Genomic DNA, 143772 nt, shown 5'->3' with positions numbered 1-143772 from the left:
CATTTGGGGATTTGGGGATTTTTGGAGAATTTTTTGGGATTTTTTTGAATTTTTTTTGGATTTTTTTTGGATTATTTAAAGAATTTTTTTTTCTTTTTTTCGGGGATTTCAGAGGGGTTGGGACACTCCAGGTGTCCCCGTTTTCACCCTCCAGTCCCTGCTCCAGGTGACATTTGGGGACAATTCGGGGCAATTTGGGACATTTGGGATTTGAGGATTTTTGAGAAATTTTTTGGGATTTTTTGGAAATTTTTAAAATTTTTTTCCGATTTTTTAGAGATTTTTTTGTTTGTTTTTTGGGGATTTCAGGGGGGTTGGGAGTCTCAAGGTGTCCCCGTTCTGCACCCTCCAATCCCTACTCCAGGTGACATTTGGGGACAATTTGGGGGAATTCGGGACATTTGGGGGTTTAGGGATTTTGGGAATTTTTTGGGATTTTTTAGAATTTTTTTGTATTTTTTTTCTGATTTTTTTAGAGATTTTTTTTTTGTTTTCTCGGGGATTTCCAGGGGGGTTGGGACGCTCCAGGTGTCCCCGTTCTGCACCCTCCAGTCCCTACTCCAGGTGATTTGGGGACAATTTGGAGGATTTGGGAAATTTGGGATTTTGGGGGATTTTTAGGGAATTTTTTGGGGATATTTTGGAATTTTTTTGGATTTTTTTTCCTTTTTTTTTGTTTTTTAGGCGTCCTTAGGGGGAATTTAGGGGGGATTGGGACCCCCTGACACCTTCCAGTCCCTGCTCAGGGTGGCGATTTTGGGGCAAATTTGGGAAAATTTGGGAAATTTGGGGGTTTGGAGACTTTTTGGGATTTTTTTGGATTTTTAGGAATTTTTAATTTTTTTTTTTCAGGTTTTTAAAGGGATTTTTAGGAATTTTTAGGAGTTTTAGGGCGGTTTTAGGGATTTGGGACCCTCCTGCACCTTCCAGTCCCTGTAGGAGGAGGGAATTTGGGGCAAATTTGGGGGATTTTGGGAAATTTCGGGGTTTGGGAATTTGGGTTTTTTTGGGGAGGTGGTTTTAGTATTTTACCGGATTTTAATGGATTTAATGGGATTTTTATGGGGATTTTTATGGAAATATTATGGGATTTTATGCGATTTTAATGGGATTTTAATGGGATATTTTTTGGATTTTTATGGGATTTTAATGGATTTTGATGGGGTTTTTATGGGATTTTTATGGGGATTTAACGGGATTTTTATGGGATTTTATTGGAGTTTTTATAGTATTTTACTGGGATTTTAATGGGATTTTAATGGGATTTAAATCAGATTTTTTATAGAGTATTTATGGATTTTATGACATTTTTAGGTAACTTTCATGGGGTTTTTAATGGGATTTTAACGGGATTGTTGTGAGATTTTAATGGGGTTTTATGGGATTTTCATGGGATTTTAATGAGATTTTAGGGGGATTTTTAATGGGGTTTTAATGGGATTTTAACGGGATTTTTAATGGGATTTTTCAGGGATTTTATGGGATTTTATCGGATTTTAATGAGACTTAAACGAGATTTTAACGGGATTTTAATGGGATTTAAAAAAATTAATTAGATTTTTCAGGGACTTTTATGTAATTTAAATTGGATTTTTAATAGCATTTTTAATGAAATTTTAATCGGATTTTTAATGGGGTATTTAAGGCATATTAATGGGATTTTTCTGGATTTTTAACGGGTTTTTTAATGGGATTTTAATTGGATTTTTATGAGATATTTTTGGAAATTAAATGTGATTTTTATGGAACTTTTAAGAGATTTTAATGGGATTTTAATGGGATTGTTAGGAGATTTTAACGGGGTTTTAATGGGCTTTTAACGGGATTTAAACTGGATTTTTAATGGATTGTAATGGGATTTATAGAATTTAAATTGGATTTTTAATGGTATTTTCTATGGGATTTTGATTGGATTTTTGTGAGATATTAATGATATTTTAATGGGATTTTAATGGGATTTTTAATGGACTTTTTAATGGGATTTTTATAGGATTTAAATTGCATTTTAATGGGATTTTAATCGGAATTTTAATGGGATATTTATTGGATTTTAATGGGATTTTAATGGAACTTTTATGGGATTTTCATGGGATTTCCATGGGATTTTATTGGATTTTTATGGGATTTTAATGGGATTTTAATGGGATTTTAATGGGATTTTTCTGAATTTTCCCATATTTCCATGGGATATTTTTTTTTTTGTTTTTCACAGGATTTTCATTAATTTTATTTCTATATTTTTGTATTTTTGATTTCCCAGCTTAGTGATCACTATGGGTCGGTGTTCATGGTATGGCTGGGCTGGGTTTGGGTGAATTTTGCTGGATTTCCATGGGATTTTTGTTGGTTTTAATGGCATTTTAATGAGATTTTAATGGGGTTTTTTATGGGATTTTAATGGGATTTTATTGAGGATTTTTATGGGATTTTTATGGGTTTTTTATGGGATTTTTATGGGATTTTTATGGGATTTTAGTGAGATTTTTAAGGGGATTTTTATTGGATTTTAATGGGATTTTTTAATGGGATTCTTAATGGGATTTTCACAGGATTTTCATGGGATTTTTAATGGGATTTTTAATCGGATTTTTGTGGGATTTTAATGGGATTTTTTAATGGGATTTAAATGGGATTTTTATGGGATTTTAATGTGATGTTCACAGGATTTTTTGGATTTTCACCGGATTTTTTTTTTAATTTTCACCGGATTTCTGTTAATTTTAATTTTTTATTTCTATATTTTGATTTCCAGCTCAGCGACCACTACAGACCAGTGCTTACGGTGTGACTGGGTTGGGATTGGGTGAATTTTGCCATAATTTTGCGGAATTTTTTCAGATTTTCATGGGATTTTTTTTTATTTTCATTAACTGTATTTTACTATTTCTGTATTTTTATATTTCCCCAGCTGTCGGACCGCTACGGGCCGGTGTTCACGGTGTGGCTGGGCTGGGATTGGGTGATTTTGCTGTAATTTCACGGGATTTTTTCAGATTTTCATGGGATTTTTTCAGATTTTCACGGGATTTTTTCAGATTTTCACGGGATTTTTTTTGATTTTCATGGGATTTTTTTTTATTTTCATTAATTATATTTCTATATTTTTGTATTTTTTATTTCCCCAGCTGTCGGATCACTACGGGCCGGTGTTCACGGTGTGGTTGGGCTGGGATTGGGTGATTTTGCTGTAATTTCACGGGATTTTTTTTTATTTTCACGGGATTTTTTCAGATTTTCATTAACTGTATTTTACTATTTCTGTATTTTTATATTTCCCAGCTGTCAGATCGCTACGGGCCGGTGTTCACGGTGTGGCTGGGCTGGGTTTGGGTGAATTTTTGTGTATTTTTATGGATTTTGCTGTAATTTCACGGGATTTTTTTTTATTTTCATGGGATTTTTTTTAATTTTCATTAATTATATTTCTATATTTTATTTCCCCAGCTCAGTGATCGCTATGGGCCGGTGTTCACGGTGTGGCTGGGCCCCCGGCCCGTGCTGGTTCTGCGCGGTCCCAGCGCCGTGCGCGAGGCGCTCGTGGGGAACCCCGAGGCGTTCGCGGGCGCGGCCGGATGCCACCCTGGAGAGCACCTTCAGGGGATATGGTGAGATCAAAATCACCCCAAAATTATCCCAAATCACCTGGGACAGAGCCAAAATCACCCCAAAAAAATGGCCCAAAATCACCTGGGAGAGAGCCAAAATCACCCCAAAAATGGCCAAAAATGCACCTGAGACAGAACCAAATTATCCCAAAAAAGCCCCTGGGACAGTCCCAAATTGTCCCAAAAATTCTCCTGGGAGAGAGCAAAATTGGCCCAAAAATGCACCTGGGACAGCCCAAATTATCCCAAAAATGCACCTGGGATAGACCCAAATTATCCCAAAAATGCACCTGAGACAGAGCCAAACCATCCCAAAAATGCACCTGGGACAGCCCCAAAATACCCCAAAAAATTTCCCCATTTCCCATGGATTTAACCCAAATTTTTCCCATTTCCCATGTATTTAACCCAAATTTTCCCCATTTCCCATGGATTTCACCTCGAATTTCTGCCCCTTCCCAATGGATTTTTTTCTCCATTTTCCCCCGATTTCCCATGGATTTAACCCCAATATTCCCATTTTAATTGAATTTCCCCAATTCCCATGGATTTTTCCCCATTTTTATCCAATTTCCCGTGGATTTTGCCCCAGTGTTTTCCCATTTCCCATGGATTTCACCCCAGTTTCTGCCCCTTCCCAAGGATTTCCCCCATTTTCCCCCATTTCCTGTGGATTTTCCTCATTCCTAGTGGATTTTCCCATTTTCCCAATGGATTTTTCCCATTTCCCAAATGATTTTCCCACACTTTTTCCCGTTTTGTGGATTTTCCCCCAGTTTCTGTCTCTTCCAAATATTTCCCCCCATTTCCCAACAGATTTCCCCCATTTCCCACTGATTTTCCCCATTTCCCTTCAATTTTCCCCATTTCCCAGGAATTTGTCCCCAATTTCTCAGTTTGTTTTCCCATTCCCCGTGGATTTAACCCAAATTTCTGCCCCTTCCAAATGTTTTTTTTTCCCAATTTCCCATGAATTGTCCCCATTTCCCATGGATTTAACCCCAATGTTCCCATTTAAATTGAATTTCCCCATTTCCCATGGAATTTTTGCCCATTTTTCCCCATTTCTCGTGGATTTTTCCCCATTTTTTTCCCATTTCCCGTGGATTGTCCTCATTTCCCAATGGATTTCTCCCCAAATTTTTTCAATTTCCCATCAATTTAACCCAAATTCTTCCCATTCCAAATGGATTTTGCTCCATTTCCCAGGTGATTTTCCCCATTTCCAATGCATTTTTCCCACGGAATTTTCCCATTTCCAACGAATTTTTTCCTATTTCCCATTTTTCCATTTCCCATGGATTTCACCCCAATTTCCACCTCTTCCAAATTTTTTTTTTTTCCCCAATTTCCAATGGATTTTTTCCCAGATATTTCCCAATTCCCATTAATTATCCCATTTCCCCTGAATTTTTCCCATTTGCCCTGGATTTCACCTTGATTTCCGTAGACTTTTTCCTATTTACTGTGGATTTCCCACCAATTTCCCCTGGATTTAACCCAAATTTCCATGGATTTTTTCCCATTTCTCATGGATTTTTCCCCCAATTCCCCATTTCCTGTGGATTTCACTGGACTTCCCATTTCCCAGTGGATTTTTCTGCAGTTTTTTCCCATTTCCCCTGGATTTTCCCCCCAAATTTCCCATTTCCCCTGGATTTCACCCCAAATTTCCCATTTCCCGTGGATTTCACCCCAATTTCCTGTGGATTTCACCCCAATTTCCTGTGGATTTTTCCCATTTCCCGTGGATTTCACCCCAATTTCCTGTGGTTTTTTTTTTCCATTTCCCGTGGATTTCACCCCAATTTCCTGTGGATTTTTCCCCATTTCCCATGGATTTCACCCCAATTTCCCATGGGATTTTTCCATTTTCCTGGATTTCACCCCAAATTGCCCATTTCCAATGGATTTTTCTGCAGTTTTTTCCCATTTCCCCTGGATTTCACCCCAAATTTCCATTTCCCGTGGATTTAACCCATTTCCCATGGATTTCAACCCAATTTCCTGTGGAATTTTTCCTCATTTGCCCTGGATTTCACCCCAAATTTTCCATTTCCCCTGGATTTCACCCCGAATTTTGGTTGTTCCAGGTGTGGTATTTTCGGACGGTGAGCGCTGGCGCCAGCTGCGCCGTTTCTCGCTGATGGATTTTCCCATTTCCCGTGGATTTCACCCCAATTTCCTGTGGATTTTTTTTCCCATTCCCATAGATTTTTTTCCCAATTTCCTATGGATTTCACCCCAATTTCCCCATTTCCCAATGGATTTTTCTGCAGTTTTTCCCCATTTCCCGTGGATTTCCACCCAATTTTCTCCTGGATTTCACCCCAATTTCCTGTGGATTTTTTCCCATTTCCCATGAATTTCACCCCAATTTCCCATGAATTTCACCCCAATTTTCCCATTTCCCCTGGATTTCACCCCAATTTTCCATTTCCAGGTGTGGTTTTCTCTGACGGCGAGAGCTGGCGCCAGCTGCGTCGCTTCTCCCTGATGGATTTTCCCATTTCCCCTGTATTTCACCCCAATTTTCCACGGATTTCACCCCAATTTTCCCATTTCCCTGGATTTCATCCCAATTTTCCCATTTCCAGGGGCACCGTTTCTCCCTGACGGATTTTCCCATTTCCTGTGGATTTAACCCCAAATTCCCCATTTCCCAATGGATTTTTTCCCATTTCCCATTGTTTTCACCCCAATTTCCCCATTTCCTATTAATTTCACCCCAATTTCCCATGGATTTCACCCCAATTTCCTGTGGAATTTTTCCTCATTTGCCCTGGATTTCACCCTCATTTCCCATGGATTTCACCCCAATTTCCTATGGCTTTTTCTCCATTTCCTGTGGATTTCACCCCAATTTCCCATGGATTTCACCCATAATTCCCCATTTCCCGTGGATTTAACCCAATTTCCTGTGGATTTCACCCCAATTTCCCCATTTCCCAATGGATTTTTCTGCAGTTTTTTCCCATTTCCCATGGATTTCACCCCAATTTTCCCATTTCCCGTGGGGTTTTATTCCCATTTCCTGTGGATTTCACCCCAAATTTCCCATTTCCCTGGATTTCACCCCGAATTTTGGTTGTTCCAGGTGTGGTGTTCTCCGACGGCGAGCGCTGGCGCCAGCTGCGCCGTTTCTCGCTGACGGTGCTCCGGGATTTCGGGATGGGGCGCCGCAGCATCGAGAGCCGGATCCAGGAGGAGGCGCAGGAGCTTGTCCGCGAGGTCCAGAAAACCCAGGGTACCCAAATTTCCCCTTTTTGGGAAAAAATCGTGGAAATCATCCCCAAAATATCAGCAGGAAAAAAAACCAAAATGGTCCAAAATTATCCCCAAAAAATGCACCAAAATCAGGCCCAAACTGCCCCAAATATCCAAAAGCAGGGCAGGAATTCCCCCAAATTATCCCAAAATTATCCTAAAAACACCTGGAAAAGAGCCAAAAATGATCCCAAAAAACATTCTAAAAAAGCCAAATAATCCCAAATTACCCCAAAATTATCCCAATTAATTCCCAAATTATTCCTAAATTATCCCCAAATACAACACAACGATGCCAAAATTCATCCCAAAAACCCACACTGGATGACCCCAAAAATGCCCCCAAAATTTTCCCAAAAAAGTCCCAAATGATCCCAAAAAATATTCCAAATCCATCCCAGAATGAGCCCAAAATCATCCCAAAAATCCACATTGAACCCAGCCCAAAATCCCCCCAAATTATCCCAAAATTATCTCCAGAATTATCCCAAAACCACCCGTAAAAGAGCTAAAAATTGTCCCAAAAATCATCCTAAAAAAGCCAAAATCAGCCCAAATTATCCCAAAATTATCCCAAATTTAATCCTAAAATTTTCGCCAAATCATTCCAAATTAATCCAAAATTATCCCCAAAATGATCCCAAAATTCCTCCAAGAAACAGCTCGAAGTCACCCCAAAATGTATCCACCAAAATGATCCCAAAAAATCATCCCAAAACCACCAAATCCACCCCAAAACGCTCTCAAATGATCCCAAAAAATCGATTTGTTGAAAAAATCCCAAAAAAATCCCTAAAAAATCCCAGAAAAATCCCCCAAAATCTTGGAAAAGTCTTGGAAAAATCCCCAAAACTCCTGGAAAAATCTTGGAATAATCCCAGAGAAATCCCAGAAAAATTCTGGAACACTCCTGGAAAAAAATCGAGAAAAATCCTGGAAAAATCCCAAAAAATCCTGAATAATCCCAGAAAATCCTGGAAAAATCCCAGAAAAATCCCAGAGAAATCCCAGAAACACTCCAGAAAAATCACAGAAATTTCATGAAAAAATCCAGGAAAAATTAAAAAAAAATCCTAGAAACATCCCAGAAACAGCCCAGAAAAATCCTGGAAAAATCCTGGAAAAATCCTGGAAAAATCCCAGAAATATCCCAGAGAAATCCCAGAAAAATTCCTGGAAAAATCCCAGAAAAATCCAAGAAAAATCCCGGAAAAGTCCAGAAACATCCCAGAAAGATCCTGAAAAAATCCTGGAAACATCCTAGAACAATTTCAGAAAAATCCAGGAAAAACCCTGGAAAAATCCCAGAAAAATCCCACAAAAATCTGGAAAAATCCAAAAAAAATCCCCCAAAAATCTAATCCCCCAAAAATTCCTTGAAAAATCTAAGAAAAACCCTAGAAAAATCCCAGAAAAATCTAAGAAAAATCCAGGAAAAATCCTAGAAAAATCCCAGAAAAATCCCAGAATAATCCCAGAAAAATCCCCAAAAAAATCTCCAAAAAATCCTGGAAAAATCCCAGAAAAATCCTTAAAAACTCCCAAAAATACTAAAAAATGCCAGAAAAATTCCAGAAAAATCCCAGAAAAGTCCTGAAAACTGTTTTTTTAAAATTTTTAATCAAGAAAAATCCTGGAAAGATACCAATATAATCCCAGGAAAATCCCAGAAAAATCCAGAAAAATCCCAGAAAAATCCTAAAAACTCCCCAAAATTTCTGGAAAAATCCCAGAAACATCCCAGAAAAATCTCAAAAATATCGTGGAAAAATCCAGGAAAAATCTTGAAAAAATCCCAGGAGCATCCCAGAAACGTCTCAGAAACATCCCTAAATATTCCAGAAAAATCCAGAGAAATCTCAGAAAATCCCAAAAACTTCTGGAAAAATCCTGGAAAAAAAATCCGGGAAAAATCCAGGAAAAATCCAGAAAAATCCAGGAAAATCCTGGAAAAATCCAGGAAAAATCCCCGAAAAAATCCCACAACAATTCTGGAAAACTGTTTTTTTTAAAATCAAGAAAAATCCTGGAAAAATCCCAGAAAAATCCTTTAAAAAATCCTAAAAAATCCCAAAAAATCCCCAAAAATCCCAGAAAGATCCCAGAAAAAATCCCCAAACCCCCCAAATCCACTCCCCAATTCCCCCCAAAATTCAGTTTATTTTCTCTCCAGGGAAGCCGTTCGACCCCACGTTCCTGCTGAGCTGCGCCGTGTCCAACATCATCTGTTCCATCGTGTTCGGGGATCGATTCCACTACGAGGATCCCGAATTCCTGGAGCTGCTGCGGCTCATGAACGACAGCTTCAGGGAGATGAGCACGGCCTGGGCACAGGTGGGAAACTGGGGAAAAATTGGGAAATTTTAGAGAATTTTGGGATTTCTTTTCTAATTTTTTTAGATTTTTTTGGCATTTTTTGGAATTTTTTTGGTGATTTTTTTCGGATTTTTTTGGGATTTTTTTTTTATTTCTTACAAATTTCTGAGAATTTTGGTGGATTTTTTGGGGAATTTTTTGAAATTTTTAAGGGAATTTTGGGGAAATTTTTTTGAATTTTTTTTTTACTTTTTCTAAATTTTGTAAGATTTTGGGGGGATTTTTTGGGGGATTTTTTGTGATTTTTAATGTTTTTTCTGCAAATTATCTGGGAATTTTGGGAATTTTTAAAGGAATTTTGGGAAAATTTTTGTGATTTTGGGGGGGAATTTTTAGAATTTTTTCTAATTTTTTGGGACTTTTGGGATTTTTTACAAATTTTCTGGGAATTTTTGGGGAATTTTGGGAATTTTGGGAATTATTAAACGGAATTTTGGGAAAATTTTGGGATTTTTTGTGTTTGTTTTCTAATTTTTAAAAGATTTTTTGGAATTTTTTTGGGTTTTTTTAGGCTTTTTTTGCAAATTTTCTGGGAATTTTGGGGGATTTTTGAGAATTTTTGGGGAAATTTTGGGAAAATTGTTGGGATTTTTTTGGGAAAATTTTTGGGATTTTTCTAATTTTTTGGGGATATTTTGAATTTTTTTGAATTTATTGGTGATTATTTCTAGATTTTGTTGCAAATTATCTGGGAATTTTGGGGAATTTTTGGGAAATTTTATAAAGCAATTTTGGGAAAATTTTGGATATTTTTTGGAATTATTTTTGTAATTTTTAAAATATTTTTTGGATTTTTTTATTTTTGGGGATCTTTTTAGGAGTTTTTTTGCAAATTATCAGGGAATTTTGGGAGAATTTTTTGGAATTTTTTTTGAAATTTTGGGGAAATTTTGGGGATTTTTTGGGGAATTTTTTGGGATCTTTTCTAATTTTGGGGAATTTTTAAGAATTATTTGGTGATTTTTTTTAGGTATTTTGCAAATTTTCTGGGAATTTTGGGGAAATTTTTGGGAATTTTGGGAAATTTTGGGGAAATTTTTGGGATTTTTTCTCATTTTTGGGGATTTTTAGGGAAATTTTTGGTGATTTTTTTTTACATATTTTCTGGGAATTTTTGGGTAATTTTTGGAATTTTTGAGACTTTTGGGGGGAATTTTGGGAAAATCTTGGGGAAATTTTTGGGATTTTTTTTCTCATTTTTGGGATTTTTAGGGAAATTTTTGGTGATTTTTTTTACATATTTTCTGGGAATTTTTGGGTAATTTTTGGAATTTTTGAGACTTTTTGGGGAATTTTTGGGAAAATTTTGTGGATTTTTTCCGAATTTTTTTGCAATTTTTTGGGGGGGAGGTTATTTTTTATAAATTTTCTGGGATTTTTTTGGAATTTTGTGAAATTTTGGGGAATTTTTAAAGGGATTTTCTGGAAAATTTGGGGGATTTTTTTTCCAATTTTTTTTTTGTGATCTTTTCCAGTTTTTTGCAAATTTTCTGGAATTTTGGGGGATTTTGGGCGGAATTTTTTAATTTTTTAGGGAATTTTGGGAGAATTTGGGGATTTTTTGGGTGGGTTTTTTAACATATATTTTTCTAATTGGGGGACTTTTGGGATGATTTTGGTTGGTTTTGGTTCTGGTTTTGGGCTGGTCTCAGAGGAATTTTCTGGATTTTTGGGGCAGTTTTGGGGTGAATTTTCTGGATTTTTGGGGCAGTTTTGGGGTGAATTTTCTGGATTTTCAGTGTGGGTTTAGGGTAAATTTCTGCATTTTGGGCTGATTTTACGGTGAATTTTCTGGATTTTTGGTCAGTTTTGCGGTGAATTTTCAGGATTTTTGGGATGATTTGGGGTGGTTTTGGTTCTGGTTTTAGGCTGGTCTGAGAGGAATTTTCAGCATTTTGGGGTGTGTTTGTTCTGTTTCTGGAGAGTTTTTGGGCCAGTTCCTGTGATTTTGAAATTAATTTTTTGGGCCGTTTCGGCGCTAATTTCGTGATGATTCTCACGTCAATTTCTGGGCGATTTCTCCCCAATTTTTGGCCATTTTTGGGTAATTTTCTGCTGTTTTTTGTATCCCCAGCTCTATGACACGGCCAAGCCACTGCTGCAGGGGCTGCCGGGCTGGGCACGAGGGGAGAGGGAGGCTGGAGGGATTTTGGGCATTTTTGGGGAATTTTGGGGAATTTTTTTGGACATTTTTGGGGTGGTTCTGAGAGAATTTTCTGCATTTTTTGGCTGATTTTAGGGTGAATTTTCTGGATTTCTAATAATTATTTCGGGGTGTTTTGGGGATAATTTTGGGGTGGTTTTGGTGCCATTTTTGGGGTGTTTTGAGAATAATTTTCTGGATTTTTGGATTAATTTTCTGGATTTTAGGAGTGGGTTTGGGATGAATTTTCTGGATTTTGGGGCAGTTTTGGGGCAGATTTTCTGGATTTTGGAGCAGTTTTGGGTGAATTTCTAGATTTTGGTGTGGCTTTGGGGTGAATTTTTCTGGATTTCTGGGCAGTTTGGAGGTGAATTTTCTGGAATTTTGGGATAATTTTGGGGTGATGTTTCTGGATTTTTGGGGCAGTTATGGGTGAATTTTCTGGATTTTTTTGAGGTGACTTTGGGGTGTTTTCAGTGACTTCTTGGAGTGGTTTGAGAGGAACGTTCTGGATTTTTGGGTTGTGTCTGGGCTGTTTCTGGAGGGGTGAAATTTTGGGATTTTTGGGCTGATTTGGGTGGTTTGGTTCTGGTTTTAGGCTGGTCTGAGAGGAATTTTCTGGATTTTTGGGTTAGTTTTGTGGCAAATTTTCTGGATTTTTGGGGCAGTTTTGGCGTAAATTTTCTGGATTTTTGGGGCAGTTTCGGGGTGAATTTTCTGGATTTTTGGGGTGAATTTTCTGCATTTTGGGGCTGATTTTAGGGTGAATTTTCTGGATTTTTGAGGCAGTTTTGGGGTGAATTTTCTGCATTTTTGGTGTGCCTTTGTTCTGTTTCTGCAGCATTTTTGAAGCAATTACTGAATTTAAAATTCAATTTCAGGTCGTTTTGGCGCTACTTTCGCGATGATTCTCGCGCCAATTTCTGGGCGATTTCTCCCCAATTTTTGGCCATTTTTGGGTAATTCTGTGCTGTTTTTTGTGTCCCCAGCTGTACGACATGGCCGAGCCGCTGCTGCAGTGGCTGCCGGGCCCGCACCGGCGCATCCCGCGCCTCCTGGGCCTCATGCGGGATTCATCGCGCGCCGCCGCGTGCGCGACAACGCGCGGAGCCTCGACCCGCGCAGCCCCCGCGACTTCATCGACGCCTTCCTCATCCAGATGGACAAGGTGGGGCTGGGGGGGATTCCGGGGGGATTTTGGGGTTCTGGAGGGGATTTGGGGGGTCCTGAGGGGTTCTGGGTTTTGGGATGGGAGCCTCCAATTTCTGGATTTGGGGTTTGGATTCGTCAGGTCCCATTTTTGGGTTTGTATCCCCAATTCCCATTTTGGTTCTGGATCCTCCAATTCCCGTTTTTGGGATTGGATTCCCCAATTCCCATTTTTTGAATCCCCCAATTCCCATTTTGGTTTGGATCCCACAATTCTGGATTTTGGGTTGGATCCCCAATTCCCGTTTTTGTTTTTGGATTCCCAATTTCCATTTTTGGGATTGGACCCCCCAGTCCCCGTTTTTGGATTCCCCAATTCCCTTTTTTGGGATTGGATCCCCCAGTTCCCGTTTTTGGATTTGGATCCCCAATTTCCATTTGGGATGGGATCCCCCAATTCTTGTTTTTTGGATCCCCAATTCCCATTTTTGTTTTCGGATCCCAAATTCTGGATTTTGGGTTTGGATCCCCATTCCCATTTTTGGGATTGGATTCCCCAATTCCCATTTTTGGATCCCCCAATTCCCATTTTTGGGTTGGATCCCCAGTTCTGGATTTTGGGTTTGGATCCCCCAATTCTCAGAGTTTGGGGTTTGAACCCCCCCCCCAGTTCCCATTTTTGGGGTTTGGACCCTCCCAGTTCCCATTTGGGGTGGGATCCCCAGTTCCCATTTTTGGGTTTGGATTCCCCCAATTCCCATTTTTGGGATTGGAACCTCCAATTCCCATTGCTGGTTTTGGATCCCCAATTCCCATTTTTGGGGTTGGATCCCCACCAGTTGACAGATTTTGGGTTTGAATCCCCCCAATTCCCATTTTGGATTTGGATCCCCACCAGGATTTTAGTTTGGATCTTCAATTCCCATTTTTGATTTTGGATCCCCACCAATTCCCATTTTGGGATTGGATCCCCAGTCCCCATTTTTGTTTTTGGATCCCCAATTCCCAGATTTTGGGGTTTGGATCCCCCAATCCCCACTTTTGGGGTGGGATCCCCAATCCCCATTTTTGGGGTTTGGATCCCCCCAATTCCCAGATTTTGGGGTTTGGACCCCTCCAGTTCCCATTATTTGGCTCAGCCCCCAATCCCCATTTTGGGCTCAGTCCCCAATTCCCAGATTTTGGGATTTTGACCCCTCGCAACTCCCAGATTTTGGGGTTTTTTTGATCCCCCAATTCCCAGATTTTGGGGTTTGAACCCCCCAATCCCCATTTTGGGATTTGGATCCCCCAATCCCGTTTTTGGGGTTTGGACCCCCTGAATTCCCAGATTTTGGAGGTTTTTTTGGATCCAAAATTCCCAGATTTTAGGGGTTTTTTTGGATCCCAAATTCCCAGATTTGGGGTTTTTTTGGATCCCAAATTCCCAGATTTTGGGTTTTTTTTGGACCCCCCAATTCCCAGATTTTGGGGTTTGGATCCCCCAATTCCCATTTTTGGATTGGATCCCCCATTTCCAGATTGTGGGGTTTTTTTTGGATCCCCAATTCCCAGATTCTGGGTTTTTTTGGATCCCCAATTACCAGATTTTGGGGTTTTTTGGATCCCCAATTTCTGTTTTTGGGGTTTGAACCCCCCCCAATTCCCAGATTTTGGGGTTTTTTGGATCCCCCAATTACCAGATTTTGGGGTTTGGATCCCCCCAATTCCCAGATTTTGGGGGTTTTTTGGATCCCCAATTCCCAGATTTTGGGGTTTTTTTTGGATCCCCAATTCCCAGATTTTGGGGGTTTTTTGGATCCCCCAATTCCCAGATTTTGGGGTTTTTTTTGGATCCCAAATTCCCAGATTTTGGGTTTTTTTGGATCCCCCCAATTCCCAGAGTTTGGGTTTTTTGGACCCCCAATTCCCAGATTGTGGGTTTTTTTGGATCCCAATTCCCAGATTTTGGGTTTTTTTTGGATCCCTAATTTCTGTTTTTGGGTTTGAACCCCCCCCAATTCCCAGATTTTGGGGTTTTTGATCCCCAATTCCCAGATTTTGGGGTTTTTTTGGATCCCCAATTCCCAGATTTTGGGGTTTTTTGGATCCCCAATTCCCAGATTTTGGGGTTTTTTTGGATCCCCAATTTCTCTTTTTGGGGTTTGAACCCCCCCAATTCCCAGATTTGGTGGTTTTTTTGGATCCCCAATTCCCAGATTTTGGTTTTTTTTCGGACCCCCCATCCCGCTCTGGCAGGAGAAGGACGATCCCCACACCGAGTTCACCATGGAGAACCTGGAGCTCACCACCCTGAACCTTTTCTTCGCCGGCACCGAGACCGTGAGCTCCACGCTGCGCTTCGGCCTCCTCTACCTCATGAAGCACCCGCACGTGGAAGGTGGGCAGTGCCACCCAAAAACCAAAAACCCAAAACCCAAATCCCCAAACCCCAAAAACCCCAACCCCAAAAACCCCAAACCCCAAAACCCCCAAACCCCAAAAAACCCCAAACCCCAAAAACCCCAAATCCCAAACTCCAAATCCCCAAATTCCCAACACCCCAAATTCCCAAATCTCCAAATTCCCCAAGTGCCCAAATCCCAAATTCCCCCAATTCCCAAATCCCCAATCTCCAAATCCCAAATTCCCCCAAACACCAAGTACCCCAAATTCCCAAACCACCAAATCCCAAATCCCCAAATTCCCAAACCCCTCAAATATCCAAATTCCCCAAATTTCCAAAAACCCCAAATCCCCAATCCCCAAATTCCCAAACCCCAAACCCAAACCCAAATCCCAAACCCCAAATCCCAAACCCAATCCCAATTCCCGTTCCAGAGAAGGTTTTTGAGGAGATTTCCCGGGTTATCGGCCCCGATCGCGCTCCGGCCCTCGCTGACCGCTCCCAAACCCCAAACCCCAAACCCAAATCCCAAACCCAATCCCAAATCCCAAATCCCAAACCCAATCCCAAACCCCAAATCCCGTTTCCAGAGAAGGTTTTTGAGGAGATTTCCCGCGTTATCGGCCCTGATCGCGCTCCGGCCCTCGCTGACCGCTCCCAAACCCCAAACTCCAAACCCAAACCCAAACCCCAAATCCCAAACCCCAAATCCCAAACCCCAAACCCCAAATCCCATTTCCAGAGAAGGTTTTTGAGGAGATTTCCCGGGTTATCGGCCCCGACCGCGCTCCGGCCCTCGCTGACCGCTCCCAAACCCCAAACCCAAACCCAAACCCCAAATCCCAAATCCAACCCAAACCCAAACCCCAATCCCAAACCCCAAATCCCAAACCCAAACCCCAAATCCCGTTTCCAGAGAAGGTTTTTGAGGAGATTTCCCGGGTTATTGGGTCCGACCACGCTCTGGCCCTCGTTGACTCCCACACCCCAAACCCCAAACCCAAACCCAAACCCCAAACCCAAACCCCAAACCCCAAATCCCAAACCCCAAATCCCGTTTCCAGAGAAGGTTTTTGAGGAGATTTCCCGGGTTATCGGCCCCGACCGCGCTCCGGCCCTCGCTGACCGCTCCCAAACCCCAAACCCAAACCCCAAACCCAAACCCAACCCCAAACCCCAAACCCAAACCCAAACCCCAAATCCCAATTCCCAATTCCAGAGAAGGTTTTTGAGGAGATTTCCCGGGTTATCGGCCCCGACCGTGCTCCGGCCCTCGCTGACCGCGCGCTGATGCCGTTCACGGACGCCACGATCCACGAGATCCAGCGCTGCAGCGACCTCATCCCCATGAACGTCCCGCACCGCGTCACCCGGGACACGGAATTCCGGGGGTACACCATCCCCAAGGTGAGAGGGACCCCAAAAACCCCAAAAAATCCAAAATCCCCCATGAAATATCCCAAAAACCCCGAAATCCCCCAAAATCCATCCTGAAATATCCCAAAAACTCCAAAATCCCCCCAAATCCCCCTTGAAATATCCCAAAAATCTCCAAAATCCCCCAAAATCCACCCTAAAATATCCCAAAACCCTCCTGAAATATCCCCAAAAATCCCAAAAATCTAAAAATTCCCCCAACCCCATCCCATGAATGTCCCACACAGCGTGACCTGGGACACCGAGTTCCGGGGGTACCGCATCCCCAAGGTGAGAGGGACCCCAAAAACCCCAAAATAAAAAAAACCCCTGAAATATCCCAAAAATCCATCCTGAAATATCCCAAAAATCAAAAAAATCCCAAAAACCCATCCCATTAATATCCCACACCGCATCACCCGGGACACGGAATTCGGGGCTGCCGCATCCCCAAGTGAGGGGAACCCCAAAAAACCCCAAATCCAAAAAAAAACCCCTGAAATATCCCAAAAAAAACCCTGAAATATCTCAAAATCCCCACAAATCCCCCTTGAGTGACCCCAAATGACCCCAAGTGACCCCAAATGCCACACCTGACCCCACAAATCCCCCGACCCCAAATGAGCCCAACACCCTTCCCAAGACCCCAATGAGCACCAGGACCCCAAATCCCCCCTGACCCCACACGTGATCCCACAGACCCCCCTGACCCCACAAACCCCTGACCCCACAAGTGACCCCAAAAATGACCCCACAAGTGACCCCACAAACCCCTGACCCCATTAAGTGACCCCGTAAATGACCCAATAACTGACCCCACAACAGAACCCAAATCCCCCCAACCCCATAACTGACCCCAAAAATTACCCCAAAAACGACCCCATAACTGACCCCATAAGTGACTCCACAAACCCCTGACCCCATAACTGACCCTATAACCACACCCAGGGCACGGACATTTACCCCCTGACCCCATAACTGACCCATAATGGACCCCACAAACCCCTGATCCCATAACTGACCCCAGGGCACAGACATTTACCCCCTGACCCCATAACTGACCCCACAAATCCCTGACCCCATAACTGACCCCAAATCCAGGGCACGGACGTTACCCCTGACCCCATAACTGGCCTTATAACTGACCCCATATCTGACCCCATAACTGACCCCACAAACCCCCTGACCCCATAAGTGACCCATAACTGACCCCAAACCCAGGGCACAGACGTTTACCCCCTGACCCCACAAACCCCTGACCCATAACTGACCCCATAACCGACCCCATAACTGACCCCATAACTGACCCCATAACTGACCCCATAACCGACCCCATAACTGACCCCATAACTGACCCCAAACCCGCCTGACCCTACAAGTGACCCCATAACTGACCCCATAACTGACCCCAAACCCGCCTGACCCTACAAGTGACCCCATAACTGACCCCATAAGTGACTCCAAACCCCCTGACCCCATAAGTGACCCCACAACTGACCCCATAAGTGACCCCAAACCCCCTGACCCCATAACTGACCCCATAAATGACCCCATAACTGACCCCATAACTGACCCCATAACTGACCCCAAATCCAGGCACGGACGTTAACCCCCTGACCCCACAAACCCCTGACCCCATACCTGACCCCATAACTGACCCTATAACCGCCCCCAGGGCACGGACGTTTACCCCCTGACCCCATAACTGACCCAATAACTGACCCCATAACTGACCCCACAAACCCCTGACCCCATAACTGATCCTATAACCACACCCAGGGCACGGACATTTACCCCCTGACCCCAAACTGACCCAATAACTGACCCCATAACTGACCCCACAAACCCCTGACCCCAATAACTGACCCCATAACTGACCCCAAACCCAGGGCACGGACGTTTATCCCCTGACCCCATAAGTGACCCCATAACTGACCCTATAACCGCCCCCAGGGCACGGACGTTTACCCCCTGACCCCATAACTGACCCCAAACCCCTGACCCTATAACCGCCCCCAGGGCACGGACGTTTACCCCTGCTGAGCTCGGTGCTGCACGACCCCGGATCCTTCAAGAACCCCCAAAAGTTCGACCCCGGAAACTTCCTGGACGAGCAGGGGCGGTTCCAGCGCAACGAGGCCTTTGTGCCCTTCTCGGCAGGTGGGACCCCAAAAAAATCCTATAAAAATCCTATAAACACTAAACCCCACAACGAGGCCTTCGTGCCCTTCTCCGCAGGTGGGATCCTAAAAAAATCCTATAAAAACCCTAAAAACCCCACAACGAGGCCTTCGTGCCCTTCTCGGCAGGTGGGATCCTAAAAAAAATCCTATAAAAACCCTAAAAACCCCAAAACCCAAAACCCCAATGCAACGAGGCCTTCGTGCCCTTCTCGGCAGGTGGGATCCTAAAAAATCCTATAAAAATCCTAAAAAACCCCTAAAACCCCAAACCCCAGCGCAGCGAGGCCTTCGTGCCCTTCTCGGCAGGTGGGATCCCAAAAAAATCCTATAAAAACCCTAAAAACCCCAAAAACCCAAAACCCAATGCAACGAGGCCTTCGTGCCCTTTCTCCGCAGGTGGGATCCTAAAAAATCCTATAAAAATCCTATAAACACTAAACCCCACAACGAGGCCTTCATGCCCTTCTCAGCAGGTGGGGACCCAAAAAAAATCCTATAAAAACCCTAAAAAACCCAAAACCCCAGAGCAACGAGGCCTTCGTGCCCTTCTCTGCAGGTCGGGATCCTAAAAATCCTATAAAAATCCCAAAAATCCCAAAAACCCCACAGCGAGGTCTTCGTGCCCTTCTCTGCAGGTGGGGATCCTAAAAAAATCCTATACAAATCCTATAAACACTAAACCCCAGCGCAACGAGGCCTTCGTGCCCTTCTGTGCAGGTGGGGATCCTAAAAAATCCTATAAAAACCCCAAAAACCCCAAACCCCAAAAGCCCAGAGCAACGAGGCCTTCGTGCCCTTCTCTGCAGGTGGGATCCTAAAAAAATCCTATAAACACCCCAAAAACCTTAAAAACCCCAAATTCCAGCACAGCGAGGCCTTCCTGCCCTTCTAGGCAGGTGGGATCCCAAAAATCCTATAAAAACCCTAAAACCCCAAAACCCCCAACCCCAAAACCCCAAAAATCCCCCAAAATATCCCAAAAAGGCCCCAAAACCCCCAAAAACCCCAAATCCCAAAAACCCCAAACCCCACAAATCCCCTTTTTGGGGTCCCCAAAATCCCAAAAATCTCCTAAATCCCATAAACTCTTTGGGGTGGAGACCCCAGACCCATTTGAGACCAGACCCCAAAAACCCCCAGTCCCTTTTGGGATCCCATGGCTCTCAAGGCCCCAGACCCATTTGGGACCCCAAAACTCCCAGACCCTTTAGTGACCAGACCTCAAAACCCCCAGACCCTTTTAGGATCCACGGGTCCCAAAGCCCCCAGACCCATTTGGGACCCCAAAGCCCCCAGACCCATTTGGGACCCCAAAGCCCCCAGACCCATTTGGGACCCCAGACCCTTTAGAGACCCAGACCCTTTTTGAACCTTCCCAGCTCCAAAGCCCCCAGACCCTTTTGGGGTCTCCCAGAGACTTTTGGGGCCCCAAAAATCCCATAAATCCTTTGGGGTGAGGACCCCAGACCCATTTGGGACCCAAAACCCCCAGACCCTTTAGAGACCCCAGACCCATTTGGGATCCCAAAACGCCCAGACCCTTTTGGGGACCCCAGACCCATTTGGGATCCTCCAACCCCTTTTGGGACCCCCCCCAGACCCCAAAAACCCCCAGTCCCATTTGGGACCCCCAAAGCCCCCAGACCCTTTAGAGACCCCAGCCCCATTTGGAACCCAAAAGCCCCAGACCCTTTAGAGAGAGACCCCAGACCCTTTAGAGACCCCAGACCCATTACAGACCCCAGACCCATTTCGTTCCAGGGAAGCGGCTGTGTCTGGTGAATCCCTGGCTCGCTCCGGAGCTGTTCCTGTCCTGATCCCAAACCCCCAGCCCCATTTACAGGACCCCAGCCCCATTTACAGACCCCAGCCCCATTTACAGACCCCAGACCCATTAGAGACCCCAGACCCATTTACAGACCCCAGACCCATTACAGACCCCAGACCCATTTAAGGACCCCAGACCCATTTACAGACCCCAGACCCCATTTAAGGACCCCAGACCCATTACAGACCCCAGGACCCAGTTTCGTTCCAGGGAAGCGGCTGTGTCTGGGTGAATCCCTGGCCCGCTCAGAGCTGTTCCTGTTCCTCATCCCAACCCCCAGACCCCAAACCCCCAAACCCATTAGAGACCCCAGACCCATTTAAGGACCCCCAGACCCATTTACGGACCCCCAGACCCATTTACGGACCCCAGACCCATTTCCCTTTCCCTTCCGGGAAGCGGCTGTGCCTGGGTGAATCCCTGGCCCGCTCGGAGCTGTTCCTGTTCCTCACCTCGCTCCTGCAGCGGCCCTCCGGCCGCAGCCGCTGGGGCCGCCCCCGCGCCGTGAGCACGGCCCCGCTGGAGAGCGGCTTCGGCAACATCGCCCCGCGGTACGAGCTGCGCATGGTGCCGCGATAGAGACCCCAGACCCAATTCACAGAGACCCCCCAGACCCAAATTAACCATCCCAACATCGCCCCGCGGTACGAGCTGCGCATGGTGCCGAGATAGAGACCCCAGACCCAATTCAGAGAGACCCCAGACCCAATTGACACAGACCCCAGACCCAAATTAACCATCCCAACATCGCCCCCGCGGTACGAGCTGCGCATGGTGCCGCGATAGAGAGACCCACCAGACCCAAATAAACACGGACCCCAGACCCAATTCACACACCCCAACATCGCCCCGCGGTACGAGCTGCGCATGGTGCCGCGATAGAGACCACCAGACCCAATTCTGAGAGACCCCAGACCCAATTCACCCAGCCCAACATCGCCCCGCGGTACGAGCTGAGCATGGTGCCGCGATAGAGACCCCAGACCCAATTCACAGAGACCCCAGACCCAAATTAACCACCCCAACATCGCCCCGCGGTACGAGCTGCGCATGGTGCCGCGATAGAGAGACCCCAGACCCAAATTAACCTGAGACCCCTCCTCAAATTAACACACCCCAACATCGCCCCGAGATGCAAGCTCAGGATGGTGCCCAGATGAGACCCCAGACCCAATTCAGAGAGACCCCAGAACCAAATTAACACATCCCAACATCGCCCCCAGATACCAGCTCTGCATGGTGCCGAGATGAGACCCCAGAACCCAATTCACACAGACCCCAGACCCAATTCACAGAGACCCCAGACCCAAATTAACCATCCCAACATCGCCCCGAGATACGAGCTGTGCATGGTGGCGAGATAGAGACCCCAGACCCAATTCAGAGAGACCCCAGACCCAATTCACACATCCCAACATCGCCCCGCGGTACGAGCTGCGCATGGTGCCGCGATAGAGACCCCAGACCCAATTCAGAGAGACCCCAGACCCAATTCAACACATCCCAACATCGCCCCGCGGTACGAGCTGCGCATGGTTGCCGAGATAGAGAGACCCCAGACCCAATTCACACAGACCCCAGACCCAATTCACACATCCCAACATCGCCCCGAGATACCAACTCAGGATGGTGCCCAGATGAGACCCCAGACCCAAATTACCCCAAGACCCCCGCCCCAAATTGGGGAATCCCCCCGAGACCCCTCCCCAAATTCCGCCCCCGAGACCCCTCCCCATGGCTGGAAAATCCCCCAAAATCCCCCCAAAATCCTCCCCAAATTCGGGACCCCCTCCCCGAGACCCCTCCCCAAATTCGGGACCCCTCCCCACCCACGGGGATTCCCCCAAACTCTTCCAAAATTCCAAATGCCCCCCCAAAAAATCCCCAAATTTCCCCCCCAAACCCCCAAATTTTTGCCCCAAACCCCAAATTTTTCACCAAATTCCCGAATTCTCCCCCAAAAAATCTCAAAATTCTCCCCCCAAATCCCAAATTACCACCCCAAAAAAACCCAAATTTCACCCAAGAAATCCCCAAAATCCCAAAATTCTCCCCAAAAACCCAAATTTTCCCCAAATTCCAACCCCAAACAACCCAAATTCCACCCAAAATCCGCAATTTTCCCCCCAAACTCTCAAATTTCCCCCAAAAACCCAAAATTCTCCCCAAAAAACCAAATTCTCCCCCAATTTCAACCCCAAAAAAAACCCAAATTCCACCCAAAAAATCCCAAAATCCCCCCAAAAACCAAAATTTCAACTCTAAAAAACCCCAAATTCCACCTAAAAATCCCAAATTTCCCCAAAAATCCCAAATTCCACCCCAAAATCCATTCAATAAACTCCAATTTTTCCCCCAAAAATCCCCCCAAAAAGCTGAAAACGTAAATTTTTTTATTTCACATTTTTCACATTTCTCACACCTCGAGCAGGGGGGAAACCCCAAAATTTGGGGGGTGGGGGAGGGGCCCCCAAATTTTCCACCCTCAGGCGACCCCTCCCCAAAATTCCCCCCCCTCCCCAAATTAAGTGCAAATAAATAAAAATGAGAAAAAAGCAAAAAAATGGGAAAAATGGAAAAAAAAATGGGAAAAAAATGGGGAAAAAAACCAAAAAAAAAAATGGGAAAAAGACAAAAAAAAGGGGGGAAAAATGGGGGGAAAAGGGAAAAAAAAAGAGAAAAAAATGGGAAAAAAAAAGAGAAAAAAAGGGGAAAAAGGGGGGAAAAAAAGGAAATAAAAGGGGGGAAAATGGAAAAAAAAGGGGAAAATAAAAAGGGGGGAAAAAAAAGGAAAAATGGGAAAAAAAGGAAAAAAGGGGGGGAAAAAAGAGAAAAAAAAAAGAGAAATAATGGGAAAAAAATGAAAAAAAGGGAAAAAAAAGGGAAAAAAGGGGAAAAAAAAAAGGAAAAAAAAAATGGGGGAAAAATGAAAAAAAAAAAGGAAATAAAAGGGAAAAAAGACCCCCCCCCAATTTGGGGGGAGGGGGACGGAGGAAAAAAATTGGGGGGACCCCCCCAAAAAAAAAAATCCGATTTTGAAAAGTGCCAAAACCACCAAAAAATGGCCCAAAAATGCAAAAAAAAGGTAAAAAAAACCCAAATTTTGGGGGGATCCCCCCCCAAAAACCGAAAAAAAAAAAAAGGGGGGACCCCCCAAATAAAAATATTTTTTTTTTTTTGCCCAAAAGCAGCGGATTTGGACCCAAAATTTGGGGTTTTTGGGGGGATTTTGGGGATCCCCCCCCCCCCAAATTCCCAGGGGGGTCCCCGAGGTCCAGCAGAGGGCTCCAGGTCCTGGAAGGGAAAAGAGAAAATAAAAATTATTGGGGGTTTGGGGGGATTTTTAGGAATTTTGGGGGATTTTGGGGAAATTTTAGGGAATTTTGGGGGGATTTGGGGGAAAATTTGGGGATTTTGGGGGGAATTTTGGGGAATTTTGCGATTTTTTGGGGGGATTTTTGGGGAATTTTGGGAATTTTTAGGGAATTTTTGGAAATTTTAGGGAATTTTGGGGGATTTTGGGTTTTTTTGAGAATTTTTAGGGAAATTTGAGGGGATTTGAAGGAATTGTGGAAAATTTTAGGGAATTTTTGGGAATTTTTGTAGGATTTTGGGGAAATTTTAGGGAAATTTGGGGGGATTTGAGGGAATTCTGGACAATTTTTAAGGAATTTTTAGGGAATTTTTGTAGGATTTTTGGGAAATTTTAGGGAAATATGGGGGAATTTTGGGGGGATTTTAGGGAATTTTGGGAATTTTAAGGTGAATTTAAGGAATTTTTGGGGAATTTTTGGGAATTTGGAGAAATTTTAGGGGATTTGGGTGGATTTTGGAGAAAATTTGGGGAAATTTGGGGGATTTTTGGAGATTTTGGGGATTTTTGGAAGATTTATAACAAAATTTTAGGGGAATTTTGGGAAATTTGGGGGGATTTTAGGGGAATTTTAAGGTGAATTTAAGGAATTTTTGGGGAATTTTTAGGGAATTTTTGGGGATTTTTGGGGGGTTTAAATTTTGGGAGCTCTCAATTTTTGGGGCAGTTTCACATTTTTTAGGTTTTCCATTTTTGGGAATTCTCATTTTTGGGATTTCCATTTATTGGGATTTCCATTTTTTAGGATTTCCATTTTTTTTAATTCTCATTTTTTGGGATTTCCATTTTTAGGATTTCCATTTTTTTGGGATTTCCATTTTTGGGATTTCTCATTTTTTGGATTTCCATTTTTTGGGAATTCTCATTTTTTAGGGATTTCCATTTTTTGGGGTCCCCTTTTTTTAGGATTCTCATTTTTTGGTGTCTCTTTTTGGGAAGTTTCCCATTTTTTTGGGATTTCCATTTTTAGGGGTTCCCATTTTTTTAGGATCCCCCTTTTTGGGATTTTTGGGTCTCTCACCTGGATTTTTTTTTATTTTTTGGGGTGTCTCACCTGGATTTTTTGGATATTTTTGGGGTCTCTCAACCAGATTTTTTGGGGTGTTTTGGGATTACTTACCTGGATTTTTTGGGGATATTTTGGTGTTTCCCATCTGGATTTTTTGAATTTTTTTTTGGTTTCTCACCTGGAATTTGGGGGTCTCTCACAGGGATTTTTTTTTGGGGGGGGGTCTCCCACCTGGATTTTTTTTTTTTTTTTTTTTTTTGGGACTGTCACCTGGATTTTTTTAGGACATTTTTGGGGTCTCTCACCTGGATTTTTTTTTTTATTTTGAGTGGGTTCTCACCTGGATTTTTTGGGATCGCTCACCTGGATTTTGGGGATTTTTTTGAGTTTCTCATCTTGTATTTTTTTGGATATTTATGGGGTCTCTCACCTGGATTTTGAGGATGTTTTTGGGGGTCTCCCACCTGGATTTTTTAGGATTTTTTAGGGGTTTTCACCTGGAATTTTTGGGGACTGTTTTGAGTCTCTCACCTTATATTTTTGGATATTTTTGGGTCTCTCATCTGGATTTTTTGGGGTCTCCCACCTGGAATTTTTTGAATCTTTTTGGGTTTCTCACCTGGATTTCTGGGGTCTCTCACCTGGATTTTTTTATTTTTTGGGGTTCCATCCTGGATTTTTTGGGGTCTCTCACCTGCATTTTTGTCAGATATTTTGGGGTCTCTCACCTGGAATTTTTGGGATTTTTTTGAGTCTCTCATATTTTTTTGGATATTTTGGGGGTTCTCACCTGGATTTATTTGGGGTCTCTCACCTGATTTGGTATTTTTTGGAGTCTCTCACCAAATTTTGGGGATATTTTTGGGTTTCACACCTGGTTTTTATGGGATATTTTGGGGAGTCTCTCCCCTGGACTTTTTGAAATATTTTAGGGGTTCTCACCTGGATTTTTGGAGTCTCTCAACCAGATTTTTTGGATGTTTTTGGTGTCTCTCACCTGGATTTTTTGGGGTATTTTTGGAGTTGTCACCTGGATTTTGGGGATTTTTTGGGATTGCTCACTCAGATTTTTTGGGGTCTCCCACCTGGATTTTGGGGATGTTTTTTCGGGGTCTTTCACCTGCATTTTTTTGGGATATTTTTGGAGGTTCTCTTCCTCAGAAATTTTTGAGATTTTTTGGGGTCTCTTCACCTGGATTTTGTGTGTTTTTTGGGGGTCTCTCACCTGGATTTTTGGGATATTTTGGGGTCACTCACCTGGATTTTGGGGATGTTTTTTTGGGAGTTTCTCACTCAGATTTTTTTGGGATATTTTGGCATCTCTCACCTGGATTTTTGGGGTCTCTCACCTGGATTTTGGGATTTTTTGGGGTCTCTCCTGTGGATTTTTTTTTAAATTTTTTGAAGTTCCCACCTGGATTTTTTGGGGTCTCTCACCTGGATTTTTCTGATATTTTAGGGGCTCTCACCTGGACTTTTTGGGGTCTCTCACCTGTGTTTTTTGGGATATTTCGGGGATCTCTCATTGGATGTTTTTGGGATATTTTGGGGTCTCTCACCTGGATTTTGGATATTTTAGGGTCTCTCACTTGGATTTTTTAGGATTTTTTGGGTTTCTCACCTGGATTTTGGGGATTTTTTTGGATATTTTAGGGGTTCTCATCTGGATTTTTGGGGTTTCTCAGCTGTGTTTTGGGTAATTTTGGGGTCTCTCACCTGGATATTTTGAGGGATTTTTAGGGTCTCTCACCTGGATTTTTTCAGATTTTTTGGGGGGGTCTCTCACCTGGATTTTTGGGATATTTTGGGGTCTCTCACCTGGATTTTGGGGATTTTTTGGGAGTTTCTCACTCAGATTTTTTTGGGATATTTTGGCATCTCTCACCTGGATTTTTTGGGGTCTCTCACCTGTATTTTTGGGGATTTTTTGGGTCTCAGCAGCCGCAGCTCTGCCGCGTCGGGGCCGGAGCCCCCCGGGGCTGCCGGAGCTGCCGCAGCGACGCGTCCCCGTACTGGATCCCCGAGCCATCCGCTCGGGATCCAGCTCCCCTGGGGATGGAAATGGGAATTTGGGATCCCAAAATCCCCTCAAACCCATCACTGATCCCTGCACTGGATCCCCGAGCCCATCCGCTCGGGATCCAGCTCCCCTGGGGGGAAAAACGGGAATTTGGGATCCCAAAAATCCCCTCAAAATCACCCCAAACCCATCCCAGAGTCACTTCAAAAAAACTGGGATTTTTTTGACCCCCAAAATCCTCCTCAGATCCCCCAAGATCTCCCCCAGATCCCTGCACTGGATCCCAGATTCCCTGGGGAAAAAAAGGACTTTGGGATCCCAAAAGCCCCTCAAACACCCCCAAACCCATCCCAGATCCCTTGCAAAAAAGTTTAGGATTTTTGGATCCCAAAATCCCTGGAAAAAAAGGGAATTTTGGTGCCAGATCCCATCACTGGATCCCAGATCCCATCTGCTCGGGATCCAGCTCCCCTGGGGGGAAAATGGGAATTTGGGATCCCAAAATCCCCTCAAATCACCCCAAACCCATCCCAGAGTCCCTGGAAAAATTGGGAATTTTTATATCCCAAAATTCTGCAAAATCTCCCTCAGATCCCTGCACTGGATCCCAGATTCCCTGGTAAAAAATGGGAATTTTGGGATCCCTAAATCCCCTCAAATCCCCCCAAACCCATCCCAGATCCCTTGTAAAAAAAGTTTAGAATTTTTGGATCCCAAAATCCCTGGAAAAATGGGAATTTTGGGGTGCCAGATCCCCGCAGAGGATCCCAAATCCCATCCGTTCGGGATCCAGCTCCTCTGGGGGAAAAACAGGAATTTGGGATCCCAAAATCCCCTCAAACCATCCCAGAGTCCCTGAATAATTTGGGAATTTTTATATCCCAAAAACCCCCAAAATCTCCCTCAGATCCCTGCACTGGATCCCAGATTCCCTGGAAAAAAACAGACATTTTGGGATCCCAAAATTCTCTCAAACCAATCCCAGATCCAGAAAAAAATTGGGAAATTTTGGATCCTGAAACCCCTGAAAAATTGGGATTTTTGGGGTGCCAGATCCCTGTAGTGGATCCCCAATCCCATCTGCTCGGGATCCAGCTCCCCTGAGGGGAAAAACGGGAATTTGGGATCCCAAATCCCCTCAAACACACCCAAACCTATTCCAGAGTCCCAGGAAAAAATTGGGAATTTTTGATCCCCAAATCCTCCTCAGATCCCCAAGATCTCCCCCAGATCCCTGCACTGGATCCCAGATTCCCTGGGGGAAAAAATGGGAATTTGGGATCCCCAAATCCCCTCAAACACCCCCAAACCCATCCCAGAGTCCCTTGGAAAACAGTTTTAGAATTTTTGGACCCCAAAATCCCTGGAAAAAAAGGGAATTTTGGGGTGCCAGATCCCCATAGTGGATCCCAGATCCCATCTGCTCGGGATCCAGCTCCTCTGGGGGAAATGGGAATTTGGGATCCCAAAATCCCCTCAAACCCATTCCAGAGTCCTTGGAAAAATTGGGAATTTTTATATCCCAAAATTCTGCAAAATCTCCCTCAGATCCCTGCACTGGATCCCAGATTCCCTGGTAAAAAATGGGAATTTTGGGATCCCTAAATCCCCTCAAATCCCCCCAAACCCATCCCAGAGTCCCTGGGGAAAATTGGGAATTTTGGGATCCCAAAATCCCTGAAAAATTGGGATTTTCAGGGTGCCAGATCCCCACACTGGATCCCAGATCCCATCCGCTCGGGATCCAGCTCCCCTGGGGGCAAAAAAACGGGAATTTGGGATCCCAAAATCTCCTCAAACCCCACCTGGGTCTCCCAAAATCTCAAAAAAATTGGAAATTTTTGGATCCGCAAATCCTCCTCAGATCCCCCAAAATCTCCCCCAGATCCCAGCACAGGATCCCAGATTCCCTAGGAAAAAATGGGAATTTTGGGATCCCAAAATCCCCTCAAACACCCCCAAACCCACCCCAGCTCCCTTGCAAAAAAGTTTAGAATTTTGGATCCCAAAATCCCTGGAAAAATTGGGATTTTTGGGGTGCCAGATCCCTGCACTGGATCCCAGACCCCATCCGCTCAGGATCCAGCTCCCCTGGGGGGGAAAAAATGGGAATTTGGGATCCCAAAATCCCCTCAAACCCATTCCAGAGTCCCTGGAAAAAAAACTGGGATTTTTTTGATCCCAAAATCCCCCTCAGATCCCCCAAGATCTCCCCCAGATCCCTGCACTGGATCCCAGATTCCCTGGGGGAAAAAAATGGGAATTTGGGATCCCCAAATCCCCTCAACACCCCCAAACCCATCCCAGATCCCTTGGAAAACAGTTTAGAATTTTTGGACCCCAAAATCCATGGAAAAAATGGGAATTTTGGGGGTGGCAGAGCCCTGTAGTGGATCCCAGATCCCATCTGCTCGGGATCCAGCTCCCCTGGGGGGGGAAATGGGAATTTGGGATCCCAAAATCCCCTCAAACCCATTCCAGAGTCCCTGGATAATTTGGGAATTTTTATATCCCAAAACCCCCCCAAATCTCCCTCAGATCCCTGCACTGGATCCCAGATTCCCTGGAAAAAACCAGACATTTTGGGATCCCAAAATTCTCTCAAACCAATCCCAGATCTCCTAGAAAAAAATTGGGAAATTTTGGATCCTAAAACCCCTGAAAAATTGGGATTTTTGGGGTGCCAGATCCCTGTAGTGGATCCCCAATCCCATCTGCTCGGGATCCAGCTCCCCTGGGGCAAAAATCTCAGAATTCTGAGATCCCAAAATCCCCTCAAACAACCCCAAATCCATCCCAGAGTCATTGCAAAAAATTGGGAATTTTTTGATCCCAAAATCCCCCAAAATCTCCCTCAGATCCCTGCACTGGATCTCAGATTCCCTGGTAAAAAATGGGAATTTTGGGATCCCTAAATCCCCTCAAATCCCCCCAAACTCATCCCAGACTCCCTGAAAAATATTGGTAATTTTGGATTCTAAAAATCCCCCTAAAAATGGGATTTTCAGAGTGCCAGATCCCTGCACTGGATCCCAGATCCTATCTGCTTGGGATCCAGCTCCCCCTGGGGGCAAAAATGGGAATCTGAGATCCTAAAATCTCCTCAAACCCCCCCTGGGTCTCCCAAAGTCTAAAAAAAATTGGGAATTTTTGGATCCCCAAATTCTCCTCAGATCCCCCAAGATCTCCCCCAGATCCCAGCACAGGATCCCAGATTCCCTGGGAAAAAATATGAATTTGGGATCCCAAAATCCCCTCAAACACCCCCAAACCCATCCCAGAGTCCCTTGGAAAAAAAGTTTAGAATTTTTGGATCCCAAAATCCCTGGAAAAAATGGGAATTTTGGGGTGCCAGATCCCCCCAGTGGATCCCAAATCCCATCCGTTCGGGATCCAGCTCCTCTGGGGGAAAAACAAGAATTTGGGATCCCAAAATCCCCTCAAACCCATTCCAGAGTCCCTGGAAAAATTGGGAATTTTTATATCCCAAAATTCTGCAAAATCTCCCTCAGATCCCTGCACTGGATCCCAGATTCCCTGGTAAAAAATGGGAATTTTGGGATCCCTAAATCCCCTCAAATCCCCCCAAACTCATCCCAGACTCCCTGGAAAATATTGGGAATTTTGGATTTTAAAATCCCCCTAAAAATGGGATTTTCAGAGTGCCAGATCCCCGCACTGGATCCCAGATCCCATCTGCTCTGGATCCAGCTCCGCTGGGGGCAAAAAAAACAGGAATTTGGGATCCTAAAATCTCCTCAAACCCCCAATGGGTCTCCCAAAATCTCAAAAAAATTGGGAATTTTGGGATCCCCAAATCCTCCTCAGATCCCCCAAGATCTCCCCCAGATCCCTGCACTGGATCCCAGATTCCCTGGGGGAAAAAATGGGAATTTGGGATCCCCAAATCCCCTCAAACACCCCCAAACCCATCCCAGATCCCTTGGAAAAAAGTTTAGAATTTTTGGATCCCAAAATCCCTGGAAAAAATGGGAATTTTGGGGTGCCAGATCCCCATAGTGGATCCCAGATCCCATCTGCTTGGGATCCAGCTCCCCTGGGGGGGGAAATGGGAATTTGGGATCCCAAAATCCCCTCAAACCCATTCCAGAGTCCCTGGATAATTTGGGAATTTTTATATCCCAAAACCCCCCCCCAAATCTCCCTCAGATCCCTGCACTGGATCCCAGATTCCCTGGAAAAAACCAGACATTTTGGGATCCCAAAATTCTCTCAAACCAATCCCAGATCTAGAAAAAAATTGGGAAATTTTGGATCCTAAAACCCCTGAAAAATTGGGATTTTTGGGGTGCCAGATCCCTGTAGTGGATCCCCGATCCCATCTGCTCAGGATCCAGCTCCCCTGGGGGGGAAAAATGGAAATTTGGGATCCCAAAATCCCCTCAAATCACCCAAACCCATCCCAGAGTCCCTGGAAAAATCTGGGATTTTTTTTTTATCCCAAAATCCTCCTCAGATCCCCCAAAATCTCCCCCAGATCCCAGCACAGGATCCCAGATTCCCTAGGAAAAAACGGGAATTCTGGGATCCCCAAATCTCCTCATACACCCCCAAACCCATCCCAGATCCCCTGGAAAAAATTGGGAATTTTTTGATCCCAAAATCTCCCCCAGATCCCTGCACTGGATCCCAAAACCCACTGAGGACAGTGCAGGAGTACTTCAGGAAGGCCAAAATTCCCCCAAATTCCCCCAAATTCCCCCAAATTCCCAGTTCTCCCAAGCCCTCCCTCCTTGGATCCCAATTCCTGATCCTGATCTGAGTTCCCAATTCTTGATCCCAATCTCAATTCCTGATTCTGATCCCAATCCCCAATCCTGATCCCAATTCTGAATTCCTAATCCCAATTCCCAATCCTGATCCCGATCCCAATCCCAAATCCCAATTCTCAATTCCTGATCCCAATCCAAATTCCCAATCCTGATCCCAATTCCTGACCTTGATCCCAATCCCTGATCCCAATTCCTAATTCAATTCCCAATCCCAATCCCCAATCCCAATCCCAATCCCCAATCCCAATCCCAATCCCAATCCCAATACCAATTCCTGATCCCAATTCCTAATTCAATCCCCAATCCCAATCCCAAATTCCCAATCCCCAATCCCAATTCCCAATCCCAGTACCGGACTCGATCCCATGGAGGACGTTGGGGGTGCACTTCAAGAACGCCACAATTCCCAAATTCCCCAAAATCCCTGATTCCCAGGGATCCAACCCCTCCCTCCCTGGATCCCAGTTCCAGTTCCCAGTTCCTAATTCCAGTTCCCAAACCCAGTTCCCAGTTCCCAGTTCCCAGTCCCAGTTCCCAATCCCAGATCCCAATTCCCAGTTCCCGTTCCGTCGGTACCGGACTCGATCTTGTTGAGGATGGTGCGGGCGCACTTCAGGAACGCCTCCTCCACGTTCTCGCCCGTCAGCGCGCTCGTCTCCAGGAACATCAGCTCTGCTTCCCGGGAATTCCTTCATTCCCATCGGGAATCCACCCCTGGATCCCCCAGTTCCCACTGGAATTCCCTTCATTCCAATCAAGAATCCACCCCTGGATCCCCAATTCCCACTGGAATTCCCTTCATTCCGACCAGGAATTCACCCCTGGATCTCCAATTCCCACTGGAATTCCCTTCATTCCCATCAGGAATCCACCCCTGGATCCCCCAGTTCCCACTGGAATTCCCTTCATTCCCACCAGGAATTCCACCCTGGATCCCCCAATTCCCACTGGAATTCCCTTCATTCCCATCGGGAATCCATCCCTGGATCCCCCATTCCTCAGGAATTCCCCCCTGGATCCCCCATTCCCATCGGGAATTCACCCCTGGATCCCAAATTCCCATGGGGAATCCACCCCTGGATCCCATTATTCCCTCCAGGACTTCAGACAGGATCCCATTATTCCCACTGGGAATTCCCACAAGATCCTCTTAATTCCACACCAGAATTTTCCCAGGAATTCCCACAGGATCCCATTATTCCCTCCAGGAATTCTCCCAGAATCCCATTATACCCTCCAGGATTTTCCCCCAGGATCCCTTTAATCTATCCCAGAATCTCTCCAGGAATTTTCCCCCAGGATCCCATTATTCCCTCCAGGATTCCCTCCTGGAATCTTGCCCCAGAATCCTGTTCATTCCCACTGGGATTTCCCACAGGATCCCATTATTCCCTTCGGGATTTCCCCCAGGATCCCATTTTTCCCAATGGGAATTCCCCCAGGATCTCATCATTCCCTTTGGGAATTCCCACAGGATCCCATTTCTCCATCCCATTTTTCCCTGGTTTTGCCCATTTTTCTCCCATTTTCCCCCATTTTCTCCCCATTTTTCTCCCATTTTCCCCCATTTTTCTCCCATTTTCCCCCATTTTTCCCATTTTCTCCCCATTTTTTCTCCATTTCCCCCATGTTTTTCCCTTTTTTCCCTTTTGTTCCTCAATTTTCCCCAATTTTCTCCCATTTTCCCATTTTTCCCCCATTTCCCCATTTTTTCCCCAATGTTTTCCTTTTGTTCCCCATTTTCCCCCCATTTCCCCAATTTTTCCCATTTTCCCCTTTTTCTCACTGTTTTCCTGTGTGAATCTCATCACCTCCAGGAACGTCACCTCCCACTCCCCCTCCCCATGATCCCAAACCCCAAATTTGCCTTTTTATTCCCCATTTTTCTGCCCTGGTTTTTCCCACTTTCTCCCATTTTCTCTCATTTTCTCTCTTTTTTCCCCCTGTTGTTCCCCATTTTTTCCCATTTCTCCTGTTTTTCCCCCCCGTTTTTCTCCCATTTTTTCCCTTTTGTTCCCCATTTTTTCCATTTTTCCCCATTTTCTCCCATTTCCCCCCATTTTTTCCCTGTTCTTCCCCATTTTTCCCCCATTTTCCCCCATGTTTTTCCCTTTTTCTCCCATTTTTTCCCTTTTGTTCCCCATTTTCTCCCATTTTCCCCCATTTTTTCCCCATTTCCAGACAGTTTTCCCCTTGTTTTTCTGGACCATTTTCCCCACTTTTCTCACATATTTCCCCCGTTTTTCCCCATTTTTCCCCATTTTCTCCCATTTTTTTCCCTGTTGTCTCCCATTTTTTTCCCATTTTTCCCTCATTTACTCCTGTTTTTCCCATTTCCCCCCATTTTCCCCCATTTCCAGACAGTTTTTCCTCTGCTTTCTGGACCATTTTTCCCCATTTTTTCCCCATTTTTCTCCAATTTTTCCCCGTTATTCCTCATTTTTCCCAATTTTCTCCCCATTTCCCCCTGTTTTCCCCCATTTTCCCATTTTCCCCCCATTTCCCCAATTTTTCCCATTTTCCTTTTTTCCCCCCCGTTTTCCTGTGCAAATCTCGCCACCTCCAGGAACGTCACCTCCCACTCCCCCTTCCCCATGATCCCAAACCCCAAATTTGCGTTTTTATTCCCCATTTTTCTGCCCTGATTCCCCTCATTTTCTCCCCATTTTCCCCGTTTTTTCCCATTTTCCCCATTTTTCTCCCATTTTTTCCCTGTTGTTCCCCCTTTTTCCCATTTTCCCCCATTTTTTTCCTTTCCTTCCACATTTTTTCCTATTTTTTCCCATTTCCTCCTGTTTTTTTCCCATTTTTCTCCATTTTTCCCATTTTTCTCCATTTTTTTTCCCATTTTCTCCCATTTTTTCCATTTTTCTCCCATTTTTTCCATGTTGTTCCCCCATTTTTTCTCCCTTTTTTTTGCCCACTTTCTCCCATTTTTTCCAATTTTTCTTCCATTTTTCCCATTTTTCTCCCATTTTTCCCTTTTGTTCCCCATTTTTTCCCATTTTCCTCCCATTTTCTTCCATTTTTCCCCTTTTTTCCCCATTTTTTACACTTCCTGAACCATTTTTACCTGTTTTTTCCCATTTCCCCCCATTTTTTCCCCATTTCCAGACAGTTTTTCCTCTGTTTTCTTGACCATTTTCCCCATTTTTTTTCTCATTTTTCTCCCACATTTCCCCCATTTTTCCCAATTTTCCCTCATTTTTCCCATTTTCCCCCGTTTTTTCCCTGTTGTTTCCATTTTCTCCCATTTTTCTCCCATTTTCCCCCATTTTTCCCATTTTTTGCCCATTTTTCCCATTTTTATCCCTTTTTTCCCCATTTTTCCCATTTTTCTTTGATTTTTCCACATTCCCCCCATTTTTTCCCATTTTCTCCTACTTTTCCCCATTTTCTCCCATTTTTCCCATTTTCTCCAATTTTCTCCCTTTTGTTCCCCATTTTCCCCCATTTTTTCCTATTTTCTCCCATTTTCCCTCATTTTTTTCCTTTTGTTCCCCCCATTTCCCCCCATTTTTTCTTTTTGTTCCCCATTTTTTCCAAATTTTCCCAATTTTCCTCCCATTTTTTCGCTGTTGTTCCCCATTTTTTCCCATTTTCACCATTTTTCCCATTTTCTCTCATTTTTTCTCCCTTTTGTTCCCCATTTTTCCCGTTTTCCCCCATTTTTCTCCCATTTTCCCCCCATTTCCCCAATTTTTCCCATTTCCCCATTTTCCCCCTGTTTTCCTGTGCAAACCTGGCCACCTCCAGGAACGTCACCTCCCACTGCCCCTCCCCATGATCCCAAACCCCAAATTTGCCTTTTTATTCCCCATTTTTCTGCCCTGGTTTTTCCCATTTTCTCCCATTTTCTCTCATTTTCTCTCTTTTTTCCCCTGTTGTTCCCCATTTTTCCCATTTCTCCTGTTTTTTCCCCGCCGTTTTTCTCCCATTTTTTCCCTTTTGTTCCCCATTTTCCCCCATTTTTTGCTCATTTTCTCCCCTTTTTTTCCCATTTTCTGCCCATTTTTTTCCATCTTCTCCCATTTCTCCCCATTTTCTCCCATTTTTTCCCTGTTGTTCCCCATTTTCCTCTCATTTTTCCCCAATTTTTCCCCGCATTTTCCCCCACTTTTTCTTTTTGTTCCCCATTTTTCTTTTTGTTCCCCATTTTTTCCCATTTTTTCCATTTTTCTCCCATTTTTTCACTGTTGTTCCCCATTTTTCCCATTTTTCCTCCCTTTTGTTCCCCATTTTCTCCTATTTTTTCCCTGTTTTCCCTCATTTTCTCCCATTTTTCCCATTTTTCTCCCATTTTTTCCCCAGTTTTTCCCGTTTTTTCCCGTTTTCCCCGTTTCCTCACCGTTTTCCTGTGCGAACCTGGACGCCTCCAGGAACGTCACCTCCCGCTCCCCCTCCAGGTCCTTCTTGTTCCCGCACAGGATGATGACGATGTTGGGGCTGGCCAGGGTGCGCGCGTCCGTCAGCCACTGCGCCAGCGCGTTGTACGTCTCACGGCTGGGATCCCAAATTCCCAAAATTCCAGAGGTTGGGATCCATGGAAAACACAAAATGGAGAAAAAACGGGGAAAAAAATGAGAAAAAAAAGCAAAAATCCCACCCAAAAATGTCATAAATTGACATGATGATGTCATCAATGAACATGGTGATGCCATAGTTGCACGTCTCACGGCTGCCATTCCCAAAATTCCCAAAATTCCCAAAATTCCAGGGGTTGGGGATCCATGGAAAATCCAAAATGGAGAAAAAAACGGGGAAAAAATGAGAAAAAAAACAGCCTAAAATGTAAAAAAATTGTCACAATGATGTCATCAACGCTCATGGTGACGTCACACTTGGCCCTTGGAGGTGTCATGGCTGGGATTCCCAAAATTCCCAAAATTCCAGGAGGTGGGAAACATAAAATGGAGAAAAAAATGGGAGAAGAATGAGAAAAAATGAGAAAAAACCAGCCCAGAATGTCAAAAAATGCATAAATCGACACGATGACGTCATCAATGTGCGCGTCCGTCAGCCGCTGCGCCAGCGCGTTGTACGTCTCACGGCTGGGATCCCAAATTCCCAAAATTCCCAAAATTCCAGAGGTTGGGAAACATAAAATGAAGAAAAAACAGGGAAAAAATGAGAAAAAACCAGCCCAGAATGTCAAAAAATGCGTAAATCAACACGATGACATCATCAACGAACACGGTGATGTCACACTCAGCCCCTGGAGGTCTCGAGGCTGCCATTCCCAGAATTCCCAAAATTCCTAAAATTCCAGGAGGTGGGAAAGACAAAACAGAGAAAAAATGGGGGAAAAATGAGAAAAAATGAGAAAAAAATCAGCCCAAAAAGCTAAAAAAATGCCGTAAATCGACACAATGACGTCATCAATGCTCATGGTGACGTCACACTCCACCCATGGAGGTGTCATGGCTGGGATTCCCAAAATTCTCGAAATTCCAGGAGGTGGGAAACACAAAATGGAGAAAAAAATGGGGGAAGAATGAGAAAAAATGAGAAAAAACCAGCCCAGAATGTCAAAAAATGCATAAATCGACACGATGACGTCATCAACGCACACGGTGATGTCACACTCAGCCCCTGGAGGTCTCGAGGCTGCCATTCCCAGAATTCCCAAAATTTCTAAAATTCCTGAGGTTGAGGATCCATGGGAAACAAAAAATGAAGGAAAAAACAGGGAAAAAATGAGAAAAAATGAGAAAAAAACGGCCCAAAAATGCATAAATCTACATGGATGACGTCATCAACACACAATGTGATGTCACATTTGGCCCCCGTTGGACTGACAGCTGGGATTCCCAAAATTCCCAAAATTCCAGGGGTTGGGGATCCATGGGAAACACAAAATTGAGAAAAAACAGAGAAAAAATGAGAAAAAACCAGCCCAAAATGTCAAAAAATGCGTAAATTGACAAGATGACGTCATCAATGCTCATGGTGATGTCACACTCAGCCCTTGGAGGTGTCATGGCTGAGATTCCCAAAATTCCCAAAATTCCAGGGGTTGGGGATCCATGGGAAACCCAAAATGGAGAAAAAACTGAGGAAAAATGAGAAAAAATGAGAAAAAACCAGCCCAGAATATCAAAAAATTCATAAATCGACACGATGACGTCATCAACGCACGCGGTGATGTCACACTCAGCCCCTGGAGGTCTCGAGGCTGCCATTCCCAAAATTCCCAAAATTCCCAAAATTCCCAAAATTCCAGGAGGTGGGAAAGACAAAACGGAGAAAAAAATGAGAAAAAATGAGAAAAAAATCAGCCCAAAAAGCCAAAAAAAGCATAAATCAACACAATGACGTCATCAATGCTCATGGTGACGTCACACTCGACCCATGGAGGTGTCATGGCTGGGATTCCCAAAATTCTCGAAATTCCAGGGGTTGGGGGAACACAAAATGGAGAAAAAACGGGGGAAAAAATGAGGAAAATGAGAAAAAAACCGGCCCAAAATGCCGTAAATCGACACGATGACGTCATCAATGCTCATGGTGATGTCACACTCAGCCCTTGGAGGTGTCATGGTTGGGATTCCCAAAATTCCCCAAATTCCTGAAATTCCAGGGGGTGGGGAACACAACATGGAGAAAAAACAGGGAAAAAATGGGAAAAAAATGAGAAAAAAACAGCCCAAAATGTCATAAAATCAACACGATGACATCATCAATGCCCACGGTGACGTCACACTCGGCCCCTGGAATTCCAGGATGGAGAATTTGGGATTGGGATCCCTGGAAATCCCAGAAATGCGGAAAAAAAATTGGGAAAAGTTGGGGGAAAATGAGAAAAGATGGGAAAAAATGGCACAAAATGTCATCAATGCACACGGTGACGTCATCGATTCACACGGTGACGTCATCAATCCCCATGGTGACGTCATCGATTCACACAGTGACATCATCGATTCACACGGTGACGTCACACTCACCCAGGGGAATTCTGGGAATTCGGGATTGGGATCCCTGGAAATCTCCAAAATGCCCCAAAGGAAGAAAAAACTGACATGGTGATGTCATAAAGAGACATGATGACGTCACAAACCCGGCCAGTGATGTCACACGCCCGGTCAACGATGTCATCGACCCACTGATGATGTCATAGATCAACCTGGTGACGTCACTCCCACTCTGATGACATCACAGACCAACCTGGCAACATCACAGTCACTCCTGGTGACGTCACACACCCTTTGATGATGTCATTCACTCACTCGATGACATCACACCCAGTGACATCAGACACCTGATGGTGACGTCACAGACACACCCAGTGACATCACAGACACACACGGATGACGTCACATAACCATTGATGACATCACACGTCCACGGATGACGTCATACTCCAATGGATGCTGCCATACTCCCACGGATGACATCACACACCCACTGATGATGTCATACTCCCATGGATGATGTCACACAGTCAGCGATGACGTAACACAACACCAATGGCATCACACAACCACTGGTGATGTCACACACCCATTTATGACGTCACACACCCATTTATGATGTCACACACCCGTGGATGACGTCACACACCCGCGGATTATGCCACAGGCCTGTTCATGACATCATATTGCCGTAGATGACACCACAGGGATTATGTCAAACACCTGCTGATGACGTCACACACCCGTTGGTGACGTCATACAGCCAAGGACTGAGGTCACACGCCCGCGGGAGATGTCACACGCCCGTTCATGAGGTCACATGTGTGGACAATGTCACACGCCCAGGGACGACGTCACGCACCCACAGATGACATCACACTCCAAATGATGACATCACACATCCATGGATGACATCACACACCCATGGGCAATGTCACACCTCAAAGGATGATGTCACATGCCCGTAGATGATGTCACACGCCCATGGATGATGTCACACCCCCATGATTGATGTCACATGCCCACGGACGACGTCACACGTCCATGGATGACGTCACACACCCATTTATGACGTCAAATGCCCCGGGATGACATCACACAGCCACGGATGATGTCATACACCCACAGATGACGTAACATGCCCGCAGATGAAGCCACACCCCAAATGATGACGTCACATGCCCGTAGATGACATCACGCCCCCGTGCATGACATCACAAACCCATGGATGATGTCACACGCTCACTGATGACGTCACATGCCCATGGACAACGTCACACCCAAAAGGATGACGTCACGCACCCATTTATTACATCGAACGCCCCAGGATGACGTCAAACGCCCCAGGATGACGTCACACCCCCACAGATGACATCACACACCCATGGATGACATCACACACTCATTTATGACATCACACACCCATGGATGACGTCACAGGCCAGAGGATAACGTCACACACCCATGGGTGACGTCACGCAGTAATGGATGACGTCACACCCCCCACAGATGGTGTCACACAGCAATGGATGACATCACACCCCCACAGATGACATCACACGCCCGTAGATGATGTCACACCCCAAACGATGACATCACACACCCATTTATGACATCACCCCCCACAATGATGTCACACACCCATGGGTGACGTCACAGCCCCATTGATGATGTCACACACCCACTGATGATGTCACACCCAAAGGATGACGTCACACCTCCATTTATGACATCACACCCCGACAGATGATGTCACACACTCATTTATGATGTCACACCACCACAGATGACGTCACAGGCTCACCTGGTGATGTCATAGACGAGCAGCGCCCCCGCGGCCCCTCGGTAATAACTGCGGGTCACCGACCTGGGAAACGGGGGAGAAAATCGGGAAAAAATCAGAATGAATTGGGGAAAATTGGGGAGAAAAGGAGGAAAAATTGGGGAGAAGAGTGGGAAAAATCAGGGAAAAAACCTGGGGGAAATGGGGAAAAATGGGGAAAAAATGGGGAAAATGAGGAAAAAATAAAGAAAAGATGAGGGGAAAACAAAGAAAAAATGGGGACAAAATCAGGAAAAAAAATGAGAAAGATCAGGAAAAAATCAGTTTAAAAAAATGAAAAAAAACAGGAAAAAACAATGAAAAAATCATGGAAAAAGAGGAAAAGAATGATGAAAAAATTGAGAAAAATGTGGGGAAAAAAACGAGCAAAAAATGTGGAAAAAATGAGGAAGAAAAAAGGAAAAAGAGGAAAAAAACCAGGGGAAAAAATGAGGGAGAAAAATGAGGGGGAAAAGGAGAAAAATTGAAAAAAAAATAGTGGAAAAAATCAGGAAAAATTAGGAAAAACAAGGAGAAATGAGGGGAAAAATGAGGAAAAAAACGAGCAAAAAAACGAGGAAAAAAAGGAAAACAAAAAGGAAAAAAGGGGGGGGGAAATGAGGGGAAAAAGGAGAAAATAGAGAAAAAACAGGGAAAAAAATCAGGAAAAAATCAGGAAAAAATCAGGAAAAAATCAGGAAAAAATCAGGAAAAAATCAGGAAAAAATCAGGAAAACAAAAGGAAAGAAAGAGGGGAAAAAAGAGGGGAAAAATAGGAAAAATTGAGAAGAAATAGGCGGGAAATCAGGGACAAATCAGGGAAAAAACAGAAAAAAACAGGGAAAAAACAGGGAAAACACAGGGAAAAAAGAGGGGGAAAAAGAGGGGGAAAAAGAGGGGGAAAGGAGAAAAACTGAGAAAAAATAGGGGGGGAAATCAGAAAAAAATCAGAAAAAAAATCAGGAAAAAAATCAGGAAAAAAATCAGGAAAAATCAGGAAAAAAAATCAGGTAAAAAAATCAGGAAAAAAACCAGGAAAAAAAACAGGAAAAAATGAGGAATAATCAGGAAAAAATTAGGAAAAACAAGGAAAAAAACAAGAAAAAAACAGGGAAAAAACAGGAAAAAAACAGGAAAAAATTAGGAAAAATGAGGAAAAATGAGGAAAAAAATCAAGAAAAAATCAGGAAAAAAACAGGAAAGAACCAGGAAAAAAACAGGGGAAAAAAAAGAGAAAAAGAAAAAAAGAAAAAAAGAGGAAAAAAGAGAAAAAAAAGGAGAAAAATGAGAAAAAAGAGGTGAAAAAAAGAGGGGAAAAAAGAAAAAAGTGGGAAAAAAGAAGGAAAAATGAGGAAAAAATCAGGAAAAAAAGGTAGGATAAAAAGAGGAAAAAACAAGGAAAAAATCAGGAAAAAAGTGGGGAAAAAAACCAGGGAAATAACAGGGAAAAAACAGGAAAAAAATGGGAAAAAACAGGAAAAAATCAGGAAAAATCAGGAAAAAAATCAGGAAAAAAATCAGGAAAAAAATCAGGAAAAAAATCAGGAAAAAAATCAGGAAAAAAATCAGGAAAAAAATCAGGAAAAATCTGAAAAAATCAGGAAAATATCAGAAAAAAATCAGGAAAAAAGGGAAAAAAAGGGGAAAAAAAGTGGGAAAAAAATGGGGAAAAAAAGGGGAAAAAAAGGGGAAAAAAAGGGGAAAAAAGGGGAAAAAAGGGGAAAAAAAAGGGGAAAAAAGGGGAAAAAAGGGGAAAAAAAGGGGAAAAAAGGGGAAAAAAAAGGGGAAAAAAAGGGGAAAAAAAAGGGGAAAAAAAGGGGAAAAAAGAGGAAAAAAAGAGGAAAAAAAGAGGAAAAAAAAGGGATAAAGCAGGAAAAAGTGGGAAAATAGGGAAAAATTGGGGAAAAGTTGTTGGCAGGAGGTACCTGAAGCGCTCCTGGCCGGCCGTGTCCCAGATCTGCAGCTTCACCGTTTTGCCGCCCACGTTGACGACCTTGGAGCCAAATTCCACCCCGATGGTGTGGTTGGAATCCTGCTTGACTGGGAGAGAGAAAGGGGAAAATGAACAAAAATGGGGAAAAAAGACAAAAAATGGGGAAAAAAATGGGAAAAATGGGAAAAAAATGACAAAAAATGGGAAAAAATTATTTGAAAATGGGGAAAAAAACGACAAAAAATTGACCCAAATTGACCCAAAATGACAAAAAAAGTCCCAAAAGTAACAGAAAATAGTGAAGAAATGACAAAAAATGGGAAAAAGTGACAAAAAATGGGGGAAAGGTGACAAAAAATGGGGAAAATGGGAAAAAATGACAAAAAATGGGAAAAAAGGACAAAAAATGGGGAAAAATGACAAAGAATGGGGGAAAAGTGACCAAAAATAGGGAAAAGTGACTGAAAATGGGAGGAAATGACAAAAAATGGGAAAAAATGACAAAAAATGGTCCCAAAATGACAAAAAATGGCACAAAAATGACAAAAAAATGGGGAAAAAATGACAAAAAATGCACCCAGATTGCCCCAAAATGACAAAAAAAGTCCCAAAAGTGACAGAAAATGGGGGGAAAATGACAAAAAATGGGGGGAAATGACAAAAAATAGGAAAAAGTGACAAAAAATGGAGAAAAATTAAAAAATGGGAAAAAAAAATGGGGAAAAATTACAAAAATGAGAAAAAAGTGACAAAAAATAGGAAAAAAATGACTGAAAATGGGAAAAAATTATATAAATGGGGAAAAAGTGACAAAAAATTGGGAAAAATGACAAAAAATGGGGGAAAAGTGACAAAAAATGGGGAAAAAGTGACAAAAAATGAGAAAAAATTGATTAAAAAAGGTAAAAAATGGACCCAAATCACCTCAAAATGACAAAAAATGGGAAAAAAATGACAAAAAATGGGGGGAAAAAAGAGAAAAATGGACCCAAATTGCCCAAAAATGACAAAAAAAGTCCCAAAAGTGGCAGAAAATGGGGAAAAAGTGACACAAAATGGCAAAAAATGGACCCCCCAAAAAAATAAATCCCAAACAATTCCCAAAAATTCCCAAAAAATATTTTTAAAAAAATTTAAATCCCCCAAAAATAAAAAAAAATCAAAAAATTTCCCCAAAATAAAAAACAATCCCCCAAAAATTCCAAAAAAATTCCTAAAAAATCCCAAAAAAATTCCAAAAAAATCCCCCCAAAAAATCCCTAAAAATTCCAAAAAATTCCCAAAAAATTCCCTAAAAAATCCAAAAAAATCCCCAAAAAATCCTAAAAAAACTTTAAAAATCCCAAAAAAATTCCAAAATATCCCCAAAAAAACCCTAAAAATTCCAAAAAATTCCCAAAAAATTCCCTAAAATATCCAAAAAAATCCCCCAAAAAATCCCCAAAAAATCCTAAAAAAACTTTAAAAATCCCCAAAAAATTCCAAAAAATCCCCCAAAAAATCCCTAAAAATTCCAAAAAAATTCCCAAAAAATTCCCTAAGAAATCAAAAAAAATCCCAAAAAATCCCCAAAAATCCCCAAAAATCCCCTGCCCCCCCAGAATTCCCCAAATCCCCAAAATATTCCCCAAACTGCTCACACTTGCTCTCGATGAAGTGGTGCAGCAGGCAGGACTTGCCGGTGCCGGCGCTGCCGATCACCAGGAACTTGAAGAGGAAATCTGGGGAAAAAAATCCCAAAAATTCTCAAATTTGGAACCAAAATTCCCTCCAGAAACTCCAAAATCCCCTTTAAAAACCCCAAAATTCCCCAAAATCCCCTTTAAGGACCCTAAAATTCCCCAAAAATTCTCTTCAGAGATCCCAAAAATCCCAAATTTTCCCTTTAAGGACCCAAAAATCCCCAAATTTGGACCAAAATTCCCGAAATTCCCTATGAGGACCCCGAAATTCCCCTATAGAGACCCTGAGACTTCCCTAGATCTCCTATAGAGACCCCCAGATCCCCCCAAACCCCTATAGGGATCCCCTATAGCCCCCCCAAATCCCCTATAGAGACCCCCCAGACCTCCCTCTATCCCCTATAGCCCCCCCAGATCCTCTGCAGACCCCCCAGACCCCTATAGAGATGCCCTATAGACCCGCCCAAATCCCCTATAGAGACCCCTAGATGCCCCCAAACCCCTATAGATCCCAAATAACCCCCCCAGATCCCCTATAGAGACCCCCAGATCCCCCATAGAACTCCCAGAACAATTCTAGGGACCCCCAGATCCCCCAAACCCCTATAGATATCCCTTATAGACCTCCCCAGATGCCCCATAGAGACCCCCCAGACCTCCCCCTATCCCCTATAGGCCCCCCAGATCCTCTGCAGACCCCCCCAGACCCCACAAACCCCTATAGAGATCCCCTATAGACCCCCCCAAATCTCCTATAGGGATCCCCCTAACCTCTATAGACCCCCCCAAGATCCCCTATAGAGACACCCAGATCTCCCCCTATCCCCTCTAGACCCCGCCAAATCCCCTATAGCCACCTCCCAGTCCCCTATAGAACCCCCAGACCAATTCTAGGGACCCCAAGACCCCCCAAATCCCCTATAGCGATCCCCCAATCCTCTATAACCCCGCACAAATTCCCTTTAAGGACCTCCAGATCCTCCCCACACCCCTATAGATCCCCATAACCCCCTCTAAACCCCCTATAGAGCCGCCCAGACCTCCCCCCATCCCATACAGACCCCCCAAATCCCCTATAGATCCCCCCCCAAATCCTATACAGACCCTCCAGCTCCCCTATACACCTCTCCAGATCCCCTTTAGGGAGCCACAGACTCCCCCAAACCCCTACAGATCCCCTATAAACCCCCTATAGGCAACCCCAGACCCCAAACCCCCCCAGACCCCCACACATCCCCTATACATCCCCTATACATCCCAGATCGCCTCCCCAAACCCCCAAAAGGTGCCCCCCAAACACCTCGCAGACCGCTCCAAACCCCCTATAGGGACCCTCCAGAACCCCCTCAGGCCCGGAACCCCCCCAGTCCCGCACAGATCCCCTACAGATCCCCTATAGATCCCCTATAGATCCCCCCAGCCCCACCGTAGGTCTCGGACATGCTGGAGCCGGGCAGCGGGACCGGAACAAAGATGGCGGCGCCCTCTGAGGCGACTTCCGGGTGTTCTGCGCATGCGCGGAAGGAACGCGCCAGCAGATGGGCGGGGCCTCGAGGGGAAACAGAACAGAGAGCGATGATTGGTGGAAATGAAAGAAAGGGGCGGGGTCAAGGAGAGGGCGGGAAGTGTGCGGGGAAAGGGGCGTGGCCAAGCGCGGCGCGGCCTTAAAGGGCCCGGATTGGATTAAAACACCTAAAAGTGCCTTAAACTCAGCCTAAATCCACCTGATCAGGTCTAAAATCACCTCAAACTCAGCCTAAATCACCAGGTCTGGTCTAAAATCACCCAAACTCAGCCTAAATCCACCAGATCTGGTCTAAAATCAGCTCAAACTCAGCCTAAATCACCAGGTCTGGTCTAAAATAACCTCAAACTCAGCCTAAATCCACCAGGCCTGGCCTAAAATCACCCAAACTCAGCCTAAATCCACCAGATCAGGTCTAAAATCACCTCAAACTCAGCCTAAATCACCAGGTCTGGTCTAAAATCACCCAAAACCAGCCTAAATCCACCAGGGCTGGCCTAAAATCACCCAAACCCAGCCTAAATACACCAGGTCTGGTCTAAAATCACCTCAAACCCAGCCTAAATCCACCAGGTCTTGTCTAAAATCACCCAAGTGCAGCCTAAGTCTTGGGAGCTCCTGCGAGCCCCTGGCGAGGTACTGGGGGGCACTGGGAGGGGAACTGGGGGGCACTGAGGGCACTGTGATTTATGGGGTACTCTCTCTGTTTTTGGGGTGCCCGTGCTCCTTGCAGAGCCGCTGGAAGAGCCCCCAGACCCAAACCCAAATTCCAGCACAATTTTGGGGTGAAATCTCCTTTATTGAGAAGGGGACTCCACACTCCATCCCAGATCTGTTTTTGGGGTGCCCTGGGGATGCTCTGGGGTTTTTGGGGTTCCCTCTCTGTTTTGGGGTGCCGGTGCTCCTCGTAGAGCCGCTGGAAGAGCCCCCAGATCCAAACCCAAACCCAACCTGATTTTATGTGGAATCTCCTTTATTGGTGTTAAATCTCCTTTATTGAAGAGGGGGCTCCACACATGAACTCGGCTCCATTTTTGGGGTGCCCTGGGGGTGCTCTGGTGTTTTTGAGGCGCTCTCTCTGTTTTTGGGGTGCCAGTGCTCCTCTAGCCCCGCTGGAAGAGCTCCCTGCAGCGCACGCGCCCCCCGAGGTGGGCGCAGGCCAGGAAGAGCCCCCCCAGTTTCGGTGCAGGGCGGAGCTGGGCTCGGGGGGGCCCCAGGCGGCCCCGCAGCATTTGGGGGAGCAGCCCCCGCACCCCCCGGGCCGTGCCCTGCGCCCCGAAATCGAACGGCTGCGCCCCCCAAAAGGGCTCCCCCAGCAGCAGCACGGCCCGGACGTGCAGGGACTGCAGAGCCTGGGGGAGAACGGGGGGGAATCGGGGGGCTGGAATGGGGGAGACTCCAGAATGGGGGGAGAGAGTCTGAAATTGGGGGGAGAGAGCCCAAATTGATGGGATATCAGCAGTGTCCCGGTAGGCGCGGTGACACGACAGAGAGTAATAGTAATCTCAGGACCATAAGGCGCACCGGACTATAAGGCGCTCCCCCCGGGAGTCAGCAAATTTCACACCTTTGTAGATCAGATAAGGCACACCGGACTACAAGGCGCATTTCTTTTTTGCCGCGAAGATCCTTGCCGAACGCAACAAAGTAACTACTTAGTAACGGAATACCACGATCATGGAGTTTACTGGCATGTGCTCAAATTGGAAACATTTTAACAGATTGGTGTAGCCTTTAACGCAGCCCCAAGCGCCGTCCCCGTGTGCACGGCCCGGCAATCCCGCCCACCCCCGGCTGGCGAGGCTAGGCTCGCGGCTTCCACTATTCAGGGCGACCACGGCTCACACCTCGGGGTTGCTGCGGTTCAGGGTGGCACTGCCCACTCCCTCTCTCCCTGTGCGGTTCCTAGTGGCTGGGGGATGCCCGCTCCCTCTCTCCCTGAGCGGGTCCTGCTGGTCGGGGGTGCCCGCTCCCTCTCTCCCTGAGCGGCTGCCGCTCAGCCCGTGCAGCCAGCAGGGACTGTGAGCAGGGGCTGGGCGATCCCTCTCAGCCCGCACGGCCGGTGGGGCTGGGACCAGGGGTCCTGCGTGGTCCCGCCGGTCGGGGGCTGGCCGCTCCTGCCCCCCTCGCGGCTGGGCTCACGGCTCGCACTTTTGTTTTGCAGCGACGAGGTGAGCCGCATGCAAAAAGTAATGAATTACTGGCACTTTGCAAACATTTTTCACAGACTGGTGTAGCCTTTAAACGCAGCCCCAGGTGCCCTCCCCGTGCCGCGGGCCCCCGCACTCCTGCCCGTCCCCGGCAGCCGATGCTCGCAACTCCTGGCTACCACCGCATGGCCGCGGGTCCCGGCTTTCCCTGCCTGGCAGCCGCAGCTGCCACGGACCCAGGCACTCCCGCCCGGCGCTGGCTGGCGCAGCTCCTCCTCCACACCGCCCGTGCCGTGTCAGCGGCGGTGGCTGGTCTCTCCCTCCTCCTCCGCACCGCCCGTGCCGTGCTGGCGGCAGCAGCTGCTCCCTGCCTCCTCCTCCACACTGCCCGCACCGGGCCGGCGTTGGTGGCTCCCTCCTTCTCCGTGCAGTGGCTGGGGCCGGTTCCCTCCATCCCAGCGCGACTCCTGCTGTCTGCACCGCCTGCTCCCGTCGCAACTCGGTGCTCCCGTGGCACCGCCCCCCCACTGTGGCTCCTACTTCCGGGGTGGCAAATGTCACAACTTTGTCCATCAGATAAGGCGCACCGGACTATAATGCGCACTTCCGGGTTTGGGCTGAAATTTTAGTCAAAAGGGTGCGGCTTACAGTCGTGAAATTACTGTAATCTGATCAGCTAATGGAATAGAGCCGGATGCGAGGTGTGCAGGAGCCGCCAGGACGGGGGGACAGCGAGTGCCAGCCGGGGTTTGGGGTCTGACAGAGCCTGAACTGGGGTATGGGGTCCTGGCAGGTTTGGGGTCCCAGCAGGTTTGGGGTCCCGGCAGGGTTTGGGGTCCCGGCAGGGTTTGGGTGAGGGAGCCGGAGCAGCCCGTGCCGCCCGTGCCGCTCCTTGAAGCTGCTGCAGAGATTCTCTGTGCAAAGCCCGAGCCCAGCCCTGCGCCGGTGCCGCTGTCCGGACTAACTCCGCTGCTCTTTACCCGGCAGGAGGAGCCGCACCGGTCCCGGCTCATCCCGCGCTCTGCGTCCCGCAGCGCCGCTCGGGGAGCTCCTGCGAGCAACTGGGGGCACTGGGGGAGCAAACTGGGAGGTACTGGCAGGGGGAACTGGGGGCTCAGCTCAGCCTGGCACCCAGAGCAGGAATCAGGAGAGCAGCGATGAGCTGGGGACATTAAAACTTTAGTACACAAGGACAATTCAAGTGCCACCAAGCAGATGGCACAGTCTCCCCGCGTGCGCTCCTGCCCGGATCGCGCTAATCGCTGTGCCGGTGACAATTGTCCCGTTAAAGCTCAGCTCCGACCTCGCGCTGCTCCCGCGTCGCTCCCGTCCCTGCTCCTGCCGCGCTCTCCTCGCTGCGCCCCTCGAGGAGCTCCTGGGATCCCCTGGCGACGTACTGGGGGCACTGGGAGGGGGTTCGGGGGCGGACTGGCAGGGCTCAGGAGCTGAGCTCAGCCTGGCACCCAGAGCAGGGCTCAGGAGCTGAGCTCAGCCTGGCACCCAGAGCAGGAATCAGGATCTCAGCTCAGCCTGGCACCCAGAGCAGGGCTCAGGAGCTCAGCTCAGCCTGGCACCCAGAGCAGGAATCAGGAGCTGAGCTCAGCCTGGCACCCAGAGCAGGGCTCAGGAGCTGAGCTCAGCCTGGCACCCAGAGCAGGGCTCAGGAGCTGAGCTCAGCCTGGCACCCAGAGCAGGAATCAGGAGCTGAGCTCAGCCTGGCACCCAGAGCAGGGCTCAGGATCTCAGCTCAGCCTGGCACCCAGAGCAGGAATCAGGAGCTGAGCTCAGCCTGGCACCCAGAGCAGGAATCAGGAGCTGAGCTCAGCCTGGCACCCAGAGCAGGGCTCAGCAGCTCAGCTCAGCCTGGCACCCAGAGCAGGAATCAGGAGCTGATCTCAGCCTGGCACCCAGAGCAGGGCTCAGGAGCCCAGCTCAGCCTTGCATCCTGAGCAGGAATCAGGAGCTGAGCTCAGCCTGGCACTCAGAGCAGGGCTCAGGAGCTCAGCTCAGCCTGGCACCCAGAGCAGGGCTCAGGAGCTGAGCTCAGCCTGGCACTCAGAGCAAGAATCAGGAGCTGAGCTCAGCCTGGCACCCAGAGCAGGGCTCAGCAGCTCAGCTCAGCCTGGCACCCAGAGCAAGAATCAGGAGTTGAGCTCAGCCTGGCACCCAGAGCAGGAATCAGGAGCTGAGCTCAGCCTGGCACCCACAGCAGAGATGAGTTGGGGACATAAAAACCTTAGCACACAACGACTTGTCAAAAGTGACCCGGCAGAGGGCTCAGTGTCCCCGCTCCTGCTTCTGCCCTGAACGCGATAACTCGCTGTGCCGTCGGCATCGCCTGCTCACTGTGACCATTGCCCCGGTAAAGCTCAGGTCCGACCTCGCGCTGCTCCCGCGTCGCTCCCGTCCCTGCTCCTGCCGCGCTCTCCTCGCTGCGCCCCTCGGGGAGCTCCTGCGAGCCCCTGGGGAGGTACTGGCAGCACTGGGAGAGGGATCGGGGGGAGACTGTGGGGACTGGGTGGCGCTGGCAGGGGCAACTGGCAGGGGGAACTGGGGGCACTGGGGGCCCTGGGGCGCTCTCTCTATTTTTGGGGTGCCAGTGCCCCTCGTAGAGCCGCTGGAAGAGCTCCCTGCAGCGCACGATTACACCTTGGGGTTGCTGCGGTTCAGGGTGGCACTGCCCGCTCCCTCTCTCCCTGAGCGGGTGCCGCTCTGCCCGCACGGGCAGCAGGGACTGTGAGCAGGGGCTGGGCAATCCCTCTGACCCCGCACGGGCAGCAGGGACTGTGAGCAGGGGCTGGGCAATCCCTCTGACGCCACACGGGCAGCGGGGACTGTGAGCAGGGGCTGGGCAATCCCTCTGACGCCACACGGGCAGCGGGGACTGTGAGCAGGGGCTGGGCAATCCCTCTGACCCCGCACGGGCAGCGGGGACTGTGAGCAGGGGCTGGGCGGTCGCTCTCATCCTGCGCGTCCGGCAGGGACTGTGAGCAGGGGCTGGGCGGTCCCTGTCATACCCCCGGGCTGCGGAGGAGGAGGCAGGGAGCAGAAGGAGGGGGTGGCGGCTCCCTCCTTCCCCGTGCAGTGGCTGGGACCGGCTGCCTCCCTCCCAGCGCGGCTCCTGCTGTCCGCATCGCCTGCTCTCCTCGCGACTTGGCGCTCCCGTGGCACCGCCCCCCACTGTGGCTCCTACTTCCAGGGTGGAAAATGTCACAACTTTGTCCATCAGATAAGGCGCACCGGACTATAATGCGCACTTCCGGGTTTGGGCTTAAATTTTCGCCAAAAGGGTGCGGCTTACAGTCGTGAAATTACGGTAATCTGATCAGCTAATGGAATAGAGCCGGATGTGAGGTGTGCAGGAGCCGCCAGGACGGAGGGACAGCGAGTGCCAGCCGGGGTTTGGGGTCCGACAGAGCCCGAACTGGGGTTTGGGGTCCCGGCAGGTTTGGGGTCCCGGCAGGTTTGGGGTCCTGGCAGGTTTGGGGTCCCAGCAGGTTTGGGGTCCCGGCAGGTTTGGGGTCCCACAGCCCAGGGTCGCGGCTCCCGGCGCTGGGGCCGGGGGGGGAAGGGCGGCAGCAGCGCGGGCTCCAGAGCCTCCCTCCCTTCTTCTCTTTTGGCTTTTTGGTTCCCACGGATTGTCGCCCTCTGCCCCCGCCTCACCCCACCCCCACCCCCTTCCCTCTCCCCCATCCGCTGTGGGAATTTTGGCCCAGTCCATGGTGCAGCCACTTTGTGCCCTCTGCGGACGGCAACGGGGAAAATTCCCGAGAGGAAAGGGAAAAACCAACCCAGCATCCCCAAACCCAACCTGGGGCAATTCTGGGGTCAAATCTCCTTCACTGGGGTCACATCCTGTTTTACTGGGGAGGGAGCTCCGCACCCAAATCCAATTCCGTTTTTGGGGGTGCGCTGGAGGGGAACTGGGAGCGTTGCAAGCATTTGCTGGTCCATACTGGTCTATACTGATCCCTACAGGTCCATACAGGTCCCCACTGGTCCGTTCTGGTTTATACTGGTCCCTACAGGTCCATACAGGTCCCCACTGGTCCATTCTGGTTTATACTGGTCCGTACTGGTTTATACTGGTCCTTACAGGTCCATACAGGTCCCCACTGGTCCATACTGATTTATACTGGTCCCTACAGGTCCCTATAGGTCCCCTCTGGTCCGTGCTGGTTTATACTGGTCCGTACTGGTTTCAGCCATGGCCGATCCCCGGCAGGACCCGCGGCTACCTCCTCTCCGCGCCACCAGAGGGCGCCCTCGCCGCCGGGCCCCGCCCCCCCCGGGCTCTGGCGCCCCCTGGCGGGCGGCTGCGGCTGCTGCGGGAATCGCGACAGAAATCGCGACAGAAATCGCGACAGGAATTGCGACTGGGAGAGCCCCGGCAGGAGAGCGGCCCGGCCAGGTGCGAGGAGGGGCTGTGGGGCGAAAAAACGTGATTTTGGGAAAAAAACTTGGGGTTTTTGGGGTGAAAAATGGGAATTTTAGCAGGGAATTTTGGGATAATTTTGGGATTATTTTGGGATAATTTGGGGTGATTTTGGGATAATTTGGGTGAATTTTAGGATAATTGGGGGGTAATTTTGGGGCAATTTGGGGTAATTTTGGGTGATTTTTGGGATAATTTTGTGGTAATTTTGGCTGAATTTCGAGGTAATTTGGGGGATAATATGGGGTAATTTATGGATATTTTGGGTGAATTTTGGGATAATTTTGGGTGAATTTTGGGTGAATTTTGGGATAATTTTGTCCGTTTTTTCCCGCAGGTGGAGATGCCCGAGGTGACCCCGCCAGAGCAGCAGCTGCTGCTGGAGGCCGAGGGTCAGCGGTCACTCAGGGGTCACTCAGGGGTCACCTGGGGTCACACGGGGGTTCCTCAGTCGTCACTTGAGGTCACCCGGCGTCACTTAGGGGTCACTCAGGGGTCACTCAACAGTCCCTGGGGGCCATTTTGGGGCATTTTTAGGGTGTTTTGGCTCAATTTTGGGCCATTTTTGGGGCGGTTTGGGGTCTTTGTGGTCACTCTTGGTCACTATGGGGAAGTTCGGGATAATTTAGGGTCACAATTGGTCAATCAGTGGTCACCTGTGGTCACTCAGAGTCACTCAGGGGTCACTCAGAGGTCCCTTTGGGCCATTTTGGGGCATTTTGGGGGCTTTTTGGGTCAGTTTTGGGGTGGTTTGGAGGCAGTTTGGGGTTTTGGCCACTCAGGGGTCACTCATGGATCACTCAGCGGTCACTTGTGGTCACTCAGGGTCACTCAGGGGTCACTCAGAGGTCACTTTGGGCCATTTGGGGGCATTTTGGGGGCTTTTTGGGTCAATTTTGGGTCATTTGGGAGGCAGTTTGGGGTTGTGGTCACTCAGGGTCACTCATGGGTCACTCAGGGGTCACTCAGGGGTCACTTGTGGTCACTCAAGGGTTACTTGCGGTCACTCAGGGGTCACTTGTGGTCACTCAGGGATCATTTGTGGTCACTCAGGGTCACTCAGGGGTCACTCAGGGGTCACTTCGGGCCATATTGGGGCATTTTTTTTGCTTTTTGGGTCGATTTGGGAACATTTGGGAGGCAGTTTGAGGTTGTGGCCATTTGTGATCAATCCTGGTCACTCGGAGCACTTTGGGGTCATTTAGGGTGATTATTGGTCACTCTGTGGTCACCTTTGATTACTCAGGGAGCCCTTTGGGGTCATTTAGGGTGATTATTGGTCACTCAGTGGTCACTCCTGGTCACTCAGGAGCACTTTGGGGTCATTTAGGGTGATTATTGGTCACTCAGTGGTCACCTGTGGTTACTCAGGGAGCCCTTTGGGGTCATTTAGGGTGATTATTGGTCATTCAGGGATCACTCCTGGTCACTCAGGAGCACTTTGGGGTCATTTTTGGTTTCTTCTGTGGAATTTTTTCCCACTGAAGTGCTGAGAGCACTGCTGGTCCTGGGCATGGGAGAGGGGAACCCCCCTGGTTTTTGGGGAGTTTTCTGTCATTGGGGGGGGCGTGGGGAGAACCCCAGGAGATCAGAACCTGCTCAGGGAGGGGGGTTGGTGCCTTTTGGCTCTGGGTTCCTTTGTGTTTGTTGTTAATTCCACAGCTGTTGGTGCTTCGTTTGCCTTGCTTTAGACATGTATACACACATGTATTTTTATATGTATGCTTATATTTTTATATACATGTGTGTGTATATCTATCTTTGTGAAGAACTGTTATTCCTATCCCCTCATCTTTGCCTGAGAGCCCCTTAATTCCAAAATTCTAATTCAGAGGGAGGGATTTACAGCAATTTCACGACTATAAGGCGCACCCTTTGGACTAAAATTTGTTCAAAACCAGAAGTGCGCCTTTTTCTCTGGAGTGCCTTATATATGGAGAACGTTCTGGAATTTGCCAACCCGGAAGTGCGAGCTGCGAGCCGAATTGCGCGCCATGAGCCGAGGTGTGCTCCACGAGAGCCGTGAGAGCCGCAAGAGATGCGTGAACCGCGCTGGCACCGGGCAGGAGTGCCAGGCCTGCGGCACAGGAAGGGCGCTTGGGGCTGCGTTCAAAGGCCACACCGATCCCTGAAAAATGTTTGCCAATTGAGCTCCTGCCAGTGAACCCCGCCATGGCGCCATCCCGTTACCAATTCATCACTTTGTTGTGCGCAGATCCTCGCTGCAAAAACAAAGTGCGCCTTATAGTCCAGTGCGCCTTATAGTGGTGAAATTACTGCACTTTCTCCGTATCAAGGGCAGGCTCTGCTCTCCCCAGCACCTTTAAACTGAGACAATTCCATTACTGGGAGATATTTAGAATAGAGACTCGTCAAGGCAGAGTGGGGAAATGATGCCTTGGGTTTTAGCTTTTGCATTTTGCATTCCTGCATATTTATTTTATCCTTCCAATCAATACCTGTTTGATTCCTGTCAATAAATATTTATTTTACCCTGTCAATCAATACTTCTTTGATTCCTGTCAATCAATATTTATTTTATCCTTTCAATCAATACCTGTTTGATTCCTGTCAATAAATATTTATTTTACCCTGTCAATCAATACCTGTTTGATTCCTGTCAATCAATATTTATTTAACCCTGTCAATCAATACCTGTTTGACTCCTTTCAATCAATACCCCATTTTCGAGGTTCCCCAATTTCATGTCCTTGTCACCCCAATTTCAGTTTTTCCCTCACCCCAGTTTCGGGGTTCCCCAGTCTCAGGGTCCCAAACCCCAATTTTTGGGGTCCATCACCCCAATTTCTCACCCCAATGTTTTTCCCCTATCCCACTTTTGGGGTTTCCAGAATTTCCTGCTCCATGCCAATCTCAGGGTCCCAGACCCCAATCTGGGGATCTCTCATCCCAATTTTGATTTTTCCCTCACCCCAATTTCGGGTCCCCTCCAGTTCATGCCCCCCCAGTTTTGGGTCCCTCCAGTTTCTCCCCTCCACAATTTTAGGGTCCCAAACCCCAATTCTGGGGTCTCTCACTCCAATTTCAGTTTTTCCCTCACCCCAATGTTGGGGTCCCCCAATTTCCAGTGCCCCCCAATTTCCCATCCCCCCGAATTTCTTCCCCTCGATTCCTGCCCCTCCAATTCCTTTCCCCCCCATTTCCGGTCCCCACACTTCCTGCTCCCCCAATTTTTGGTCCCCCCAGTTTCTGGTTCCCCCAATTTTTGGTTCTCCCCCAATTCCTGCTCCTCCAATTCCTTTCCCCCCAATTTCTGCTCCCCCCAATTTTAAGCTCACTCCGATTCCTGACCCCTATTCCAGCCGCCCCCAATCCCAGGGTTTCTACCCCCAATTTCAGGATCTGCCCCCCTATAGCAGCCCACCCAGTTTTGGGGTCTCTCATCCCAATCTCAGGGTCTCTCCCCCCTGCTTCCGGGTTTCTCCCTCCATTCCAGCCCCCCAATTTCGGGCTCTCTCCCCCCATTTCGGGCTCTCCCCCATTCCAGCTCCCCCAATTTCCCCCCGTTGTCCCCCAGGCTCTGCAGTCCCTGCACGTCCGGGCCGTGCTGCTGCTGGGGGAGCCCTTTTGGGGGGCGCAGCCGTTCGATTTCGGGGCGCAGGGCACGGCCCGGGGGGTGCGGGGGCTGCTCCCCCAAATGCTGCGGGGCCGCCTGGGGCCCCCCCGAGCCCAGCTCCGCCCTGCACCGAAACTGGGGGGGCTCTTCCTGGCCTGCGCCCACCTCGGGGGGGCGTGCGCTGCAGGGAGCTCTTCCAGCCGGGCTACGAGGAGCACTGGCACCCCAAAAACAGAGAGAGCACCCCAAAACCGGAGCTGGATTCGGGGGAGCCTCCTCAGAGAGAGAGTGCAGAGCCCCCTCCCTAATAAAGGAGATTTCACACCAAAATTGTGCTGGAATTTGAGTCTGGGGGCTATTCCAGCGGCTCTACGAGGAGCGCGGGCACCCCAAAACCAGAGAGTGCACCCCAGAAATCACAGTGCCCCCCGGTTTCCCCTTCCAGTACCTCCCGGCAGGTTTGGGGTACCGGCAGGTTTGGGGTCCCAGCAGGGTTTGGGGTCCCGGCAGGTTTGGGGTCCCGGCAGGGTTTGGGTGAGGGAGCCGGAGCAGCCCGTGCCGCCCGTGCCGCTCCTTGAAGCTGCTGCAGAGATTCTCTGTGCAAAGCCCGAGCCCAGCCCTGCGCCGGTCCCGCTGTCCGGACTAACTCCGCTGCTCTTTACCCGGCAGGAGGAGCCGCACCGGTCCCGGCTCATCCCGCGCTCTGCGTCCCGCAGCGCCGCTCGGGGAGCTCCTGCGAGCCCCTGGGGAGCTACTGGGGGCACTGGGAGCGCTGGGAGGGCGAACTGGGGGCACTGGGAGCGCTGGGAGGGAGAACTGGGGGGACTGGGAGCGCTGGGAGGGAGAACTGGGAGCACTGGGATTTCTGGGGCTCCCTCTCTGTTTTTGGGGTGCCAGTACTCGTCATAGACCCGCTGGAAGAGCCCCCAGACCCAAATCCATTATTTGAATATGAATTCCCTTTATTTGGTTGAAATCTTGTTTATAGTGAGGGGGCTCCACACCCGAACCCGGCTCCATTTCTGGGGTGCACTCACGGTTTTGGGGTGCCAATGCCCCTCATAGACACATTGGAAGAGACCCCAGTTCCAAACCCAAACCCAGTCAGATTTTGGGGTGAAATCTCCTTTATTGGGGAGGGGGCTCTGCACATTTTTCACAGCTTGGCGGAGCCTTTGGACTCAGCCCCAGGCACCCTCCCCGTGCCGCGGGCCCCGGCACTCCCACCTGCCCCTGGCTGGCGCGGCCAGCGCGGCTCAGAGCGCAGCTCAGCGTGCGGATCTCGTGGCTGGCACTTCCAGGTTGGCAAATTCCAGAACTTTCTCCATATATAAGGCACTCTGGATTATAAGGCGCACTTCCGGTTTCGATCAAAGTTTTAGTCCAAAGGTTGCACCTTATAGTCATGAAATTACTGTAAATCCCTCCCTCTGAATTAGCAGAATTTTGGAATTGAGAGGCTCTCAGGCCAAGATATGGGGATAGGAATAACTGTTCTTTACTAATATGCACACACACACATATATTAAAATATAAGTACAGTAATGTCACGATTACAAGCCGCACCATTTTGACCAAAGTTTTGGTGGAAACCCAGAAGTGCGGCTAGTACTCCAGGGCGGCTGATTTATTAACAAAAATGTGATATCTGCCCTTACCTGGTACCGTGCCGGTCCTGTCCCGAGCAAAAATGGTTTGAAATCCATGGTCGGGCCAGGCTGTGCTCGTGTGGATCAGGGGAAGGGCCAGGCCGGGCCATGCTCATGTGGATCTGGGGAGATGCCAGGCTAGGCCGGGCTGTGCTCGCGTGGATCAGGGCAAGGGCGGGGCCGGGCCGGGCTGTGCTCGCGCAGATCAGGGGCCAGGCCGGGCTGGGCCAGGCCGTGCTCGTGTGGATCAGGGGAGGGACCGGGCCGGGCCGGGCAGTGTTCGCGTGGATCAGGGGAAGAACCGGGCCAGGCCGGGCCGTGCTCGTGTGGATCAGGGGCTGGGCCGGGCCGGGTCCGTCTGTGCTCGCGCGGATAAGGCTAAGCTGGGCCGGGCTGGGCTGTGTTTGCATGGATCAGGATAGGGACCAGGCCAGGCCGGGCCGGGCCAGATGAGCAGGGTGGCTGTGCCAGCTGCTCGCCCGTGCGGCTCAGCAGCTGTTTAAAGGCAACGTGGATCCGTTGGGAATGCTCACAAAATGACCACGCTATTGTTTGTGTCTTTTTCGGCTTGTAAATAAAACTTGCAGGGTATGCTGCTGCAGCTATGGTCTGTGTCTTTTTTCACTTGGAAATAATGTTTCCAATGTGGGCACCTGCCAGTAAGCCCCGGCCATCCCGCGATTCTGTTACTAAATGACGACTTTGTGAAAGTTCGCCGCTAAAAATCGGGTGCGGCTTTTTTATTGACAAAGACATCAACGTTGCCGACACACCGGAAACGCGGCTTATACTCCGTGCGGCTGTAATCGTGAAATTACTGCATATATCTAAAAATATATGTGTGTACACGTATCTAAAGCAAGGCAAACGAAGCATCAACAGCTGTGTAATTAACAACAAACACAAAGGAACCCAGAGCCAAAAGGCACCAACCCCCCTCCCTGAGCGGGTTCTGATCTCCTGGGGTTCTCCCCACGCCCCCCCAGTGAGAGAAAACTCCCCAAAAACCGGGGGGGTTCCCCTCCCCCATGCCCAGGACCAGCAGTGCTCTCAGCGCCTCAGTGGGAAAAAATTCCACAGAAAAAACCAAAAATGACCCCAAAGGGCTCCCTGAGTGACCAGGAGTGACCACAGAGTGACCAATAATCCCCCTAAATGACCCCAAAGTGCTCCCTGAGTGACCAGGAGTGACCACAGAGTGACCAATCATCACCCTAAATGACCCCAAAGTGCTCCCTGAGTAACCACAGGTGACCACTGAGTGACCAATCATCACCCTAAATGACCCCAAAGTGCCCCCTGAGTGACCAGGAGTGACCATTGAATGACCAATAATCACCCTAAATGACCCCAAAGTGCTCCCTGAGTGACCAGGAGTGACCACAGAGTGACCAATAATCACCCTAAATGACCCCAAAGTGCCCCCTGAGTGACCAGGAGTGACCATTGAATGACCAATAATCACCCTAAATGACCCCAAAGTGCTCCCTGAGTGACCAGGAGTGATCATTGAATGACCAATAACCACCCTAAATGACCAAAAGTGCTCCCTGAGTGACCACTGAATGACCAATAATCACCCTGAATGACCCCAAAATGCTCCCTGAGTAACCAGGAGTGACCACAAACTGACCAATAATCACCCTAAATGACCCCAAAGTGCCCCCTGAGTGACCACAGATGATCACTGAGTGACCAATAATCACCCTAAATGACCCCAAAGTGCTCCCTGAGTGACCAGGAGCGACCACAAATGGCCACAACCCCAAACTGCCTCCCAAATGTCCCCAGATCAACCCAAAAATCAAAAAAAAAGCCCCAAAATGGCCCAAAGTGACCCCTGAGTGACCTCCGAGTGACCCTGAGTGACCACAAGTGACCCCTGAGTGACCCCTGAGTGACCCACGACTGACCCTGAGTGGCCACAACACCAAACTGCCTCCCAAATGACCCAAAATTGACCCAAAAAGCCCCCCAAATGACCCAAAATGGCCCAAAGTGACCTCTGAGTGACCCCTGAGTGACCCGAGTGGTCAAAACCCCAAACTGCCTCCAAACCGCCCCAAAACTGACCCAAAAAGCCCCCAAAATGCCCCAAAATGGCACAAAGGGATCTCTGAGTGACCACAGGTGACCACTGAATGACCAATAGTGACCCTAAATTATCCCGAACTTCCCCATAGAGACCAAGAGTGACCACAAAGACCCCAAAGTGCCCCAAAAATGACCCAAAATTGAGCCAATAAGGCCTAAAAATGCCCCAAAATGCCCCCCAGGGATTGTTGAGTGATCCCTGAGTGACCCCTGAGTGACCCCCAGTGACCTCAAATGACGACTGAGGAACCCCCGTGTGACCCCAGGTGACCCCTGAGTGACCCCGGAGTGACCGCTGACCCTCGGCCTCCAGCAGCAGCTGCTGCTCCGGCGGGGTCACCTCGGGCAGCTCCACCTGTGGGAAAAAACGGACAAAATTATCCCAAAATTCACCCATAATTATCCCAAAATTCATCCAAAATTCACTCCAAATTCACTCCAAATTATCCCAAAATTACCCCAAATTCCCCACTAAAATCCCCATTTTTCACCCCAAAACCCCCGGGTTTTTTTCCCAAAATCCCGTTTTTTCACCCCACAGCCCCTCCCTGCACCTGGCTGGGCCGCTCTCCTGCCGGGGCTCTCTCAGTCGCGATTTCTGTCGCGATTTCTGTCGCGATTTCTGTCGCGATTTCTGTCGCGATTTCTGTCGCGATTTCTGTCGCGATTCCCGCAGCAGCCGCAGCCGCCCGCCAGGGGGCGCCAGAGCCCGGGGGGGGCGGGGCCCGGCGGCGAGGGCGCCCCCTGGCGGCGCTGAGAGGAGGGAGCCGCGGGTCCTGCCGGGGATCGGCCATGGCTGAAACCAGTACGGACCAGTATAAACCAGCACGGACCAGTGGGGACCTGTATGGACCTGTAGGGACCAGTATAAATCAGTACGGACCAGTATAACTCAGTACGGACCAGTATAAACAAGTATGGACCAGTATGCACCAGTATGGATCTGTAGGGACCAGTGTGGACCAGTATAAACCAGTGTGGATCTGTATGGACTTGTAAGGACCTGTAGGGATCAGTATAAATCAGTACGGACCAGTATAAATCAGTACGGACCAGTATAAACCAGTATGGACCTGTATGGACCAGTATGGACCTGTAGGGACCAGTGTGGACCAGTATAAACCAGTGTGGACCTGTAGGAACCTGTATAAATCAGTATGGACCAGTATAAACCAGCACGGACCAGTGTGGACCTCTAGGGACCACTATAAACCAGTATGGACCGGTATAAACAGGAAAACACCTGTATAAATCAGTATAAATCTGTACGGACCAGTAGAAACCAGTACGGACCAGTACATTCCAGTACAGACCTGTATGGGCCTCTGTAAACCTGTAGGGACCTGTGGGATGAGCATTGGCTCACTATGTGGCAAGGGGGATCCCTATGGAAAGAGCAGTGGCTCACTATCTGGCAGGGGGGTCCCTATGGGCTGATCAATGGCTCACTATGTGCCAGCTCTCCCTCCCAGCGCTCCCAGTGCCCCCAGTACCTCGCCAGGGGCTCGCAGGAGCTCCCCGAGGGGCGCAGCGAGGAGAGCGCGGCAGGAGCAGGGACGGGAGCGACGGAGCGGTGCCCAGGTAGAGGGGACAGAACCAGCGGGGACGAGGGGGGGAATCAGCACTGGGGGAGAAACCCCGGGGAGGACGGGCTGGAACCAGCACGAGGGGGAAAAGGATGTGGGAGGGGGGCGTGGAACCAGCACGGACGGCGAGAAGCACCGGGGAGGGGCAAAACGGAGCGGGATGGGGCGGAACCAGGACGACGGGGATTGGAACCGGCCCAGCTCGGCCCTGAGACGGGGACACTACTAATTAGAGAATTAATTGTGGAGCAGGTTCGGGGAGGGCACGAGCGGCGGGGGTGGTGCGGCTCAGTTTGTGGAGGCGGTGGGTCCCTAAGTGCTGAGGGATGGCTCACTATGTGGCAGGGGGTTCCCTATGGGTTCATCACTAGCTCACTATGTGGCAGCGGGGTTCCTAAGGGATGTGCATTGGATCACTCTGTGGCAGGGAGGATCTCTATGGGCTGATCAATGGCTCACTATCTGGCAAGGGAGGTCCCATTCGGTTCATTAGTCGCTCATTATCTGGCAGGGGGGTCCCTATGGAATGAGTAATGGCTCACTATGTGGCAGGGAGGATCTCTATGGAATGAGCTGTAGGTCACTATCTGGCAGGGGGGATCCCTGTGCCCTGAGAACGGGCTCACAATGTGGCAGGGGGGTTCCTATGGGCTGAGCAGTGGCTCACTATGTGCCCCCAGTTCTCCCTCCCAGCTCTCCCAGTGCCCCCAGTAGCTCCCCAGGGGCTCGCAGGAGCTCCCCGAGCGGCGCTGCGGGACGCAGAGCGCGGGATGAGCCGGGACCGGTGCGGCTCCTCCTGCCGGGTAAAGAGCAGCGGAGTTAGTCCGGACAGCGGCACCGGCGCAGGGCTGGGCTCGGGCTTTGCACAGAGAATCTCTGCAGCAGCTTCAAGGAGCGGCACGGGCGGCACGGGCTGCTCCGGCTCCCTCACCCAAACCCTGCCGGGACCCCAAACCTGCCGGGACCCCAAACCTGCCGGGACCCCAAACCTGCCAGTCCCTCCCAATCCCCCCCAGTCGCTCCCAGTTTGCCCAGTACCTCCCATGGCCGCAGCCCGCCCCACCCGGCTCACGGGCACGGGGCGCTCCCGGCGCCTCCTGCCGCCCTGGGGGGGGGACTCAGAGTGAGGGGACCCCAAAACCGGCCGGGACCCCCCCCAAAAATAACGGGACACCCCCAAAATATACCGGGACACCCCAAAAATAACGGGACACCCCAAAAAACAGCCGGGACCCCCCAAAAAACAGCCGGGACACCCCTCCCAAAAACGGCCGGAACCCCCCCCAAAAAATAACGGGACCCCAAAGTAACGGGACACCTTCCAAAAATAACTGGACCCCAAAAAAACCACCGGGACTCCCCCAAAAACAGCTCGGACACCCCCCAAAAAATAACGGGACACCCCAAAAACAGCCGGGTCACCCATAAAAATAATGGGAACCCCCCTCCCAAAAATACCGGGATCCCCCCAAAAACAGCCGGGACACCCAAAAGATAACGGGACTCCCCCAAAAAGATAACGGGACACCCCCAAAAATAATGGGACCCCCAAAAAAATATACCGGGAACCCCCCAAAAACGGCCAGGACCCCCAAAAAGTCCGGGTCGTGCTGCTGCTGGGGGAGCCCTTTTGGGGGGCGCAGCCGTTCGATTTCGGGGCGCAGGGCACGGCCCAGGGGGTGCGGGGGCTGCTCCCCCAAATGCTGCGGGGCCGCCTGGGGCCCCCCCGAGCCCAGCTCCGCCCTGCACCGAAACTGGGGGGGCTCTTCCTGGCCTGCGCCCACCTCGGGGGGTGCGTGCGCTGCAGGGAGCTCTTCCAGCGGGGCTACGAGGAGCACTGGCACCCCAAAAACTGAGAGGGAACCCCAGAAACAGAAAGAGCACCCCAGAAACACCAGAGCACCATCAGAGCACCCCAAAAACCAGAGTGGGCACCCCAAAAATGGAACTGGATTCGGGTGTGGAGCCCCCTCCCCGATAAAGGAGATTTCACCCCACATCGGGCTGGGTATGAGTTTGGGTCTGGGGGTTCTTCCAGCGGCTCTACGGGGAGTACTGGCACCCCAAAAACAGAAAGGGAACCCCAAAAACCCCAGTGTCCCCCAGTTCGCCCTCCCAGCGCTCCCAGTGCCCCCCAGTTCCCCCTCCCAGTGCCCCCAGTACCTCCCCAGGGGCTCGCAGGAGCTCCCCGAGAGGCGCAGCGAGGAGAGCGCGGCAGGAGCAGGGACGGGAACGACGGAGCAGCGCCCAGGTAGAGGGGACAGAACCAGCGGGGACGAGGGGGGGAATCAGCACTGGGGGGAGAAGAATCGGGGAGCGGGGGGAGGAATGAGTCCGGGGCGGGGAGGAGCATCGGGGAGAGAGGGGGGAATCAGCACGGGCGGGGAGAAACCCCGGGGAGGACGGGCTGGAACCAGCACGAGGGGGAAAAGGACGCGGGAGGGGGGCGTGGAACCAGCACGGACGGCGAGAAGCCCCGGGGAGGGGCAAAACGGAGCGGGATGGGGCGGAACCAGGACGACGGGGATTGGAACCGGCCCAGCTCGGCCCTGAGACGGGGACACTACTAATTAGAGAATTAATTGTGGAGCAGGTTCGGGGAGGGCACGAGCGGCGGGGCTGGTGCGGCTCAGTTTGTGGAGGCGGTGGGTCCCTAAGTGCTGATTAATGGCTCACTATGTGGCAGGTGGTTCCCTATGGGTTCAGGAGTGGCTCACTATGTGGCAGCGGGGTTCCTAAGGGATGTGCATTGGATCACTCTGTGGCAGGGAGGATCTCTATGGGCTGATCAATGGCTCACTATCTGGCAAGGGAGGTCCCATTCGGTTCATCAGTAGCTCATTATCTGGCAGGGGGAGTCCCTATGGAATGAGTAATGGCTCACTATGTGGCAGGGAGGATCTCTATGGAATGAGCTGTAGGTCTCTATATGGCAGGGGGGATCCCTGTGCCCTGAGAACGGGCTCACAATGTGGCAGGGGGGTCCCTATGGGCTGAGCAGTGGCTCACTATGTGCCCCCAGTTCTCCCTCCCGGTGCCCCCAGCTCACCCTCCCAACGCTCCCAGTCCCCCAGTTCCCCCGCCCAGCGCTCCCAGTGCCCCCAGTAGCTCCCCAGGGGCTCGCAGGAGCTCCCCGAGTGGCGCTGCGGGACGCAGAGCGCGGGATGAGCCGGGACCGCTGCGGCTCCTCCTGCCGGGTAAAGAGCAGCGGAGTTAGTCCGGACAGCGGCACCGGCGCAGGGCTGGGCTCGGGCTTTGCACAGAGAATCTCTGCAGCAGCTTCAAGGAGCGGCACGGGCGGCACGGGCTGCTCCGGCTCCCTCACCCAAACCCTGCCGGGACCCCAAACCTGCCGGGACCCCAAACCTGCCGGGACCCCAAACCCTGCCGGGACCCCAAACCTGCCAGTCCCTCCCAATCCCCTCCCATTCCCCTTCCATTCTCCTCCCAGTCCCCCCCAGTCACTCCCAGTTTGCCCAGTACCTCCCATGGCCGCAGCCCGCCCCACCCGGCTCACGGGCACGGGGCGCTCCCGGCGCCTCCCGCCGCCCTGGGGGGGGGACACAGAGTGAGGGGACCCCAAAAATGGCCGGGACCCCCCCCCAAAAATAACGGGACACCCCCAAAATACGCCAGGGCACCCCAAAAATAACGGGACACCCAAAAAATAATGGAAACTCCCCTCCCAAAAATACCGGGACACCCCCAAAATATACCGGGACACCCCCAAAAATAACGGGACCCCTAAAACAACCACCGGGACACCCCCAAAAACAGCCGGGACCCACCCCAAAAATACCGGGACACCCCAAAATATAACGGAATTCCCCCAAAAAATAGCCGGGAGCCCCCGAAAATAACTGGGACCCCTCCAAAAAGTAACGGGACACCCCAAAAATACCGAGACCCCAAAAGATAACGGGACCCCCCAAAAAAATACCGGGACACCCCAAAAAATAACGGGAAACCCCAAAAACAGCTGGGACCCCTACAAAAAAGAACGGGACACCCCAAAAATACCAGGACAGCCCAAAAAAAAGGGACACCTCAAAAATACTGGGACACCCCAAAAGATAACGGGACCCTCCCAAAACAGAGGAGACACACCCGAAAAATATACAGGGACACCCCAAAAATACCGTGACGCCTCAAAAAATAACGGAACACCCCAAAAGATAACGGGACACCCCCAAAAATAGCGGGGACCCTCCCCAGAACAGCCGAGACCCCTCCCCAAATATCAGCACCCCCCAAAAAAGCGCCGGGACCCCCAGCTGCTGCTGGGGGAGCCCTTTTGGGGGGCGCAGCCGTTCGATTTCGGGGCGCAGGGCACGGCCCGGGGGGGTGCGGGGGCTGCTCCCCCAAATGCTGCGGGGCCGCCTGGGGCCCCCCCGAGCCCAGCTCCGCCCTGCACCGAAACTGGGGGGGCTCTTCCTGGCCTGCGCCCACCTCTGGGGGTGCGTGTGCTGCAGGGAGCTCTTCCAGCGGGGCTACGAGGAGCACTGGCACCCCAAAAACTGAGAGAGCACCCCAAAAACCCCAGTGCCCCCCAGTTCCCCCTCCCAGAGCCCCCCGTTCCCCCTCCCAGTGCCCCCAGTACCTCCCCAGGGTCTCACAGGAGCTCCCCGAGGGGCGCAGCGAGGAGAGCGCGGCAGGAGCACACACAGGAGCGTCGCGACTGCTGAACTGATTTAAACCCAGAAATCCTCAGAGTCAGAGGGCGGTGCTGGTTAACCTCAAAGAAGTGAGTTGTCAATCGGAAACGTCGGGTGCTGCAAACTTTTCCTTGTGGTTTACGGAAAGAGCCTCCTGCACCTAACTGGCACCCGAGAAATGTTCTGCCTGTGTAGCAAACATCGTGTGTGCAGACCACATCTGCTGGATTTAGGCTGAGTGTCAGGCATTGTGTGCCACGGACTAGACCTGCTGGATTTAGGCTGGGTTTGTGAAATTCTTACACCAGACATGGTGGATTTAGGCTGAGTTTGGGGGATTTTAGACCAGACCTGGAGGATTTAGGCTGAGTTTTTGGGGGTCCCGGCGCTTTTTTGGGGGGTTCTGATATTTGGGGAGGGGTCTCGGCCATTTTTGGGGGGGTCCCGGTGGTTTTTTTGGGGTCCAGTTATTTTTGGGGGGCCCGTTATTTTTTGGGATGTCCCCTTATCTTTTAGGGTGTTCCGGTAGTTTTTGGGGGGGTCCCGTTATCTTTTGGGGTCTCGGTATTTTTGGGGTGTCCCGTTAGTTTTTGGAGGGGTCCCGGCTGTTTTTGGGGGAGTCCCGTTATATTTTGGGGTGTCCCGGTATTTTTGGGGGGCTCCCGGCTGTTTTTGGGGGGGTCCCGGTGGTTTTTTTGGGGGTCTCGGTGGTTTTGGGGGGGTCCCGGTATTTTTAGGGGATCCCGATTTTTTTGGGGGGGTCCAGGCTGTTTTGGGGGGGGGTCCCGGTATTTTTGGGAGGGGAGTTTCCATTATTTTTTGGGTGTCCCGTTATTTTTTGGGGTGTCCCGGTATATTTTGGGGGTGTCCCGTTATTTTTGGGGGGGGTCCCGGCCGTTTTTGGGGTCCCCTCACTCTGTGTCCCCCTCCCCAGGGCGGCAGGAGGCGCCGGGAGCGCCCCGTGCCCGTGAGCCGGGTGGGGCGGGCTGCGGCCATGGGAGGTACTGGGCAAACTGGGAGCGACTGGGGGGGGATTGGGAGGGGATTGGGAAGGACTGGGAGGGACTGGCAGGTTTGGGGTTCTGGCAGGTTTGGGGTCCCGGCAGGTTTGGGGTCCCGGCAGGTTTGGGGTCCCGGCAGGTTTGGGGTCCCGGCAGGGTTTGGGTGAGGGAGCCGGAGCAGCCCGTGCCGCCCGTGCCGCTCCTTGAAGCTGCTGCAGAGATTCTCTGTGCAAAGCCCGAGCCCAGCCCTGCGCCGGTCCCGCTGTCCGGACTAACTCCGCTGCTCTTTACCCGGCAGGAGGAGCCGCACCGGTCCCGGCTCATCCCGCGCTCTGCGTCCTGCAGCGCCGCTCGGGGAGCTCCTGCGAGCCCCTGGGGAGCTACTGGGGGCACTGGGAGCGCTGGGAGGGAGAACTGGGAGCACCGGGATTTCTGGGGCTCCCTCTCTGTTTTTGGGGTGTCAGTACTCGTCATAGACCCGCTGGAAGAGCCCCCAGACCCAAATCCATTATTTGAATATGAATTCCCTTTATTTGGTTGAAATCTCGTTTATAGTGAGGGGGCTCCACACCCGAACCTGGCTCCATTTCTGGGGTGCACTCACGGTTTTGGCGTGCCAGTGTCCCTCATAGACCCCTTCGAAGAGCCCCCAGACCCAAACCCAAACCCGGTCGGATTTTGGGGTGAAATCTCCTTTATTGGGGAGGGGGCTCTGCACATTTTTCACAGCTTGGCGGAGCTTTTGGACTCAGCCCCAGGCACCCTCCCTGTGCCGCAGGCCCCGGCACTCCCGCCCGCCCCCGGCTGGCGCGGCCGGCGCGGTTCGGAGTGCAGCTCAGCGTGCGGATCTCGAGGCTGGCACTTCCAGGTTGGCAAATTCCAGAACTTTCTCCATATTTAAGGCACTCCGGAGTATAAGGCACAATTCCGGTTTCAATCAAAGTTTTAGTCCAAGGGTTGCACCTGATAGTCATGAAATTGCTGTAAATCCCTCCCTCTGAATTAGCAGAATTTTGGAATTGAGAGGCTCTCAGGCCAAGATATGGGGATAGGAATAACAGTTCTTTACTAATATACACACACATATATATATTAAAATATAAGTACGGTAATTTCACAATTACAAGCCGCACCATTTTGACCAAAGTTTTGGCGGAAACCCGGAAGTGCGGCTAGTACTCCAGGGCGGCTGATTTATTAACAAACATGTGATATCTGCCCTCACCTGGTACCGTGCTGGTCCTGTCCCGAGCAAAAATGGTTTGAAATCCATGGCTGGGCCGGGCCGTGCTCGGGTGGATCAGAGGAGGGGCCAGGCCGGGCCGTGCTCATGTGGATCTGGGGAGATGCCAGGCCAGGCTGGGCCGTGCTTGTGTGGATCAGCGGAGGTGTGAGGCCAGGCCGGGCCATGCTCACGCGGATAGGGGAGGTGCCAGGCCGGGCTGTGGTCGTGTGGATCAGGGGAGGTGCCGGGCCGGGCCGGGCCAGGCTGTGCTCACATGGATTGGGGAGATGCCAGGCCGGGCCAGGCTGTGCCCGCGTGGATCAGGGGAGGGGCTGGGCCAGGCCAAGCCGTGCTCACGCGGATCAGGGGAGATGCCGGGCCGGGCCAGGCCGGGCCGTGCTCGCGTGGATCAGGGGCTGGACCGGGCCGGGCCCAGCTATGCTCACACGGATCAGGCTAAACCAGGCCGGGCCGTGCTGTGCTCGCGTGGATCAGGGGTTGGGCTGGGCCAGGCCGGGCTGTGCTCGTGCGAATCAGAGGAGGGGCCGGGCTGGGCCGGGCCGGGCTGGGCTCACGTGGATCAGGGGCCAGGCCGGGTCGGGCCGGGCCAGGCCGTGCTCGTGCGGATCAGGCTGAGCCGAGCCAGGCCAGGCCGTGCCATGCTCGTGCGGATCAGTGGAGCGGCTGGGCCGGGCTGGACCGTGCTGTGCTCGCATGTATCAGGGGCCAGGCCGGGCCGGGCCGGGCCAGGCCGTGCTCATGCGGATCAGGCTGAGCCGGGCCAGGCCGGGCCGGGCTGTGCTCGCACGGATCAGGGAAGGGGCCAGGCCAGGTTGTGCTCGTGTGGATCAGGGTCCGGGCCAGGCCAGGCCGTGCTCGTGCAGATCAGGGGAGGAGCCAGGCTGGGCCAGGCCAGGCTGTGCTTGCGTGGACCAGAGGTCGGGCCGGGCTGAGCCATGCTCGCATGGATCAGGGCCCGGACCGGGCCGGGCTGGGCCAGGCTGTGCTCGCACGGATCAGGGGCCGGGCTGGGCCAGGCCAGGCTGTGCTCATATGGCTCAAGGGAGGTGTTGGGCCGGGCCAGGCTGGGCCGGGCCGGGCCGTGCTCGCACAGATCAGGATAGGGGCTGGGCCGGGCCGGATGAGCGGGGTGGCTGTGCCGGCTGCTCGCCCGCGCAGCTGAGCTTCTGTTTAAAGGCAATGCGGATCCATTGGGAATGCTCACAAAATGACCACACTATTGTTCGTGTCGTTTTCGGCTTGTAAATAAAACTTGCAGGGTATGCTGCCGCAGCTATGGTCTGTGTCTTTTTTCACTTGGAAATAATGTTTCCAAGGTGGGCACCTGCCAGTAAGCCCCGGGCATCCCGTGATTCTGTTACTAAATGACAACTCTGTGAAAGTTCGCTGCGAACGAAAGTGCGGCTAAAAATCGGGTGTGGCTTTTTTATTGACAAAGACATCAGCGTTGCCGACACACCGGAAACGCGGCTTATACTCCGTGCGGCTGTAATCGTGAAATTACTGCATATATCTAAAAATATATGTGTGTGTACACATATCTAAAGCAAGGCAAACGAAGCACCAACAGCTGTGGAATTAACAACAAACACAAAGGAACCCAGAGCCAAAAGGCACCAACCCCCCTCCCTGAGCGGGTTCTGATCTCCTGGGGTTCTCCCCACGCCCCCCCAGTGAGAGAAAACTCCCCAAAAACCGGGGGGGTTCCCCTCCCCCATGCCCAGGACCAGCAGTGCTCTCAGCGCGTCAGTGGGAAAAAATTCCACAGAAGAAACCAAAAATGACCCCAAAGTGCTCCTGAGTGACCAGGAGTGACCACTGAGTGACCAATAATCCCCCTAAATGACCCCAAAGGGCTCCCTGAGTGACCAGGAGCGACCACTGAATGACCAATAATCCCCCTAAATGACCCCAAAGGGCTCCCTTAGTGACCAGGAGTGACCACAGAGTGACCAATAATCACCCTAAATGACCCCAAAGTGCTCTCTGAGTGACCAGGAGCGACCACAAATGGCCACAACCCCAAACTGCCTCCCAAATGTCCCCAGATCAACCCAAAAATCAAAAAAAATGGCCCAAAATGGCCCAAATTGACCCCTGAGAGACCCCTGAGTGACCCTGAGTGACCACAAGTGACCCCTGAGTGACCCCTGAGTGACCCACGAGTGACCCTGAGTGGCCACAACACCAAACTGCCTCCCAAATGACCCAAAATTGACCCAAAAAGCCCCCAAAATGCCCCCAAATGGCCCAAAGTGACCTCTGAGTGACCCCTGAGTGACCCTGAGTGACCACAAGTGACCCCTGAGTGCCCCCTGAGTGACCCCTGAGTGACCCGAGTGACCACAACCCAAAACTGCCTCCAAACTGCCCCAAAACTGACCCAAAAAGCCCCCAAAACGCCCCAAAATGGCCCAAAGGGACCTCTGAGTGACCACAGGTGACCACTGAATGACCAATTGTGACCCTAAATTTTCCCGAACTTCCCCATAGTGACCAAGAGTGACCACAAAGACCCCAAACCGCCCCAAATATGGCCCAAAATTGAGCCAAAACGCCCTAAAAATGCACCAAAATGGCCCCCAGGGACTGTTGAGTGACCCCTGAGTGACCCCTGAGTGACCCCCAGTGACCCCAAGTGACGACTGAGGAACCCCCGTGTGACCCCAGGTGACCCCTGAGTGACCCCTGAGTGACCGCTGACCCTCGGCCTCCAGCAGCAGCTGCTGCTCCCGCGGGGTCACCTCGGGCAGCTCCACCTGTGGGAAAAAACGGACAAAATTATCCCAAAAATTATCCCCAAATTCACCCAAAATTCACTCCAAATTCACTCCAAATTATCCCAAAATTACCCCAATATTCCCCGCTAAAATCCCCGTTTTTTACCCCAAAACCCCCGGGTTTTTTTCCCAAAATCGCGGTTTTTCACCCCACAGCCCCTCCCCGCACCTGGCCGGGCCGCTCTCCTGCCGGGGCTCTCCCAGTCGAGATTTCTGTCGCGATTTCTGTCGCGATTTCTGTCGCGATTTCTGTCGCGATTCCCGCAGCAGCCTCAGCCGCCCGCCAGGGGGCGCCAGAGCCCGGGGGGGGCGGGGCCCGGCGGCGAGGGCGCCCCCTGGTGGCGCTGAGAGGAGGGAGCCGCGGGTCCTGCCGGGGATCGGCCATGGCTGAAACCAGTACGGACCAGCATAAACCAGAACGGACCAGTGGGGACCTGTATGGACCTGTAGGGACCAGTATAAATCAGTACGGACCAGTATAACTCAGTACGGACCAGTATAAACCAGTATGGACCAGTATGGACCAGTATGGATCTGTAGGGACCAGTGTGGAACAGTATAAACCAGTGTGGATCTGTATGGACTTGCAAGGACCTGTAGGGATCAGTATAAATCAGTACGGACCAGTATAAATCAGTACGGAGCAGTAGAAACCAGTACGGAGCAGTACATTCCAGTACAGACCTGTATGGACCTCTGCAAACCTGTAGGGACCTGTGGGATGAGCATTGGCTCACTATTTGGCAAGGGGGTCCCTAGGGGGCGAGAAATGGTGAGAAATGGCTCACTATGTGGCAGGGGGGTCCCTGTGGGATGATCAATGGCTCACTATGTGCCAGTTCGCCCTCCCAGCGCTCCCAGTGCCCCCAGTAGCTCCCCAGGGGCTCGCAGGAGCTCCCCGAGCGGCGCTGCGGGACGCAGAGCGCGGGATGAGCCGGGACCGGTGCGGCTCCTCCTGCCGGGTAAAGAGCAGCGGAGTTAGTCCGGACAGCGGCACCGGCGCAGGGCTGGGCTCGGGCTTTGCACAGAGAATCTCTGCAGCAGCTTCAAGGAGCGGCACGGGCGGCACGGGCTGCTCCGGCTCCCTCACCCAAACCCTGCCGGGACCCCAAACCTGCCGGGACCCCAAACCTGCCGGGACCCCAAACCTGCTAGTCCCTCCCAATCCCCTCCCAGTCCCTCCCGTTTTCCTCCCAATTCCCTCCCAGTCGCTCCCAGTTTGCCCAGTACCTCCCATGGCCGCAGCCCGCCCCACCCGGCTCACGGGCACGGGGCGCTCCCGGCACCTCCCGCCACCCTGGGGGGGGGACTCAGAGTGAGGGGATCCCAAAAACGGCCAGGAAACCCCCCAAAAATATCAGGATCGCCCAAAAATACCGCGACCCCCCAAAAATACCGGGACCCCTAAAACAACCACCGGGACACCCCCAAAAACAGCCGGGACCCACCCCAAAAATACCGGGAAACCCCAAAATATAACGGAATTCCCCCAAAAAATAGCCGGGAGCCCCCGAAAATAGCTGGGACCTCTCCAAAAAGTAACGGAACACCCCAAAAATGCCGAGACCCCAAAAGATAACGGGACCCTCCCAAAACAGAGGAGACACACCCAAAAAATATACCGGGACACCCCAAAAATACGGGGACACCTCAAAAAATAACGGAACACCCCAAAAGATAACGGGACACCCCCAAAAATAGCGGGGACCCTCCCCAGAACAGCCGAGACCCCTCCCCAAATATCAGCACCCCCCAAAAAAGCGCCGGGACCCCCAGCTGCTGCTGGGGGAGCCCTTTTGGGGGGCGCAGCCGTTCGATTTCGGGGCGCAGGGCACGGCCCGGGGGTGCGGGGGCTGCTCCCCCAAATGCTGCGGGGCCGCCTGGGGCCCCCCCGAGCCCAGCTCCGCCCTGCACCGAAACTGGGGGGGCTCTCCCTGGCCTGCGCCCACCTCGGGGGGTGCGTGCGCTGCAGGGAGCTCTTCCAGCGGGGCTACGAGGAGCACCGGCACCCCAAAAACTGAGAGGGAACCCCAGAAACAGAAAGAGCACCCCAGAAACACCAGAGCACCATCAGAGCACCCCAAAAACCACAGTGGGCACCCCAAAAATGGAGCTGGATTCGGGTGTGGAGCCCCCTCCCCGATAAAGGAGATTTCACCCCAATAAAGGAGATTTCACCCCAAAATCGGGCTGGGTTTGCGTTTCGGTCTGGGGGTTCTTCCAGCGGGGCTGCGAAGAGAACTGGCACCCCAAAACCAGAAAGGGAACCCCAGAGATCCCAGTGCCCCCCAGTTCTCCCCCCCAGCGCTCCCAGTACTCCCAGTACCTGCCCAGGGGCTCGCAGGAGCTCCCAAGAGCTGAGAAGCGAGGAGAGCGCGGCAGGAGCACGGACGGGAGTGAGGGAGGGGCACCCCGGTAAAGAGGACGGAGCCAGCCGGGAGGTGAGAAAGGGCACGGACGGTGAGAAGCACCGGGGTTGATGGGGAAAACCGCACAGCTCGGTGAGACCACCAGATGATTCAGAAAACCGCACTAAGTTAGAAGCGCCAGTCTGACGTGGAAAATGCTCTTCCGTGAGAAGCATCGGGGTGGGGGAGGGGAGAAGGCGCCCAAGGGGGGAGAAGCACCGGGGAGGGGGGAATGGAACCAGCACGAGGGGGGAGAAGCCCCCAGAGGGGCGGAGAACCGGGACTGAGGGGGCGAACCGGCCCAGCTCGGCCCTCGGACGGTGACAGAATTAATGAGAGAATGAATTCTGGAGCAGGTTCGGGGAGGGCACGAGCGGCGGGGCTGGTGCGGCTCAGTTTGTGGCGGGGAGCGGTTCCTAGGGGGTGAGAAATGGCTCACTATGTGGCAGGGAGGTCCCTACGGGCTGCTCTGTGGCTCACTATGTGGCAGCTCTCCCAACGCTCCCAGTGCCCCCAGTTGTCCCTCCCAGCGCTCCCAGTGCCCCCAGTAGCTCCCCAGGGGCTCGCAGGAGCTCCCCGAGCGGCGCTGCGGGACGCAGAGCGCGGGATGAGCCGGGACCGGTGCGGCTCCTCCTGCCGGGTAAAGAGCAGCGGAGTTAGTCCGGACAGCGGGACCGGCGCAGGGCTGGGCTCGGGCTTTGCACAGAGAATCTCTGCAGCAGCTTCAAGGAGCGGCACGGGCGGCACGGGCTGCTCCGGCTCCCTCACCCAAACCCTGCCGGGACCCCAAACCTGCCGGGACCCCAAACCTCCCAGTCCCTCCCAATCCCCTCCCAGTCGTTCCCAGTTTGCCCAGTACCTCCCATGGCCGCAGCCCGCCCCACCCGGCTCACGGGCACGGGGCACTCCCGGCGCCTCCCGCCGCCCTGGGGGGGGGGCCACAGAATGAGGGGACCCCAAAACCAGCCGGGACCCCCCCCCAAAAATAACGGGACCCCCCCAAAATACACCTCGGCACCCCAAAAATAACGGGACACCCCCAAAAATAGCGGGGACCCTCCCCAGAACAGCCGAAACCCCTCCCCAAATATCAGCACCCCCCAAAAAAGCGCCGGGACCCCCAAAAAGTCCGGGCCGTGCTGCTGCTGGGGGAGCCCTTTTGGGGGGCGCAGCCGTTCGATTTCGGGGCGCAGGGCACGGCCCGGGGGGTGCGGGGGCTGCTCCCCCAAATGCTGCGGGGCCGCCTGGGGCCCCCCCGAGCCCAGCTCCGCCCTGCACCGAAACTGGGGGGGCTCTTCCTGGCCTGCGCCCACCTCGGGGGGGGCGTGCGCTGCAGGGAGCTCTTCCAGCGGGGCTACGAGGAGCACTGGCACCCCAAAAACAGAGAGAGCACCTCAGAAACAGAAAGAGCACCCCAGAAACACCAGAGCACCATCAGAGCACCCCAAAAACCACAGTGGGCACCCCAAAAATGGAGCTGGATTCGGGTGTGGAGCCCCCTCCCCGATAAAGGAGATTTCACCCCACATCGGGCTGGGTATGAGTTTGGGTCTGGGGGTTCTTCCAGCGGCTCTACGGGGAGCTCTGGCACCCCAAAAACAGAAAGGGAACCCCAAAATCCCAGTGTCCCCCAGTTCGCCCTCCCAGCCCTCCCAGTGTCCCCCAGTTCCCCCTCCCAGTGCCCCCCAGTTCCCCCTCCCAGTGCCCCCAGTCGTCCCTCCCATCGCTCCCAGTGCCCCCAGTTCGCCCTCCCAGCGCTCCCAGTGCCCCCAGTAGCTCCCCAGGGGCTCGCAGGAGCTCCCTGAGCGGCGCTGCGGGACGCAGAGCGCGGGATGAGCCGGGACCGGTGCGGCTCCTCCTGCCGGGTAAAGAGCAGCGGAGTTAGTCCGGACAGCGGGACCGGCGCAGGGCTGGGCTCGGGCTTTGCACAGAGAATCTCTGCAGCAGCTTCAAGGAGCGGCACGGGCGGCACGGGCTGCTCCGGCTCCCTCACCCAAACCCTGCCGGGACCCCAAACCTACCGGGACCCCAAACCCTGCTCGGACCCCAAACCTCTCAGTCCCTCCCAATCCCCTCCCAGTCGCTCCCAGTTTGCCCAGTACCTCCCATGGCCGCAGCCCGCCCCACCCGGCTCACGGGCACGGGGCGCTCCCGGCGCCTCCCGCTGCCCTGGGGGGGGGACACAGAGTGAGGGGACCCCAAAAATGGCCGGGACCCCCCCCAAAAATAACGGGACCCCCCCAAAATACACCAGGGCACCCCAAAAATAACGGGACACCCCCAAAAATAATGGAAACTCCCCTCCCAAAAATACCGGGACCCCCCCAAAAACAGCCTGGACCCCCCCAAAAATATCAGGATCGTCCAAAAATACCGCGACCCCCCCAAAAATACCGGGACCCCTAAAACAACCACCGGGACACCCCCAAAAACAGCCGGGACCCACCCCAAAAATACCGGGACACCCCCAAAATATAACGGGATTCCCCCAAAGATAGCCGGGACCCCCCGAAAATAGCTGGGACCTCTCCAAAAAGTAACAGGACACCCCAAAAATACCGAGACCCCAAAAGATAACGGGACCCTCCCAAAACAGAGGAGACACACCCAAAAAATATACCGGGACACCTCAAAAATACGGGGACACCTCAAAAAATAACGGAACACCCCAAAAGATAACGGGACACCCCCAAAAATAGCGGGGACCCTCCCCAGAACAGCCGAGACCCCTCCCCAAATATCAGCACCCCCCAAAAAAGCGCCGGGACCCCCAGCTGCTGCTGGGGGAGCCCTTTTGGGGGGCGCAGCCGTTCGATTTCGGGGCGCAGGGCACGGCCCGGGGGGTGCGGGGGCTGCTCCCCCAAATGCTGCGGGGCCGCCTGGGGCCCCCCCGAGCCCAGCTCCGCCCTGCACCGAAACTGGGGGGGCTCTTCCTGGCCTGCGCCCACCTCGGGGGGGCACGTGCGCTGCAGGGAGCTCTTCCAGCGGGGCTAGACGAGCACTGGCACCCCAAAAACAGATACAGCACCCCAGAAACCCCAGAGCACCCCCCAGTTCGCCCTCCCAGTGCCCCCAGTTCCCCCTTCCAGTCCCCCCCAGTTCCCCCTCCCAGTGCCCCCAGTTCGCTCTCCCAGTGCCCCCAGTAGCTCCCCAGGGGCTCGCAGGAGCTCCCCGAGAGGCGCAGCGAGGAGAGCGCGGCAGGAGCAGGGACGGGAGCGACGCGGGAGCTCCGAGCTGGGTGTGCGTGGAGTTAGTTCTGAGAGCAGGACCAGCGCAGGTCTCGAGGTTGGAAAGACAGCAGGACAAGCAGAGGAAGCCCCAGAGCCTCAGGATGCTCGCACAGCCTCTCTGACACCCGTCCGTGAGCGGCGCGCGCTGACTCACAGGAGACTTGAATGTGCGGTGCACGGTGCTTTCTGGCAGCGCTCCAAGGAACGGGTTCGTGGCTTCCATTCCCCAGTTCGCCCTCCAGCACTCCCCAGCGCACCCCAAAAATGGAATCGGATTTGGGTGCGGAGCCCCCTCCCCAATAAAACAGGATGTGACCCCAGTGAAGGAGATTTGACCCCAGAATTGCCCCAGGTTGGGTTTGGGGGTGCTGGGTTGGTTTTTCCCTTTCCTCTCAGGAATTTTCCCCGTTGCCGTCCGCAGAGGGCACAAAGTGGCTGCACCATGGACTGGGCCAAAATTCCCACAGCGGATGGGGGAGAGGGAAGGGGGTGGGGGTGGGGTGAGGGGGGGTGCGAGGGGCGACAATCCGTGGGAGCCAAAAAGCCAAAAGAGAAGAAGGGAGGGAGGCTCTGGAGCCCGCGCTGCTGCCGCCCTTCCCCCCCCGGCCCCAGCGCCGGGAGCCGCGACCCTGGGCTGTGGGACCCCAAACCTGCCGGGACCCCAAACCCTGCTGGGACCCCAAACCTGCCGGGACCCCAAACCTGCCGGGACCCCAAACCCCAGTTTATTGGGATTTATTGGGGTTTATTGGGTTTTATTGGGGTTTTTATTGGGGTTTATTGGGGTTTATCGTGGTTTATTTGGAATTGATTGGGATTTATTGGGATTTATTGGGGTTTATTGGTGTTTATTTGGGATTTATTGGGATTTATTGGGGTTTATTGAGATTTGTTGAGATTCATTGAGATTTGTTAGGATTTATTTGGGTTAATTGCGATTTATTGGGTTTTATTGCGATTTATTGGGTTTTATTGGGGTTTATTTGGGATTTATTGGGATTTATTGGGGTTTAATGGGATTTATTGGGCTTTATTGGGCTTTATTGGGATTTATTGGGGTTTATTTGGGTTTATTGTGTTTTATTGGAATTTATTGGGCTTTATTGAGATTTATTGGGATTTATTGGGGTTTTTATTGGGGTTTATTGGGGTTTATTTGGGATTTATTGGGTTTTATCAGGATTTATTGGGATTTATTGGAATTTGTTGGGATTTATTGGGGTTTATTGGAGTTTAGTGAGATTTATTGGGGTTTAATGGGGTTTTATTGGAGATTTATTGGGGTTTATTGGGATTTATTGGGATTTATTGGGGATTTATTGGGGTTTATTGGGATTTATTGGCGTTTATTTGGGTTTATTGGGGATTTATTGGGGTTTATTGGGGTTTAATGGTGGTTATTTGGGGTTTATTTGATATTTATTGGGGTTTATTGGGGTTTTTATTGGGGTTTATTGGGATTCATTGGTGTTTATTAGGATTTGTTGGGATTTATTGGGGTTTATTTGGTTTATTGGGATTTATAGGGATTTATTTCGAATTTATTGGGATTTATTGGGATTTATTGGTGTGTATTGGGATTTATTGGGATTTATTGGTGTTTATTGGGATTTATAGGGATTTATTGGGACTTATTGGGATTTATTGGGGTTTATTGGGATTTCTTGGGGTTTTATTTGGGTTCATTTGGGTTTATTGGGATGCATTGGGATGCATTGGGATTTATTGGGGTTTATTTTGTTGTATTGGAGTTTATTTGGGTTTATTGGGGTTTATTTGGGTTTATTGGGGTTTATTGGGATTTATTGGGAATTATTTGTGTGTATTGGGATTTATTGGGATTTATTGAGGTTTATTGCTGTTTATTGGGGATTATTGAGGTTTTATTGGTATTTATTGGGGTTTATTGGGATTTATAGGGGTTTATTGGGGATTTATTGGGATTTATTGAGGTTTATTGGGATTTTATTGGGGATTTACTGGGGTTTATTGGTATTTATTGGGATTTATTGGTGTTTTTTGGGATTTATTGGAGTTTACTGGGGTTCTTATTGGAATTTATTGGGGTTTATTGGAATTTATTGGGATTTATTGGCGTTTATTGGGGTTTATTACAATTTATTGGGATTTATTGGCGTTTATTGGGGTTTATTACGATTTATTGGGATTTATTGGCGTTTATTGGGGTTTATTGGGATTTATTGGAGTTTATTTAGGTTTATTGGGATTTATTGGGGTTTTATTGGAGTTTATTGGGGTTTATTGGGATTTTTTGGGGTTTATTGGGGTTGATTTGGGTTTATTTCGGATTTATTTGATTTATTGGGATTTATTTGGGATTTATTGGGGTTTATTTGGGATTTATTGGGATTTATTGGGGTTTATTGGGATTTATTGGGGTTTATTGGGGTTTTATTTGGGATTTATTGGGGTTTATTGGGATTTATTTGGGTTCATTGGGGTTTATTGAGATTTATTGGGGTTTAATGGGGTTTTATTGGGATTTATTGGGGTTTATTGGAGTTTATTGGGGTCTCAGGGGGATTTTTGGGGGGTTTTTTGGGGGAGGGTCTCGGAGGGGTCTCTGGGGGCTCTCAGGGATATTTGGGGAGGGGTCTCAGGGGGTTTTGGGGGGGGTCTCAGGGGGATTTTTGGGGTCCCCGCCCACCCCCGTTCCCGCGCTCCCCGCGGGTCCGTGCGCCGTTTCCGGGTTTTCAGGCCCCGCCCCCATCCCCGCCCCTCCCTGCAAGAGCCAATCAGAGCCGAGCACCTCGCTTAGGCCACGCCCACTCCGGAGCAGACAGCGCCCCCTGGCGGATTTGGGGGGAACCGCCGGGACCCCTCCCCAAAATGGGGGGGCCTGGACCCCCCCAAATTCCCCAGAACCCCCCTAAAAACCCCCAAATCCCCCAAATCCAACCCAAATCTCCCTCAACTCCCCCTCAGGTCCCTCAAAACTCCCTCAAACCCCATTAAAACCCCCCAAAACTCCCCCAAATTTCCCCGATTTTTCCCCAAAATCAGCCAAAATGACATCAGAGACTCGATTTTATTGGGGGAGGGGGTCGCCATCCCAAATCAGCACAAACATCCCCAAAATTACCTCCAAACCTTCCCAAGAACCCCCTAAACTCCTCCCAAATTCCCCACCCAAAACTCCTCAAATTACCTGAAAGCGCCAAAAAAAACCACAAAACCCCCCCAGAATCCATCGGGTTTATTGGGGAGGGGTCTGCAGGGGGTGCAAAAAAAACCCTAAAGCCCCCAAAATCCCCCCCAAAAAACCCATAAATCCCCCCCAAATTCCCCAGGATTCTATTGAGGAGGGGTCTGCAGGGGGTGCAACAGCACGGTCATCCCAAAAAATCCCCAAAATTCCCCCAAAAAACAACAAAAAAAGCCCAAATCCCCCCAGGACCCCCTCATGGCCCCCCAAAATCCCCCCAGGATTCCCCCAAACCACCCCAGGACCCCCCCCCAAAATTCCAGTCCACTTTTGGGGTGCAGCAGGTGCTTTTATTACATTTGTACATGGGCGGGGCCCCCCCCGGGTCTCTATGGCTTGTGCTGGGGGAAAGGGGGGGCGGGACCCCCAAATTTGGGTTCGGGGGAGGGGGGCAGAACCCCAAAAGTGAGGGGTTGGGGGGGCTGGGACCCCAAAACCGGGATTTGGGATGGACCAGGACCCCAAATTGGGGGTTCAGGGGGGGTCAGGACCCCAAATCCAAGGATCAGGACCCCAAACCCAGAGATCAGGACCCCAAAACCAGGATTTGGGAAGGACCAGGACCCCAAAACTGGAATTTGGGACCCCAAACCCAGAGCTCAGGACCCCAAAACCAGAATTTGGGAAGGACCAGGACCCCAAATTGGGGTTTCAGGTGGGTCCAGGACCCCAAACTCGGGGTTTGAGAAGGACCAGGACCCCAAAACCAGGATCTGGGATGGACCAGGACCCCAAATTGGGGTTCCAGGGGGGGTCATGACCCCAAACTGGGGGTTTCAGGGGGGTCCAGGACCCCACAATTGGGGTTTTGGGGGGGTCAGGACCCCAAATCGGGGGTCCAGGGGGGGTCACTTCCTCCGGGGCCGCTCGGACTCGCGCCGGGGGAGCCCCTCGTCCGTGGAGGACGTGGTCAGGAGCCCCTGGTGCCACCGGGCCAGCTCGGCGTGTTCCTGGCTACTGGCGGCCAGAGCCCGCAGCCAGCCCTGCATGTCCTCCTGGAGAGGGAAAAAACGGGGTGAGGGACCCCGAAAATGGGGTGAGAAACCCCAAAAATGGGGTTGGAGAGAGAGAAAATGGGGTTGGAGAGATGGAAAATGGGGTGAGGTCCCCCAAAAATGGGGTTAGAGGGACAGAAAATGGGGTTAGGGGCACAAAAATTGGGAGAGGGACCCCAAAAATGGGGTGAGGGACCCCAAAAATGGGGTTGGAGAGATGGAAAATGGGGTGAGGGACCCCGAAAATGGGGTTAGAGGGACAGAAAATGGGGTAAGGGACCCCGAAAATGGGATTAGGACCTTGAAAATGGGATCAGGCACCCCGAAAATGGAGTCAGGGACATGGAAAATGGGATGAGGAACCCCAAAAACGGGGTTAGAGAGACAGAAAATAGGGTGAGGGACCCCAATAATGGGGTTAGAGGAACAGAAAATGGGGTGAGTGACCCCAAAAATGGGGTTAGAGAAATGGAAAATGTGGTCAGGCACCCCAAAAATGGGGTGAGTGATCCCGAAAATGGGGTGAGGGACCCCAAAAATGGGATTAGAGAAATGGAAAATGGGGTCAGGCACCCCGAAAATGGGGTGAGGGACCCCAAAAATGGGGTTAGAGGAACAGAAAATGGGGTGAGGAACCCCGAAAATGGGATTAGAGAGATGGAAAATGGGGTGAACAACAACAAAAACCCACTGAGAAAAATCAAAACCCCCACGAGACCCCCAAAAACATCATCAGACCCCCCAAAATCCCCTTGAGACCCCCCAAAATCCCCATGAGACCCCCAAAACCCACCCAAGACCCCCAAAATCAGAGCAGGACCCCCCAAAATCCCCATGAGACCCCCAAAAATCGGAGCAGGACCCCCCAAATCTGCCCAAGACCCCCCAAAATCCCCCTGAGACCCCCAAAACCCAACCAAGACCCCCAAAATCACCCTGGGACCCCCCAAAATCCCCTTGAGACCCCCCAAAATCAGAGCAGGACCCCCCAAATCTGCCCAAGACCCCCCAAAAATCCCTTGAGACCCCACAAAATCACCCTGAGACCCCCCAAAATCACCTTGAGACCCCCAAAACCCAACCAAGACCCCCCAAAATCGGAGCAGGACTCCCCAAATCTGCCCAAGACCCCCCAAAATCACCATGAGACCCCCCAAAATCACCCTCAGACCCCCAAAATCCACCAAAAAACCCCCAAAATCACCATGAGACCCCCAAAATAACCCTCAGACCTCCAAAATCTATCCAAAACCCCCCAAAACCACCCTGAGACCACCAAAACCCAACCAAGACCCCCCAAAATCGGAGCAGGACCCCCCAAATTCTCACCTCGTCCTTGGCCTGCAGCAGGAACTCACTCCCGTCGCCGGCCCTGCAGGAGGGGACGTTGTCACCGGGGCTCGGGGACATCAGAGCCACCAAAGCCAACGGGGACCCCAAAATGACATCAGGGACCCCAAAATGACATCAGGGACCCCAAAAATGACAGCAGGGACCCCAAAAAGCGGAATCAGAGACCCCAAAAATGACATCAGGGACTCAAAAAATGGAATCAGAGACCCCAAAAATGGAATCAGAGACACCAAAAATGACATCAGAGACCCCAAAAGTGACATCAGGGACATCAAAAGTGACATCAAAAATTCCAAAATCAACAGGAGACCCCAAAAATGGAATCAGAGCCCACAAAAATGACATCAGAGACCTCAAAAATTATGTCAGAGACCCCAAAACCAATAGGAGTCCCCAAAAATGACATCAGAGACCCCAAAAGTGACATCAGAGACCCCAAAGTGAGGACAAAAATCCCAAAATCAACAGGAGACCCCAAAACCAACAAGAGGCCCCAAAAATGGTGTCAGAAATGTCCAAAATTACAACAGAGACCCCAAAACGACACCAGAGACCTCCAAAAATGGCATCAGACACCTCAAAATCAACACAAGACCCCAAAATAAACAGGAAACTAAAAAAATGACATCAGAAATGTCCAAAATTGCATTGGAGACCCCAAAAATGGAATCAGACACCCAAAAATCAACAGGAGACCCCCAAAAATGACATAAGAGACCCCAAAAGTGACATCAGAGACACCAAAAGTGACATCAAAAATCCCAAAATCAACAGGAGACCCCAAAACCAGCAAGAGGCCCCAAAAATGACGTCAGAAACGTCCAAAATTACATTGGAGACCCAAAAGTGGCATCAGAGACTCCAAAAATGGAATCAGAGACCCCAAAATCAACAGGAAACCCCAAAAATGGTGTCAGAAATGTCCAAAATTACAACAGAGACCCAAAAATGACATTAGAGACCCCAAAAATGACATCAGAGACCTCAAAAATGATGTCAGAGACGCCAAAATCAACACAAGACACCAAAAATGACATCAGAGACCCCAAAACCAACAGGAGACCCCAAAATCAACACAAGGTCCCAAAAATGACGTCAGAGACCCCAAAAATGACATCAGAGACACCAAAAGTGACATAAAAAATCCCAAAATCAACAGGAGACCCCAAAACCAACAAGAGGCCCCAAAAATGACGTCAGAAACGCCCAAAATTACATTGGAGAACCAAAAGTGGCATCAGAGACTCCAAAAATGGAATCAGAGACCCCAAAAATGGAATCAGAGACCCCAAAATCAACAGGAAACCCCAAAAATGGTGTCAGAAATGTCCAAAATTACAACAGAGACCCAAAAACGACATCAGAGACCCCAAAATCAACAGGAGACCCCAAAAACAACACCAGGGACCTGAAAAATGGCATCAGACACCCCAAAATGAACACAAGACCCCAAAATCAACAGGAGACCCCAAAAACAATGTCAGAAATGTCCAAAATTGCATCAGAGACCCCAAAATGACACCAGAGATCCCAGAACGACATCAGAGACCCCAAAATTTGAATCAGGGACCCCAAAAATGGAATCAGAGACACCAAAAGTGACATCAGAAACACCAAAAGTGACATCAAAAATCCCAAAATCAACAGGAGACCCCAAAACCAACAAGAAGCCCCAAAAATGACGTCAGAAATGTCCAAAATTACATCAGAGACCCCAAAACAACACCAGAGACCCCAAAATGACACCAGAGACCCCTAAAAATGGTCTCAGAGACCCCAAAATCAACAGGAGACCCCAAAAATGATGTCAGAAACGTCCAAAATTACATTGGAGGTCCCAAAAATGACATCAGAGACCCCAAAAACGACATCAGAGACCCCAAAAATTATGTCAGAGACCCCAAAAATTGAATCAGAGACCCCAAAATTGGAATCAGGGACCCCAAAAATGGAATCAGGGACCCCAAAAACTACATCAGAGACCCCAAAAGTGACATCAGAGACCCCCAAAAATGGCATCAGACACCCCAAAATCAACACAAGACCCCAAAATCAACAGGAGACCCCAAAAACGACGTCAGAAATGTCCAAAATTCCATCAGAGACCCCAAAAACCACACCAGGAACCCCAAAAATTACATCAGAGACCCCAAAATCAACAGGAGACCACAAATATGGTCTCAGAGACCCCAAAAACGACACCTGAGACCCCAAAAATGACATCAGACATCCCAAAATCCACAGAAGACCCCAAAAACAACACAGGCCACCCAAAAACGACACTGGACACCCAAAAAACGACACCAACCACCCCAAAACCGCCGAAGGGCGGCGCTCACTTGAGCTTGAAGACGTTCTTCTTCTTCTTGTAGTCGCTGGCCACCTCGGCGGCGGCGCGGTGCAGGCTCAGCAGGGGCTCACCAGCGTGCGTGGCGCCGGCCGCGGGGCCTTTGGCGTCCTTGTAGAAGCCCAGGTCGCCCTTGGCCAACACGCAGTAGAGGTTGACCCAAGACCTGGTTGGGGTGGAAGCCCCCAAAGTTTTGGGGTGTTGGGTTGGGAGCGTTGGTGCGGTTTGGGGGATTTGGGGGGTTTGGGTGATCGGGTTTGGGGGTGGATTCAACTCTTGGTGAGCCCTCAATGCTTGGAGAACCCCAACTGTTGAACCCTCAACTCTTGGAGAACCCTCAACCCTCAATGAGCGCTCAACTCTTGGTGAACCCCAACTCTTGGAGAACCCCAACTCTTGATGAACCCCAACCCTTGATGAATCCTCAACTGTTGGTGAACCCCAACTCTTGATGAACCCTCAACTCCTGGTGAGCCCCAACTCTTGGAGAACCCCAACTCTTGGTGAACCTCAACTCTTGGAGAATACCCAACTCTTGATGAACTCCAACTCTTGATGAACGCCCAACTCTTGATGAACCCCAACCGTCGGTGAACCCCAACTCTTGATGAACCCCAACCCTTGGTGAACCCAACTCTTGGAGAACCTCAACTCTTGGAGAATACCCAACTCTTGATGAACCCCAACTCTTGATGAATGCCCAACTCTTGATGAACCCCAACTCTTGGTGAACCCCAACTCTTGGTGAACCCCCAACCCTTGGTGAACCCTCAACTCTTGGTGAGCCCCAACTCTTGGTGAATCCCAACTCTTGGAGAACCCCTACTCCTGATGAACACCCAACTCTTGTAGAACCCTCAACCCTTGTTGAACCCCAACTCTTGATGAACCCCAACTCTTGGTGAACTCCAACTCTTGGTGAACCCCAACTCTTGGAGAACCCTCAACTCTTGGAGAACCCCAACCCTTGGTGAACCCCAACTGTTGGTGAACACCCAACTTTTGGTGAACCCCAACTCTTGGAGAACCCTCAACTCTTGGTGAACCCTCAACTCTTGGAGAACCCCAGCTCTTGATGAACATCCAACTCTTGGAGAACCTTCAACCCTTGGTGAACCCCAACTCTTGAAGAACCCCAACTCTTGGTGAACCCCAACTCTTGGTGAACACCAATTCTTGGTGAATCCCAACTCTTGGAGAGTTCCAACTCTTGGAAAACCCCAACCCTTGTTGAACCCCCAACCCTTGACGAACCCCTTCCATTGATGAACCCCAACCCTTGGAGAACCCCCAATTCTTGGACAACCCAACTCTTGGAGAACCCAACCCTTGTAGAACCCCTTCCATCAATGAACCCAAACCTTTGCAGAACCCCCAATTCTTGGAGAACCCAACTCTTGATGAAACTCTTCCATCAATGAACCCCAACCCTTGGTGAACCCCAACTCTTAGTGAATCCCCAACCCTTGGAGAACCCCTTCCATGGATGAACCCCAATCCTTGTTGACCCCCCAAATTCCATGGGATCACCCATGACCCCCAACCCTTGGTGAGCCCCCAAATTCCAAGGGATCACCCATGACCCCCAACCCTTGGAGAACTCCCAACCCTTGTAGAACCCCTTCCATTGATGAACCCCAACCCTTGCAGAACCCCCAAATTCCATGGGATCACCCCTGACCCCCAACCCTTGCAGAACCCCCAAATTCCATGGGATCACCCCATGACCCCCAACCCTTTCAGAACCCCCAGACCTGTTGGACGCCTTCTTGCCGGCGCCGTCGAGCTCGTGCTTGCGCAGCAGGAACCCCTCGTGCGCCACGGTGTGTGAGGGGGGCGGCGGCGGCGGCGGCGCGCTGCCCTGTGCCGGTGCCGACCGCGAGCGCCGCGGTTCCCCCGGACCCTGCGACGAGTCCTTCGGGCGCGGCCGGCGCCGCGGCTTCGGCCGGTCCCGCGCCCGCGGCCGGTCCGGCCTCGGCGTCCTCTCCGGCAGCGCCTCGGGGCCGGCGGGGAGACGGGCGGGGGACTCGCGGTCACGGGGCTGGGGACGGGAGGGGACAGTGAGGGGACATCGAGGGGTGGTAGGTAGGACATTGAGGGGACAGTGAGGGGACACTGAGGGGACAGTGAGAGGTGGCAGGTGGGACGTTGAGGGGACATTGAGGAGACATGGAGGGGACATTGAGGGGACAGTGAGGGGACAGTGAGGGGACAATGAGGGGACATTGAGGGGACATGGAGGGGACAATAATGGGACATTGAGGGGTGGCAGATGGGACATTGAGGGGACATTGAGAGGACATTGAGGGGTGGTTGGTGGGATATTGAGGGGGCCGTTGAGGGGGACAATGAGGGGACAGTGAGGGGACATCCATGGGGACAATGAGGGGTGGCAGGTGGGACATTGAGGGGACATCCATGGGGACAATGAGGGGACAGTGAGGGGACATCCATGGGGACAATGAGGGGTGGCAGGTGGGACACTGAGAGGACACTGAGGGGACAGTGAAGGGACACTGAGGGATCTTCAGGGGAACACTGAGGGGACAATGAGGGGGACACAGAGAGGACAGTGAGGGGACAGTGAGGGGACAATGATGGGACACTGAGGGGACAATGAGGGGTGGCAGGTGGGACACTGAGAGGACACTGAGGGGACAGTGAAGGGACAATGAGGGATCTTCAGGGGAACATTGAGGGGACATTGAGGGGGACACGGAGGGGACAGTGAGGAGACAATGAGGGGACATCCAGGGGACCATGGAGGGATATCCAGTGGGACATGGAAGGGACGGTGAGGGGTCACTGAGGGGAACACGGAATGGACACAGAGGGGACAATGAGGGATCTCCAGGGGAACATTGAGAGGACATTGAGGGGACAATGAGGGGACAGTGAGGGGGACATTGAGGGATGTCCAGGGGGACATGGAGAGGACACTGAGGGGACACTGAGAGGGACACTGAGGGATCTCCAGGGGGCCAGTAAGGGGAAAATGAGGGGATATCCAATGGGACACTGAGGGGACACAGAGGGGACACTGAGGCATCTCCAGTGGGACATGGAGGGGACACCCAAAGGGACACAAAAAGGAATCCAAGGAGCCACCAAGGGGTCACCAAGGGGTCACCAAGGGGTCACCAAGGACTCACCGAAGCCGGCACGGGCCCGCCCGCCTCCTTCTCCTGCAGCTGCTCCACGATGTCTGCCAGCGTGGCTTTGCTGCTGGGGGACATTTGGGGACAACAGCGGGGTCACCTCAGCCCCGCCCCCTCCCCGCTGTCCCCGCGGCGTCCCTGCGGCGTCCCCCCGCTCACCCGCCGCCCTTCCCGTCGTGCCGCGGCAGCTCCGGCTCGCTGGACTCCTGGCGCTCCAGCCGGCGCTCCCGGCGTTCCCGGCGCCGCTCCGGCAACCCCGGCCGGACCTCGCCGGGCTCCTCGGGCTTGGGGGCCGCCGGGGGTTCGGCGGGGGCGGCCGCGGGGACGGCGGCGGTGGCCGGGGGTGGCTCGGAGGGTCCTCCCTCGGTGGGAGGAGCCTGGACGCGGTCAAGCTTGGGCTGGAGGCGCTCCGGCCGCAGCTCGTGCCGGACATAGGCGACGCGCGGCTCCGGCCGGCGAGGGTCGGCACCGGCCGGGGGTTCCCCCAAAAATTTGCGGGTGAGGAGCGGCGTCGGCGGCTGCTTGTTCTGCTCGGCCTTGAGCTTCTCAATCTGTGGGGTGGGGTGGGGTGGGGTGGGGATGGAGATGGAGATGGAGATGGAGATGGGGATGGAGATGGAGATGGAGATGGAGATGGAGATGGAGATGGAGATGGGATGGAGATGGAGATGGAGATGGGATGGAGATGGAGATGGAGATGGGGATGGAGATGGAGATGGAGATGGAGATGGAGATGGAGATGGAGATGGGATGGAGATGGAGATGGAGATGGGATGGAGATGGAGATGGAGATGGGGATGGAGATGGAGATGGAGATGGAGATGGAGATGGAGATGGAGATGGAGATGGAGATGGGATGGAGATGGAGATGGGGATGGGATGGAGATGGAGATGGAGATGGGGATGGAGATGGGGATGGAGATGGGGATGGAGATGGGGATGGAGATGGAGATGGGGATGGGATGGAGATGGAGATGGAGATGGAGATGGAGATGGAGATGGAGATGGAGATGGGATGGAGATGGAGATGGAGATGGAGATGGAGATGGAGATGGAGATGGAGATGGAGATGGAGATGGAGATGGAGATGGAGATGGGGATGGGGATGGGGATGGAGATGGGGATGGGGATGGGGATGGGGATGGAGATGGGGATGGAGATGGAGATGGAGATGGGGATGGGGATGGAGATGGAGATGGGGATGGGGATGGAGATGGAGATGGGGATAGAGATGGAGATGGGGATGGGGATGGAGATGGGGATGGAGATGGAGATGGAGATGGGGATGGGGATGGGATGGAGACGGAGACGGAGATGGAGATGGAGATGGAGATGGGGATGGGATGGAGACGGAGACGGAGATGGAGATGGAGATGGAGATGGGGATGGGATGGGGATGGAGATGGAGATGGAGATGGAGATGGGGATGGGATGGGGATGGAGATGGAGATGGAGATGGTTGTGGGGATGGAGATGGAGATGGTTGTGGGGATGGAGATGGACATGGACAAGGAGATGGGGATGGGGATAGAGATGGGTTGGAGATGATGAAGTAGGAGATGATGGAGATGATGGAGATGATGGAGGAGATGGAAGCGATGGAGATTAGATGGAAATGGAGATAGAGATGGGTGGACATGATGGAGATGGAGATGAGGTGGAGACAGGAACGGAGTTGAAGATGGAGATAAAAATGAAGACAAAGACAAAGATGAAGATCATGATGAAGATGATGACAAATACAAACATGAAGACAAAAATGGAGACAAAGATGAAGATCAAAATGGAGACAGAGATTAAGACAAAGATGAAGATGAAGACAAAGATGGAGACAAAGATGGAGACAAAGATGAAGACAAAGATGGAGAAGAAGATGGAGATGAAGAGGAAGAGGATGAATCCAGTGACAGAAACAACAACAGAGATGGGAACGGGATGAAGATCAAGGTGAGATGAGGAGATTCTGCTGAGCCCACAGCTGCCCCCAGCCCGAGCAGGACCCACCCCCGGTGACATCCCCGGCGCCGCGGCGGCCGTACCGTGGTGAGGCGCCGCAGGGAGCTGAACCTCTCCTCCCAGGCGGCCGCCGCCTTGCGGAACGCCTCGTGCCGCCGGATCAGCTGCTCCACCTCGTCCACGCTGCTGCCCAGCTCCTGGCTCTTGAGCAGCGGTTCCTGGGCCGTCAGCCACGCGTCGGCCACCACGGCCTCCTGCGCGAACTGGTGCACCTCGCGCACTGCCGGCACAGCCGGGGCCGCCCGTCACCGCCGCGGGGCGGCCGCGGAGGTCGGGGCCACCTCAGAGGCCGTAATCGGGTGGCACCGTTCATAGTTTGGTGTCACCCATAGCCTGGTGGCTCCCATAAATTGGTGTTCCTCGTAATTTGATGTTCCCCATAATTTTATGTTCATCATAATTTGGTGTTCCCCATAATTTTATGTTCGTCATAATTTCGTGGCCCCCATTATTTGGTGTTTGTCGTAATTTGGTGTTTCTCATAATTTGGTGTTTGCCACAATTTGGTGTGACTGCCATAAATTGACCCCCAACACCCAATGTCCACGCCAAGATCTGGTGTCCACTCAACACCCAATGTCCACTCAACACCTAATGTCCACTCAACACCCAATGACAACCCCAACATCCAATGCCCACCCAACACCCAATGACAACCCAACACCCAATGTCCACCCAACACTCAATGTCCACCCAACACTCAGTGTCCACCCAACACCCAACGTCCACCCAACATGCAATGTCCACCCAACACTCAGTGTCCACCCAACACCCAATGTCCACTCAACACCCAATGTCCACCCAACATGCAATGTCCACCCAACACTCAGTGTCCACCCAACACCCAATGTCCACCCAACACTCAATGTCCACCCAACACCCAATGTCCACCCAACACTCAATGTCCACCGATCACTCAATGTCCACCCAACACCCGACGCCCATCCCAAGGTCTGCTGTCCCTCCAAGACCCAACGTCCCCCAAAAACCTTCTGATGTCCCCCCAATGTCCCCCAACACCCGATGTTCCCTGGTGTCCCCGGGGTGGTGGCACTCACTCTGCTGCAGCCACTCCCAGTGCTTGTCCCACTTCTCTGTCATCTCCTTCTTCTTCGCCAGGAGCTTCTCCATGTGGGATTTGATCTGTGGGGAGGGGGGAACATGGGTCAGGACACCCCAAAAGCTCCACCACGCCCCCTCCCCATATTTCCCACCCCACCTCGTCGGCCGCCGGGCTCTTGCTGAGGATCAGGGTCTTGCCCAGCTCCAGGCAGGTGGCCACGTTCTTGGCCCGGGCCTCCATCTCGGTCTTGAGGCTCTGGTGGTCGTTCATCAGCAGTTCCACCGAGGACACGTCCCTGGGACAGGGACAAGGGTGGCACCAACGCCCGACGTGGGGCGGGGATGGAGGGGGGTCCTTGGTGGCTGGGAGGGGACATTGGTTTGGGGAAGGGTGTGGGGGCCTCCTGGTGGGCCAGGACTTGGACCTTGTGTCCATGGTGGGCCAGGACTTGGTCCTTGGGTCCAAGAGAAGCCAGGACTTGGTCCTTGGGTCCATGGTGGGACAGGACCCAGATCCTTGGATGGACCAGGACTTGGTCCTCGGGATTGACCAGGACACGAGACCTTGGGATAGGCCAGGAGTTGGTCCTTGGGTCCATGAGAGGCCAGGACTTGGTCCTTGGGTCCATGGTGGGACAGGACCCAGATCCTCAGATGGACCAGGACACAGAACCTTGGGATGGACCAGGACATGGGACCTTGGGATAGACTAGGACATGGGACCTTGGGATGGACCAGGACATGGGACCTTGGGATTGACCAGGACATGGGACCTTGGGATTGACCAGGACATGGGACCTTGAGTCCATGGTGGGACAGGACCCAGATCCTCAGATGGGCCAGGACATGGGACCTTGGGATGGGCCAGGACTTGGTCCTTGGGATTGACCAGGACAAGGGACCTTGGGATAGGCCAGGACTTGGACCTTGGGTTCATGGTGGGACAGGGCCCATATCATCAGATGGACCAGGACACTGGACCTTGAGATGGGGCAGGACTTGGTCCTTGGAACCATGAGAGGCCAGGACACGTTTTTGGGTCCATGGTGGACACGACATGGATCCTCAGGTGGACCAGAACACAGAACCTTGGGATTGACCAGGACACGGGACCTTGGGATGGGCCAGGACACGTTTTTGGGTCCATGGTGGGACAGGACCCAGATCCTCAAATGGACCAGGACAAAGGTTCTCCTGATGAGCCAGGTCTTGGTCCTTGGGACCATGAGGTGCCAGGACTTGGTCCTTGGACCCATGGTGGGACAGGACCCAGATCCTCAGATAGACCAGGACATAGAACTTTGGGATGGAGCAAGACATGGGACCTTGGGCCCATGGTGGACAGGACATGGATCCTCAGATGGACCAGGACATGGGACCTTGGTGGCAGCACGACAGGCCAGGATTTGGTCCTTGTGTCCATGGTGGGACAGGGCCCAGATCCTCAGGTGGACCAGGACACAGGAACTTGGGATGGGCCAGGACTTGGTCCTTGGGACCATGAGAGGTCAGGACACGTTCTTGGGTCCATGGTAGGACAGGATACAGATCCTCAGATGGACCTTGACACGGGACCTTGGGATAGGCCAGGACTTGGTCCTTGGACTCATGGTGGGACAGGACCCAGATCCTCAGATGGACCAGGACACAGAACCTTGGGATTGATTGGGACATGGGACCTTGGGATAGACCAGGACTTGGTCCTTGGGTCCATGGTGGCACAGGACACAGACCATCAGATAGGCCAGACAGGGACCTTGGGATGGGTCAGGACTTGGTTCTTGAGTCCATGGTGGACAGGACTTGGTCCTTGGGTCCATGGTGGGACAGGGCCCAGATCATCAGATAGGTCGGACACAGGACCTTGGGATGGGCCAAGACTTGGTCCTTGGGTCCATGGTGGGACAGGACCCAGATCCTCAGATGGGCCAGGACACCAGACCTTGGCATGGGTCAGGACTTGGTCCTTGGGTCCAACAGAGGCCAGGACACGTTCTTGGGTCCATGGTGGACAGGACATGGATCCTTAGGTGGACTGGGACATGGGACCTTGGGATGGACCAGAACACAAGACCTTGGAATTGACCAGGACACATTTTTGGGTCCATGGTGGGACAAGACCCAGATCCTCAGATGGATCAGGACACAGAACCTTGGGATAGACCGGGACACAAGACCTTGGGATTGACCAGGACACAGAACCTTGGGATTGACCAGGACTTTTCCTTGGGACAGAGCAGCACTTGACCCACGTCCACCTCCCCACCTGGGCTTCTCGCCGGCGCCCATCTGGTGCAGCACGCCGTCCATCCACGCCAGCAGGTCCCTGACGGTGCCCACGAAGCGAATCTTGTCAGCCACGCTGGCCACGTGCAGCCGGCACTCCTCGCACGCCGCCAGCAGCTCCTTCCACGCCCTCAGCACCTCCTGCTCGCGCCCGGCGATGGCCTCGGCGTTGTCGCCGGCGTAGAGCGTCCGCAGCTGCGCCGCGCCCTCCTGCAGCTGCCGCACCTGCGTCACCAGCACCTCCACGTCGTGCTCGAAGGCGCCCAGGGCTCTCTGCAAGGCGCCGGCCGAGCTCCTGCCCTCGCGCGCCGCCAGCTCGGGCAGGCGCTGCCGCTTCTCCTCGATCTGCCCCAGCACCTCCTTGCAGTCGTTGAAGAACTTGTGCAGCTCGTGGGACGCCGCCAGCATCTGGGCGCGCGTCTCCATCAGCTCCAGGAGGTCGGCCCAGGCCTCGTTGACGCCGTCCTTCCACTCGGCGATGGTGGCGGCGTCGGTGTGGCCGTAGTCAATGAGCTCATCCACCATCTGGTTGACGGCGGCGATGCGCTCCTGGCCCACGCTGCCCGTCTCGCTGGCGAACTCCAGGAACTTCTCCTGCAGCAGCTGAGGTGGCCAAGGGGGGTGTGGGGCAGGGGTCAGGGGTGGGCAGGGGGTGGGACATCCTGGAGGGGTGGGGGTGGGGGCAGGGTCACCGGGCAAGGGACAGAGGGGATGGCCAGGGCTGCCAGCGTGGTGACAGGGCCACCAGGATGGTGGCAGGGCCACCAGGCAGGGGACAGAGGGGATGGTCAGGGCTGCCAGCATGGTGACAGGGTCACCAGGATGGTGTCAGGACCACCAGGATGATGCCAGGAACACCAGGATGGTGCCCAGGACCACCAGGATGGTGCCCAGGACCACCAGCTTGCTTCCCAGGACGACCAGGATGATGCCAAGACCACCAGGATGGTGCAAGGACCACCAGGATGGTGCCAGGACCCTCACCCAGGGGACAGAGGGGATGGCCAGGGCTGCCAGCATGGCTCCAGGACCACCAGGATGGTGCCAGGCCCACCAGGGTAATTCCAAGACCACCAGGAAGGTGTCAGGACCACCAGGATGATGCCCAGGACCACCAGCCAGGGGACAGAAGGGATGCCAAGGGCCACCAGGATGATGCCAAGACCACCAGGATGGTGCCAGAACCAACAACCAGGGGACAGAGGGGATGCCAAGGCCACCAGGATTATGCCAGGGCCACCACGAAGGTGCCAGGGCCACCAGGATGATTCCAGGACCACCAGGATGATGCCAGGACCACCAGGATGATGCCAGGACCCCCAGGATGGTGCCAGGACCACCAAGATGGTTCCAAGACCACCAGGATGATTCCAGGACCCCCAGGATGGTGCCAGGCCCACCAGGATGGTTCCAGGCCCACCACAACAGCACCAGAACCCCTGACACCGATCCGGCCACACCCCCAGATCCTCGATGCCACCAAGACCCCGCCACGAGCCCACCAACCTCCCCACCCCCTCCAACCCCCTCCTCACCGTGACGTGCTCGAAGTCCTGGCCCAGCTCGGGCGAGCCGGCCACCACCTCCTTCTCGGCGATCCAGTGCTCCAGCTCGTCCACCTCGCGGTTGAGCTGGTAGAGCCAGTACTGCTGCTCCAGCTTGACCTTGCGCTCCTCCACCAGGTCCTTCAGAGACACGTACAGCCGGTCAACCTGCGACTGCCGCCTGCTGACCTGTTCGCTGGGCAAGGACACAGCGGCCGTCAGCCCCGGCGGCGCCGCGGCGGGCGGGGGGCGGCGGCGGGCGGGGCGCGGGCGCACCTCTGGGGGTGGCCGAGCTCGAGGAGGGCGCGGCACTGGCGGGAGAGTTGGGCGATGGTCTCCTCGTAGTTGTCGATGGTTTGTTCGGTGAGGAGGTGTTTCTTGAGGAGTTGGAGGGTGCTCTGCTCGTCCTGGGGGGGTTTTTGGGGGGTTGGTGAGGTGAGTCGGTGTGGTCAAGATGGTTAAACCCAGCCCGGTTAAACCCAGCCCAGTTAAACCCAGCCCAGTTAAACCCAGCCCACTTAAGGTAAACCTAACTAAACTCAATGTAATCGACTGAGCAATGCAATCAACTCAACTAAACCCAACCCAACTAAACCCAACCCAACCCAACTAAACCTAACCCAACCCAACAAACCCAACTAAACCCAGTCCAACCCAATTAAACACAACCAATCAATGACCCAACCAATCACCCAACCCAACAAACCCAACCCAACCCAATTAAACTCAACCTAACTAAACTCAACGTAATCAACTGAGCAACGCAACCAGCTCAACTAAACCCAACCCAACTAAACCCAATCCAACTAAACCCAACCCAACTCAACTAAACCCAACCTAAAGCAACTAAACCCAACCCAATTAAACTCAACCAATCAAAAACCCAACCCAAGAAACCCAACCCAACTAAACCCAACCTAACTAAACTCAACCGAGCAATGCAATCAACCCAAACCAATTAAACCCAACCTAATCAACCAACCAATCCAAACACCCCAACCAACTCAATCAATTCAACCACCCAACCTAACAAACCCAACCCAACCCAATTAAACTCAACTCAACCAACTCAACCACTCAACCCAGCAAACCCAACCCAACCCAATTATACCCAACCTAATCAACCTACCAACTCAAAAACCCAACAAACTCAACCAACCCAATTAATCCCAACCTAATCAACCAACTAACCCAAAACTCCCAACCAGCTCAACCAACTCAACCAACCAACCTAACAAACCCAATTAAACCCAATTAAACCCAAACCAACTCAACCAACTCAACCACTCAACCTAACAAACCTAACCCAATTCAATTAAACTCAACTCAACCAACTCAACCACTCAACCCAGCAAACCCAACCCAATTAAACCCAACCCAACTCAACCACCCAACCTAACAAACCCAACCCAACTCAACCACCCAACCTAACAAACCCAACCCAACTCAACCACTCAACCCAGCAAACCCAATCCAATTAAACCCAACCCAACTCAACCACCCAACCTAACAAACCCAACCCAACTCAACCACCCAACCTAACAAACCCAACCCAACTTAACCACTCAACCTAACAAACCCAACCCAATTAAACCCAACCCAACTCAACCACTCAACCTAACAAACCCAACCCAACTCAACCAACTCAACCACCCAACCCAACAAACCCAACCCAACCCATACAAGGCCATCAATCCAACGCAACTAAACCAACCCAACCACCCAACCCAATCCACCCAATTAAACCAACCCAATGACCAAACCCAACACAACCAACCCAGCCACTCCAACTCCACCCCTCCAAACCACACCTTCCCCTTCTCCTCGTTCATCAGGAGCAGCTCTTGCTCTCCCAGCCACGACTCCACCTCGGCCACGTCAAAGTAGTACTGCTCCAGCTGGTAGGTGGCGTCCAGGGTCTGCTGCCGGCGCTCCGTCTGCTCCTGCAGCTCCGCCCACATCGTCCCCAGGCGCTCCAGGAGGCACCGCACTCCCTCGGCCTCGGGGCTCTTGATGGTGGCCACGGCGGCGGCGCGTTCCAGCACCTCGTCCACACGGGGTCGGTGCACCTGGATCTCGCGACGCAGGTTCTGTGGGGTGGGGTGGAGGTGGGTGAGGGGGTCGGGGTGGGGCGTCCCCCGGCCCCGGTGGGGGTGTGGGAGCTGACCTGGTTCTTCTTGATGAACTGCTGGACGGTCTGGAGGTTGGTGCCGTGGTCTTTCAGCATGGCCAAGGGCAGGCGGTCCTGGACCCACATCTGGGGAGGGGGGTGGAGCTCGGCATCGTGGCTGGGCCCCATCCCAACCAATCCCCATTTCTGTGTTCACCTCCAGCTCCATCCCCATCTCCATTCTCAGTCATCTTCATCCCATCCCCATCCCACCCCATCCCCATCCCCATTTCTGTGTTCATCTCCAGCTCACACCATCTCCATTCTCAGACATCTTCATCTCATCCCACCCCATCCCCATTTCTGTCTTCACCTCCAGTTCACCCCATCTCCACTCTCAGCCATCTTCATCCCCATCCATCTTCAACCCATCTCCATATCCAGCCTATCTCCATCTCCATCTCATCTCCGTCTCCATCTCCATCTCCATCTCCATCTCCATCCCATCCCCATCTCCATCTCCATCCCATCTCCATCCCATCTCCATCTCATCTCCGTCTCCATCTCCATCTCCATCCCCGTCTCCATCTCCATCTCCATCTCCATCTCCATCCCCATCTCCATCCCCATCTCCATCTCATCCCCATCCCCATCTCCATCTCCATCCCCATCTCCATCTCCATCTCCATCTCCATCTCCATCTCCATCTCCATCTCCATCTCCATCTCCATCCCCATCTCCATCCCCATCTCCATCTCCATCCCCATCTCCATCTCCATCTCCATCTCCATCTCCATCTCCATCTCCATCCCCATCTCCATCCCCCCATCTCCATCTCCATCCCATCTCCATCTCCATCCCCATCTCCATCTCCATCTCCATCTCCATCTCCATCCCCATCTCCATCTCCATCTCCATCTCCATCTCCATCTCCATCTCCATCCCCATCCCCATCTCCATCCCCCCATCTCCATCTCCATCCCCATCTCCATCTCCATCTCCATCCCCATCTCCACCCCCATCTCCATCTCCATCCCCATCTCCATCTCCATCCCCATCTCCATCCCACCCCATCTCCATCCCCACCCCAACCCCTCCCCACCCCAACCCCTCCCCACCTCACCCCGGTACTCACCACCTCGTCCTCCAGCTCATGGCTGACCTGATGCACCTCCTTGGAGGCCAGCAGGATCCTCCGGCGCTCCTTGAGCGGCTCGATGAGGCGCACGATGCGCGTCCCCACCGCGCTCTGCCGCTCGCCCACCGCGTCCCGCCCGGCCGCCTGCGCCGGCAGCGCCGCCGCCTGCGCCTGCAGCTCGCCCACCTCCTTGTACCACTCCTCCACCTGCGACTCCATCGTCTGGGGACACGCAGAGGGGACGCGGGGTCGGCGAGGTGGCCGCGATGGCCACCATGGGACCGCCAGCACCCAACGTGGAGAGTTGTCCCAAAAAATGGCGGAGCTCCGTAATATGGTGGCCCCATAATTTGGTGTCTACCACAATCTGGTATCCACCATGGCCTGATGTCCCCCCCACGATGTGGTGTCCCCCCATAATCTGCTGTCCCAACACCACCCAAAGTCCACCCAACCCCTGGTGTCCCCCAAACTCTGCTGTCCCCCTCATGCCCTGGTGTCCCTCCAAGACCTGGTGTCCCCTCATGTCCTGGTGTCCCCCTGACACCCAATGACCATCCAAGACCTGATGTCCCCTCCAAGGCCTGGTGTGCCCCCAAGGCCTGCTGTCCCCCTAAAGCCTGGTGTCCGCCCAAGGCCTGCTGTCCCCTCAAGGCCCCGTGTCCCCTCACATCCTGGTGTCGCCCTGAGACCCAGTGTCCCCCCAAGGCCTGGTGTCCCCCCAAGGCCTGGTATCCCTAGAGGGTCTGGTGTCTCCCCAAGGCCTGCTGTCCCCCCAAGGCCTGGTGTCCCCCTAAGGCCTGGTGTCCCCAAGGTCCCCTCAAGGCCTGGTGTCCCCCCAAGGCCTGGAGTCCCCAAAGTCCCCCCAAGGCCTGATGCCCCCAAGGCCTGGTGTCCCCCTGAGACCCAGTGTCCCCTCAAGGCCTGCTGTCCCCTCCAGGTCTGCTGTCCCCTCACATCCTGGTGTCCCCCCAAGGCCTGGTGTCCACTCAAGGCCTTGTGTCCCCCCAAGACCTGGTGTCCGCTCAAGGCCTGCTGTCCCCTCACATCCTGGTGTCCCCTCAAGGCCTGTTGTCTCCACAAGGCCTGTTGTCCCCTAAGGCATGCTGTCCCCTCACATCGTGGTGTCCCACTCAGGCTTGGTGTCCCCCCAAGGTCTGCTGTCCCTCTAAGACCTGGTGTCCCCCCAAGGCCCAGTGTCCCCTCACATCCTGGTGTCCCCCCAAGGCCTGGTGTCCCCTCAAGGCCTGCTGTCCCCTCAAGGTCTGCTGTCCCCCTAAGACCTGGCATCCCCCCAAGGCTTGGTGTTCCCCCAAGGCCTGGTGTCCCCTCAAGGCCTGCTGTCCCCTCAAGGCCTGCTGTCCCCCAAGACCTGCTGTCCCCCAAGGCCTGCCATCCCCCCAAGGCCTGATGTACCCCCAAGGCCTGGTGTCTCCCTAAAGCCTGGTGCCCCTCACATCCTGGTGTTCCCCCAAGGCCTGGTGTCCTCTCAAGGCCTGCTGTCCCCTCAAGGCCTGGTGTCCCCTCACATCCTAGTGTCCCCCAAGGCCTGGTGTCCCTCCAAGGCCTGATGTACCCCTTAGGTTTTATGTCCCCTTAAGGCCTGGTGTTCCCCTTAGGTCTGGTGTCCCCAAGGTCCCCTCAAGGCCTGCTGTCCCCACCAAGGCCTGATGTACCCCAATGCCCCCCCAACGTCCCCCCAATGTCCCCCCAACATCCCCGAGGTGCCCCCAGCCCCACCTGCAGCCTCTTGAGCTGGCGGCTGACGCTGCGCAGGTCAGCCCCACTGCCCACGGTCTCCAGCTGCTCCTCCAGCCGGCCCAGCCGCGCCTCCATGTCGGCGTAGCTCCGCGCTAGGCGCTCGGCGGCCGCCGCCTCGGCCAAGCGCCGGCTCCGGGCCTGGCTCGTGGTCTCCAGCTCCTGCCAACATCGCCGCAGCTCCTCCAGCTGCCGCCGCACGGCCCCGCTCAGCTCCGGCTTGGCCTGCACCAGCTCCTCGCCTTCCTGGGGGTGGGGGAAAGGGGGGACACCAAAATTCGTCATTAGGAGTTTGAACTCAAGGTGGGACCAAAAAATTAATCATGAGGGGGTTGGGGTGGTTTAGGAGCAAGATGCGACCCCAAAATTCATCATGAGGAGGTTGGCGACCCCAGAATTTGTCATGAGGGGTTTATGGGCGAGGGGGGACCCCAAAATTCATCATGAGGAGATTGGGATTAATGGGGGACCCAAAAATTCATCATGAAGGGGGTTGGGATTAATGGGGGACCCAAAAATTCATCATGAGGGGGTTGGGGACAAGGTGGGACCCCAAAATTTGTCATGATGGGGTTGGGGACCCCAAAATTGTCATGAGGGGTTGGGGGAAATGGGGGACCCCAAAATTCATCATGAGGGATTTAGGGGAAAGGGGGGATCCCAAAATTTGTCATAAGGGGTTTGGGGACAAGGTGGGACCCCAAAAGTCATAATGAGGGGGTTGGGGTCAATGGGGGATCTCAAAATTCATCATGAGGGGATTGGGGACAAGGTGGGGCCCCAAAATTTGTCATGAGGGGGTTGGGAGAAAGTGGGGACCCAAAAGTCATAATGAGGGGGTTGGGGACGCCAAAATTCATCATGAGGGATTTAGGGGAAAGGGGGGACCCCAAAATTGGTGATGAGGGGGTTGAACTCAAGGTGGGACCCCAAAATTCATCATGAGGTTGTCGGGGGCAAGGGGTGACACCAAAATTCATCATGAGGGGGTTGGGGACCCCAAAATTCATCATGAGGGATTTAGGGGAAATGGGGGACCCCAAAATTGGTCATGAGGAGGTTGGGGACAAGGTGGGACCCCAAAATTGATCATGAGGGGGTTGGGATCAATAGGGGATCTCAAAATTGGTCATTAGGAGTTTGAACTCAAGGTGGGACCACAAAATTTGTCATGAGGGTTTGGGGAACAAGGGGGGACCCCAAAATTTGTCAAGAGGGGTTTGGGGAACAAGGGGGGACCCCAAAAATTGGTCATAAGGGGGTTGGGGACAAGGTGGGACCCCAAAAGTCATAATGAGGGGGTTGGAGGCCGCAAAATTCATCATGAGGAGATTTGGAGGCAAGGTGGGACCCCAAAATTGGTCATGAGGGGGTTGGGGTCAAAGTGGGACCCCAAAATTTGTCATGAGGGGGTTGGGTCAAGATGGGGCCTCAAAATTTAGCATGAGGGGGTTGGGATCAATGGGGGACCCCAAAATTCGTCACAAGGGGTTTAGGGGCAAGGGGAGACCCCAAAATTTGTCATGAGGGGGTTGGGGGCAATGTGGGACCCCAAAATTGGTCATGAGGAGTTTGGGGGCAAGGGGAGACCCCAAAATTTGTCATGAGGGTGTTAGGGGCAAGGGGTGATGCCAAAGTTCATCATGAGGGGATTGGGGACAAGGTGGGACCCCAAAATTCGTCACAAGGGGGTAAGGGTCAATGGGGGATCCCAAAATTTATCATAGGGGGTTTGGGGGGCAAGGAGAGACCCCAGAATTTGTCATGAGAGGGTTGGGATCAATGGGGGACCCCAAAATTGGTCATGAGGGGGTTGGGGACAAGGTGGGACCCCAAAAGTCATAATGAGGGGGTTGGGGACCCCAAATTTCATCATGAGGGATTTAGGGGAAAGGGGGGCCCCCCAAAATTGGTCATGAGGGATTTGGGGACAAGGTGAGACCCCAAAATTCATCATGAGGGGTTTGGGGGTAAGGGGAGACCCCAAAATTTGTCATGAGGGGGTTGGGGGCAAGGGGAGACCCCAAAATTTGTCACAAGGGGTTTGGGGTTAATTGGGGACCCCAAAAATCAGTATGAGGGGGTTGGGGGGGACACAGAGAGACTGGGGGGGGGGGGACACAGCGGGGGGGGGATGGGTGACAGGGGAATAGTGGGGGAGGGGACAGGAGGGACACGGGAGGGACATCGGTGGGGGGGGACACGGTGGGGACACAGGGGATATCAGGGGGGGGACACAAAGGTGGAAGTGACAGAAATGGGGGGGGTGACAGAAATGGGGGAGGGGGAGGTGACACAGCGCCAATTTTGGGGTGGGGGAGGGGTCGCGCCCGCAGCGCTGCAGCGACGCCACCAAACCTGGGGTGGGGGAGGGGCGGGGATGGAATTGGGGGAGGGGGAGGGGACGGAATTGGGGGAGGGGGAGGGCACAAACATCACCCGCACCCCCTCCTCATTTTCCCACGCTTCCCCCATTTTTTAACTCATTTTTCCCACCCCTCCCCCCATTTTTTTCCTCATTTTTTCCCAAACTCCTCCCCCCATTTTTTTTTAATTTTAAATTTTTATTTATTTTTTTTTTTTTTCAATCCCCACCGAACCTTCTCGATCCTCTCGAGCCACTCGCGGTTCTGTGCCAGCTCGGCCAGGAAGGCGGGGTGCTGCAGCCAGGGTTTGGGGGGGTCCCGAGGGGGGGGGTCCCTGGAGGGGTCCCCGGCCATCAGCGACTTCTCGCGGATCCACGCATGGAGCTGCGGGGGGAGGGGCGGCTCCAGTTTTTTTATTTTTTTTTTTAATTTTTTTTTTTTTTTTTTTTTTAGGGGATGGTTTAACCCCCCCTCTGAATTTCCTCTTCCTTTTTTGCTCGCACAAAAAAATTTAAAAATAAATTTTCCTTGGAGCAAAAAAATATATTTTTAAATGTTGTTTTTTCCTCTGCGCAATAAAAAAAAAAAATTCCTTGGGGAGGGAAAAAAATAAATAAATCCTTTGCTCAAAAAAAAAAAAAGAAAAATAAAAAATATTTCCTCGGCACAAAATAAATTAATTAATGAATTAATTATCCTCTGCGCAAAAAAAAAATTCCTTTGCATAAAAAAAAAAATATTTCCTTGGCACAAAAATAAATAAATAAATAAATAAATAAATAAATAAATAAATAAATAAATAAATTATCCTCTGCGCAAAAAAAAAATCCTTTGAGCAAAAAAAAAATTAAAAAAAAAAATTTCCTTGTCGCAAAAAAAAAAAAAGAAAATAAATAAATTATCCTCTGCGCAAAAAAAAATCCTTTGCACCAAAAAAAAAAAAAAATTATAAAAAAACCATTTCCTTTGGGCAAAAAAAAAAATTTAAAAATATTCCCTTTGCCCAAAAAAAAAAAAATTCCTCTGCGCAAAAATAAATAAATAAATAAATCCTTTGCTCAAAAAAATAGTAAATAAAATATTTCCTTGGCACAAAAATAAATAAATAAATAAATTTTCTTGGGGCCAAAAATATTTAAATGCAATTTTCCTTTGAGCAAAAAAATAGAATAAATTTTTTAAATTCCCACCCCCTCCCAAAAAGAAAAAATAAATTTATTTTGCTAAAATAAAATAAATTCGAAGCTTCTCAGAAAAATAAAACTCTTAAAAAAAAAAAAAAAGCTGATTTCCTAAAAAAAAACAAAACTAAAAAGAAATCCTAAAAAAAAAATCCTAAAAAAAATCCTAAAAAAAAAAAATCCTAAAAAAAAAAATCCTAAAATAAAGCGGAGTGGAAAGGGTTCGAGGAAAAGCTATTCAAATAAAAAAAAAAATAAAATCCCCAAAAAAAAGCGGAGGAGATCCCAAAAAAATAGAAAGGGATCCCAAAAAAAATCCCAAAAAAAGTTGATTTTTTTTTCCCAAAATAAATTAAAAAAAAAAAAATCGGAGGGGAAAGGGCGAGAGGAGCCCCCTCCCCTTCCTGTTCTTATTTTTATTTTTATTTTTAAATTTTTTTCCCCCAAAAAAATCGGCGGGGTTGGGGTGGGGGGGAGGAGCGGGGGGTGAGGAGGAGGAGGGAGGGGGAGGAAGAGGAGGAGGAAGAGGAGGGGAGGAGGAGGATGGAAGAGGAGGAGGGGATGAAGATGACGGAGGAGGATGAGGAGGGGGGATGAAGGTGAGGATGAGGATGGAGGAGGGGGATGAAGATGAGGAGGATGAGTAGGAGGGGGAGAAGGGGATGAAGGCTCCGGGAGGAGGAGGAAGAGGAGGGGGGATGAAGATGAAGAGGGAGGATGAGGAGGATGAGGATGAGGAAGGAGAGAGGGGGATGAAGGCTCCGGAGGATGAGGAAGGTTCTGGATTCCCCGAGAGGAGGAGGAGGGGGGGATGAAGATGAGGATGAGGATGAGAAGGGAGGAGGAGGAAGAGGAGGGAGGGATGAAGATGAAGATGAGGAGGATGGAGAGAGGGGATGAAGGCTCCGGAGGCCGCGAGAGGAGGAGGAGGAGGAAGAGGAGGGAGGGATGAAGAGGGAGGAAGATGAGGAGGGGGAGGAGGGATGAAGATGAGGATGGAGAGAGGGGATGAAGGCGCCGGAGGCCCCGGGAGGAAGAGGAAGGCGGGATGAAGGTGAGGATGAGGATGCAGGAGGGGGATGAAGATGAGGAGGAGAGAGAGAAGGGATGAAGGCTCCGGATGCCCCGGGAGGAGGAGGAGGAGGGAGGGATGAAGAAGGAGGAAGATGAGGATGGAGCAGGAGGATGAGGAGGAGGGGATGAAGGTGAAGATGGAGGATGAAGATGGAAAGAGGGGAGGAAGGCTCCGGAGGAGGAGGAGGGTGAGGAAGGCTCCGGAGGCCGCGAGAGGAGGAGGAGGAGGAAGAGGAGGGAGGGATGAAGAGGGAGGAAGATGAGGAGGGGGAGGAGGGATGAAGATGAGGAGGGGGATGAAGATGAGGATGGAGAGAGAGGGGAGGAAGGCTCCGGAGGATGAGGAAGGTTCCGGGTGCCCCGGGAGGAAGAGGAGGAGGAGGGGGGATGAAGATGAGGAGGATGAGGATGGAGAGAGGGGATGAAGGCTCCGGATACACCGAGAGGAGGAGGAGGGGGGATGAAGATGAGGAGGGGGATGAAGATGAGGATGGAGGAGGATGAGGAGGGGGAGAGGGGATGAAGGCTCCGGAGGAGGAGGAGGGTGAGGAGGGACGGGGGGACGAGGATGAGGATGGAGGAGGGTGAGGAAGGCTCCGGGTGCTCCGGGAGGAGGAGGAAGAGGAGGGAGGGGGGGATGAAGATGAAGAGAGGGGATGAAGGCTCCGGATGCCCCGGGAGGAGGAGGAGGAGGGGGATGAAGGTGAGGATGAGGATGGAGGACGGGGATGAAGGTGACGGAGGAGGAGGAGGAGGAGGAGGAGGGGGATGAAGGTGAGGATGAGGATGGAGGACGGGGATGAAGGTGACGGAGGAGGAGGAGGACGAGGAGGGGGGGATGAAGGTGAAGATGGAGGAGGAGGAGGGGATGAAGATGACGGAGGAGGATGAGGAGGGAGAGAAGGGATGAAGGCTCCGGAGCAGGAGGAGGAGGAGGGTGAGGAAGGCTCCGGAGGCCGCAGGAGGAGGAGGAGGAGGGTGAGGAAGAGGAGGAATTGGAGGAAGGGCGGCGCGGCTCGGCCGTGATGCGGCAGATCCCGGGCGGGAGCGCGCGAGAGCCGAAAAAAAAAAAAAAAAAAATTAAAAAAAAAAACAAAAAAAACCCAAAAAAAACCCCGCGGGGACCGGGACGGCCCCAAATGCTCCGAATTCAGCCCAAAATGCTCCGAAATCCAACAAATCCACCCCAAAATCCACCGAATTCACCCCAAAATTACACAAAATCCGTAAAAACCACCGGAAAAACCCCAAATCCAGCCCAAAATCCCCCAAAATGCTCCGAATTCAACCGAAAATGACCCCAAATCCATCAAATCCACCCCCAAATCCACCAAAATCCACCAAATTCACCCCAAAATCCACCATTTCACCCCGAAATGCACCCATTTCACCCCAAAATCGACTGAATTCAGCCCAAAATTACCCCAAAATCCACCAAATTTGCCCCAAACCCGCTCAAAAACCCCAAAATCTACCCCCAAAATCCCCCAAAATGCACCGAATTCAATCGAAAATGATCCCAAATCCATCAAATCTACCCCAAAATCCCCCCAAATCCACCCCAAAATGCACCCAGTTCACCCCAAAATTCCAACAAATTCCCCAATTCCACCCCAAAATTACCCCAAATCCTCCAAATGCCGCAAATTCACCCCAAAATCCACCCGAATTCACCCCAGAATTACCCCAAACCCATCAAATCTACCCCAAAATCCCCAAATAAATCCGAATTCACCCCAGATCCACCCCAAAATCCCACAAAATGCCCAAATCCACCCCAAAATGCATCCAAAATTACCCCAAATCCATCAAATCCACCCCCAAATCCATCAAATCCACCCCAAAATCCCCAAATCCATCCCCAAATCCCCCAAAATGCTCCGAATTCAGCCCAAAATGACCCCAAATCCATCAAATCCACCCCAAAATCCACCCGAATTCACCCCAGAATTACCCCAAATCCATCAAATCCGCCCCAAAAATCCCCAAATCCACCCCAAAACCCCCCAAAATGCTCCGAATTCAACCCAAAATGACCCCAAATCCATCAAATCCACCCCAAAATGCCCCAAATCTACCCCAAAATAACCCAAATTTCACCCTAAAACCCCAAAATCCACCCCAAAACGCACCCAAAATGACCCCAAATCCATCAAATCCACCCCAAAATCCACCAAAATCCACCAAATTCACCCCAAAATGCACCCGTTTCACCCCAACATCGACCGAATTCAGCCCAAAATTACCCCAAAATTCAACAAATTCACCCCAAACCCACTCAAAAACCCCCAAATCCATCCCCAATATCCCACAACATGCAGCGAATTCAGCCCAAAATGCACCCAAAATTACCCCAAAATCCCCCCAAATCCACCCCAAAATGCCCCCAGTTCACCCCAAAATCCACCTCAAATCCCCCAATTCCACCCCAAAATTACCCCAAATCCCCCAAAATGCCCCAAATCCACCCCAAAATCCACCCGAATTCACCCCAGAATTACCCCAAATCCATCAAATTCACCCCAAAAATCCCCAAATCCACCCCAAAATCCCACAAAATGCTCCGAATTCACCCCAAAATGACCCCAAAATCCAACAAATCCACCCCAAAATGCCCCGAATTCACCCCAAAATCCCCCCAAAATCCATCAGATGCGCCCCAAATTACCTCAAACCCATCAAATCCACCCCAAATTCGCCCCCAAATCCTCCCCAAAATCCCCCAAAATGCTCCGAATTCAGCCCTAAATTACCCCAAAATCCACCAAATGCTCCCCAAATTACCCCAAACCCGTAAAAAATCCCCAAATATACCCCAAAATCCCGCAAAATTCACTGAATTCAGTCCAAAATGCTCCGAATTCAGCCCAAAATTACCCCAAATCCATCAAATCTACCCCAAAATCCCCAAATAAATCCGAATTCACCCCAGATCCACCCCAAAATCCCACAAAATGCCCAAATTCACCCCAAAATGCATCCAAAATTACCCCAAATCCATCAAATCCACCCCAAAATTACCCCAAATCCACCCCCAAATCCCCCAAAATGCACCAAATTCCACCCAAAATTACCCCAAATCCATCGAATCTACCCTAAAATGCCCCAAATCTGCCCCAAAATCACTGCAATTCACCCCAAAACTCCCAAATCCACCCCAAAATTACCCAAATCCATCCCAAAATCCCCCAAAATGCTCCAAATCCACCCCAAAATGACCCCAAATCCATCAAATCCAACCCAAAATGCCCCAAATTCACCCCAAAATTGCTGCACTTCACCCCAAAACTCCCAAATCCACCCCAAATTCACCCAAAGTTACCCCAAATCCACCCCCAAAATCCCCCAAAATGCTCCAAATTCACCCCAAAATTTCCCTAAATCCATCGAATCCATCTCAAATCCACCCCAAAATCCCCAAATCCACCCCAAAATCCACCCGAATTCACCCCAAAATTACCCCAAATCCATCAAATCCACCCCAAAATCCCCCAAATCCTCCCCAAAATCCACCCCTAAATCCCCCCAAATCCACCCTAAAACGTCCCAAAATGCCCCAAATTCTCCCCAAAATCCTTCAAAATTCCCTCAAATCCACCCCAAAATTGCCCCAAATTAACCCAAAATCCCAAATCCACCCCAAAAATCTTTGGGGTTTTGGGGACCTCCCCCGTCCCGATTTTGGGGGAGATTTTTGGGGTCGCCCCAAATCCCCCCCAAAGCTGCAGGGGACCCCAAAAAGGGAGAATTTGGGGAGGGGGGCTCTGATTTTGGGGTCTCAGATTTTGGGGTCTCATTTTTGGGGTTTCTTGGGTGATTTTTGGGGTCTCTCAGATTTTGGGGTTTCAGTTTTTGGGGTCTCAAATTTTTGGGTGCCCCAGACGATTTTTGGGGTCTTGTTTTTGGGGTCTTCGATTTTTAGGGTCCTATTTTTGGGATCTTTGGGGTCTCCTCTTATTTTTGGGATCCCTCAGATTTTTGGGGTCTCCATTTATGGGGTGTCCCTGATGATTTTTGGGGTCTCAGTTTTGGCATCTCAGATTTTGGGGTCTCCTCTCAGATTTTGGGGTCTATGGGGTTTTGGGGTCTCTTCTCACTTCTGGGTCTCTCAGATTTTTTGGGGTGCCCCATTTTTGGGGTCTCTCAGATTTTTGGGGTCTCTGGGTATTTGGGGTCTCAGATTTTAGGGTGTCCCAGATGATTTTTGAGGTCTCAATTTTTGGGGTGTCTCAGATTTTTGGGGTCTCAGATTTTGGGATTTTTGGGGTGTCGGATTTTGGGGGTGTCGGATTTTTGAGGTCTCAGATTTGGGGATTTTTGGGGTCTCAGATTTGGGATTTTTGGTGTCTCAGATTTGGGATTATTGGGGTCCCCTCTCATATTTTGGGATTTTTGGGGTCTCAGATTTTGGGATTTTTGGGGTCTCATATGATTTTGGGGTGTCCCCGGTGATTTTTGGGGTCTCAAATTTGGGATTTTTGGGGTCTCAGATTTGGGATTTTTGGAATCTCAGTTTTTGGGATTTTTGGGGTCTCTCAGATTTTGGGATTTTTGGGGTCCCCTCTCATTTTTGGTCTCTCAGATTTGGGATTTTTGGGTTCCACTCTGTTTGTGGGGTCTCAGATTTGGGATTTTTGGAGTCTCTCAGATTTTGGGGTCTCACATTTTGGGATTTTTGGGGTCTCCGATTTTTGGATTTTTGGTCTCTCAGATTTGGGATTTTTGGGGTCCCCTCTCAGTTTTGGGGATTTTTGCGGTCTCTGTTTTTGGAGTATCCCATTTTTGGGGTCTCAGGTTTTGGGATATTTGGTCTCTCAGATTTTGGGATTTTTGGGGTCCCCTCTCAGATTTCAGATTTTTAGGGTCTCTCAGATTTTGGGGTCTCAGATTTGGAATTTTTGGGGTCTCGGATTTGGGATTTTTGGAATATCGGATTTTGGGAATTTTGGGGTCCCCTCTCAGATTTTGGGGTCTCAGATTTGGGATTTTTGGGGTCTCAGATTTTGGGAATTTTGGGGTCCCCTCTCAGATTTTGGAGTCTCAGATTTGGGATTTTTGGGGTCCCCTCTCAGATTTTGAGGTCTCAGATTTTGGGATCTCAGATTTTGGGGATTTTTGGAGTCTCAGATTTGGGATTTTTGGGGGTTCATTTTTGTGGTCTCAGATTTGGGGATTTTTGGGTGTCCCAGCCGATTTTTGGGGTCCCCTCTCAGATTTTTGGGGTCTCAGATTTTTGGGGTGTCTCCGTTTTTGGGGTCTCTGGGTTTTTGGGGTTTTTGAGGTCCCCTCTCAGATTTGGGATTTTTGGGGTCTCTCAGATTTTGGGGTCTCAGGTTTGGGATTTTTGGAGTTTCAGATTTGGGATTTTGGGGTCCCCTCTCATATTTTGGGATTTTGGGGGTCTCAGTTTTTGGGATTTTTGGGGTCTCAGTTTTTGGGATTTTTGGGGTCTCGGATTTTGGGATTTTTGGGTGTCCCATATGATTTTGGGGTGTCCCCGGTGATTTTTGGGGTCTCAGATGTGGGATTTTTGGGGTTTCAGATTTGGGATTTTTGGGGTCCCCTCTCAGATTTTGGGATTTTTGGGGTCTCAGTTTTTGGGATTTTTGGGGTCCCCTCTCAGATTTCAGATTTTTAGGGTCTCTCAGATTTTGGGGTCTCAGATTTGGAATTTTTGGGGTCTCAGATTTGAGATTTTTGGAATCTTGGATTTTGGGAATTTTGGGGTCCCCTCTCAGATTTTGGAGTCTCAGATTTGGGATTTTTGGGGTCCCCTCTCAGATTTTGAGGTCTCAGATTTTGGGGTCTCAGATTTTGGAATTTTTGGGGTCCCACATTTGGGGATTTTTGGAGTCCCCTCTCATTTTTGGGGTCTCAGATTTGGGATTTTTGGGGTCTCATTTTTGGGATTTTTGGGGTCTCAGATTTTGGGATTTTTGGGGTCTCTGTTTTTGGGGTGTCCCATTTTTGAGGTCTTGGGTTTTGGGATTTTTGGGGTCTCATTTTTGGGATCTCACATTTGGGGTTTTTGGGGTCTCTCAGATTTTGGGATTTTTGATCTCTCAGATTTTAGGATTTTTGGGGTCTCAGATTTTGGGATTTTTAGGGTCCCAGATTTGGGATTTTTGGGGTCTCTCAGATTTTGGGATTTTTGTGGTCTCAGATTTGGGATTCTTGGGGTCTCTCAGATTTTTGGGTCTCAGATTTTGGAATTTTTGGGGTCTCGGATTTGGGATTTTTGGGGTCCCCTCTCATATTTTGGGATTTTTGGGGTCTCAGATTTGGGAATTTTGGGGTCCCAGATTTGGGATTTTTGCGGTCCCCTCTCAGATTTTGGGGTCTCAGATTTGGGATTTTTGGGGTCTCATTTTTGGGGTCTCAGATTTTGAGAATTTTGGGGTCTCTCAGATTTTGGGATTTTTGGGGTCTCAAATTTTGGGATTTTTGGGTGTTCCATATGATTTTGGGATTTTTGGGGTCTCAGATTTTGGGGTCTCTCAGATTTGAGATTTTTGGGGTCTCTGGGTTTTTGGATTTTTGGGGTCCCCTCTCAGTTTTTGGGATTTTTGGGGTCTCTCTGGTTTTGGGTTTTCAGATTTGGGATTTTTGGGGTCTCAGATTTTGGGAATTTTGGGATCCCGTTACATTTTTGGGATCCCCTCAGATTTGGGATTTTTGGGGTCCCCTCTCATTTTTGGGGTCTCATTTTTTGGGATTTTTGGGGTCTCAGATTGGGGATTTTTGGGGTGCCCTCTCATTTTTGGGGTCTCACATTTTGGGGTTTTTGGGGTCCCACATTTTGGGATTTTTGGGGTCTAAGATTTTGGGATTTTTGGGTGTTCCATATGATTTGGGGATTTTTGGGGTCTCATTTTTGGGGTCTCAGATTTGGGATTTTTGGGGTCTCTGGGTTTTTGGATTTTTGGGGTCCCCTCTCAGTTTTTGGGATTTTTGGGGTCTCTCTGGTTTTGGGTTTTCAGATTTGGGATTTTTGGGGTCTCAGATTTTGGGAATTTTGGGATCCCGTCACATTTTTGGGGTCTCAGATTTGGGATTTTTGGGGTCCCCTCTCATTTTTGGGATTTTTGGGTCCCACATTTTGGGATTTCGGCCTCACCTCTCCGCTCTCCTGCAGGAATCGCTGCAGCTCGAGCTGCTCCCGCAGCCGCCGCGTCCAGTCCTGGGCCAGCTGCTGGTTCCGGAGGCTCCTGAACAATTAACACTAATTAGTACTAATTAACCAGTAATGAATCACTAATTAACCATTAATTAACCCCAATTAACCCCTAATGAACGCCTAATTAACCATTAATTACCCCTAAATGAAACCCTAAACCCAACCCTGTCCTGGGCCAACTACTGGTTCTGGAGGCTCCTGAACAATCAACACTAATTAACGCTAATTAACCACTAATTAAGCCCTAATTAACCATTTAATAACCCAAATTAATCCTTAATTAACCCCAAATTAACCCTTAATTAAACCAAATTAACCCCCAATGAACCCAAACCCCAACCCAGTCCTGGGCCAGCTGCTCGTTCTGGAGGCTCCTAAAGGGAAAATTAATTAACACTAATTAACCCTAATTAACCATTCAATAATCCAAATTAACCCTTAATTAACCACTAATTAACCCCTAACGAACCCTAACCCCAACCAGCTGCTGGTTCCGGTGGCTCCTGGGGGAGGAACCCCTAATTAACCCCTCATTAACCCTTCATTAATCCCCAATTAACTCATCATTAACCCCTAATTAACCCCTTGCCCTCCCCTCCAAGGTCTCTGAGTCCCGCGGTTCTGTTTTGGGGTTCTAGGTCAAGTTCTGGGGTTCTGAATGAAATTTTTGGGGTTCTAGGTCGAGTTTTTTCAGGTCCTGGGTGGAGTCTTGGGGTTCTAGGTCGAGTTCTGGATTATTTTGCGGGTTCTAGGTTGAGTTTTGGGGTTCTAGGTACAGTTAAGAGGTCCTGGAACAATTTTTGGTGTTCAGGGTGGTGTTTTGGGGTTCTGGGTGGAGTTTTGGGTTCTGGATGGCATTTTGGGGTTCATGGTGTTTTAGGGGGGGTTCTGGGTTGTGTTTTGGGGTCCTGGGTTGAGTTTTGGGGGCCTGGATTAATTTTGGGGGTTCAGGGTGGTGTTTTGCAGTTCTGGGTGGAGTTTTGGCATTCTGGGTTGTGTTTTGGGGTCCTGAGTGGATTTTTGGGGTCCTGGGTGGAGTTTTGGGGTTCTAGGTGGAGTTCTGGGGTTCTGGATTAATTTTTGGGGTCCTGAGTGGTGTTTTGGAGTCCTGGGTGGAGACTTGGGTTGTGAGTGGATTTTGGGGGTCCTGGGTTGTGTTCTGAGTGGATTTTTGGGGTTGTGGGTAGAATATTTGGGCCCTGGATGGATTTTTGGGGTCCTAGGTGGATTTTTGGGGGGTCCTGGATGGAATTTTGGGGTTCTGGGTGGAGTTTTGGGGTTCTGGGTGCTTCTGGTGGGTCTTGGGTGGATTTTTGGGGTCCTGGGTGGAGTTTTGTGGTCCAGGGTGGAGTTCTGGGATCCTACATGGGATTTTTGAGGTCCTACATGGAAATTTTGAGATCTTAAATGGAATGTTGAGATGCTACATGGAAATTTTGGGATCCTTTGTGGATTTTCAGGAACCTACTTGGAATTCTGAGATCCTACATGGATTTTTGGGATCCTAAGTGGACATTTTTGGGTTGTGGATGGAATTTTGGGGTCCTGGGTTGAGTTTTGTGGTCCTGGGTGGAGTTCTGGGATCCTACATGGAAATTTTGAGATCCTTGTGGATTTTTGTGATCCTACACACAATTTTCATGATCCTACAAAGAAACTTTGAGATCCTACACAGAATATTTGAGGTCCTACATGGAATTTTGAGGTCTTAAATGGAATTTTTGGGGTCCTGCATGGATTTTTGAGATCCTATAAGGAACTTTGAGATCCTACATGGAATTTTTGAGATCTTAAATGAATGTTGAGATCCTACACGGAAATTTTGGGATCCTTTGTGGATTTTCATGATCCTATGTGGAATTCTGAGATCCTACATGGAAATTTTGGGATCCTTGTGGATTTTTGGGATCCTTGTGGATTTTCAGGATCCTACACACAATTTTCGGGATCCTGCAAAGAATATTTGAGATCCTACATAAAATTTTGAGGACTTAAATGGATTTTTTGGGGTCCTAAAAGGAATTTTGAGATCCTACACAGAATTTTGGGATCCTACAGGGGGAGTCTCCAGGGTGGCCACCTACTTTTCGCGCAGCTCGTCCATGGCCTGGGCCACGCGCTCGCCGTGCAGGTTGCCCTGGCGCCGCAGACTCTCGCCGGCCTGCAGGACCTGCTGCACCTTGAGCAGGTTCAGCTCCAGCGTGGTGGTGAAGTCCTGGTGCCTCTTGAGGGCCTTGGAGACGCCCTCCAGCGAGTCCGGCAGCGCGGCCTGGGCCAGGGTGGTCTCCTGGGAGAGGGCAGGAGCGGGGGTGACCACTGGGAAGGGTTGGGGTGGTCAGCTCGAAGGGAGAGGGGGTGAGGAGGGGGTGGTGGCACAGATCAACCAACCAGGACCTGTCAATACTCAAATTAACCAACCAGGACCTGCTCAACCTCAATCCATCAACCAGGACCTGCTCAACCTCAGTCCATCAACCAGGACCTGCTCAACCTCAGTCCATCAACCAGGACCTGCTCCCACCCAAATCAACCAACCAGGACCTGCTCCCACCTAAATCCATCAACCAGGACCTGTCACCACCCAAATCTATCAACCAGGACCTGCTCCCACCAAATTCCATCAACCAGGACCTGTCAATACCCAAATCAACCAACCAGGACCTGTCACTATCCAAATCAACCAACCAGGACCTGTCACTATCCAAATCAACCAACCAGGACCTGCTCCCACCTAAATCCATCAACCAGGACCTGCTCCCATCCAAATCAACCAACCAGGACCTGTCACCACCCAAATAAACCAACCAGGACCTGTCAATACTCAAATCAACCAACCAGGACCTGCTGCACCCAAATCAACCTGCCAGGACCTGCTCCCACCTAAATCCATCAACCAGGACCTGCTGTACCCAAATCCATCAACCAGGACCTGCTCCCATCCAAATCAACCAACCAGGACCTGTCACCACCCAAATAAACCAACCAGGACCTGTCAATACTCAAATCAACCAACCAGGACCTGCTCCCACCTAAATCAACCAACAAGGAACCGTCACCACCCAAATCAACCAACCAGGACCTGCTGTACCCAAATCCATCAACCAGGACCTGTCACCACCCAAATCAACCAACCAGGACCTACTCCCACCCAAATCAACCAACCAGGACCTGTCAATACCCAAATAAACCAACCAGGACCTGCTCCCACCTAAATCAACCCACCAGGACCTGTCACAACCCAAATCCATCAACCAGGACCTGCTCAACCTCAATCCATCAACCAGAACCTGCTCCCACCCAAATCAACCAACCAGGACCTGTCACAACCCAAATCAACCAACCAGGACCTGTCACAACCCAAATCAACCAACCAGGACCTGTCACAACCCAAATCAACCAACCAGGACCTGTCAATACCCAAATCAACCAACCAGGACCTGTTCCCATATAAATCTACCAACCAGGACCTGCTCAACCTCAATCCATCAACCAGGTACTGTCACCACCCAAATCAATCAGCCAGGACCTGTCATGACCCAATTCCATCACCCAGGACCTACTCCCAACCAAATGAACCAACCAGGACCTGCTCCCACCCAAATCAGCCAACCAGGACCTGTCAATACTCAAATCAACCAGCCAGGACCTGCTCCCAGCTAAATCAACTGACCAGGACCTGCTCCCACCAAATTCCATCAACCAGGACCTGCTCCCACCCAAATCCATCAACCAGGACCTGCTCCCACCTAAATCAACCAACCAGGACCTGTCAGTATCCAAATCAATCAACCAGGACCTGTCACTATCCAAATCAACCAAGCAGGACCTGCTCCCACCTAAATCCATCAACCAGGACCTGCTCCCATCCAAATCAACCAACCAGGACCTGTCACCACCCAAATAAACCAACCAGGACCTGTCAATACTCAAATCAACCAACCAGGACCTGCTCCCACCTAAATCAACCAACCAGGAACCGTCACCACCCAAATCAACCAACCAGGACCTGCTGTACCCAAATCCACCAACCAGGACCTTCCACAAACCGTTCCCACCACCCAAAATCTTCTTCCAACCATCTCCATCAACCAGGACCTGTCACCACCTAAATTCCATCAACCAGGACCTGCTCCAACCCAAATCCGTCACCCAAAATCTTCTACAAATTGTTCCCACCATCCCAAATCTTCTCCCACCCAAATCAACCAACCAGGACCTTCTACACACCATTCCCACCATCCCAAATCTTCTTCCACCCAAATCCGTCATCCAAGATCTTCTACAACTCAAATCCATCACCCAAGACCTTCTACACACCATTCCCACCATCCCAAATCTTCTCCCACCAATCTCCATCAACCAGGACCTGTCAATACCCAAATCCATCACCCAAGACCTTCTACAAACCGTTCCCACCACCCCAAATCTTCTCCAACCCAAATCCATCACCCAAAATCTTCTCCAACCCAAATCCATCATCCAAGATCTTCTCCAACCCAAATCCATCAACCAGGACCTTCTACAAACTGTTCCCACCATCCCAAATCTTCTTCCAACCATCTCCATCAACCAGGACCTGTCAACACTCAAATCCACCAACCAGGACCTTCTACAAACCATTCCCACCACCCAAAATCTTCTCCAACCCAAATCCATCATCCAAGATCTTCTCCAACCCAAATCCATCAACCAGGACCTTCTATAAACTGTTCCCACCATCCCAAATCTTCTTCCAACCATCTCCATCAACCAGGACCTGTCAACACTCAAATCCACCAACCAGGACCTTCTACAAACCATTCCCACCACCCAAAATCTTCTCCAACCCAAATCCATCATCCAAGATCTTCTCCAACCCAAATCCATCAACCAGGACCTTCTATAAACCGTTCCCACTAACCAAGATGTTCTTCCACCCATCTCCATCACCCAAGATCTCCTACAAACCATTCCCACCACCCAATATCTTCTCTCACACATCTGCATCAACCAGGACCTTCTCCTAACCATCATCCTCATCACCCCAGACCTTCTCCAAACCAAATCCACCAACCAGGACTTTCTACAAACCGTTCCCACCACCCAAAATCTTCTCCAACTCAAAATCCATTACCCAAGACCTTCTACAAACGTTTCCCACCATCCAACATGTTCTTTCATCCAAATCCATCAACCAGGACCTGTCAACACCCAAATCCTCCATCAAAGACCTTCTACAAACCATTCCCACCACCTCAAATCTTCTCCAACCCAAATCCATCATCCGAGATCTTCTCCAACTCAAATCCACAAACCAGGACCATCTCTCAGCCAAATTCAGCAACCAGGACCTTCTACAAACGATTCCCACCACCCAAAATCTTCTCCCACCCATCATCTCCATCACCCCAGACCTTCTCCCACCCATCATCTCCATCACCCCAGACCTTCTCCCACCCTTCCCGCCCAGACCTGGTTGTAGAGGCTGTTCTGGCACTGCTGCACGTCCCTCAGGAAGAGGTGGAAGACGTGGGACTGCACCAGGACCTCCCTCCTCATCTCCCAGCTCTGCAGCAGCTTCCCCCAGCCCGCGTCCAACTTCTGCAGCCACTGCTGGAGGGACAGGTAGGGCACGTCCATGTCCTCCAGGGCCAGCAGCTCGCTGGCCGCCTGGATCTTGGCATAGTCCTCCTCGTAGCCGTTGATCTCCTCCTTGAGGGCCACGTGCACGTTCAGCAACCTCTCGGCCTCGGCCAAGCTGTCGGGGACCTCCTCGGAGCCCACGGCCGCTTGGGTCTTCACCAACCACCCCAAAAAATTGTCCAAGTCTTGGATGAACTGCTGGAGGCGCCCGGCGACCGTCAAGGTGTCCTCGCACCCTTGGAGGGCTCTCTTGAGGTCATCCCACTCCTCGCTGATCTCCTCAAAGGGCAGTAGGATCTCCAGCGCGCGCTCGGGGTGCGCGGCGGCCAAGGCCTCGCCCTCCTGCTGGAGTTCCACCAAGCGCGGCTCCAGGACCACCAGGGCGGCCTCCATGGTGGACAGGCGGCGTTGCAGGGCCAGGACGCCGCCCAGGTCGCTGCCGCCGGACTGGGTGGCCTCGATGGCTTTTCGCTTCTCCCGCACCTGCGCCTTCATCTCGCCGCACTCCAGGAGGAAGTTCTGGATCTTCAGCACGGAGCTGAGCTGGCTCTTCTTGCTCTCCACCAGCTCCACCACGCGGTTCCAGCTGGGGGTGGGGGGACAGGAGTGGGGTGAGACCCCCCCTGAGATGGGATGGAGCCCACCAGGATCAGCAGCAACCCTTGGGAATGGTGGCCCGGTGACCTGGACCCCACGGGGACGTCCCACCAAGGGTTGGGGGTCTCCAAGAAAAACCCCAAGGAGACCCTGAGAAGGTCAAGGTCCACCTTGGAACCCCCAGGATGGGTTTGGACCATTCCATTGGAGACCTGGAGCCCACAGGGACATCCCACCAAGGTTTGGGGGTCTCCAGGTTTGGTTTTCCTCATCAAGGACTCCCCAAGAAGGTCAAGGTCCACTTTGGAACCCCCAGGATGGGTTGGGTTTGGTTTGGTTTGGTTTGGTTTGGTTTGGTTTGGTTTGGTTTGGTTTGGTTTGGAATGGTTTTCAGTCATTCCATTGAAGACCTGGACCCCACGGGGACGTCCCGCCAAGGTTTGGGGTCTCCAGGTTTGGTTGTCCTCACCAAGGAGACCCCAAGAAGGTCAAGGTCCACCTTGGGACCCCCACGATGGGCTTGGATCATTGTCCTGGAGAGGTGGAACCCATGGGGACGTCCCACCACTGGTCAACCACAGGTTGGGAGTCTTCAGCCAACCCCACCAAGGAGACCCCGAGAAGGGTCAAGGTTCACCTTGGGACCCCCAGAATGGGTTTGGTTTGGTTTGGTTTGGTTTGGTTTGGTTTGGTTTGGTTTGGAACAGTTTTCAACCATTCCATTGAAGACTTGGACTCCACAGGGACGTCCCACCAAGGTTTGGGGACTTCAGGTTTGGTTGTTCTCACCAAGGAGACCCCGAGAAGGTCAAGGTCCACCTTGGGACCCCCAGGATGGGTTGGGATTGGCTTGGTTTGGTTTGGAATGGTTTTCAGTCATTCCATTGAACACTTGGACTCCACAGGGACGTCCCACCAAGGTTTGGGGGTCTCCAGGGTTGGTTGTCCTCACCAAGGAGAGACCGAGAAGGTCAAGGTCCACCTTGGAACCCCCAGGATGGGTTTGGACCATTCCATTGGACACCTGGACCCCACAGGGACATCCCACCACTGGACAACCACAGGTGGGAGTCTCCAGCCAAGCCCACCAAGGAGACCCCAAGAAGGTCAAGGTCTACCTTGCAACCCCCAGGATGGGTTGGTTTGGTTTGCTTTGGCTTTGGAATGGTTTTCAACCATTCAATTGAAGACTTGGACTCCACAGGGACATCCCACCAAGGTTGGGGGTCTCCAGGTTTGGTTGTCCTCACCAAGGACACCCACTTTGGAGCCCCCAGGATGGTTTGGACCATTCCATTGGACACCTGGACCCCATGGGGACATCCCACCAAGGTTTGGGGTCTCCAGGTTTGGTTGCCCTCACCAAGGGGACCCTGAGAAGTTCAAGGTCCACCTTGGAACCCCCAGGATGGATTTGGACCATTCCATTGGACACCTGGACCCCGCAGGGACATCCCAACACTGGACAACCACAGGTGGGAGTCTCCAGCCAACCCCACCAAGGAGACCCCAAGAAGGTCAAGGTCCACCTCGGCTCCGTACCGGCTGTTGAGATGGTCCTGGCAGGACCGGACCTCATCCGAGCTGGGGTGGCCACCATCCACCAGCTGCTGCACCACCTGGTTGACGTCCAGGATGCGCCCCATGACGCTGTTCATCTCCTGGTCCAAACTCTCGAACCTGAGACGGACACCAGCACGTCCACCACGGCACCGCAGACCTCGACATCCGGCCCTGCCCCGCCCCGCCCCACCCACCTGTGCTGAACCACCTCCACCTCATCGAGCTCCTCAGGCACCTCCATCTTCTCCAGCCACTGCTCCTTCTCGTCCACCCACACCTCGCAGGCGTGCACCTCGCTGAACATGCGGTACACGGCCAGCGCGTCCTGCAGCCACTGCGTCCTCAGCACGGCCACCTCGGCCACCTCCCCGTAGAGCTGCTCCACCTCCACCACGCGGATCTGGACGTCCACGCCCTGCCGGTGGTCGGGGGCCAGCAGCGCCAGCTGCTTGCGGAGGGACATGACGGCGCCGCGGTGCTTCTCCACCTCGTCCACCACGGCGCGGTGCTTGCGCAGCAGCGCCTGGCTGGAGTAGTCGTCGTGACCGAAATCGTCGCTGGACACGATGCGGTACATGTCCTGCAGCCAGGCCACCAGATCATCCGTCTCGGCGCTGAACTGGAAGAAGTTCATGGCATCCTCCAAGCGCTGCTGGTGGAGCCCGGTGACCTCCTCCAGCTTCTTCCAGCGCAGGCAAACCTCCCGCATCTTCTCCTGGATGCCCACGGAGCTGAAGGATTTCTTGGCCAGGATCTTCTCGCCTTTCTTCATGGTTTGGTGCAGCAAGGCCCGGCGGTTGCCCAGCTCGCCCAGCATGGTTTTGTGCTTGTTGGTCAAGGTGACGACGCTGCTGAGGTCGCGGCCGCAGCTTTTGGCGGCCAGGATCTTCTCCTTCTCGCGGATCCAGGCCTCGGTCTCCTCCATCTCCTGGAAGAAGGTCCAGAGCTGCCGGGAATCCTCCAGCTCCTTCCTCCTCTTGGCCGCCAGCTCCTCCAGCTCCTCCAGGCACGTCTGCACGTGGTTGACGCGGTTGCAGATGATCTGGGGGTCGCAGGGTTGGTAGCCTGGGAAGGGAGGAGGGGTTGAGATGTTGGGAGGAGGGGGTTGAGATGTTGGGTGGGGGTCTCCAGGTGGGGTCACCAGGCTGGTCCAAAAAAGGAGCGGACGTGGTCCTAGATTGGACTCAGAGATCTCAGAGGGCTTTTCCAGCCTGGAGGTGACTCAGCAGGACCTTAGGTTGACCCTTCCATGACCCACCAGGATCTTGATTGACCCTTCCATGACCAACCAAAACCTTGGGTTGACCCTTCCATGACCCACCAAGACCTTGGGTTGACCCTTCCTTGGCCCATCAAGACTTTAGTTGACCCTTTCAAGACCCAAGACCTTCATTGGCTCTTCCATGACCAACCAAGACTTTGGTTGACCCTTTCAAGACCCAAGACCTTGATTGACCCTTCCATGACCAACCAAGGCTTTGGCTGACCCTTCGATGACCAACCAAGACTTTGGTTGACCCTTCCATGGTTCACCAAGACCTTGGATTGACCCTTCAATGACCCACCAGGACCTTGGGTTGACCCTTCCAAGACCCAAGACCTTGGTTGACCCTTCCAAGATCCAAGACCTTGATTGACCCTTCCATGACCCCACCAAGACCTTGGGTTGACCCTTCCATGACCAACCAAAACCTTGGTTGACCTTTTCATGACCCACCAACACTTTGGTTGACCCTTTCAAGACCCAAGACCTTGAATGACCCTTCCAAGACCCACCAAGACCTTGAATGACCCTTCCAAGACCCACCAAGACCTTGATTGACCCTTCCATGACCCCACCAAGACCTTGATTGACCCTTCTAAGACCCAACACCTTGGTTGATCCTTCCATGACCCACCAAGACCTTGATTGACCCTTCCAAGACCCAAGACCTTGATTGACCCTTCCATGACCCACCAAGACTTTGGTTGACCCTTCCATGGCCCACCAAGACCTTGATTGACCCTTCCATGGCCCAAGACCTTGACTGACCCATCCATAACCAACCAAGACCTTGGGTTCACCCTTCTTCCATGGCTCACCAAAACCTTGTTTGACCCTTCCATGAGCAACCAAAACCTTGGTTGACCTTTCCATGACCAACCAACACTTTGGTTGACCCTTTCAAGACCCAAGACCTTGAATGACCTTTCCAAGACCCACCAAGACCTTGAATGACCCTTCCAAGACCCACCAAGACCTTGGTTGACCCTTCCATGGCGCACCAAAACTTTGGTTGACACTTCCATGGTCCACCAGGATCTTGATCGACCCTTCCATGACCAACCAAGACCTTGGCTGACCCTTCAATGACCAACCAAGACCTTGGGTTGACCTTTCCATGGTCCACCAAGACTTTGGTTGACCCTTCCATGACCAACCAAAATCTTGATTGACCCTTCCATGGCCCACCAAGACCTTCCCAAGACCCAACACCTCCACCCACCCCGGTGACCCCGGTTACCCTCCAGCTCCGAGAACTTGAGCGCGGCGGCGTTGAGGGCCTGGACGCGCTCGGTCTGCGCCGAGATGTCGGCCTCGAGCAGCCCGTGCTTCTGCAGCAGATCCTCGACCTCCAGCAGGTGCTTCCCCAAATCCTTGGAGACCAGGAGAACCTGGAGGAGGAACGAGAGAAACGCGTCGAGGGGAATTTCGCTGCGCCGCTCAAAATCTCAGAGAGCCCAAAAATCATCTGGGACGCCCCAAAAATCTGAGAGATCCCAAAATCTGAGAGACCCTAAAAACTGAGAGACCCTAAAAAATCATCTGGGACGCCCCAAAAATCTGAGAGATCCCAAAATCTGAGAGACCCCAAAAACTGAGACACCAAAATCTGAGACCCCAAAATCTGAGTGACCCCAAAAATCATCTGGGACACCCCAAAAATCTGAGACCGCAAAAATTGAGAGACCCCAAAAAATGAGAGATCCCAAAATCTGAGAGACACTAAAAACTGAGAGACCAAAATATGAGACCTCAAAATCTGAGACACCCCAAAAATCATCTGGGACACCTCAAAAATCTGAGATTGCAAAATCTGAGAGACCCCAAAAACTGAGAGACCCAAAAAACTGAGACACCAAAATCTGAGACCCCAAAATCTGAGAGGAGACCCCAAAATCTGAGAGACCCCAAAAACCGAGAGACCCCAAAAATCATCAGGGACACCCCAAAAATCTGAGAGATCCCAAATCTGAGAGACCCCAAAATCTGAGACACCCCAAATCTGAGAAACCCCAAAATCTGAGATACCCTAAACATCTGAGAGACCCCAAATCTGAGAGACCCCAAATCTGAGAGACCCCAAAACCTGAAACACCCCAAAACCTGAAACACCCCAAAAATCTGAGACACCCCAAATCTGAGAGACCCCAAAAACCATCTAGGACACCCCAAAATCTGAGACACTCCAAAATCTGAGAGGGGACCCCAAAAACTGAGACCCCAAAAATTGAGACCCCAAAATCTGAGACCCCGAAAATCATCAGAGACACCCCAGAAATCTGAGAGACTCCAAATCTGAGATAGTCCAAAATCTGAGAGACCCAAAAATCTGAGAGACCCCAAAAATCATCTGGGACGCTCCAAAAATCTGAGACACCCCAAATCTGAGAGACCCCAAAATTTGAAAGATCCCAAAATCTGAGACCCCAAAATCTTGGACTCCAAAATTTGAGAAACCCCAAAACCTGAAACACCCCAAAACCTGCAACACCCCAAAAATCCTCTGGAACACCCCAAAAACCACCTGTAACACCCCAAAAACCCGCGCCATCCCGTCTCTCCACCTGCATCTCCTCCATCCAGTCGATCATGTAGACCATCTCCTGGAAGATCTTCTGCAGCGCCAGGTTCTGCTCGAGGCGGGCGCGGCGCGCGCGCACCAGCTCGGTCAGCAGCGCCCACTGCCGCAGGATGTTGTCCTTCTGGGCGCCGATGCGCCGCGTGTCGTAGTAGCCCTCGGACTCCATCTCCAGGGCCAGCTCCACGACCACCTGGATGCGCTCCTGGTACGAGGAGATGTCGGCCTCGATGGCCTCGTGCTTCTTCATGGCCGCCTCCACCGCCGGCAGGTCGTAGCCGAAGTTGTCCTGGAGGGGAAGGAGGTGGAGAGGGGTAGGGTGGGGTCAAGGAGGAGGACGAGGAGGTTGAGGAGGTTCCACCAGTCCTCCGTGGTCAAGGAGGAAGTCATGGAGGTCCAACCAATCCTCCGTGGTCAAGGACAAGGTCAAGAAGGTTCCACGACCCCTCCATGGTCAAAGGACAAGGTCAAGAAGGTTCCACCACCCCTTCATGGTCAAGGAGGAGCCCAAGGATGTCCAACTACAACTCCATGGTCAAGGAAGAGGTTGAGGAGGTCCAACGACCCCTCCATGGTCAAGGACAAGGTCAAGGATGTCCAACCAGCCCTCCATGGTCAATGAAGAGCCCAAGGAGGTGCCACCACCCCTCCATGGTCAAGGAGGAGCCCAAGGAGGTCCAACGACCCCTCCATGGTCAATGAGGAGGCCATGGATGTCTCACCACTCCTCCTGGGGTCAAGGATGAGGCCAAGAAAGTTCTACCAGCCCTCCATGGTCAAGGAGGAGGTCAAGAAGGTTCCACCACCTCTCCATGGTCAAGGAGGAGGTTGAGGAGGTTCCACCAGCCCTCCATGGTCAAGGAGGAGGTCATGGAGGTCCAACTACAACTCCATGGTCAAGGAGGAGGTCATGGAGGTCCAACCACCTCTCCTTGGTCAAGGATGAGGTAATGGAGATCCAACCAGCCCTCCATGGTCAAGGAGGAGCCCAAGGATGTCCAACTACAACTCCATGGTCAAGGATGAGGTCATGGATGTCCAGCCACCTCTCCATGGTCAAGGAGGAGGCCAAGAACATCCAACCATGCCTCCCCTGGTCAAGTAGGTCAAGGTGGTCCAATCAGCCCTCCATGGTCAATGAAGAGCCCAAGGAGGTGCCACCACTCGTCCTGGGGTCAAGGATGAGGCCAAGAAGGTCCCACCACCCCTCCATGGTCAAGGAGGTCCAACCACTCCTCCATGGTCAAGGATGAGGCCAAGAATGTTCCACCAGCCCTCCGTGGTCAAGGAGGCAGCCAAGAACATCCAACCACCCCTCCATGGTCAAGGACAAGGTCAAGGAGGTCCAACCACCCCTCCATGGTCAATGAAGAGCCCAAGGAGGTGCCACCATCCCTCCATGGTCAAGGAGGAGGCCGAGGAGGTCCCACCACTCCTCCTGGGGTCAAGAGTGAGGCCAAGAAGGTTCCACCACCCATCCATGGTCAAGGATGAGGTCATGGATGTCCAACTACACCTCCATGGTCATGGAAGAGGTTGAGGAGGTCCAACTACACCTCTCCATGGTCAAGGACAAGGTCAAGGAGGTTCCACCACCCCGTCATGGTCAAGGACAAGGCCAAGAAGGCTCCACCACCTCTCCACAGTCAAGGAGGAGGTCATGGAGGTCCAACTGCACCTCCATGGTCAAAGAGGAGGCCATGGAGGTCCCACCACTCATCCTGGGGTCAAGGATGAGGCCAAGAAGGTTCTACTACCCCTCCATGGTCAAGGAGGTCCCACCAGCCCTCCATGGTCAAGGAGGAGGTTGAGGAGGTCTAACCAACCCTCTATGGTCAAGGAACAGGTCAAGAAGGTTCCGCGACCCCTCCATGGTCAAGGACAAGGTCAAGTAGGTCCAACCACCCCTCCATGGTCAATGAAGAGCCCAAGGAGGTGCCACCAGCTCTCCATGGTCAAGGAGGAGGCCAAGAAAGTTCCATAACCCCTCCATGGTCAATGGGGAGGCCATGGATGTCTCACCACTCCTCCTGGGGTCAAGGATGAGGCCAAGAAAGTTCTACCAGCCCTCCATGGTCAAGGAGGAGGTCAAGAAGGTTCCGCCACCTCTCCATGGTCAAGGAGGAGGTTGAGGAGGTTCCACCAGCCCTCCATGGTCAAGGAGGAGGTCATGGAGGTCCAACTACAACTCCATGGTCAAGGAGGAGGTCATGGAGGTCCAACCACCTCTCCATGGTCAAGGAAGAGGTTGAGGAGGCCAAGAACATCCAAACATGCCTCCCCTAGTCAAGTAGACCAAGGTGGTCCAACCAGTCCTCCATGGTCAATGAAGAGCCCAAGGGGGTGCTACCAGCTCTCCATGGTCAAGGAGGAGACCAAGGACGTCCAACGACCCCTCCATGGTCAAAGAGGAGGCCAAGAAGGTTCCATCACCTCTCCATGGTCAAGGAAGAGGTCAAGGATGTCCAACCACCCCTCCATGGTCAAGGATGAGGTCATGGATGTCCAACTACACCTCCATGGTCAAGGAAGAGGTCAAGAAGGTTCCACCAGCCTTCCATGGTCAAGGACAAGGTCAAGGAGGTCCAACCAGCCCTCCATGGTCAATGAAGAGCCCAAGGAGGTGCCAACAGCTCTCCATGGTCAAGGATGAGGCCAAGAACATCCAACCACCCCTCCCTGGTCAAGGTGACCCCACCACCCCATCGTTGCTCAAGGAGGACCCCAACGAGGTCCCACCACCCCCCAACGAGGTCCCACCACCCAAAACTCTGCTCCTCACCCCCGTCCCACCCCGGGATCGTCCCACCCCGCTCCGAAGGTCCCCCCATGACCGTCCCCAGCCCCCCCACCTGCGAGACCAGGCGCTGGTTCTCGTTGAGCCACGTCTCCCTCATGGCGGCCTTGTGGTCGAAGCGCTGGGCCAGCAGCTCCAGCTTCTCCTGCCGGATCAGCTCGTTCCTCAGCGCCGCCTCCCGCTCGTGCTCCGCCTTCTCCAGGCGGCTCCAGGCCTGGCGGGAGGGGACACGGGTGGGTCACGGGGGTCCCCAATGCCATTGAGGTGTCCCCAACGCCACCAATGTGAACTCAACCCTACCAGGGTGTCCCCAACGCCACTGAGATGTCCCCAATGCCACTGGGATGTCCCCAACCCCACCAGGGTGTCCCCAACCCCACCAGGGTGTCCCCAACCCCACTGGAGCATCCCCAACCCAACTGGGGTGTCCCCAATGCCACAGGGTGTCCCCAAACCCACCAGGGTGTCCCCAATGCCATTGGGGTGTCCCCAACCCCATCAGGGTGTCCCAAACCACATCAGGATGTCCCCAACCCCATCAGGGTGTCCCCAACCCCCCTGAGGTGTCCCCAACCCCACCAAGGTGTCCCCAACCCCACCAGAGTGTCCTCAACCCCACCGAGGTGTCCCCAACCCCACTGGGATGGCCCCAATGCCACCAGGGTGTCCCCAACCCCACCAGGATGTCCTAAACACCACCAGGGCATCCCAAACCCCATCATGGTGTCCCCAACCTCACCCTGGTGTCCCCAGACCCACCCTGGCATGGTGGGCCTCTATCTCCGCGTCCTCACCTTGTTGATGTCGGAGATGCTCTTGCCCTCGCTGGGCACGTAGAGTTTGCGGTTGGTGGCCCGGAGTTTGCTCTGGATGGTGAAGAGCAGCACCTCGAGGTTGCCCTTCTCCTGGAACCTGGCGGGCGGCACCGGCGGGGAGGTCCCTGTCACCGGAGCGGCGCGGCCACGGCCCGGGGCGTGGTGACACCAGTTTGAGTTGAACTGGGACCTCCCCATCACCACCATGAGCTGGGACCTCACCACCAGTTTGGGTTGAGCTGGGACCTCCCCATCACCATCATGACCATGACCATCACCACCAGTTTGGGATGAACTGGGACCTCCTGAACACCATCATGAGCTGGGACCTCATCACCACCAGTTTGGGTTGAACTGGGATTACCTCAACACCACTGTGACCATGATCACCATCACCCCCACCAGTTTGGGTTGAACTGGGACCTCTCCATCACCACCAGTTTGGGTTGAACTGGGACCTCCCCATCACCACCATGACCATGATCATGACCATCACCAGTTTGGGTTTAACTGGGACCTCTCCATCATCACCATGAGCTGGGACCTCACCACCACTAGTTTGAACTGGGATGAACTGGGACCTCCCCATCACCACCATGAGCTGGGACCTCACCATCACCAGTTTGAGTTGAACTGGGACTACCTCAACACCACCGTGACCATGATCACCACCAGTTTGGGTTGAACTGGGACCTCTCCATCACCACCATGAGCTGGGACCTCACCACCAGTTTGGGTTGAACTGGGACTTCACCACCACCATGACCATCACCCCTACCAGTCTGGCCTGAACTGGGACCTCTCCACCACCATGACCATCACCCCTACCAGTCTGGCCTGAACTGGGACCTCTCCACCACCATGACCATGACCATGACCACCATGTCCACCATGACCACCATGTCCCACTGCCCCCAGTTTGGGTTGAACTGGGACGTCTCCACAATCATGACCGTGACCACAATCACCACCATGACAACCATGTCCCACTGACACCAGTTTGGCCTGAACTGGGACCTCCCCAACACCATGACCATGACCACCATGACCACCATGTCCCACTGCCCCAGTTTGGCCTGAAATGGGACCTCCCCACCACCACCACCAACCTCCAGGTCCCACCATCACCACCAGTTTGGGCTGAACTGGGACCTCCCCACCAAAACCACCATGACCATTACCATGACCACCATGACCACCATGACCACCATGATCACCATGACCACCATGACCACCATGTCCCCCTGCCACCAATTTGGGCTGAACTGGAACCTCCCCACCACCACCATGATCATGACCCCCATCACCCCTCATGTCCCACTGTCCCCAGTTTGGGCTGAACTGGGACCTGCCTGTCATCATGACCATGACCATGATCACCACCATGACCACCATGACCACCATGACCACCATGTCCCACTGCCCCCAGTTTGGGTTGAACAGGGACCTCTCCACCACCACCACCACCAACCTCCAGGTCCCACCATCACCACCAGTTTGGACTGAACTGGGAGCTCACCATCACCACCATGACCATGATCACCACAACCACCACCCTTCATGTCCCACTGCCCCCAGTTTGGCTGAAATGGGGCCTCCCCACCACCATGACCATGACTATCACCATGACTATCACCATGACCACCATCACCACCATGTCCCACTGCCCCCAGTTTGGCCTGAAGTGGGACCTGCCAATCACCATGACCATGATCACCATGACCACCATGACCACCACATCCCACTGCCCCCAGTTTGGCCTGAACTGGGACCTCCCCAACACCATCATGACCATGACTATGACCATGATCACCACCACCACCACCACCATCGCCACTATGACCACCATGTCCCACTGTCCCCAGTTTGGGCTGAACTGGGACCTCCCCAACACCACCACCACCAGCCTCCAGGTCCCACCATCACCACCAGTTTGGACTGAACTGGGAGCTCACTGTCACCACCATGACCACCACCATGACCATCACCACCACCACCACCACCCCTCTTGTCCCACTGTCCCCATTTGGGCTGAACTGGGGCCTCCCCACCACCATGACCATGACCACCACCATGACCACCATGTCCCCCTGCCCCCAGTTTGGGTTGAACTGGGACCTCTCCATCACCACCACCACCAACCTCCAAGTCCCACCATCACCACCAGTTTGGGTTGAACTGGGACCTCATCATCACCACCATGACCATGATCACCACCATGACCACCACATCCCACTGCCCCCGGTTTGGCCTGAACTGGGACCTCCCCACCACCATGACCATGACTATGACCATGATCACCACCATGACCACCAAGACCACCACGTCCCCCTGCCCCCAGTTTGGGTTGAACTGGGAGCTCACCATCACCACCATGACCATGACCACCATGACCATCACCCCTCATGTCCCACTGTCCCCAGTTTGGGCTGAACTGGGACCTCCACACCACCATGACCATGACCATGATCACCACCATGACCACCATGTCCCACTGTCCCCAGTTTGGGCTGAGCTGGGACCTCTCCACCACCACCACCACCAACCTCCAGGTCCCACCATCACCACCAGTTTGGACTGAACTGGGAGCTCACCATCACCACCACCATGACCATGACCATGACCACCATGACCACCATGTCCCACTGCCACCAGTTTGGTTGAACTGGGACCTCCCCAACACCACCATACTATGACCATGACCATGATCACCACCATGACCACCATGTCACACTGCCCCCAGTTTGGCCTGCACTGGGGCCTGCCAATCACCATGACCATGATCACCACCATGTCCACCATGACCACCATGTCCCCCTGCCCCCAGTTTGGGCTGAACTGGGACCTCCACACCAACATGACCATGACCACCACAACCACCACCATGTCCCACTGTCCCCAGTTTCACCATGACCACCATGACCCACTGTCCCCAGTTTCGCCATGACCACCATGACCCACTGTCCCCAGTTTGAACTGGGACCTTGCCACCACCACCATGACCATGACCATGACCACCATGTCCCACTGCCCCCAGTTTGGGCTGAACTGGGACCTCCCCCCGCCCCCCCGGCGAGCTCCCACCCCCAGCTCCTCACTTGACCGGTTTCTCCAGCGTGCAGAAGGCGGTGAAGGCCTGGAGCTGCTGCTGGACGCCGCTCAGCGAGTTGGCGAACTTCTGGTTGGCGATGATGGTGATGGTGTGCTGGATCCAGGCCAGCAGCTCGGCTGCCAGCGCCTCGTAGCGCGCCGTGATGGCCGCGATCTCCATCACCTGGTCCAGCACCTGCAGGGGGTGGGGTGGCCTTGGGGGGCTGGACAGGAACCCCCCGAGAGCCACACGGGGCTGGAGGTGTCACCAAGGTCTGGTCAGGAACCCCCATGGGGCTGGAGGGGTCACCAAGGTCTGGTCAGGAACCACCATGGGGCTGGAGGGGTCACCAAGGTCCTGCAGGAACACCCTGAGGGGCTGGAGGGGTCACCAAGGTCCAGCCAGATGGGGTTGGAGGGGCCACCAAGGTCCTGCAGGTGGGGCTGGAGGGGTCACCAAGGACCGGTCAGGAACCCCAGGTGGGCTGGAGGGGTCACCAAGGTCCAGCCAGGACCCCCAGGTGGGGGTGGAGGGGTCACCAAGGTCCGGTCAGGACACCGAGGTGAGGCTGGAGGGGTCACCAAGGTCCAGTCAGGACACCCCATGGGGCTGGAGGGATCACCAAGGTCCAGTCAGGACACCCCATGGGGCTGGAGGGGTCACCAAGGTCTGGTCAGGACACCCAGGTGGGGCTGGAGGGGTCACCAAGGTCCTGCAGAAACCACCAAGGGGCTGGAGGGGTCACCAAGGTCTGGTCAGGACACCCAGGTGGGGCTGGAGGGGTCACCAAGGTCCGGTCAGGACCCCCCATGGGGCTGGAGGGGTCACCAAGGTCCGGCCAGGAACCCCCATGGGGCTGGAGGGGTCACCAAGGTCCGGCCAGGAATGGTGGGATGTCCTTGGAGGTGTGGATGGACAGAGGAGTGGACAGAGGGATGGATAGAGGGACAGAGGGATGGACAGAGGGGATGGAGAGAAGGATGGACAGAGGGATGGACAGAGGGGATGGACAGAGGGGTGGACAGAGGGATGGACAGAGGGGTGGACAGAGGGATGGACAGAGGGGTGGACAGAGGGATGGACAGAAGGATGGACAGAGGGATGGACAGAGGGATGGACAGAGGGGTGGACAGAGGGATGGAGAGAGGGATGGAGAGAGGGATGGACAGAGGGGTGGACAGAGGAATGGACAGAGGGATGGACAGAGGGGTGGACAGAGGGATGGACAGAGGGGTGGACAGAGGGATGGACAGAGAGGATGGACAGAGGGATGGACAGAGGGGTGGACAGAGGGATGGACAGAGGGATGGACACCCCCAGGCCCGTGTCCGGCCCCACCTTCCCGATTCGCTTCCCCTCCACGGCCAGCGCCTTCATCTTGGAGAAGTAGTGGTAGAAGGACACGACGTAGGTGATGATGGACTTCTCATCTGGGTCCTCCATGTTCACGTCTGGGGGGACAGAGGGGCGGCGCTGACCACAGGGATGGTCACTCACATGAGAGATGGTCACTCCCACACCAGGGATGGTCACTCACACTCCAGGGATGGTCACTCACACACCAGTGATGGTCACTCCCATCAGGGATGGTCACTCACACACCAGGGATGGTCACTCACACTCCAGGGATGGTCACTCCCATCAGGGATGGTCACATGGACACACAGACACATGGACAGATGGACACACCATCAGCTAGACACACAGCCACATGTCCATCCGTCCATCTGTCCATCTGTCCCTCTGTCCATCTGTCCGTCCATCCTGAGTCCCAGCTGGACACACAGACACACAAACACACGTCCATCCATCTGTCCATCCGTCCATCTGTCCATCCGTCTGTCCGTACCCTTGGGGTCCAGCAGCTTGCTGAGCCCCAGCTGGACACCGGACACACAAACACACAAACACACGGACACACAAACACACATCCATCCATCCATCCACCCATCTGTCCCTCTGTCCCTCTGTCCATCCATCCGTCTGTCTATCTGTCCATCCGTCTGTCCGTACCCTCGGGGTCCAGCGGCTCGCTGAGCCCCAGCTGGACACACGGACACACAAACACACACATCCCTCTGTCCATCCGTCTGTCTGTCTGTACCCTCGGGGTCCAGCAGCTTGCTGAGCCCCAGGTGGACACACGGACACACAAACACACAAACACACGGACACACAAACACACGTCCATCTCTCTGTCCCTCTGTCCATCTGTCCGTACCCTCAGGGTCCAGCAGCTTGCTGAGCCCCAGATGGACACACGGACACACAGATACACACAGACACATGTCCATCCATCTGTCCATCTGTCTGTCCGTACCCTCGGGGTCCAGCAGCTTGCTGAGCCCCAGATGGACACACAAACACACAAACACATGTCCATCTGTCCATCTGTCCATCTGTCCGTCCGTACCCTCGGGGTCCAGCAGCTTGCTGAGCCCCAGGTGCTGCTCGGCCGTGTTGAACGCCTGCTGCAGGTTGTAGGTGGCGTTGGACTTGGTCAGCTTGTGGAAGTCGATGAGGTCCGGCCTGCCGTGGGGTGGACGCGGTCACTCGGAGCCCCCCACACCCTCCGGGGTCACCCCAAGGTCAGGGGGTCACTCCCGGCGCCCGCCCCGCGCCCGGCGCTGACCGGTGCCGGTGGATGAGGGCGTTGAAGGCCAGGCCGTCCCTCCAGCTGGTGGTGAAGTTCTGGATGTTGACCTCGGGGTAGCTGCGGGGGACAACGGGGGTCAGCAGGAGTCATAGTGGTCATTGAGGGTCAGCAGTGGTCACCAGGGGTCAGTAGAGGTCACCAGTGGTCACCAGAAGTCACCCATAGACACCAGAGGTCACCAGGGGTCACCAGGGATCACTGAGGGTCAGCAGGGGTCACCAGAGGTCACCCATAGACACCAGAGGTCACCAGGGGTCACCAGGGGTCACCAGGGGTCACCAGGGGTAACCAGAGGTCAGCAGGGGTCACCAAATGTCACCAGCGCTCATCAGTGGTCACTGGAAGTTACCAGTGGTCACCAGAGGTCAACAGAGGTCACCCATAGACACCAGAGGTCACTAGGGGTCACCAGTGGTCACCAAGGGTCATCAAGGGTCACCAGAAGCCACCAGTGGTCACCAGAGGTCATCAGTGGTTACCAAGGGACATCAGTGGTCACCAAAGGACACTGCTGCTCAGCAGTGGTCAGCAAGGTTCACCAGTGGACAGCAAGGGTCACCAAGTGTCACCAGAGGTCGCCTCTGGTCGCCACTGGTCACCATGGGCCACCACTGGTCACCAGTAATCACCAGCGGTCACCAGTGGCCACCCATAGACAACAGAGGAACCCAGTGGTCATCATTGATCACTGTTGGTCACCACTGGTCACCAGAGGTCACCAGCAGTCCCCAGAGGTCACCCCTGGCCACCCCTGGCCACCCCTGGCCACTAGCCACCCCCGCCGTGCGCTAGCCCGCTCACCCCGCCGTCTTCATCTGGCACCAGAGCAGCAGCGCGTCCTTGGCCGAGCGCGTCTCGCGGTTGTCCTCGGTCTTGATCTTGATCACCTGGATCTGGGGGAGGAGCGGTCACCGGGGCCACCCCGGGTGGCCACCAGCGGGGGGAGGGGACCGAGGGCGGCGGTGGCCACCTGGAAGCGCAGGATGATGGTCCAGATGAGGCCCAGCGTCAGGCGGTGGTTGCCGTCCACGATGTCGTGCGAGCCGACGTTCTCCAGGTGCACGCGCTGCTCCTTGAGGAACTGCAGCGCCTTGTCCACGTTCTCCAGGGAGTGGATGCGCATGCGGCCGCGCGTGGGGCGGGGCTGGGACAGGGGACACGTGTGGGGACACGTGTGGGGACACAGGGACACATGGGGACATGGAGACATGGGGACATTTTGGGACACGCACTGCTCCTTGAGGAACTGCAGCGCCTTGTCCACGTTCTCCAGGGAGTGGATGCGCATGCGGCCACGTGGGGGGCGGGGTTGGGGACAGGGGACAAGTGTGGGGACACGTGTGGGGACACGGGGACACGTGTGGGGACATGGGGACACGTGTGGGGACACGGGGACATTTTGGGACACGCGCTGCTCCTTGAGGAACTGCAGCGCCTTGTCCACGTTCTCCAGGGAGTGGATGCGCATGCGGCCGCGCGTGGGGCGGGGCTGGGGACAGGGGACACGTGTGGGGACACGTGTGGGGACACGGGGACACGTGTGGGGACATGGGGACACGTGTGGGGACACGGGGACATTTTGGGACACGCGCTGCTCCTTGAGGAACTGCAGCGCCTTGTCCACGCTCTCCAGGGAGTGGATGCGCATGCGGCCGCGCGTGGGGCGGGGCTGGGACAGGGGGCACGTGTGGGGACATGGGGACACGTGGGGACAGGGGACATGTGGGGACATGGAGGGACATGAGGGGACACGGGTGGGGCAGGACAGAAGGACTGGGACAAACTGGAGGAACTGGGGAGGTCCCAGTTTAACCCAGACTGGGGGCGCTGCTCATGGCAGTGACGATGATGGTAAAGACAACCATGATGATGAAGATGATGACATTGATGATGAAGATGATGACGATGATGATGATGATGACGATGATGATGTTGATGATGATGTTCATGATGAAGATGATGATGTTGATGATGATGATAAATGACGACAATGGCGCCACTCATGGCAACAACGATGATGGTAACGATGATTGCATCAATGATGACGATGATGATGATGAAAACGATGATGATGAAGATTATGATGTTGATGATGATGATGATGATGATAAATGACGATGATGACACCACTCATGGCAACAATGATGACGGTAACGATGATTGTATCAACGATGATGATGATGATGATGATGGTGATGATGATGACAATGGCAGAGCACGAGGACAATGATGAAGATGCCACTCATGACAACGATGATGATGACAATGATGACAATGATGATGATGATGATGATGAAGGTGACAGAAAATGATTATGACCCCACTCATGGTAACAACGATGACGATAACGATGATTGTATCAATGATGACGATGATGACGATGATGACGATGATGATGGTGAGGGTGATGACAACGACAACTATGACAATGATGACGATGACGACGATGATGATGATGAAGATGATGATGATGATGACGGCAGAGCACGAGGACGATGATGAAGATGGCATTCATGACGATGAGGATGATGATGATGATGACAATATCAACAATGACGATGACGACGATATCAATGATGATGACAATGATGATGATGATGACAATGATGATGAAGATGACAAAAAATGACGATGATGATGATGCCACTCGTGGCAATGACAATGACAATGGCGGTATCAATGATGATATCAATGACGACAATGACAGTGATATCAATGATGAAAATGATGATGATGGTGGTGACGATGACGATGATGAAGATGACAAAAAATGACGATGATGATGACGATGCCACTCATGGCACCAACAATGACAATGACGATATCAACCACCATGACGACAACGATGGTGATGATGATATCAACAATGACGATGATGATATCAACGATGACGATGATGACGGCATCAGTGATGATGATAATGACAATGATGATGATGATGAAGATGACAAAAAATGATGATGATGACGATATCAGCAATGACGATGACGATGATATCAATGATGATGACGATGACAATGATGATGATGATGATGACGATGAAGATGACAAAAAATGACGAAGATGACGATGCCACTCATGACAACGACGATGACAATGACGATATCAACGACAATTATGACAACGATGACGATATCAACAATGATGACGATGATATCACTGCTGACAATGACAACGACGATGACAATGGCGATGATGAAGATGAAGATGATATCAATGATGACGATGACAATGATGATGAAGATGACAAAACATGATGATGACGATGGTAATGATGGCAATGGCGATATCAACAATGACGATGATGACGATATCAACTACGATGATGATGATATCAATGATCATGATGACAATGATGATGAAGATGACAAAAAATTACGATGATGATGCCACTCGTGGCAACGACAATATGACAATATCAATGATGATGACAATGATGGCAATGATGGCAATGGCGATATCAACAATGACGATGATGACGAAATCCACGACGATGATGATGATAATGACAATGATGATGATGATAAAGATGACAGAAAATGATGATGATGACAATGCCACTCAAGGCAACGATGATGCCAATGACGATATCAACAACGATGATGACAACGATGACGATATCAACAATGACGATGATGATGATGATATCACTGCCGACAATGACAACGACGATGACGATGGTGATGATGAAGATGACAAAAAATGACAATGATGATGCCACTTATGGCAACATCGATGACAATGATGATATCAATGACCCTGATGACAACAATGACGATGACGATGACGATGATATCACTGACGACAATGACAATGATGATGACAATGATGAAGATGATATCAATGATGACGATGACAATGATGATGAAGATGACAAAAAATGATGATGATGATGATGCCACTCATGGCAACGACGATTTCAATGACAATATCAATGACAATGACGACGATGGCAATGATGGTGATGAGGATATCCACAATGACGATGATGACAATATCAAGACGATGATGATGATATCAATGATGATGATGATCATGACAATGATGAAAATGACGAAGATGACGATGCCACTCATGACAATGATGATGACAATGACGATATCAACGACCATGATGACAACAATAACGATATCAACAATGACGATGATGATGATATCACTGCCGACAATGACAACGATGATGATGAAGATGATGTCAATGATGATGATGACAGCGATGACGGTGAGAATGAAGATGACAAAAAACGACGATGATGATGCCACTCATGGCAACGACGATGACAATGACAATGACGACAACAATGGCGATGACGATATTGACAATGACGATGACAACAATATCAACAACGATGATGATGATATCAATGATGATGAAGATTACAAAAAATGATGATGACGACGACGATGCCACTCCTGGCAACGACGATGACAATGATGATAACAACAACCATGATGACAACGATGGCAACGATGATATCAACAATGACAATGACGATGACGATGATGAAGATGAAGATAATGTCAATGATGACGATGACAATGACGATGAAGATGACAGAAAATGATGATGATGATGCCACTCATGGCAACGACGATGACAATGACGATATCAACAACGATGACGACAACGATGGCGACGATGATATCAACAATGACAATGACGATGATATCAACGACGATGATGATGATGATATCGATGATGATGATGAAGACAATGATGATGACAATGATGACAATGATGATGAAGATGACAAAAAATGATGACAATGCCGCTCAAGGCCACGACGATGACAATGATGATGCCAACAATGGCGATGACGATATCAACAATGATGATGACATCAACGATGACAATGACAACGATGACGATGATGACGATGATGATGACGATGACGACGATGACAATGATGACGATGATGAAGATGAAGCCGACGGCGCCGGCCCCTCACCAGGGTCTCCCCCGAGAGCACCTCGAGCAGCCGCGTCAGCACGAAGCCGTCGCGCAGGTCGGAGTAGAGGTCGCCGACGCGGCAGGCGGCGCGCGCCAGGTGCGCGTTCACCCACTTGGTGAAGGTTTTCTTCTGCACCGCGTCACGCTCGTCTGGGGATGCCGAGGTCATTCAAACCCGGCCCAAAACTGGCCCAAAAATATCCCCAAATCCATCCCAAAACCAGTCAAAAATATCCCCAAATCCATCCCAAAAACAGCCCAAAAATATCCCCAAATCCATCCTAAAACCAGTCCAAAACCAGCCAAAAATATCCCAAAATCCATCCCAAATCACCCCAAATCATCCCAAATTCACCCAAATCCTCCCCAACCACTCAAAATCAGCACAAACCACCCCAAAACCACCCTGAGACCCCAAATCCAACCCCAAATCCATCCTGAGACCCCAAATCAGACCCCAGAATCAACCTGAGACCCCAAATCTGACCCCAAATCCACCCCAAATCCAACTTGAGACCCAAATCTGATCCCAAATCCACCCGGAGACCCCAAATCCAACCCTAAATCCACCCTGAGACTCCAAATCTAACCCCAAACCTGACCCCAAATCCACCCCAAATCCACCCTGAGACCCCAAATCCGATCCCAAATCCACCCCAAATTCAACCTGAAACCCCAAATCCGACCGCAAACCAATGCTGAGATGTCAAATCCACCCCAAATCCACCCTGAGACCCCAAATCCACCCTAAATTCAACGGAAACCCCAAATCTGACCCTAAATCGACTCCAAAACCATCCTGAGACCCCAAATCCAATCCCAAATCCACCCCAATCCACCCCAAATCCACCCAAAATCCACCCTGAGATGCCAAATCCAACCCCAAAACCACCCCAAATTCACCCTGAGACCCCAAATCCACCCCAAATCTGACCCCAAATCCACCCAAAACCACCCTAAATACAACCTGAGACACCAAAACCTCCAAAATTCACCCCAAACCCACCCTGAGATCCCAAAATGACCCAAACACACCCTGAGACCCCAAATCCACCCTGAGACCCCAAATCCGACCCCAAATCCACTGTGAGACCCCAAACCCACCCTGAGGCCCCAAATCCACCCCAAACCCACCCTGAGACCCAAAACCACCCTGAGACCCCAAATCTGACCCCAAATCTACCCTGAGACCCCAAACCCGACCCGAAATTTGACCCCAAATCCAACTTGAGACACCAAATCCACCCCAAATCTTCCCTGAGACCCCAAATATGACCTCAAACCAACCCTGAGACCCCAAATTCAACCTGAGACCCCAAATGTACCCCAAATTCAATGTGAGACCCCAAATATGACCCCAAATCCATCCTGAGACCCCAAATTTGACCCCAAACCAACCCTGAGATGCCAAATCCACCCCAAATCCGACCCCAAATCCACCCAAACCCACCCTGAAACCCCAAATCCACCCCAAATCCGACCCCAAATCCGACCCCAAATCCACCCAAACCCACCCTGAGACGCCAAATCCGACCCCAAATCCACCCTGAGACCCCAAATCTGACCCCAAATCCACCCTGAGACCCCAAATCTGACCCCAAATCCAACCCCAAATTCAATGTGAGACTCTAAATCCGACCCCAAATCCACCCTGAGACCCCAAATCCAACCCCAAATCCACCCCTAAATCCAACATGAGACCCCAAATCCACCCCAAATCTGAACCCAAATCCAACCCTAAATCCTCCCTGAGACCCCAAATTCGACCCCAAACCAACCCTGAGATGACAATTCCAACCCAAATCCACCCCAAATCTGACCCCAAATCCACCCAAACCCACCCTGAGACCCCAAATCCGACCCCAAATCCACCCTGAGACCCCAAATTCACCCCAAATCTGACCCCAAATCCACCCCAAACCCACCCCAAACACACCCTGAGACCCCAAATCCGACCCCAAATCCGACCCCAAATTCAATGTGAGACCCCAAATCCACCCCAAATCCACCCTGAGACCCCAAATCCGATCCCAAATCCACCCAAACCCACCCTGAGACCCCAAATCCGACCCCAAATCCACCCTGAGACCCCAAATTCACCCCAAATCTGACCCCAAATCCACCCCAAATTTAATGTGAGACCCCAAATCCGACCCCAAATCCACCCCAAATCCAACCCCAAACCAACCCTGAGACCCCAAATCCACCCCAAATTCAATGTGAGACCCCAAATCCGACCCCAAATCCGACCCCAAATCCCCCCCAAACCCTCCCTGAGACCCCAAATCTGACCCCAAACCAACCCTGAGATGTCAAATCCACCCCAAATCTGACCCCAAATCCGACCCCAAATCCACCCAAACCCACCCTGAAACCCCAAATCTGACCCCAAATCCACCCTGAGACCCCAAATCTGACCCCAAATCTGACCCCAAATCCACCCTGAGACCCCAAATTTACCCCAAATCTGACCCTAAATCCACCCTGAGACCCCAAATCCACCCCAAATTCAATGTGAGACCCCAAATCCGACCCCAAATCCACCCTGAGATCCCAAACCCGACCCCAAATCCGACCCCAAACTCTCCCTGAGACCCCCCCAGAACTCAGGACCCCCGAAAAGTTCTGGGGTTTTTTTGGGGGGGGGTTGGGATTGTTTTGGGTTTTGGATTTTTTGGGGTTTTTTTAGGGTGATCCGTGAAGTTTTCTGGGTGAATTTTAGGATTTTTTTGGGGTGAATCCAAGATTTTTTGGGGTTTTTTGGGGGGAATTTTTGGAAATTATTTGGGGTTAATTCAGGATTTTTGGGGTTTTTATTTTTGGGCAACTTTAGGGATTTTTTAGGGTAATTTTAGGGATTTTTGGGGTAATTTTAGGGATTTTTATGGGATTAATCCAGGAATTTTTGGGGGGAATTTTTGGAATTTATTTGGGGTTAATTCAGGATTTTTTGGGGTGTTTTGAGGAAATTTTAGGGATTTTTTTGGTAATTTTAGGAATTTTTGGGGTAATTTTAGGGATTTTTTTAGGGTTAACCCAGGAGTTTTTTCAGGGTTAATCCAGGATTTTAGGGATTTTTTTGGGGTAATTTTTGGCATTTATTTGAGGTTAATTCAGGATTTTTGGGGTTTTTTGGGTGGAATTTCAGGGACTTTTTGGGGTAATTTTAGGGATTTTTAGGGGGTTAATTCTGGATTTTTTGGGGCTCTTGGGGGGGAATTTTTGGAATTTATTTGGGGTTAATTTGGGATTTTTTGTGGATTTTTGGGGTGAACCTGGGAGGTTTTTGGGGGGGGAATTTTAGGATTTTTTGGGGTAAATCCAGGATTTTGGGGGGTAATTTTAGGGATTTTTTCAGGTTATTTTAGGTTTTTTTTTTTTAGGGTTAACCCTTGATTTTTTTAGGGTTAATCCGGGATTTTTGGGGGTTTTTGGGGGTCAATTTTAGGAATTTTTTTGGGTTAATTTAAGGGATTTTTATGGGGTTAATTCAGGATTTTTGGGGTTTTTTGGGGGGGAATTTCAGGGACTTTTTGGGGTAATTTTAGGGATTTTTATGGGGTTAATTCTGGATTTTTTGGGGTTTTTTTGGGGGAATTTTTGGAATTTATTTGGGGTTAATTCAGGATTTTTTAGGGTTTTTTGGGGTGAACCTGGGAGGTTTTTTGGGGGAATTTTAGGATTTATTTGGGGTTAATCCTGGATTTTTTAGTGGTTTTTGCTGTAATTTGAGGGATTTTGGGGGGTAATTTTAGGTATTTTTTTGGATAATTTTAGGGATTTTTATGGGGTTAATCCAGGATTTTTTGGGTTTTTTTGGGGGAATTTTTGGAAATTATTTGGGGTTAATTCAGGATTTTTTTGAGGTTTTTTGGCAGTAATTTTAGGGATTTTTTGGAGTTAATTTTAGGGATTTTTATGAGGTTAATCCAGAGCTTTGGGGTTTTTTGGGGGGAATTTTTGGAATTTATTTGGGGTTAATTCAGGATTTTTTGGAGTTTTTTGGGGTGAACCTGGGAGGTTTTTTGGGGGGGGAATTTTAGGATTTTTTTGGGTCAATCCAGGATTTTGTGTGTGGGGGTAATTTTAGGGATTTTTTTCAGGTTATTTTAGGGATTTTTTTTTTTTAGGGTTAACCCAGGATTTTTTTTAGGGTTAATCCAGGATTTTCGAGGTTTTTTGGGGGTCAATTTTAGGAATTTTTTTGGGTTAATTTTAGGGATTTTTATGGGGTTAATTCAGGATTTTTGGGGTTTTTTTGGGAGAATTTTGGGACTTTTTGGGTTAATTTTAGGGATTTTTTGGGGTAATTTTAGGGATTTTTGTGGGGTTAATCCATGGGATTTTTTTGGGGGAATTTTTGGAATTTATTTGGGGTTAATTCAGGATTTATTTGGGGTTTTTTGGGGTAATTTCAGGGATTTTTGGGGGTAATTTTAAGAATTATTTGGGAAATTTTAGGGATTTTTTGGGGGGTAATTTTAGGGATTTTTTTGAGAGTAACCCAGAATATTTTAGAGATTTTTTTGGGGGGTTCACCCAGAATTTTTGGGGTGTTTTTTTTGGGTAATTTCTGGGATTTTTGGGGGGTTAATCCAGGGGATTTGAGGTAATTTTTGGGATTTTTTTGAGGTAAATTTTTGGGATTTTTTTGGGTAATTTTAGGGATTTTTTGGGTCTTAATCCAGGATTTTTGGGGGGAATTTTAGGGATTTTTTAGCATTAACCCAGAATATTTTTGGGGTATTTGGAGGGGGAATTTAAGAGGTTTTTTAGGGCTTAAATCAGATTTTTTGGGGGAGAACTTCAGGATTTTTTTTAGGATTAATCCAGATTTTTTGGGGGGTTTTTTGGGGTTAATTTTCTGGATTTTTTTTGTAATTTTGGGGAATTTTTTTAATGTTTTCCCCTAAATTTTTGGGATTTTTTGAGGTAATTTTTGGGGTAATTTTGGGGTTTATTTTGTATTTTCTCACCTGCCAGAGCCTTGATCCTGGAGCACTCGAAGATATTGGGGGAATTTTGGGGTTTTTGGAGTATTTTTAGGGAATTTTTGGGGTAATTTTAGGGATTTTTGGGGCAAATTTTGGGATTTTTTTTTAGGGTTTTCCCCCAAATTTTGGGATTTTTTGGGGTGGTTTAACCCAGAATTTTTGGGATTTTTTGGGAGAGAATTTTCGCTTTTTTGGGGGGATTTTTGGGGGTAATTTTAGGGATTTTTTTGTCTTAATCCAGGATTTTTTTTAGGGTTAATCCAGGATTTTTGTGGTTTTTGGGGGGAAATTTTTGGAATTTATTTGGGTTTTTTGGGGTGAATCTGGGAGGTTTTTTGGGGGAATTTTAGGATTTGTTTGGGGTTAATTCAGGATTTTGGGGGGTTTTTATTGGTGTGATTTTAGGGATTTTTTTGAGTATTCACCCAGAATTTTTGGGGTTTTTTGAGGGGGAACTTTAGGGATTTTTCAGGTGATAATCCAAGATTTTTTTTGGTTTTTATTTTAGTTAATCCCAGATTTTTGGGGATTTTTTTTAGGATTAATCCAGATTTTTTGGGATTTTTTTGGGGTAATTTTAGGGATTTTTTAGCATTAACCCAGAATATTTTTGGGGTATTTGGAGGGGGAATTTTAGAAGTTTTTTAAGGCCTAGTTCAGATTTTTTGGGGGAGAATTTTAGGATTTTTTTTAGGATTAATCCAGATTTTTTTGGGGGTTTTTTGGGGTTAATTTTCTGGAATTTTTTTTGTAATTTTTGGGAATTTTTTTAGTGTTTTCCCCCAAATTTTGGGGAGTTTTTGAGGTCATTTTTGGGGTAATTTTGGGATTTTTTAGCATTAACCCAGAATATTTTTGGGGTATTTGGAGGGGGAATTTTAGAAGTTTTTTAAGGTCTAATTCAGATTTTTTGGGGGAGAATTTTAGGATTTTTTTTAGGATTAATCCAGATTTTTGGGAAGTTTTTTGGGGTTAATTTTCTGGAATTTTTTTTGTAATTTTTGGGAATTTTTTTCGTGTTTTCCCCCAAATTTTTGGGATTTTTTGAGGTAATTTTTGGGGTAATTTTGGGGTTTATTTTGTATTTTCTCACCTGCCAGAGCCTTGATCCTGGAGCACTCGAAGATTTTGGGGGGAATTTTGGGAATTTTTTGGGGGTAATTTTAGGGATTTTTTGGGTGTTAATCCAGGATTTTTTGGGGTAATTTCAGGGATTTTTGGGGCATATTTTGGGATATTTGAGGATGGAATTTTAGGATTTTTTTAGGGCTTAATTCAGAATTTTTGGGGGAGAATTTTAGGATATTTTTAGGAATAACCCAGATTTTTTGGGGGTTTTTTGGGGTTAATTTTCTGGAATTTTTTTTGTAATTTTTGGGAATTTTTTTCGTGTTTTCCCCCAAATTTTTGGGATTTTTTGAGGCAATTTTTGGGGGGTAATTTTGGGGTTTATTTTGTATTTTCTCACCTGCCAGAGTCTTGATCCTGGAGCACTCGAAGATTTTGGGGGAATTTTGGGAATTCTTTGAGGGATAATTTTAGGGATTTTTTGGGGCAATTTTAGTGAATTTTTGGGGTAATTTTAGGGATTTTTGGGGCAAACTTTGGGATTTTTTTTTTTAGGATTTTCCCCAACATTTTTAGATTTTTTGGGGGAGCTTAACTGAAATTTTGGGTTTTATTTTGGGGTTTTGGGAGTGAATTTTCATATTTTTGGGGGCATTTTTGGTGTAATTTTAGGGATTTTTTTGGGGTAATTTTAGGGATTTTTTGGGTCTTAATCCAGGATTTTTTTTAGGGTTAATCCAGGATTTTTGTGGTT

The 143772-nt window shown here is 51.3% G+C and overlaps 3 protein-coding genes across 6 annotated transcripts in view; 1 reads left to right on the top strand and 2 right to left on the bottom strand.

The window, feature by feature from the left end:
• Positions 1-21071, top strand: part of LOC117009635 (cytochrome P450 2G1-like) — a 22471-nt gene extending 1400 nt beyond the window's left edge. The window contains 11 exon segments of the mRNA XM_033083913.1: positions 3450-3572; positions 3574-3605; positions 6703-6852; positions 9046-9206; positions 12381-12459; positions 12462-12559; positions 14779-14920; positions 16146-16333; positions 17564-17578; positions 18376-18486; positions 20726-21071. Of these exon segments, the coding sequence (XP_032939804.1) occupies positions 3450-3572; positions 3574-3605; positions 6703-6852; positions 9046-9206; positions 12381-12459; positions 12462-12559; positions 14779-14920; positions 16146-16333; positions 17564-17578; positions 18376-18486; positions 20726-20932 (1306 nt within the window). The 3' untranslated portion in view covers positions 20933-21071.
• Positions 21072-28449: 7378 nt separating this feature from the next.
• RAB4B (RAB4B, member RAS oncogene family) lies at positions 28450-45424 on the bottom strand. Its single transcript, XM_033083872.1, has 7 exons — positions 45323-45424; positions 43855-43935; positions 42207-42321; positions 40264-40326; positions 35897-36051; positions 32125-32220; positions 28450-28508 (listed from the first exon to the last, which is right to left on the bottom strand). Exons 1-7 carry the CDS (start codon positions 45336-45338, stop codon positions 28450-28452), a joined length of 585 nt encoding a protein of 194 aa, XP_032939763.1. The 5' UTR covers positions 45339-45424.
• A 34581-nt stretch (positions 45425-80005) lies between these two features.
• SPTBN4 (spectrin beta, non-erythrocytic 4) lies at positions 80006-141975 on the bottom strand. 4 transcript variants are annotated; one of them, XM_033083898.1, is made up of 35 exons: positions 141933-141975; positions 136955-137106; positions 133430-133495; positions 132977-133084; positions 132808-132899; positions 131983-132063; positions 131764-131879; positions 130689-130801; positions 129358-129545; positions 126239-126356; positions 125500-125658; positions 122634-122936; positions 121310-121460; positions 119000-119870; positions 118785-118922; positions 116475-117231; positions 113108-113310; positions 110964-111054; positions 101826-101975; positions 99208-99471; positions 97465-97689; positions 96387-96476; positions 96031-96309; positions 94496-94626; positions 94211-94415; positions 92656-93278; positions 90547-90685; positions 90386-90470; positions 89351-89547; positions 87471-87862; positions 87306-87378; positions 85908-86194; positions 84146-84319; positions 81783-81825; positions 80006-80453 (listed from the first exon to the last, which is right to left on the bottom strand). In XM_033083898.1, the coding sequence occupies exons 3-35, from the start codon at positions 133472-133474 to the stop codon at positions 80307-80309; spliced, it is 7038 nt and encodes a 2345-aa protein (XP_032939789.1). In that variant the 5' UTR covers positions 133475-133495; positions 136955-137106; positions 141933-141975; the 3' UTR covers positions 80006-80306. The 4 variants fall into 4 exon arrangements, with proteins under 4 accessions (XP_032939789.1, XP_032939786.1, XP_032939788.1 ...); XM_033083895.1 differs by lacking the exon at positions 141933-141975 and having other exon boundaries at positions 132977-133078; positions 133424-133495; positions 136955-137021; XM_033083897.1 differs by lacking the exons at positions 133430-133495; positions 136955-137106; positions 141933-141975 and adding an exon at positions 133244-133297 and having other exon boundaries at positions 132977-133078.
• Positions 141976-143772: the final 1797 nt, after the last annotated feature.

This window comes from Catharus ustulatus, chromosome 34 (genome assembly GCF_009819885.2).
Source record: "Catharus ustulatus isolate bCatUst1 chromosome 34, bCatUst1.pri.v2, whole genome shotgun sequence".
Taxonomy (NCBI): Eukaryota; Metazoa; Chordata; class Aves; order Passeriformes; family Turdidae; genus Catharus; species Catharus ustulatus.
Note: the sequence above shows the minus strand (reverse complement) of the source record. Positions and strands in the feature narration are given on the sequence as shown.

Bases quoted from the DNA above. Each gene is read 5' to 3' on its own strand.
- RAB4B (XM_033083872.1), bottom strand. The intron at 42,322-43,854 runs GTGAGCAGTTTG...TCTCTCTCCCAG, and splicing joins CCACTTCATCGAGAGCAAGT to TCAAGCAGGATTCCAACCAC. The intron at 36,052-40,263 runs GTGAGCCTGTGA...TTGGGATCCCAG, and splicing joins CTCGTCTATGACATCACCAG to CCGTGAGACGTACAACGCGC.
- SPTBN4 (XM_033083898.1), bottom strand. From the start codon at position 133,474: ATGCGCATCCACTCCCTGGAGAACGTGGACAAGGCGCTGCAGTTC. The intron at 125,659-126,238 runs GTGAGGACGCGG...CCCTCCCGCCAG, and splicing joins GCATCTCCGACATCAACAAG to GCCTGGAGCCGCCTGGAGAA. The intron at 90,686-92,655 runs GTGGGGAGGTGG...TCCCTGTCCCAG, and splicing joins GGCGCCGGCGAGAAGCCCAG to GGACGTGTCCTCGGTGGAAC.